We start from the raw sequence: 144,179 nt of genomic DNA on the forward strand, positions 1-144,179 counted from the left end.
GACAAGTACAGATTCTGCAAGACAGAAACAGGAAGTACTGGTCACCTGCTCTCAGGATGCAAAAAAACAATCAGAACAACTTTACACACAATGGCACAACAAAGTATGCAAAGTGATTCATTGACATATCTGTACAAATTTAAACATCCCAGTTCCAGAAAACACATGGAAACACGAACCAAGGACAATGATTGAAAATGAGGACGTCATGCTCACGTTCGACCTTAAGATTCCATCGAGCTTGAACATAGAAAACAAAGCACTGCGTCCGGACATTGTACTCAGGAACAAAAAGGAAAAGACAACATTGATGATTGAGATATCAGTACCCAGCGATTTTGGCCTAAACACAGAAATCAAGAAAATGACCAAATACCAGGATCTCAAAAATGAGGTCAAGAGATCTTGGAAGCTGAAGAGCAACGAAATTGTACCAGTGATAATTGGAGCAACAGGAATGATGAAGAAGAACCTCACTGAGATTTTAAAAAACCATCCCCTGGGAGGACTCTGTTCCACCTCCTGAAACCCGCAAATGGAGATAACAACCAACAACCACACATATATATATATATATATATATATATATATATATATATATATATACATACACACACACACACACACACACACACACACACACACACACACACACACACACACACACACACACACACACACACATACACACACACACACACACACACACACACACACACACACACACACACACCTCAAAGTTGTCATTATCGATTTTTAAAAAATTAATTATAAATGCTGTTGTAAATTTCCCTTGAGATCTGTACAAATACATACAAGCGATGGTTTAAGGTGAGACAAACGGATGGATGCTTATAGTTTATTTTAAAAGGTACGGTAGTCAATGAGAAATAAAACATGCTAAACACGTCACAGTTACAAAAGTATGTACTATATGTACCTCATTGCGCGGAGCCCTTTGAGAGAACGACACAATCAATACCGGTAACTGCAAAACGCATATAAATAATTAAATGAAAGTATGAAACACATGTTGTAATTAATTAAATGAACAGCACATTCAAGTAGCAAATGGTATATAGTGAAAGGAGCCTTCCTACGGCTTCATTAATATTCAATTTTGGAATTCACATTTTAAACTGCACTTTCTGTGGTACTGGACGATCGAGAACAATTCAGCTCACTACACCGACATGTCTAACGAACTGCGTTCAATGCGTTACATGTTGTATGCAGAACTACAGTTATGAGCAGTACGAACGTGATATCGCATTTGTTTTGTATGGCAAGGGTGTGCCGTGAATTGATGTAGGCCAAGGATTTTGCTGCAGATTAATCTTATTGGGTCGAATCAAGTACCGTACCGGTACGATTGATACGTACCGTAGTCCGTACATAGTATGCACGGTGCGTGTAGGTAAATGCCAGTCGACACTCACCGAGGTGTGCAGACACTGCTGGCGGAAATTGACAAAGCAGAGACGAATGACAAATGAGAAACTACACAAGCAGAGAAACCTGCTTTGTTCAGCACCTGTTGCGTTTACTCTGGCTCAGCTCATCTATTTATTATGTAGGCAAATATGTTGCCATTTTCAACATCCCGATATTCCGAGCATCCCTTTTCCATTGTCCCTTCACTCCTCTCGCTTTAAACCAACAAACAAACAGACAAACTTGGTTATTTCTCGTAAATTATTCTGAGTTCCTGCATTTATGCACAGCAATTCCAACTTCGCATTTCCAATTTACAAAGACAATATTAACCAACTAGTTAACTGCACTCAATGTTAACTCGTTAACTGCACTCAATGTTTACGAACTAGTTAACTGCCCTCAGCCTTAACCAACTAGTTAACTGCACTCAATGTTAACCAACTAGATACTTCACTGAATGTTAACCAACTAGTTAACTGCGCTCAATGTTTACGAACTAGTTAACTGACCTCAATGTTTACGAACTCGTTAACTGCGCTCAATGTTTACGAACTCGTTAACTGCGCCCAATGTTTACGAACTAGTTAACTGCCCTCAGCCTTAACCAACTAGTTAACTGCGCTCAATGTTTACGAACTAGTTAACTGCGCTCAATGTTTACGAACTAGTTAACTGCGCGCAATGTTTACGAACTAGTTAACATCCCTCAGCTTTAACTAGTTAACTGCCCTCAATGTTTACGAACTAGTTAACTGCGCTCAATGTTTACGAACTCGTTAACTGCCCTCAGCCTTAACCAAATAGTTAACTGCCCTCAGATTTAACCAACTAGTTAACTGCGCTCAATGTTTACGAACTAGTTAACTGCCCTCAATGTTTACGAACTAGTTAAGTGCCCTCAGCCTTAACCAACTAGTTAACTGCACTCAATGTTAACCAACTAGATACTTCACTGAATGTTAACCAACTAGTTAACTGCGCTCAATGTTTACGAACTAGTTAAGTGCCCTCAGCCTTAACCAACTAGTTAACTGCACTCAATGTTAACCAACTAGATACTTCACTGAATGTTAACCAACTAGTTAACTGCGCTCAATGTTAACTAAGTAGTGTTCGTCCCAACAAAGATTTTTCCTAATTGGCACAATGTTGGCTCATTATAGACAACAGACCCTGTGTGATCGAGATAATAATCCATAACAGGTACAACATTGACAAACACCAATGGATTGGTAACGTTTCAGCTAAACTCGGCCTAATCTAGCGAAGATGGATGGAAAGAAGCTTTTTATGAATCCTCGTGCTGTCCAATTGAAATAATGTAAAAATATTCAAACGGTCACAATGTCCTCGTCTCTCACAAACTTCCCGAACGTTTCCACAGCAAGCCCAAACTTCCATCTCAATGGCAACGACCACACACACAGGCCTCGAGGTCCATGCACCGTCCTCTCCTGGAGCCAGGTCTCTGCTTCCTGCTGCATCGGGTCACTTGAGATCGTGCAAGGTCTCACGATGCCGCCGGAGGTCGACCTTCCTCTGAAAGCCACGTGCACACAGAGAGCACACGAAGGGTTTGTAGCCCGTGTGCTTCCGGCTGTGTGTGATGAGGTTGGAACTTTGACTGAAGGCTTTACCACACACACCGCACTTGTGTGGTTTTTCTCCTACAAATAAAATAAATCATAATCATTTCATTTACATCACACACATGTGTATGTATATATATATATACACACACACTGTACACACACACACACACACACACACACACACACACACACACACACACACACACACACACACACACACACACACACACACACACACACACACACACACACACACACACACACACTGTACACACACACACTGTACACACACACACACACACACACTGTACACACACACACACACACACACACACACACTGTACACACACACTGTACACACACACCACACACACTGTACACACACACACACACATTTTGATGGCCTCAATTATTAGTCAGGTTCACTATGTCAATAAATTATATTTCGTTCAAAATCATGGTAGATTAGCAAACCTATACATTTTTGGAAAGGTTATAGCATAAGGAAACTAAAAATCAATGTTTACATTTGGAGAGATACCTGTATGGCGGACATTTTGGATTTTCAAAATGGCCACTGTAAAATACATATTTTGTTCTATTTCTGCCTCTAATTACCCTAAAAACTTTTTAAAATATACTAAACCTATATTTTCAGGGACAAGGAATCCAATGAAAGTATCAAATTAGTGCTATGGGGAATGGTAAGGCACGAATCAAAGGTTTTGAATTGCAAAATACTGTTTATATTTGCGATAAGTTGCATAATCAAATACATGTTATCATTTTGTACAGGCAGTTAATAACATCAAAATGTGTCACAATAATTCATATCACCAAACATACACAGGCAGTTCAGCAAAATCATACATACACATGCAGTCGGTATAACTTCACATCTACACAAGCAGTCAATGACAAAATATACACAGGCAGTCAATGGCATCAAACATACACGATTACAGAATATGCCATTTAGAGTTCGCCATCACCGTCCCGTGTGGCGTATCCGACAATATAGTCCGCAACGTTTTCACAGTCCGTTCCACACAAGCAAAGGTCGGTCAAATTGATTGGCAAATCGAATTGGTCGAATGGTCGATTGGTCGAATGGTCGATCGAAGCGATTGGTCGAATGGTCGAATCGAATCGATCGAATGGTCGAATGGTCGAATGGTCGATCGAAGCGATTGGTCGAATGGTCGAATGGAATTGGTCGATTGGTCGAATTGGTCGAATGGAATTGGTCGGAATTGGCAAATGTAAACATTGATTTTCAGATTTTCCATGTAATAACGTTTCCAAAAATGTATAGGTTTGCTAATCTACCATGATTTTGAACGAAAAAACATAGTGAATCTGACTATATATCCACTTTCTTCTGGGGATAGGAGACCCAAGCTTTCACGAACCAGCTGACCAGGCTTTAAGTTCTCATGAAGCTGATTTGGGCAGGAATGAAGCATAAAGGGTTTTTGGGCAGAAATGAAGCATAAAGGACATAAAGGGTTTTTGGGCAGGAATCAAACATAAAGGGTTTTTTGGGCAGGAATGAAGTATAAAGGGTTTTTGGGCAGGAATGAAGCATAAAGGACATAAAGGGGGATTGGGCAGGAATCAAACATAAAGGGTTTTTGGGCAGGAATGAAGCATAAAGGGTTTTTGGGCAGGAATGAAGTATAAAGGACATAAAGGGTTTTTGGGCAGGAATGAAGCATAAAGGGTTTTTGGGCAGGAATGAAGCATAAAGGGTTTTTGGGCAGGAATGAAGCATAAAGGGTTTTTGGGCAGGAATGAAGCATAAAGGGTTTTTGGGCAGGAATGAAGCATAAAGGGTTTTTGGGCAGGAATGAAGTATAAAGGACATAAAGGGTTTTTGGGCAGGAATGAAGCATAAAGGGTTTTTGGGCAGGAATGAAGCATAAAGGTTTTTGGGCAGGAATGAAGCATAAAGGGTTTTTGGGCAGGAATGAAGCATAAAGGACATAAAGGGTTTTTGGGCAGGAATCAAACATAAAGGGTTTTTGGGCAGGAATCAAACATAAAGGGTTTTTGGGCAGGAATGAAGCATAAAGGGTTTTTGGGCAGGAATGAAGTATAAAGGACATAAAGCGTTTTTTGGGCAGGAATGAAGCATAAAGGACATAAAGGGTTTTTGGGCAGGAATCAAACATAAAGGGTTTTTGGGCAGGAATCAAACATAAAGGGTTTTTGGGCAGGAATCAAACATAAAGGGTTTTTGGGCAGGAATGAAGTATAAAGGACATAAAGGGTTTTTGGGCAGGAATGAAGCATAAAGGACATAAAGGGTTTTTGGGCAGGAATGAAGCATAAAGGACATAAAGGGTTTTTGGGCAGGAATGAAGCATAAAGGACATAAAGGGTTTTTGGGCAGGAATCAAACATAAAGGGGGTTTTGGGCAGGAATCAAGCATAAAGGGCATAAAGAGTTTTTGGGCAGGAATGAAGCATAAAGGACATAACGGATTTTTGGGCAGGAATCAAACATAAAGGGTTTTTGGGCAGGAATCAAACATAAAGGGGTTTTGGGCAGGAATCAAGCATAAAGGGCATAAAGAGTTTTTGGGCAGGAATGAAGCATAAAGGACATAACGGATTTTTGGGCAGGAATCAAACATAAAGGGTTTTTGGGCAGGAATGAAGCATAAAGGACATAAAGGGTTTTTGGGCAGGAATCAAACATAAAGGGGGTTTTGGGCAGGAATCAAGCATAAAGGGCATAAAGAGTTTTTGGGCAGGAATGAAGCATAAAGGACATAACGGATTTTTGGGCAGGAATCAAACATAAAGGGTTTTTGGGCAGTAATGAAGCATAAAGGGCATAAAGGGTTTTTTGGCAGGAATCAAGCATAAAGGACATAAAGGGTTTTTCGGCAGGGATAAAGGATTTTTTGGCAGTAATCAAGCATAAAAGACATAACGGATTTTTGGCCAGGAATCGAGCATAAAGGACATAAAGGGTTTTTGGGCAGGAATGAAGTATAAAGGGTTTCTGGGCAGGAATGAAGTATAAAGGGTTTCTGGGCAGGAATGAAGTATAAAGGGTTTCTGGGCAGGAATCTACCATATAAAACACAGTGTGTGTGTGTGTGTGTGTGTGTGTGTGTGTGTGTGTGTGTGTGTGTGTCTGTCTGTCTGTCTGTCTTTCATCATGAGGGTATGTTTGAAAGGCTTTGAGTAGTGCTTTAGCGGGGATTTGAGTGGGGTGGGGGGGGGGGGGGGGTTAATGGGCAATCTTTGAACATGACTGTGTCCACAGGTTAAAATACGTAACAGACTCTGAGGAACAAAAAGACCCCAAGGACCCAGAAAACACAATGGACCTCAAACACCCAAAATACCCTGTAGACTGTTGAAGACACATAAGACCATGAAGACCCAGAAGACCCATAGGACCCAGAAGACCTCAAGGACTCAAGGACTCAAGACCCAAAATACACTGAAGACCCAAACGATTGAAAAGACCATGAAGAACCAATGGACCCTGAAGACTCAAAAGACCCCATGGACTCAGAAGACCTCCAATGACTCTGAAGATTCAAAATACCCCAAAAGACCCCAAAGACAAAAAAGACCCTGAAGATCCAATGGACCCCAAACATCCAAAATACACCGAAGACCCAAAAGACCCTGAAGACCCAAAAGACCCTGAAGACTGTTAGACCCAAATGGTACAGAGGACCCAAAAGACCCCCAAGGAATGAGAAAAACTCCAAACACTCTGAAGATCCAAAATACCCCGAATACCAAAAATACCCCAAAGACCCAAAATACCAAGAAGACACAATGGACCCCAAACACCCAAAATACCCCGAAGACCAAAAGCAGCCTGAAAACCCAAAATACCCTGAAGACTGTTAAAGACCCAAAAGACAATGAAGACCCAAAATACCACCAAATACCCTTAAAGACCCCAAAGACCCAAAATACCCTGAAGACCCAAAATATTGAAAGGACCCTGAAGACCCAAAAGATACAAAAGACCCAAAATATCCCAAAGAAAGACCCAACAGATCCCAAAGAAAGACCCAAAGACCCAAACGACCCCAAAACCCAAAATATCCTGAAGACCCAAAAGACTTCGAGGATACAAAAGACCCTAAGGACACAGAAGACCTCCAAGGGTTCTGAAGACCCAACATACCCCAAAGACTCAAAAGACCCCAAACACCCAAAATACAAAAAAGACCCAAAAGACCTTGAAGAATGTGAAAGATCCAAAAGACCCAAAATACCCCAAAGACCCTGAAGACTGAAAATAACCAAAATATCCCAAAGACTCTTAAAGATCACTAAGACCAAAAAGATCGAAAATACCCTGAAGACTGAAAAGACTCCGAAGGCCAAAATGACACAAGGACCCAAAAGATCCCTGTTACTGAACCACCTTCAGAGGCCATTTTTCCCCCACAGAACAGGGCTTGGCCTTTTTCGGGCACCGTGGTCCCCTTTTTGAAGCAATGTTTTACGGCCGGATGCCCTTCCTGCCGCCAACCCTGTTGGGCGCCTCTTGCGACACACACAGGGAATTACCAGTGAGCTGGTACTCAATTTGCCGAGCTCGGAAGGATGACAGGCTGAGTCAACCCCCCTGGCGTTAATTCAGCGATCGACCAGGATTCGAACCCAGGATCCTGGGATACCAAGCGGGCACCCTATCCGCTAAACCAACACCAGGCCTGTTACACCAGCCCAAATATCCCAAATACCCCAAAGACCCCCCAAAAAACCCAAAGACCAGAAAGATCGAAAAGACCCAGAAGACCAAAAAGACCCCGAATACCCAAAATACCCCCAAAGACCCTTAAATACCCCAAAGACCCAGAGGACCTAAAAGACCTAATGACCCTAAAGATTCAGAAAACTCAAAAGACTCAAATGACCCAAAATACATAAAGGATCCAAAAGACTCAAATTAACCAAAAGACCATGAAGACCCAAATGACCCAGAGGAAACAAAAGACCCCAAGGACACAAAATACCCCATGGACACAAAAGACCCCAAGGACACAAAAGACTCCAAGGACTCTGAAGACCCAAAAGAAGAGTAATTATGCCTTTTGGAATTGTCAACGGTAGCTTGCAAACAGCCTCAAGGTCGGTGTACAGAAGCGGTATTTTTGTAATCACAATAAATCCAAGGCACAGGGAGGTGAAATTTGCTGCACGTAATGTGCAATGCGCGCAGACCAAAACAAGTGTTCATTTACGTCTGTATGATGTCTAATAAATGAAGATGATATATAACCACACCTGACACTATACTAGGCCCAGACTTCAGACTTTGGCATGCTCACGCGGCATTTTTGACGGGATTTATACTAGTCAAGCATGAAGGGCATAAAGGGTTCTTGGGCAGGAATGAAGCATAATTGGCATAAAGGGTTTTGTGCATGAATGAAGCATAAAGGGCATGATTTGGGCATAAAGCTGATTTGGGCATTTGTTCACCATGCCGGCGATAACTCACCTACTCTTAATTAAAGACATTTTTAATATTTCAATATCTACTAGCAGGAGTACCCGGTATTGCCTGTGGGGGGTGGGGGTGAGGAGGGGGAAGGAGGAGGCAGGAGAGGGAAGGGTGAGGAAGGGAGTGGAGGGGGCGGGGGGGGGGTGGAAGGGGGAGGGGTGCGAGAGGTGCGTGGAGTGGGAGGGGAAAGATATACTACACATACATCCTTTTGGGCCCCTCTCCCAGTCCCCCACACCCCCAAATAGCCTATGTTGCTCCTCCAGACAAAGTGGAAGGAGGAGGGGGGGGGGGGGTTGGGGAGTGGCTTTTACAGGCCCCTCCGTTTTGGGGAAGGGGGGGATGAGAAGGAGAACATTTTTTACCCATGCAAAGAGTGCTTCATAACCTCGTTGTTGCCCAGGTAAAAAAAGAAAATTGTAATACACTCTGCCACCATCACCAGGTGTTGCTACACGGTACACATTTAGTGGGTACTCATCACAAAAAAGAAAAGGCAAAAAAAAAGCCCGACCAAAATAACGGTGCGCCCTCTTGATCAGCCCTCTGTCACATCGCTGGGTTCTTGCACACCATTTTGTTTCGGCAGATTCAAATATGCCTTGGCTTTTTTTTTTGTTTGTTTTTGTTTTTTTGTATACAAGATCGAGGCTCGTGAAAGAGCTAACATTAATCACACAAAAAGTCAAACCGACACAAACCGACACATAAAACACAAAATAGGGGAGCGGTAGACAAGATGGGGTGAGAGGGGGAAGGACACTAACACAACATTTGAGAGCAGGGACATCACGAGAACTGTGGGAGGGAGAGGGCTTGGGGGGGGGGGGGTGGGAGAGGTATAAAACATATGGACACTGCAAGGACTTCCAGGAAAGAAGTTGGAATTTCGAAAAAGTGTATCTGGGGTGAATTAGCGGGGGTTGAAATGATCAAGGTTTTGGATGGGGGAAGATAAGAGATGGTGGTGAACAGCTGTTTTAAAGACATGGAGGGAGGAGTGGGATTGAAGAGAGTGAGGGAGTTTGTTCCAGAGGCGGGAGAAAAGGGGAATGAAAGAGTGAAGGTGAGCAGAGAGCCTAGATTTTGGCAGTTTAACCATAAGATGGTTGCTGGCAGATCTTGTGCGACCTGTTGGAATATTTGAGAGACAGAGCACAGAAAGAGCTGGGGGAGCAAGGCCGGAGAGGAGTCAGTAGAAGAAAGAAAGACCACCAACCTGCCTGCGGTGAGTGAGTGAGTGAAAGGCCCTCGGAGATAGCTTCATCGCAGGAGATTCCAAATGATTCTGAAAGCTTTGGTTTCAACAGCATGAAGCCGAGCTAGGTGTGAGGCAGGAGCACCGGCCCAGAGGGGGGAACAGTATTCCATTGAACTGCAGATGAAAGCCTTGTATGTGGTGAGGAGCTCAGGTGTGCCACGGAAGGATGTCACATGACGGAGGGGGCCCAGTCGGCGACTGGCTTTGGAGGCCAGCTTGGAAATGTTGTTTTCCCAAGAAAGATCATGGCAGATAGTGAGACCCAAAAGCTTGCCTAACCCTAACCCTAACAACACACAGAACTTCTTGGAGAGGATTGTTGAGAAAGTAGATGGGAGGGTTTTCCACTCTGTCTTTTTGGAGAGACATAGTAAGAGTGTGAGATTTGTCAGGCTTGAAAGACATGTTCCACTTGTTTGACCAGTCTGTGATTTTGTCCAGGTCTGCAGAGAGTGAGGAGGCTGCAGACTGCCGATCTGAGGGATGAGGAATGGAGCGGCAGAGAGTGGAGTCATCAGCAAAGAGATAGAGTGGATTTTCCAGAGAGTCGGAGAGATCATTGATGAAGACCAGAAAAAGCACAAGGCCCAGAACACTACCTTGGAGAACTCCAGCCAGAATAGGAAGGGCGATGAGAGAAATCCATTCAGGGCCACATGTTGACTACAACCAGAGAGGAAGTCCGCAAGCCAAGCGTGGAGATTTCCATGGATACCATAGGAGGAGAGTTTGGTGAGCAGAGCTGGGTGCCAGACCGTATCGAAGGCATGTGATATGTCAAGTGAGACAGCTCTGATTTCCTCTTTGGCATTGAGGACCTCCATCCATTGTTGAGACAGCAGAAGCAACATGTCCAGAGTAGAATGACCTGGTCTGAATCCAAATTGATGATCGGAGATCAAGCCTTTAGAGAAGAGGAAGGATTTGATATCTGAAGCAATGATGGATTCCATGACTTTGCTGATAATTGGGAGCAGGCCGATTGGTCTGTAGTTGCAAGGATCTGTTTTTGCACATTTTTTGTGTAAAGCAGTAAGGTTTGCTGATTTCCAAGATGCTGGCAGATGACCTTGAGCAAAAGAGAGGGTGAAAAGAACAGAGAGAGGTAAAGATAGAGCGGCAGAGCAGGATTTTAGGACCCGTGGGCTAATGCCGTCTGGTCCAGTTGCAGAATCAGAGTCGAGGTTTGACAAAAACTTATCTACCTTGTCAGGAGAGAAGGACACAGAGTCTTGGAGCAGTTGGGTTGGACTGGGTAAGGTGGGAACAGAGAGAGATGGGTGTGGGACACAAGATTTTGAGGCAAACACAGAGTTGAGGCATTCGGCTTTGTCACGTGCGGTTGTCAACTGTGTAGCCATTTGAGGTGAGGGAGGGGATGGAGGGGGAACAAACACCAGAAACGGATTTGACCAGACACCACCAGGATTTGGAGGAAGGAGACAGGTTTGAGAGTCTTGAGTGTGGTGAGATAGTGCTTCCTGGCACTCCTGAGGGTGGATACACACTTGTTTCAGGCTTTGTGAAAGGAAATGAGATTTCCTTCCATTGGATTTGCTTTTCAGGAGACGAAGGCAAGTTGTTTCTGGGCAACAGCCTCACCACAAGATTCCGTGTTCCATGGACGGGAGGAAGGGTATGACAACTGAAGATGAGATGGGATAAATCTGTGCATGAGAGAGAGAGCAATTTACTTTGGAAGAATTCCCAGGATAAGTTGATGTCAGAGGCGGTAGAGATGGGAGACCAGTCCAGATGATTGATGGCTGCTTGAAGACCGTGCCAGTTGGCCTGAGTGAAATGCCAGACTCACCGACGCTGAGGAGGCTCCCTGAGAATGTTCAGAGAGATATCCACTTTAACAAGCACATGATCAGAAGAACCGATTGGAGCAGAAGAAGAGTAGCAGACATTTGCAGGGAAGTTTGTCATAAACAAGTCTAGAAGAGAAGATACTCCATTGACTGAGATACGGGCCGGGAAATTGACAGATTGTGTCAGTCCCAATGAGTCGCAGAAGTCCTTTGCTGAGGTGCCATGGCTGGTGAGAGAGGAACGCACACCCAGCCAGCTGGCATGATGACAGTTTAAGTCGCCACATATGAGGAAGAGAGAGTTTGGATGAGTTGATAGAAGTTGGTCCATGTTGTCAGACAGCAAAATGTAAATGGAGTCATCACTGTTTGGAGGACGGTACAGAACACATATGAACAAAAGGTGGGAGCGGAGAGGAAGCCGTAGCCAGAGGGTACTCCTGGGGGTGGGGTGGAGAGAGGGCAGTGCAAGGAGAGTGAGGAAAAGAGTTTTTGATAAAGATAGCAACCCCACCACCAGGACGAGGCTCAGGTCTATCATACCGGAGGAGGGAGTAACCAGGAAGAGATATTAAGGAATCAGCGACATCTTGAAGGAGGAAAGTTTCTGTTAAGCAGATCAAGTCTGGATTGTCAGAAGCAACCTGTATGAAGAGATCAATCAGGTTTGAGCGAAGGCCCCGGATGTTTGAGGTCCATACCGTTAATGAGGAGAGAGGGGGAGCATCGGGTGCAGGACAGGGGAGGGGAGGGGTAGGGTCAGATGAAGGATGAGAGGGGGATGTAGGGAGAGCAGTTGATAGTGTGTCAGGGATTACAGAAGAGTTACAAGAGAGGGAATGATGAGGAGGACGAAAGGTTTGATGGTGATGGGATGAGGCACAGTGAGGGGTTGTTTGAGGGGGGGGCAGAGGAAAGTTGAAGGTTGGTGGAGGTGGAGGTATGAGATGGAAGGGAGACGAAGTGGGGAGGAGGCAGCTTTTAGGAGGAGGTGGGAGGAGGGAGAATTTGGGAGGGATGGTTGGGGGGGAGATTAGAAGGGGAGGGGTTGGGGGGCAGTTTTGAATGGGAGGGGAAAGGGGGGAGTTTAGGAGGGGAGGGGCAAGGGGGGAGTTTAGGAGGGTAGGGGCAAGGGGGGAGATTTGGAGGGGAAGGGCAAGGGGGGAGTTTTTTTTTTTTTTTTTTTTTTTTGGTATACTGAATCGAGGCTCGTGAAAGAGCTAACATTTACTTCACAAACAAATCGACCAGACAAACAAAATACACAAAAAGAGGGAGCGGAAGACAAGATGGGGAGAAAAGGGGAAGCACACAAACACAACATCCGAAAGCAGGGAGATGTGTGGAAGGGAGAGGGCCCGGGGGGAGGAGGCATGGGAAGGTGGGGGGAGGGGGGGAGGGAGAAGTATAAAGCACAAGGACACCAAGGACTTCCAGGACAGAAGTTGGTATTTCAAAAAGAGGGATTGGGGTGAAATTAGCGGGGGTAGAAAAGATCAAGGTTTTGGATGGGGGAAGATAAGAGATGGTGGGGGAACAGCTGTTTTAAAGACTTGGAGGGTGGAGTGGGATTGAAGAGAGTGAGGGAGTTTGTTCCAGAGGCGGGAGAAAAGAGGAATGAAGGAGTGAAGGTGAGCAGAGAGTCTTGATTTTGGCAGTTTAACCAAAAGAGGGTTGCAGGCAGATCTTGTGCGACCTGTAGGATTATTTGCGGGACAGAGCCCAGAGAGAGCTGGGGGGGCAAGGCCAGAGAGGAGTCGGTAGAAGACGGAAAGACCACCAACCTGCCTGCGGTGAGTGAGTGAGAGGCCCTTGGAGTTAGCTTCATCGCGGGAGATTCCAATGATTCTGAATGCTTTGGTTTCAACAGCGCGAAGGCGAGCTAGGTGTGAGGCAGGAGCACCAGCCCAGAGGGGAGAGCAGTATTCCATTGAGCTGCGGATGAAAGCCTTGTATGTGGTGAGGAGCTCAGGTGTGCCAAGGAAGGACTTCGCACGACGGAGGATGCCCAGTCGGCGACTGGCTTTGGAGGCCAGATTTGAAATGTGGTTTTTCCAGGAAAGATCATGGCAGATAGTGAGACCCAAAAGCTTGAGTGACAGAACTTCTTGGAGAGGATTATTCAGAAAGTGGATGGGAGGGTTGTCCAGTCGGTCTTTTCGGAGAGACATCGTAAGAGTGTGAGATTTGTCAGGATTGAAAGACATGTTCCACTTGTTTGCCCAGTCTGTGATTTTGTCTAGGTCTGCAGAGAGTGAGGAGGCTGCAGACTGCCGATCTGAGGGATGAAGAATGGAGCGACAGAGAGTAGAGTCGTCAGCAAAGAGATAGAGAGGATTTTCAAGAGAGTCAGAGAGATCATTGATGAAGACCAGAAAAAGCACAGGGCCCAGAACACTGCCTTGGGGAACTCCAGCCTGAACAGGAGGAGGAGATGAGAGAAACCCATTCAGGGCCACACGTTGACTACGACTAGAGAGGAAGTCCGCCAGCCATGCGTGGAGATTTCCATGGATACCAAAAGAGGAGAGTTTGGTGAGCAGAGCGGGGTGCCAGACTGTATCGAAGGCACGTGATATGTCAAGGGAGACTGCTATAATTTCCTGTTTGGCATTGAGGACCTCCATCCATTGTTGAGAAAGCAGAAGCAGCATGTCCAGAGTGGAGTGTCCAGGTCTGAAACCAAATTGATGATCAGAGATCAAGCCATTGGAGAAGAGGAAAGATTTCATATCTGAAGCAATGATGGATTCCATGACCTTGCTGATAATTGGGAGAAGGCTGATTGTTCTGTAGTTGCTGGGATCTGTTTTTGCACCTTTTTTGTGCAAAGCGGTGATGTTGGCAGATTTCCAAGCAGATGGAAGATGACCTTGAGCAAAAGAGAGGGTGAAGAGAACAGAGAGAGGGAGTGAAAGAGCGGAAGAACATGATTTTAGGACCCGTGGGCTGATGCCGTCAGGTCCAGTTGCAGAATCAGAGTCGAGGGTTGACAGACACTTTTCCACCTTGTCAGGAGGAAAGGACACAGAGTCCAGGAGCAGCTGGGTACGACTGGGTTCGGTGGGTACAGAGAGGGATGGGTTTGGGACACAAGATTTAGAGGCAAACACAGAGTTGAGGCATTCGGCTTTTTCACGTGCAGAGTCAGCCGTGTGGCCATTTAAGGTGAGGGAGGGGATGGAGGGGGAACAAACACCAGAAACAGATTTTACCAGACGCCACCAGGATTTGGAAGAGGGAGACAGATAAGAGAGTTCGGTCCTGAGGACGGAGAGATATTGTTTCCTGGCTCTCCTGAGGGTGGACACACACTTGTTTCGGGCTTTGTGAAAGGAAATGAGATTTCCTTCCGTTGGATTTGCTTTCCAGGAGACGAAAGCAAGTTGTTTCTGGGCAATAGCCTCACCACAAGATTCCGTGTACCATGGACGGGAGGAAGGGTATGACAACTGAAGACGAGAAGGGATAAAACTGTGCATGAGAGAGAGCAAACTGTGCATGAGAGATTTGGAGGGGAGGGGCAAGGGGGGAGTTTAGAAAGTGGATGATTAATGAAAGACGGACATTGAAAAACGAACAAGGGGGGAGTTTAGAAAGTGGATGATTAATGACAGACGAACATTTATAACAATTTGGGTTTATTGTGATTTTCAAGTTAGTGATCCGTTTAAGAACGAGGGAGGAGGGGTGGAATGCATGTGAATTTAGAGCATGTATTGATTTCGAGTTACAAGAGATTGAATATTTTTTTGAAGTGGAATGAGTTGAAGAGGAAATTGAAAAAAGCTTTTTGAATAGGAAGAAAAACAGCGTGTTGTAATATACCACTGAATAAAACACTGCAGGGGAAAGTTTAAACATATTTAAACAGAACCGTGAAGAACAATCTAATATTCACAAAAATACCAACGGGGAGAGGGAGCCCAGAGGGACAACCACGAGTCACGTGAACAGGGCAAAAGGTGGAAGGCAAGGAGATAATGGGGGCGGGTGAGACAGCGCACGTGGGCAGAATCACACGATGGGCCAACTTCACACGTGGAGAATGGGAAATAAATGTTGTTGTTGTTTTTTTGTTTGTTTGTTTGTTTTGGGGAGGGGGGGCGGAGGGGTTAAAACGTTAGACAAAGAGTAGATGTATGGGGAAGTTTGGGGGAGAAAGGGAAATCTAAAAACCTAGCAAAAACAGCGAAGGAAGAAACAAACTTCGACGGGGGACAGGGGAAGCCTGAGGCAAGGCCGCAACATGCGCGGCAAACAGAAACGATTAATTTATGAAAGCTTAACACCGAGAAACTTCCAAGGGACACACTATAGGTTCACACACCGAAAGATAAAGACAGTTTCGACAAAATACAATTGCGAACAATGACTTAACTTTTAAAACGTGGAGAACGTGTGCAGCTTCGAAAATCCCTGCCGTCGTCTCCAAGATCTCGCGAGATCTTAAATTTTATCTCTCTTAGCATCGATGTCCTCTTGGTTCTACTTGTTCTGGACCCCATAGTGAACGGTCGCTATTGCTCTCGCACAAGGAAGCTTCATCGCGAACGGTCATGTTCAGACATCTTGCTGGTGGTTGTGAGGAGGGGAACTGCAGATGGAGAGTTGCGGTTTCCGTGCAGAGATCATTAGGACAAGCACGGCTCGAGGAGAGAGCTGCACGCTTCCTCGTTTGCTTCACGCGGGAGGCCTACTTTGTGCCAACGAACGTGTGTTTACCAACAAGGCCTCAAACGATCTTTGACGATTCTTGACGAGATACACCAGCCAATTTGAGCTAAGTGCCCACAAATAACACGTATTTATTTTCAGTTATTTATTTTCAATAACACATATATATCTTTCTTGGTCACTGGCATTTTCTTTAATAAATACGGTATTTTTGTACATTTTACTTTCATATTGTTCGCGTTAATTTATCCAGGTGTGAAGACTGCCGGTGGGATCCGTGAAGGTAAGCGCTCTTCGGTCTCTTCCCCCCAAGTGTATTCTCCACAATATTTTGACTGAATGCCTCAGAGTTAAAGCCCGTTCGGAAATCTGTTTCCTTGGCATTTTTTATCACCAGGAACAGACGATATTATGATTATATGTTATTAACTATATTATGATTATACAGTCACGTGAAAAAGTAAGTACACCCCATGTAAAGTTTTGACTTTTTCAACATATTTCAACATACAGCTATTTGATCTTCATTTCAACAATATTGATAGATAAAGGTTATATAATATAACAAATATCATGAAACATTTACATTTTGTAGTCCATTGTATAATTTAAATAAACATAAATGCTAATTTCGCATGTGGAAAAAGTAAGTACACCCCTACATTTATCACTACTTCAAATACCTAAAATTCGAATCATGTGCACCAGCTCATGTGCAAATGATTAGAACATCGTTAGAGAGGATCTTGAAGGAACCAGTCTTATTTAAACCTCAGACATTTAGTTTGGTTTGCTCTTTGTTGTTGAAGTGTGTGGCATCACCATGCCTAGATCAAAAGAGCTCTCTGAGGCCTTCAGAAAGAAGGTTATAGATGCCTACGAGGCTGGGAAGGGATTTAAAAAGATCTCCAAACAATTTGAAATCAATCATTCGACTGTCCGGAAGATCATCTACAAGTGGAGAAGATTCCAAACAACTTCCATCTTGTTCAGGCCAGGCCGCCCCAGCAAGTTCAGCCAAAGAGCAGACTGCAAGATGCTGAAAGAAGTCTCTAAGAACCCCAGAATGTCATCACGGGACCTACAGGTAGCTCTTGCCACTGTTGATGTCAAAGTGCATGAGTCTACCATTAGAAAGAGGCTGCACAAATTTGATCTACATGGGAGGTGTGCCAGGAGGAAACCTTTACTGTCCAGAAAGAACATCAGGGCAAGACTAAAGTTTGCCAATGAACACCTAGGCAAAGACCAGCACTTCTGGAACAACGTGCTCTGGACAGATGAGTCAAAGGTAGAGCTATTTGGCCACAGTACCAGAAGACATGTTTGGCGAAAACCAAAGACAGCATTTGACCACAAGAACCTAATACCAACTGTAAAGCATTGTGGTGGAAATATTATGGTTTGGGGCAGCTTTGCTGCATCAGGGCCTGGGCAGCTCACCATCATATAATCCACTATGAATTCTTCATTGTACCAGAGGGTGCTTGAGGATAATGTGAGGCCATCTGTCGGAAATTTGAAGCTCAACTGAAGGTGGACCTTGCAACATGACAATGACCCTAAACATACCAGTAAATCCACCAAGGAATGGCTGAAAAGAAAGAAATGCAAGGTTCTGGAATGGCCAAGTCAAAGCCCGTATCTAAATCCTATCGAGATGTTGTGGGGGGATTTGAAACGAGCTGTGCATGCCAGAAACCTCTCAAACATCGCACAGCTGAAATAATTCTGCATGGAGGAGTGGGCAAAAATTCCTCCCAGTCGATGTCAGAGACTGGTAGACAGTTATAAGAAACATCTACTTGAGATTGTTTCTGCCAAAGGGGGCAATACCACCTATTAGAGCCAAGGGTGTACTTACTTTTTCCACATGCGAAATTTGCATTTATGTTTATTTAAATTATACAATGGACTACAAAATGTAAATGTTTCATGATATTTGTTATGTTATATCACCTTTGTCTATCAATATTGTTGAAATGAAGATCAAATAGCTGTATGTTGACATATGTTGAAAAAGTCAAAACTTTACATGGGGTGTACTTACTTTTTCACGTGACTGTATGTGTTTCGGGGTCCTCCCCTATCCCCTGGTCTCGGTAAACCTCCGAACCCCGAGAGGGTCCCCGGCAGAAAGATATGTTATCCTTGGTTGAAATCAATCAAACCAATAATGAAACCACACCAAGGGTTATGAGCAAACAATAATATTGTTGCGGATATGGGATTTGGCCTCCATATCCGCTTGTAAATATTCCCCTATTTCCCCAATACTCCCCAACTATCCCCAATCCCCCATTCCCTAGTCCCATTGTCTGTAAACAACACTCTGTAGAACCGACCTTCCCCTTTTTCCCCCATTAAATGTCGTGCCCAGGTTCACCGCATCTCACGTAGACAACTATAGGACATCTTGCTAGTTATTCTTAGTCTATGTCAGTTAAGGACTCGTTTCCATTAATTCTGACTCTTCGTTGCACCAGAATGTGATTGTATGGCACCAGTAGTGAGTTTAGGAGCTCCCCATACCTCCTCCCATCTTCCCCATGAAACAACAACAACAACAACTACAACAACAGCGCGCGGGGAGTGTGCGTCCTCACTCCGGCTCGGTTAGCCGCCATTGCCCATGTGCGCCGACGGGGTTACCACGAAGGGGCTGACTGTCGGCCCCTCGTCAAGGGCGGAGCCCGTTAACCCCCCGCACCCAATAAGAAGCAACGGGCCGATTCCATCTGGGGCGGAGCTAACGAGCCGAGGGCGTGTCACTCCCCGCCGGATATACGCAGCGACTTACCGGACGTGACGTCAGATGCGCCCCGAGCTTGAAGTGAAGAGAACCAGACGCCACCTCCGAGCGCTGAGAGACCTCCCTGCATCTTTTGGGCCGCGCTATCCTGTCCCTGAGCACAAGGTGCACCTTGTGCTGTCCACCGACTACCTGCCCTTCCTTGCCATCAATCCCTGTGTGAGTCAGTTTTGTCCTGTTTATCTGTGGTCTGTCGGGGTTACTATAAGACCGTGATTAAGTGCCTACCTTCCTATGCTGTACCTCTCATCCCTGTAATCTCAACATTCCGAAATATTATAACCTCCTCCGGAGGTCTTGAGAACTGTACCCCTGGTGTCGTGTCATTTAACCCAGCCGTTGTGTCCTTTCCTCAATTGATTTAGCGTAGCGCGACTCGGCCAACGTTCGAGTATAATCGGGTAAACTGTGCAGACGCGGTCATACCAAACCGCTCGGTAAACCAACATCCACAACCGCGTCTGTAACATTTGGTGTCGAGGAGTTGGATTCGGACCTGGGACTAAATTCAGTTAGGCCCAAATTTTGGAACACCAATTGTACCATTAGGGTAACATTTTGGTGTCGGGAAGTGGGATTCGATCCGGAGCGCGTTTCACGCGCTCGAAATTATAACAACGAAATGTAATTGTGTTTTACAAAAAAAATAAAAACCCGAATTTTGAAAGTCGCGCTATGGCAGACCAAGACGGCTGGGTTCCGGTAGAAGAGAGTGAGGCAGGGTCGATCCAGGACCAAAATGAGGGACATAAGGAGAGCGAAGCAGTGAGGGTGGCAGGGTCGCAAAATAGCGTCGTCGCGCACGAGGTGGCCACGGCGTACACGCCCGCGACCGTAGTAGCGCCGCTGGTAGATTTGAACCTTTTTTTTCGACAAATGAAGGCCCTTATGGACAAGAATAGCGAAGAAATGGAAAGCAGAATGATGGGGGTAATGGGGGAACCGGATGGATGCTCAGAGTGAGCGATTGGAGGGCCAATTGGGGGTAATGGGAAACCAAATGGGGGTAATGAGGGACGAAGCGAGGGGTACCGGTGAGGGGTTAGACAATAATTTTAAGGGATTAGACAAGAAATTTGGGAAGTTAGACGACAAATTTGAGGGGTTAGACAACGGGATAAAAGAGGTGAAAAATGGGTTAATGGGGGTAGAAAACAGAATGGCCGCTCAAGAGAATCAAATGGAAGGGATGAAAAAGGGGTTAGAGGGGTTAGAAAACAGGATGGAAGGCAAATTGAGGGACATGAGGGACCAAGCGGAAAGGGAAGTTAAACAAATGGGGCAGCAGATAGAGGGGGTCAGAATGGGGGTAGAAACCAAACTGGATGCTCACAGGGAGGAAATGGAGCAGATGAGGATGGCATCTGGGCAGGAGATGCAAGTGATGGGAGAGGAGATCAGGAGAGGAGTGAGTGAGGAGGTCGGAGGAGTGCGCGAGGAGGTGAGGCACTGTAAGGAGCACATGGAGAAGGAGGTGAGAAAGGGGACTGTAAAATTGCAAGGGGGCATAGAGGACCTGACGCAGGAGGTGGAACAGCTGACGGAGGGACAAAAAGGACTAACGGAGCAGGTTCAAAGGAACACTGCGGTATTAGGAGGGTTAAAGGTGACACAGAAAGAACTAAAAGACGACGTGATAGCGACGAAGAGGGAATGTCAGATGGTACGTGAGGGACTGACAACGAGGTTGGACGAGGTGATAGAGGTAATGGAGACGACGGACCGGCAGGTGAGGACGCACATGGAAACGGTCAAGGTAGCCTTAGAGGATGAGCTTGAGGAGACGTACCGGGACATAAAAGAGGTGAAGCAGAAATTAGAAGAAGTGGAAGAAGGGGTGAGCGAAATTAAGAAGCGACGGAGAGAGGATAAGAAAGAGATAAAGGAGGAGATAAAAGAATTGGTCCAAAGTCTGTGTTTGGATCGTGATGATGTGCTCATTAACCGGATGAGGGATTCGCAGGTGATGGAGGAGAAGCGAAGAGGAAGAGGACCCGGTGTAAGTGGTGACCAATATGGTCGTGCGTATGATGCGCCAGGGGATTTAATAAGCTTGGGGGTCGAGATGGACCCGGGTGTTCGTGAGAGGCCGTTGGTGAAGTGTGCGACAGGTCTGGTGTGCGAAAAAGGAGGTGTGCGAGAAAGTCCGACTCTGGGGTGTGTGAGGAAAAAGTGCGTGCCAAGGAGTGAGGGTGCTGGCGAGAGTGAGTCGGTCGTAGCGCGTGTGCGAGGGAGCACATGGAAGCGCGGTGTGGTAAGTGTTACAGAGGGTGTGACGGGAGAGTGTGTGCGAGAAAGATGTGTGACGGACAGGTGCATGGGGGAAGAGTGCGCTGTCAAAAGTAAGGAAGAATGCACACCTGTGGTGAGTGTTACAGAGGGTGTAACGGGAGAGTGTGCGCGAGAAAGGTGTGTAACGGACAGGTGCATGGGGAAAGAGTGCGCTGTCAAGAGTAAGGGTGAGTGCGTTGTCAAGAGTGGTGGTGAGAGTAGTGAGAGTGGCACGGAGCGTGAGTTGGTTGTGACAGGTGAGAAAGGAAGCACACCTGGAATGGTAGAGCGTGAGTGGGAATGCACGCTGGAATTGGTAGTGAGGCACGTGGTTGGGTGTGCGAATGAGAGCACACCTGTGATTGTCACAGAGGAGGTGACCGAGGAAGGGGCGCGAAGAGGTGTGTTGGTGAGGTGTGCGAGCGACGAATGTGTGCCAAGGTGTTCGGTGGTCAGGTGTGTGACCAAGGCTGGGAGTGGAATGAGTGTACCGAGGTGTGTAAGGAAAGGTACGAGGAGCATGGAAACGGCTGGATGTGTGAGCAAGGAACGGGCTGCGGGGTGTAAGCATGCAGGTGAGGCATCGAAGGTAACCGGGTTAGAGGTTAGAGCGACTTTTAGCCGAATCGGGCCCTCGGTGCGTGCTGGGCCTCGCTTTGAACGGCCGCGTCCGTGCTCCACTAGGCGGAGCGGGCGGCTGGATAGGAAGGGTCGTCATGGCGACCACTTTTTGTTGAGGCATTCCGGCAGGTCGAGATCGAGCCATGGGATGGCTCCGTGCCGAGATGGTGCGTGGGATCTCGGCCCGGGTAAACCTCCTTCCCTGCACCGAATGCGGGACGTATCCAGCCGCTGGCACCAAACAACCCGCATTCATGGCTTGGCTTTACGAAGCCGGGCTTTGGACAGGAATTGGCGCACCGAGAGGCAGTAGTAAGTAGACTGTAATGACGAGGATAGTGTTTTGGCCCCAAAATTAGAGAAAAACAAAATTTGATGATTGGCAAAGGATTGGCAGTAATGATTGGCAGATGATGAGTAGTGATTGGCAAATTTTTGATTTGTTGAAATTTGATGTGCAAAATTGGTAGTGGGAGATGCCCGATGTGGTGGGATGGCCAATCCACCATCCTTCCCATGTGGGGCAAAGGAGCAATAGCTTATGGGGTGTATGGCAGTGAAAACTAGCCCGGGTGGGTTAGGATATTGATAGGGATCTAGCGAAGATGACATTAGGTGACGTTAAGTTTAGTTAGTGACTGATACCTGTAGTGGGGACGCAGGTAGATTAGTGTGGATGATAATGACGTGGGAGCGCAATAGTTTAAAGGGACGACTGGGAAGCGCAAGTTTCAGAAGGGAGTAGTTAGCTGAGATGATGCCGTGTGTGTGAGAATTGAACAGGTGTGATTGCACAGGTGTGCAACTGAACAGGTGTGTGGAGCAGTGTGGAGCAGTGTATGAGTAGTGAGTGTTGTGGATCAGCGCGAATGCGCTTGGGGAGAGAAGGGTGCAGGTGGCACCAGGTGTGAGAGCACAGGTGTGCAAGTGCAGGTGTGTGGAATATATGGAGCAGAGAATGAGTGGTGTGGAGAGAGTTGGAGTAAGTGGTACGGAGTGGTGTGCATGGTGCGAAGGTGTGGATGGGGGAAGAGTGGACCCCTTTCACGAGTACCCGGGGCGGGTAGTGTAAGTGTTAGGTAGAGGGTATAGGTAAATTGTGGTTGGATATTGGCATTTGTGGTGCGGTTGCAGAATGGTATTGTGGATGGGTGCATTAGTGTTGTGGAAATGGCTGGGCGTGTGGCCTGTTAGTGTGTGTAGTTGGTTGGGCACTCCACCACTGTGAGGATGTCGGCCAGGTGAGGCCGCAGGTGGGCTCTGGGAGCCGTTAGTGTCAGTGGGGCCCGAGGATCCGGAGGACGGACCCGGGTAGCCCTGTGCCAGAGAGGGCACCGAGTGGGGAGAGCGCCAGAGGGCCTTCCCCAGGTAGTTAGGTTAGGGTAAGGAGCAGGTAAGCTCGGAGGCAACTGCAGTGGTGGAGGTGTGCAGGTGGGTAGACCCGCTGGGAGAGGTACACGCCACAGCCCAGAAATTGTGCGAGGGCACCGGGAGATGAATCGGGGGAGTGAGACCCCAAATTGAAAAGCACCACAGTTTGGTCAATGGGAATTGGTTTTTAGAACCCATAGTGTAAGAGGGCCAATGGTTTGGCAGGAGAAAGACCCCGGGTAATGTAAAGTTGTTAAAGTCATTTAGGAAATAGTTAGGATTGATGAACCTGTCGCACCATACGCAGCCACTTACCTGTGGTGATGATGACTCCACACCTGTGTTTTCTTTGTTTTGTGTTGCAGGAAGTAAGAATTGCTGTTGGATTTGTGAGACGCATCACGACGTGGATGAGACATTGGGGTGATTCCATCTCTCCCTCCCTAGGAGGGACTGATGATGAATTGGTGATGGCAAATTATGATGTTGAGTTGGAGATGGCAAATTTTGATGAGAGTTGAAAATGGCAAATTTGATTGGTTAGGAGGGAGAGAAGACGAATTTGGTTTATGGGAGGAACGGGGAAGACAGTAGGGACATTTGTTGATTTGTAAAATAGATGTTTATGGGTAGTGTTGTGTTTTGTGGATACAGTAAGGGGTAAGGGAGGGGCAATGTAGGTTACCTGGTGGGGGGGGGGGGGGGGCGTACGGTAGGAACGTACCTGTCTCACCTGGTTCCCATGTGCCCCTAGTGTGCATTACCTAATGTTGCGTGCACTTTTGCGCCCTTACCACCTTACTCACTTGTCTTCTTCTTTTGTCTCCCACCTCCGAGGATCTGGCTTTGGGGCAGAGAGAGAGGAGAGAGAGGTGCTGGCTCCGCAGTTGTGGGCCTGCACTTTCGCTGCTTGCTGCCGGGATCGATACACCATATGGACCGCAATGTTTGTGGCCGCCCACCATGGACCGCAGTTCTTTTGCGGGCAAGCACCACCCGTTGATGGACCTATGGGTCAACGTGGCACCTATGCCATACAGGTGAACCACTAATAGTTGGCCACCAGACGGCCACAATCTAGAAATGGACGCGGTTGGCGCCTTTCTTTATTTTTGAAGGAAGCAAGAAGGCCAAGTGCACCACATGAAGGCAAGACCAGCGGCAGAACATCGGCCGGCTGCGACACCACCGGTGATTGTTGAACACTTTATTGGTGCACCGGATGGTGCTGACTGTGAATGGGGTGGTGCTTTTGGTGCTTGGAAGGGGTGCTCTGCACATTATTAAAGGCCGTAAGGCCACAGAGCACTCGTGGGTTGGTGTATCGATGCTGGCATGCGTGCTCTCTCTATGCATAACATCTGCATGTGTTCCTCCAAAAACAGGTCCTGGATCGTAGTGTAAATATCAGCGTTGTCTTGTAAATAATGCTCCCTACCGGCTGTATGTTTAGTTTGCGAATTCTTTCCGCGATTCGGTTATCCTGTGGGTGTGTTTCTGTGAGGAGAAGGGTGCAACGTCGCAGGGGGACATATTTACTCATTTGTGAATATCTGTAAAACTGTCGCACTCAGGGTAGAGTTAATAGTAGAGGGAACTACATCTGAGTGCCACACTAAAGTAGGTAAAAATTTATCGGGTCGGGACGCCCCGAGGGTAGAGAAGGGTGCAATGTTGCGGATATGGGATTTGGCCTCCATATCCGCTTGTAAATATTCCCCTATTTCCCCAATACTCCCCAACTATCCCCAATCCCCCATTCCCTAGTCCCATTGTCTGTAAACAACACTCTGTAGAACCGACCTTCCCCTTTTTCCCCCATTAAATGTCGTGCCCAGGTTCACCGCATCTCACGTAGACAACTATAGGACATCTTGCTAGTTATTCTTAGTCTATGTCAGTTAAGGACTCGTTTCCATTAATTCTGACTCTTCGTTGCACCAGAATGTGATTGTATGGCACCAGTAGTGAGTTTAGGACCTCCCCATACCTCCTCCCATCTTCCCCATGAAACAACAACAACAACAACTACAACAACAGCGCGCGGGGAGTGTGCGTCCTCACTCCGGCTCGGTTAGCCGCCATTGCCCATGTGCGCCGACGGGGTTACCACGAAGGGGCTGACTGTCGGCCCCTCGTCAAGGGCGGAGCCCGTTAACCCCCCGCACCCAATAAGAAGCAACGGGCCGATTCCATCTGGGGCGGAGCTAACGAGCCGAGGGCGTGTCACTCCCCGCCGGATATACGCAGCGACTTACCGGACGTGACGTCAGATGCGCCCCGAGCTTGAAGTGAAGAGAACCAGACGCCACCTCCGAGCGCTGAGAGACCTCCCTGCATCTTTTGGGCCGCGCTATCCTGTCCCTGAGCACAAGGTGCACCTTGTGCTGTCCACCGACTACCTGCCCTTCCTTGCCATCAATCCCTGTGTGAGTCAGTTTTGTCCTGTTTATCTGTGGTCTGTCGGGGTTACTATAAGACCGTGATTAAGTGCCTACCTTCCTATGCTGTACCTCTCATCCCTGTAATCTCAACGTTCCGAAATATTATAACCTCCTCCGGAGGTCTTGAGAACTGTACCCCTGGTGTCGTGTCATTTAACCCAGCCGTTGTGTCCTTTCCTCAATTGATTTAGCGTAGCGCGACTCGGCCAACGTTCGAGTATAATCGGGTAAACTGTGCAGACGCGGTCATACCAAACCGCTCGGTAAACCAACATCCACAACCGCGTCTGTAACAATATATTATAAATCACACCAGAATCACGATACAAATCATACTAGCAATTCGCCCGACAATCACTATTTTAAGATGGTACCACCTTATCTTGTCCTTTAACCCAAACTCATAGCACTCCCCCAATGTCTCTGTACCCCTCCAAGGCGAAGTCGATTCGCTCCAGCGATCGTTGGATCAATGTCCGATCACAATCAATTGAGGCGTGGTCGATCGAAGCAACCCATAGGTCATGTGGTCCAACACCCAGCACAATAGCGGTGGAATGGGAAACCTCCCAAAGACGCGCTCCGACGTACACGTTTGCGGTTCAATCAGCGAGTCTCCTTATAATCCTCAAAACCCACTTTCTTGCACAGCCGTCCCCGGCAACCCACCGGGGAATAATGCCTGGCCGACGCGACAAAAATCTTTTCACTGAAGGTAGCGCACGTGGCGAAATGGCGGACGGCTTTCACTCGAGCCGGGGCTTTGAGGCAAGGATACTCCGGAACCTCAAACCTGACTACCCAGGCTCCACAGCACTCTGGCGATATCACCTATCGCACGAACTTCCTTTCAAGGACGCAAAGTTCACTCGCACTGTACGCTCGACCGCTCGGTCCGGAGCTTCCACAAGAACGTCTTTTCACGATCTCCCCACGCCTCTTCTTCTTCGCTCACTTTTCTTCCGGGTCACGATCCGATTTCCGGCCACATTTTACCAGGAGTGCTTTAAAACCTTTTAACCACAATAACCCTTTCCCTTAAGCCACAATAAGCATACTATCTAGAGCCAACAATGATAACAATAACAACCATAATTAGGGCCGAATCTGTAACATATGTTATCAACTATATTATGATTATATGTTATTAATTATATTATGATTATATGTTATCAACTATACGATGATATGTTATCAACTATATTATGATTATATGTTGTCAACTATACGATGATATGTTATCAACTATACGATGACATGTTATCAACTACCCTCGACTCGGATTCAACCCTCGACTACTACCCTCGTCATCAACTACCCTCATCAGCCCTCGACTCGGATTCTGCAACTGGACCTGTCGGCATCAGCCCACGGGTCCTAAAATCCTGTTCTTCCGCTCTTTCACTCCCTCTCTCTGTTCTCTTCACCCTCTCTTTTGCTCAAGGTCATCTTCCATCTGCTTGGAAATCTGCCAACATCACCGCTTTGCACAAAAAGGTGCAAAAACAGATCCCAGCAACTACAGACCAATCAGCCTTCTCCCAATTATCAGCAAAGTCATGGAATCCATCATTGCTTCAGATATGAAATCTTTCCTCTTCTCCAATGGCTTGATCTCTGATCATCAATTTGGTTTCAGACCTGGACACTCTACTCTGGACATGCTGCTTCTGCTTTCTCAACAATGGATGGAGGTCCTCAATGCCAAACAGGAAATTAGAGCAGTCTCCCTTGACATATCACGTGCCTCCGATACGGTCTGGCACCCCGCTCTGCTCACCAAACTCTCCTCTTTTGGTATCCATGGAAATCTCCACGCGTGGCTGGCGGACTTCCTCTCTAGTCGTAGTCAACGTGTGGCCCTGAATGGGTTTCTCTCATCTCCTCTTCCTGTTCAGGCTGGAGTTCCACAAGGCAGTGTTCTGGGCCCTGTGCTTTTTCTGGTCTTCATCAATGATCTCTCTGACTCTCTTGAAAATCCTCTGTATCTCTTTGCTGATGACTCTACTCTCTGTCGCTCCATTCTTCATCCCTCAGATCGGCAGTCTGCAGCCTCCTCACTCTCTGCAGACCTGGACAAAATCACAGACTGGGAAAACAAGTGGAACATGTCTTTCAATCCTGACAAATCTCACACTCTTACGATGTCTCTCCGAAAAGACCGACTGGACAACCCTGCCATCCACTTTCTGAATAATCCTCTCCAAGAAGTTCTGTCACTCAAGCTTTTGGGTCTCACTATCTGCCATGATCTTTCCTGGGAAAACCACATATCAAATCTGGCCTCCAAAGCCAGTCGCCGACTGGGCATCCTCCGTCGTGCGAAGTCCTTCCTTGGCACACCTGAGCTCCTCACCACATACAAGGCTTTCATCCGCAGCTCAATGGAATACTGCTCTCCCCTCTGGGCTGGTGCTCCTGCCTCACACCTAGCTCGTCTTCACGCTGTTGAAACCAAAGCATTCAGAATCATTGGAATCTCCCGCGATGAAGCTAACTCCAAGGGCCTGTCACTCACTCACCGCAGGCAGGTTGGTGGTCTTTCCGTCTTCTACCGACTCCTCTCTGGCCTTGCCCCCCCAGCTCTCTCTGGGCTCTGTCCCGCAAATATTCCTACAGGTCGCACAAGATCTGCCTGCAACCCTCTTATGGTCAAACTGCCAAAATCAAGACTCTCTGCTCACCTTCACTCCTTCATTCCTCTTTTCTCCCGCCTCTGGAACAAACTCCCTCACTCTCTTCAATCCCACTCCACCCTCCAGGTCTTTAAAACAGCTGTTCACCACCATCTCTTAGCTTCCCCAATCCAAAACCTTGATCTTTTCTACCCCCGCTAATTTCACCCCAATTCCACTTTTTTGAAATACCAACTTCTGTCCTGGAAGTCCTTGGTGTCCTTGTGTTTTATACTTCTCCCTCCCTCCCCCCCCCTTCCTATGCCTCCTCCCCCCAAGCCCTCTCCCTTCCACACATCTCCCTGCTCTCAAATGTTGTGTTTGTTTGCTTCCCCTTCTCTCCCCATCTTGTCTTCCGCTCCCTCTTTTTATATATTTTGTTTGTCTGGTTGATTTGTTTGTGAAGTAAATGTTAGCTCTTTCACGAGCCTCGATTCAGTATACAAAAAAAACAAAAAAAAAAAAAAACTATATTATGATTATCTATCTATAATTCCAGTAATCTCTGTCTGTCTGTCTGTACGTCTGTACGTTTGTTTGTTTGTCTGTGACCGCTGTTTCTCGACAACTACCGGTCCGATATACTTGAAACTTGCCAGGTATATTGCTGGGGACCCGAGGATGTGCCTTTTCAAGGTTTCATATTAATCGGACAATTACTTACCGAGCTATGTCCAAAAAACGATTCAACCAATCAGAGAGCAGCGAACGATCGCGTGTGCCGAACGTGGCGGGCACACTCTGCCTCGGATGGCACATTTGAGAGCGTATTCATTTATTTCACGTTTGCAAACTATGTTGGCGTTAAACTATGTTTTACAACTAATAAAAACGAATTTGCGATTCATTCGCTTTCCTGCGCGTTTGTTCACGCGATGGCGATTTCTTTACCAAACTCCGGAAGCCGTTCGCTTTGGACCAAACCATTGCATGTAAATAGAGGGGGGGGGATTGTCACCACTCGCAAGCCGTTCGCTTTGGACCAAACCATTTCATGTAAATAGAGGGGGGGGATATAATTTTAGATATAGATATAGTACGGGCATGCCCTAGTATGTTATTAATTGTATTATGATTATATGTTATCAACTATACGATGATATGTTATCAACTATACGATGATATGTTATCAACTATATTATGATTATATGTTATTAATTATATTATGATTATATGTTATCAACTATACAATGATATGTTATCAACTATATTATGATTATATTGTGGCGGACACAAAAGCCCACTGGCGTGGTGACATCATTCCACGCACCAAGTGGGCGGTGGCCACGCCCGAGGGGTAGGCGTGGCCTCATGATATACCCCGGGCGACCAGCCCGGAGGAGCACAGTGTTACAGTGTAGTCTTACAATAAAGACGTTTATATGTTACCGCTTGTCCGCTTCCTCCTTGCTCACAAGCAGCGCGCGTAACGCCGCGCTTTACTGGTGACCCTCGACGTTGGATCTGCCGGAGCGATCCTTCCACACGCGACGCCATCGCCATGGCCGCCTTCGTCAAACTTCCGGAATTTTGGGAGGCTCAGGCCGAAGTCTGGTTCGTCCAGGCCGAAGCCCAATTTCAGCTTCGGCACCTCACCGGCGATGACACGCGCTACTGCCACGTCGTCGCCTCCCTCGGGCCCGGCACGGCCGCTCGAGTTGTGTCCGTCCTTCGCCACCCACCGGACGGCCACAAGTACGAGGCACTCAAGCGGCTACTCCTAGCCACGTTCAGCCTCACGGACGACGCACGGGCCGACCGCCTCCTGGATCTCCCCGAGCTCGGTGAGACGCGCCCGTCGGTCCGAATGGACCATATGCTGTCACTGTTAGGCGACGAAGCCCCCGGTTCGCTATTCCGGGCGCTTTTCCGTCGCCAACTCCCAGCGCAGGTTCGCCTCGCGTTGGCCGGGACCGGGCTAACGGAACCCCGAGCATTGGCGGCCGAGGCGGACAAGTACTTCGCCGCTTCGGACACGCGGGCGAGCGTTGGCGTGGCCGTCACGGCCTTCGACGCTGCTGTTCCACAGCATCATCTTCTACAGCACGCTGAGTTTCAGCAGCATGCTGATACGCACCTCGTGAACGCCGCCACGCCCCGCCCACCGCCGCGGCGAAAACCGCCACCGCGGGGAAACCCGTCGACTCCACCGGCCTGGCGGAGCCAGCCGCGCTCCTCCAGCTCCACCACCTGGTGCTGGTTCCACGCCAAGTTCGGCCACGAAGCTCGGCGGTGTCATCCGCCGTGCTCCTTCAACGGGTCGGGAAACGCCCGGGCCGGCGCTCAATTGTGGCGATGAGCGCCGGCCGTTCGAGCAGCCTGCTGTTCATAACGGACACCTTCTCCGGGCGCCGTTACCTGTGCGACACGGGAGCACAGGTGAGTGTCATTCACGCCGGCACGTCAGACAAGCACGCCGCGGGTGGGGGCCCCGCGCTGCTTGCCGCGAACGGGACGCCCATCCGTACGTACGGAAAACGCTGCCTCTCTCTGCGGTTTGGAGGGCAGGTTTTCCGATGGACGTTCGTCACCGCCGACGTGCCCATGGCACTGCTTGGCGCGGACTTCCTGTGCGCTAATGGGCTCCTGGTCGACGTCAAGCGCAGACGGCTTGTCCAGGCCGAGACGTTCAGCTCGCTCGCATGTGCGTTGCCCAGCTCAACGAGCGGCTTGCCAAGCGGCTTGCCGAACGATTCGGTTCCGGCCACGTTGGTCTGTACGCTTCCGGCAGCGGACGCATTCACCCGCCTCCTCGCCGGCTTCCCGGCCCTCACGCGGCCCACCTTCTCGGCGGGGGCCGTCAAGCACGGGGTGGCCCATCACATCCCCACCGTCGGGCCACCGGTCTACGCCCGGGCACGCCGCCTCGAGCCGACGAAGCTGGCGGTGGCAAAAGCGGAGTTCGCTACCCTGGAGCGACTCGGCATCGTTCGGCGCTCAGAGAGCGCTTGGGCGTCGCCGCTGCACATCGTGCCGAAGCCCGGCGGGGGATGGCGACCGTGCGGGGACTATCGCCGTCTCAATGACGCCACGACTCCCGACCGCTACCCCGTCCCCCACATTCAGGACTTTTCCGCCCGTTTGGCGGGCAGGTCCTTCTTCTCGAAGGTGGACCTCATACGCGGCTACCATCAGGTCCCCGTCAGGCCGGAGGACGTCCCGAAGACGGCGGTCATCACGCCATTCGGACTCTTCGAGTTCCTGCGCATGCCCTTCGGTCTGAAGAATGCGGCTCAGGCGTTCCAGCGACTGATGGACAGCGTCCTGCGTGACTTGGATTTTGTCTACGTCTACCTGGACGATATCCTCGTCGCCAGCGCGTCCCGCGAAGAGCACCTACGCCACCTCCGCACGCTCTTCGAACGCCTGGGCCAGCATGGCCTGATTGTGAACCCCGCAAAGTGCCGGTTCGGCGCCGCCACAATCGATTTTCTGGGGCACCGTGTCACCAGGCACGGAGCCGTCCCCCTGCCGGCCAAGGTGGAGGCGGTGAAGGGGTTTCCGCGCCCCCGCACGATCAGAGGGCTGCAGGAGTTCCTGGGCATGGTGAACTTTTACCATCGGTTCCTGCCCCGTATCGCCCAGCTCCTGCGCCCCCTGCACGAAGCTCTCCGAGGTAAGCCGGGCAAAGGCGACGTTACCTGGACCGAGCAGATGGACACGGCGTTCACGGGCGCGAAGCTCGCCTTGGCTAACGCCACCATGCTCGCGCACCCGGCGCCCGATGCACCGATCGCCCTCACCACCGATGCCTCGGACTACGCGGTGGGCGCGGTGCACGAGCAATGGGTGCGTGGAGCTTGGCAACCGCTGGCGTTCTTTAGCCGGCAGCTTCGCCCGCCCGAACGCCGTTACAGTACCTTCGACCGCGAGTTGCTCGGACTTCACTTGGCGGTCAGGCACTTCCGCCATCTGCTCGAGGGCCGGGCGTTCACTGCCTTCGTCGACCACAAGCCGCTGATCTTCGCGATGGGCAAGGTCACCGAGCCGTGGTCGGCCCGGCAGCAGCGTCACCTCTCGGCCGTGTCCGAGTACACGACGGACATCCAGCACGTCGCGGGGAAGGACAACCCGGTGGCGGATTGCCTTTCCCGGGCCGTCGCCCACGCAGTCCACCTCGGCATCGACTATGCCCGGATGGCAGCGGACCAGGCCGCTGACCCCGACGTCCAGGCCTTGCGGACCGCCGTCACGGGCCTCCGCGTCACCGAGGTGCCGTTCGACGGCGCGGGCGCGGCCCTCTTGTGCGACGTCTCCCTCGGGCGTCCTCGCCCCATTGTGCCCGCGGGCTGGCAGCGCCAGGTGTTTGACGCCATCCACGGCCTGTCCCACCCGGGCGCGAGGGCCTCCCAAAGGCTGATCGCCGACAAGTTCGTCTGGCATGGCCTCCGGAAGGCCGTCCGTGGCTGGGCCAGGACATGCCTCGCGTGCCAGCGCGCCAAGGTGCACCGGCACACCCAGGCCCCGTTGGCCCCGTTCACGGTGCCGGAACGCCGGTTTGACCACGTCCACGTGGACCTGGTGGGACCTCTGCCCCCCTCGCGGGGTTTCACCCACGTCCTCACCATGGTGGACCGCACCACCCGGTGGCCGGAGGCCGTGCCCTTGGCGTCGACAACGGCGGCCGATGTCGCGCAGGCTTTCATCGCCACCTGGGTCGCCCGCTTCGGCGCCCCCTCAGACATCTCATCCGACCGCGGCCCCCAGTTCACCTCGGAGCTCTGGGGGGCGGTTGCGCAGGGGCTCGGGGTCCGGCTGCACCGAACCACGGCCTACCACCCCCAGGCTAACGGCCTGTGTGAGCGATTTCACCGCTCATTGAAGGCCGCGCTCTGGGCCACCCTCCGCGACGGCGGCTGGGTCGACAGGCTCCCCTGGGTCCTGCTGGGCCTCCGGACGGCGCCCAAGGAGGACCTGCGCGCATCCGCAGCGGAGTTGGTCTTCGGGCAACCGCTGCGGGTGCCGGGCGAGTTCCTCCCCGACTCCACGGCACCATGGTCCGCGGCACAGCAGCGCTCCGCTCTGCAAGAGACCGCCCAGAGGTTCGCCCCGGTGCCAACGGCATGCCACGGGCACCCACCGACGCACGTCAGTAGTGTAATAATGTTGCTTCTGGGACACCTCCGTTTAACATGGGAAATCCCTATCTAATGTCATTTACCCCCTTGTCTTTTTCAAAAATCATAAACACCTCTATTTCTCCCACCCTCATCTTTATGAACCTTTTGTCTGTAGTACCTATCCTTAATGTTGTTCATTAGACCACTCAAACACTACAAATATTTGTTTTCTCTTATAGACCTATCATCCTTCTTCTACATATCATCTGGCAGATTAATCTTTGACCCATTCACTTCCATATTAATTCTTTCCCTCCCTCATTGCCCCTAAAGACCTCTATTTCTCTCACCCTGTTCTTTACGAACCTTCTAACCTTTTGACATGTTATCCTTATTCATTAGACCACTTAAACACCTGTGATCCTTCTGACCTTATGAACCTTTTAACCTTTTACTCTTAATATCATCTGGTGAATATAACCCACTCAAACAACGACCCTACAAATATTTGTTTATGCGTGGGAAATAATTTAATTCTCCTACAACTCTCTTCACCATCTAATATATTAACAAAAAATATGTTTGAGTTTGGTTCTTTATTAAGATATTTTAACTGAGCTAAGATAAAATGGTAAACCTCCCTCAATGTTCTTGTTTGAGCACCTCCAGTGCCACATACCATTTTTTGGGAAGCTCCGCCCACTTTTTGGTAAACCACGCCCATTTTTTACTAAGCCCCGCCCACTTTTTGTTAAGCCACGCCCACTTTTTACTAAGCCCCGCCCACTTTTGCTAAGCTCCTCCCACTTTTGCTAAGTCCCACCCACTTTATAAACTCTTCAGCATTGTATCATTTCCAGGTAATACATTACATCATTTTCAGGGAATTTCCATCACATCATTTCCAGTTAAGACACGCCCAGGGAATTTCCACAGGAAGACACACCCAGTCCTTATAAAAGGCACTGACCACACAGGCTTTTTCAAACACGCTTTCTGCTTCACTTGAGAATGGACTACTATGCCGAAATGGAATGGGATAACTTTGCTATTCCATGGAGTCCTACTACCTGTGTAGAACTCAACCTTCAGATTGATGAACTGGACTCGAACCTCTTATCAATGGAGGTAAGTTTGTTTATTTATTTATTTATTTATTTAATTTTTTTTTTTTTTTTTTTTTTTTTTTTTTTAAGATGAGACTCGTGTAAGAGTTAACAAAGTTTATTTTAATATTCATAGAGCTTGATTTATACAAATAAAAAATATTGTATTAAATTAATACATTGTTATTTTCTTTCACAGGAAATTGTATCTGAGATACGAAATGAAAATTCTGCTTTTAACACAACTTGGGATGAAGTTATTTTTTTGTTTGAAGACATTTTGAACAACCAAGACCCCCAGAACGAGTTCTACCTTGATGACCCAGCCAAAGAGTTATACCTTGGAGATCCACAAAATCCTGAAAAAGAGTTTTACCATGATGATACTTGTTGTGAGTTATCAAAACAAAACCCACTGAACAAGTTCTACCTTGATGAGCCAGAATACAAGTCATACATTGGAGACCCACAAATTTCTGAAAATTGGGAAAGGAGAGTTCTCCCTGATGGTCCGCAGTTATACTATGTGAGACACATCATAGAAACCCTAAAAAATTGGGCAAGGAGAGTTCTCCCTGATGGTCCGCAGTTATACTATGTGAGACACATCATAGAAACCCTAAAAAATTGGGCAAGGAGAGTTCTCCCTGATGGTCCGCAGTTATACTATGTGAGACACATCATAGAAACCCTAAAAAATTGGGCAAGGAGAGTTCTCCCTGATGGTCCGCAGTTATACTATGTGAGACACATCATAGAAACCCTAAAAAATTGTGAAATGGGAATTCTCCCTGATGGTCCGCAGTTATACTATGTGAGACACATCATAGAAACCCTAAAAAATTGGGAAAGGGAAGTTTTCCCTGATGGTCCGCAGTTATACTATGTGAGACTTATCACGGAAACCCCCAATATTTCTGAAAATTGTGGTTTTACCTTGGGGACTTGGAAAGATGGTTATATTTTTGGAGACTCGGAATGGGGGTTTTGTTTTGATGACTCGGAATGTGATACCTATCTTGGAGGCTCAACAGGAATGTGGTTATACCTTGGGAACTTGGAAAGTTGGTTTTATTTTGGAGACTCTACCTGTGGGGTTCCTCTTGGAGACTCTTTGGATTCTAAAGCAATGAACAATGTTCTTTATTTAATGACGCTTGATTTAAGCAATATCAAGAAAGTTCGAGGAAGAAAATGCTGGAAAATTCTTTCTTCCCATTTCTACTTCTTCAAACTTAAAAGCCTTGAAAGACAGAATTGGAGGAAGAGGGAAAAAAAAAAAAGAAATACGTATTTAAAAAAGAAGAAAAGAAAGATTATGTTAGGGTTTGGGTGGGATTTTGAATGTGAGGGTTAGGGATGGGGTTGGGTTAGGGTTGTGATTTTGAATGTGAGGGTTAGGGTTGGGGTTGGGTTAGGGATGGGGTTGGGTTAGGGATGGGGTTGGGTTAGGGATGGGTTGGGTTAGGGTTGGGATTTTGAATGTGAGGGTTAGGGTTGGGGTTGGGTTAGGGATGGGATTGGGTTAGGGTTGGGATTTTGAATGTGAGGGTTAGGGATGGGTTGGGTTAGGGATGGGGTTGGGTTAGGGATGGGGTTGGGTTAGGGTTGGGGTTGGGTTAGGGATGGGGTTGGGTTAGGGATGGGGTTGGGTTAGGGATGGGGTTGGGTTAGGGATGGGGTTGGGTTAGGGATGGGGTTGGGTTAGGGATGGGTTGGGTTAGGGATGGGTTTGGGTTAGGGATGGGGTTGGGTTAGGGCTTGGGTTGGGTTAGGGTTTGTATATTATTATGACTCACTCGCACATACACACACACACAAAAGTTAAGCCCCAACTAAAAAGTTGTGGGATTCTGTGTTTGGGGTTCACAGATTTAAAAACGTATCCCCATTATACACACACAAAAGTTAAGCCCCAACTAAAAAGTTGTGGGATTCTGTGTTTGGGGTTCACAGATTTAAAAACGTATCCCCATTATACACACACAAAAGTTAAGCCCCAACTAAAAAGTTGTGGGATTCTGTGTTTGGGGTTCACAGATTTAAAAACGTATCCCCATTATACACACACAAAAGTTAAGCCCCAACTAAAAAGTTGTGGGATTCTGTGTTTGGGGTTCACAGATTTAAAAACGTATCCCCATTATACACACACAAAAGTTAAGCCCCAACTAAAAAGTTGTGGGATTCTGTGTTTGGGGTTCACAGATTTAAAAACGTATCCCCATTATACACACACAAAAGTTAAGCCCCAACTAAAAAGTTGTGGGATTCTGTGTTTGGGGTTCACAGATTTAAAAACGTATCCCCATTATACACACACAAAAGTTAAGCCCCAACTAAAAAGTTGTGGGATTCTGTGTTTGGGGTTCACAGATTTAAAAACGTATCCCCATTATACACACACAAAAGTTAAGCCCCAACTAAAAAGTTGTGGGATTCTGTGTTTGGGGTTCACAGATTTAAAAACGTATCCCCATTACATTTTATTTATTTATTTATTATTTTCAAGGGTATTATCTGCTTACTTGTGTTTTTTGTAATTCTTGTGAGTAAAATGAACCCAAGATTTCTTCTCCATTTAAATCATATAATTTGTAGGTCCAAGGGACTGTATCCATTACATCAATGATTTTAAATAATTCACGAGTCCATTTTTGTGTATAACCTTTCTCAAAATGACTTTTCCATTTGTATATTCTTACAATATCACCAACTTTAAACTTGGGCTTTCTCAAATTAATCTCCTTTTCATATTCTAATTTTGTAAATGTTTCTGATGGTTTTGATTGTGTTGATGAATGAACTGTATTATTGTAATTATCTACAATATCCTGAATTAAATACACCCATTTTTGAGAACCGAGTTGTGTGAATTTTTTATATAATTTCTCTTTTAAAGTACGATTAAAACGCTCAATAACAACTGCCTTTCCTTCATTAAAGGTGCTGTATAATTTAATACCCTTCCCCTTAAGAAATTTCATGAATATTTTGTTATAGAACTCTGTTCCCTCATCAGTCCATAACTTCTTTGGTTTCCTTTTATCCCGATCAAATATTCGCTTAAAGGCTAACATTAAAGTATCACCCCTTTTATTTTTTAAAGGGACAACCCAGGCAAATCTACTCCTCAAATCAATAACGGTTAAAGCATACCTGTATCCCCTGTCATTATTCAATTCAATTAAATCAGCGGACCATATGTGGTCGGTGTATTTAGAATAAACCTTCCTTCTTTTAAACTTTGTGATTATAGGTTTGTGTAATTCTTCAGCCAAAAGCTCCTCAGTCTTGATGACATCATTAGAGCCTAATAGTTTTTTGAGGAATAACCAAGACCAAGTTTCAATTTAGCATTTATCAAATTTCTCACAATAAACCTATCAACTTTCTCTCTCAACGTTGGATTTTGTATCAAAGACAAATTATACAACATTTCGCTGTCGGCTTTATGTTTTTCAGTCAACGTAGTGGTATCCCCATAAGCAATATCATGCTTCATACACACTTCATCAACCCTATTTGTAGGTTTAGACCAAGGTTTAGGATTGTTAGCCTCATCTAATCTTTTATCCAAGTTTGTTCCTGGACCACAGAAAGAATACCCTGGAAGGTGTAATTCCCCTGGAATTCCAGTTGTTGTAAATTTACTTCCTGACAGAAACTTTTGTATGTCTCCTCCTCTTTTAGGAGAGATGAATTGGCACTTTTTAGAGCCACACACTTGACATATTCCTTTTTGACAAACTCTATTATTTTTAGCTTTAACATAAGAGATATTTTTAGATTTAGTTTTCTTTTTACATTTGAGACAATAACTCATATTTATTTATCAGAAAAATTCCGACAGAGTATCAAAACCTTTTTGGTTTTCAACATATACATTTCAATCTTTATTTTTAAAACATAAAGAATCCTAAGGAATGCCTTCACTCTCTCCTCCATTTATTTACAAATAAAAACTAACTAAAGTCAATGACACCAACATCATCAATCACATAATCTTTTCCTTCTTCTTCTTCTTCTTCTTCTTCACCACTTTCTCGTTTAAATCTCCTCCCTGAAATTGGAGACATTGACGTTCTTATTTTTGAAACCATTATCTTCATAAGAGTTGTTAATTCTTTAATTTCCTCTTCGGTGCGTTGAGATTGATTTATTTGCTTTAATACACTCAATCTTTTATGAATCTCACTGATTTCCATCTCCCTTTCCTCCTTCTCCCTTTTCTCCCTTTCCTCCTTCTCCCTTTTCTCCCTTTCCTCCTTCTCCTTTTTCTCCCTCTCCTCCTTCTCCTCCTTTTTCTCCCTCTCCTCCTTCTCCTCCCTCTCCCTTTCCTCCTGCTCCTTTTTCTCTCTTTCCTCCTTCTCTTCTTCAACTCCTTCCTCATCCCTTGCTACCCTTGAGTTTGAACCCCAAAGAATATTATACATATACTCATCTGGATTTTGAGATATTCTTGTATCTATAATTATTTTTCTCATAATAGGATACCAATAAGATTTGTTGACGATTTCTAAAAGAGTTTTATATTTCATAACTTTGAGAAGTTCATTTTTATTTAATATTTTAAACAAGTCTCTATTTGTGGGTTTAACAATATCAGTATAAGGCCAGTTTTTAATGACAAAATTCCCATGTATATGCTCCAAATCATAAGGTATGTAATACCGAGCACCCTTTTCTTGTAGGTATCCTTGAATACAAAAATTATAATTCTCTTGTAGTCTTCTTCCTGCCATTTATGTATCAGAAATATATGTGAGATTAATATTATGACAGGTAATACCACCCCATCTTCCCACTACCAAATCGGTTTGTATTCCTCGGCTTTCTATCCTTATCTCATTACCTTCCTTCTTTGTCATGCGAACCATCGCTATACTATCATATATTTTTATTTTCTTAAAATCACGTATTTGTTGTTTACTAATTGTACTTCCACATAAATCCTTATCTTCACCAAGTGGATAATATTCTTCTTTACGAGACTGATTTAAATCATGTAGGTCTTCTATGTTTATTGAAAAAGACCAATTATACCCTAAATCAGGCATATCATACCCCCATTTATTAATTCGCATATTAACTAAATGTCCTTCTTTATAAAATTTAATTGTAAGCAGGTAGTTAAATTCAATGAGGAAAGGTGTATGGTCAGTATAACCAGGTGTTGTGGTTGTAAATTTTACTTGTTTCACAAAACGTGCTGTTTTCTTTAAAGATATATATTGTGATAAATCACTGAATCTAATCAAGTCATTCGCATCTGTAGGGTTTGGATAATTGATTAATTTATAAGTATTCTTCATATTAATATTTTTACTTACACTATATTTTTGTCGTTCAGCCTGTGCCTTTGTATAATAATTTGATAAATCAATATCCTGAGAGGATTTTCCAAAGATAGAACCATCTTTTCCAACATAGGTCATTTATATTAGATAAAAAATGATATCATAAAAATTTTCATTATTGTTGAGTTGAAATAATACATATAAACATAATTGGCCACAACATTTAGAATTAATTTCTTGAACTTGGAATGTTTGATAAACACCATTCTGTAAGAATTGTATTACTTCAACAGGTGGTGGCATACCATAACTATCAAAATAATATTTATCCTGACTATTATGAATACAAACCCAATGAGAACCATTCTGTGTGTCTAAATTCATAATAATATTCTTTGTATTCTTATTTATATGTATTAATTCATCTCTCATACAAATAACCACATTATCAATTTTTAGTGTTTTACAATACTTAGCTAGTTCTATATTTGACGTTGTATTCTTTCCAAATTGTTTAAACCATTTATCCATTTATTTATGAGAAAGATACAATCCATTACCCCGTTTAGTTAGTTTAACACCCGCTTGAGCGATAGAGGAAAGCATATCTCCAACCAACAATCTAGCTTTATCAGGTAGACTTTCAAGTTTTTGAGCAAAATCTACAATTACACCACTTCCACTAATTTGTTTCTCCAACTCCTTGTTATGTCTTTCCAATTCTTTTTGAGCTTTTAGTTGTGCCTTCCTTTCGTTAGCAGTTTTTACCGCTGCTGAAATACCACCAGTCAATGCTCCCGCCGCACTTAAACCAGCAAATAAAGGAATTAGAAACGGGAGAAATCCTCCTCTTGACTCGTCTATTGAATATTTCTTTAACATAGGTTTCGTCATTTTAATTTTAAGTGATCCAACATCATTTAGTGTTTTTACTTGTGTGTGTGTGAGTAAAACATCAATTCTTACAGCTCCTTTTCTTTGAATTGTATTAACATTAATAATACAAGGCTTTTGATTTTGAATACAAGATGTTAATTTATTAAGATTGATTTGATTAACATATACCCCAACCATTTATTTATGAGAAAAAACCTATGTGATATTAATCATAACACCATTATCTGTATTAATCTGTAATTCTGTTTCCTCCAAAAGCAAACAATATGCATTAACCTCTTCACTCTCCCCTCTTTCAATGTATAGAGAAGTATCCACTCGATTAGACTTTATAGTTTCCTTTTGAGAACTCAGGTCAATTGCGTAGATTGTATAAAGTTTTTGAAACGCAACCATATCCAAAATAGGATCATTATTACCATTACTTTCACACACCTTTTGGTAGGACTTGTAGGCTTCCGCATAATCATTTTTTTCCCAATCAATTTCCAATCTATCTCGCGGATAAAATGTGCCATCAAGAGAAACCCGAAGTTGTTTCACCTTTGCATTATCACTCAGGGCATTATTCTTATTAGTACCGTCCTCTCCATCTGGTTTTTTAAAAATGAGCCAGAGGTATCGTGGCTTTCCTTGAAGAACACCTAAATTCCAAGTGTAGGTAGTGTGTTCCAGTTTAACGTGTTGACATCTTCTTTTAAGGTATGATACATTTAGCGGTTTCTTTGAGTTAAGTCTTCTATTTAACATCTCTTCCGTTTTAAGATTAGGAGTATATTCACTGATATACCAACACAAATCATTAATAACAAATTTATTATTTTCTCCAAAAGCATTTTCATCCCCAAAAAGCAATCTATTTACATTATCATTCCTTTGTAGTTGAAATCTAATTTTAAGCCCATACAAAACTTTATCATAATCACAAAATCCAAATATACCTTTCAGAGGTACTGCTACGGTAAAACTATTCTCAGCTTTTGCGTCATCATTATACATTGACTTCCTTTGACTATAACCAGGGTCTGCGTTTGTACCCGTTGACATATCAGGAATAAAACCTTCAACAGCTCCCTTACCCATTCTATCACTAAACGAATATAGTGTAAATTTCATCATTTCAGATGTAGCAGAGACATAATCAACCGCTTCAACCTCTTGTGTTCCAATATACAGGCGGACACTGTCAAACATTTTCCAGAAGAAATCATTTACGAGTGTAGCATTAGTATTATTCGCAGCCTTAGTGAATTTAAATTTACACAGCAAGAAACTATCAGCTATATTCAAGTAAGTTTGTTGATTATTTATTTCAAAACTTTTTGTTCCGTTTGAATTCCAGTCTGTTCCTGTTATAGCATTTACCTTAAAATAGTCTTCCTTTTTAGTGGAGTTTGAAATGATAATCGTATCATCCAAATCATAGATACTATCAATCGCTTCCATACTTGTATTTATATAGCATTAAAATTGTTGAAACCCTGACCCAAGTATTTTAATGATTTTTTGTCGTTCTTGTGAAGATAGTTGAGTTTTACCTTTTTTTATTTCTTTGATTGCTTGTAATTTATGAGACTCCTTTTGAGCATCTTTTATACTCTTTATAGCACCCGCAACGGAGCCCACGGCAGAAGCAGTTGAACCAATTAGGTCTTTATGTTTAAGGATGGTTGAACCAATACCCATTAGAGTATCAATTATCCCATCTCCTTTATTTCGAAATTGATGACCCACACCCCGTTGTCTCTTAGGTTTATAGTACCCTTTACCCACATACCTTGTATAGTCTGGTGAAAGGAACATGCCCTCCCCTGTAATTATTTTATATTTTCCCAACTCGTGTTTTCTTACAATAACCATTATTTATTTATTGAAAAACTTCACGTAGGTGAATTCTGATGGATATAATTTCATCATTAAAGGATATCATACGATTATCTTGGTCGGTTATCCTAAAATTTACTCTGTATATGGTTTTTCCTGACACAGGTAAATAGACAAGATTTTTTGGTTCCATATTAAATTTATAACCAATCGGGGTTGAGTATGCACTGAATGAAAATATTGTATTTGTTCTTATTCCATCGTTATAAGCACCATCAATCAAATCACAATGAATTAATACTGAATTTATACCGGAGGATATTTGGATAACATTATCACTGTAAAACGTCCCGTTATTTTCAATCTTTTTTGAAGAGAAACCCAATAGCTCTCTAAACGAATTTTCAATCGTGAAATCAACTTTATAATTATTTTTAAGTTTAATAGTTGATTTTGAAGTGTGTTTTTGAATATCTATTACAATATTTTTTGGTTCATCACCTTTTTCTTTCATAAGGCGAGAGACTTCTGAAGATATTTGAGAAATCTCGTAAGCTCCAGGTGAAACGGTTATAGTTTTATATCCACTTCCTGGATTATAACTAAACTTGTTGTTTTTCTCTGTGATATTAAAAAGGGTATTGTAAGTTTCCATTGACAACAAAGATGCCTCATATGAGGTAAGGGGGTCAAGTTGTAGTGGGTAAGGGAATGAAGCTGTGTAATCGCTCGTTGTGAAATTAAAACTAAGAATTGTGCTTCTCATCTTATTTAATATCTAATAAAATATCTTTGTATTGACATTTATTAATTATTTTCATGTTCATCAACTGATCTAAAATGGCTGAGGATTCATTAAAACAATTGTTGTTTCCAGCCTTCTTACTACCTAACAACAATAATAGCCTATTAACTAATTGTGATGGGTCATTTGGAAGAAAACTAACACCCGAACCAAGCTTACTTAAAGCATCAATAATATGTTTCTCCTTCTCATTCTTCTTACTTTTACCAGCAACAGAAACTCCATAATCAAGTGCATTTAGCAACTCAATATATACCCTATCTTCCTCTCTTTCCATATCAAGTGGTTCCTCAAAATATTTTGAACCGCTGAATCCGGGGTTTGTTAGAAGAAACATTAATCTTGGAGTTAATTTAACATTTGGTTGAGTAGAACTCAAGAACATCAATTCATCATTAAATATCAATACCTTTTCTTCCACAAGATGAAACACTGCTGGTTCTTCTGTTGGAATGAGACCTGCTCTGGTTTTTGAACCCGCCGAATATTCATTGTTTTGAAGAGCTTCCACAACATAATTAGGGGGTTGATTTACCTCCTCAAGTTTCCGAAATAATCCCTCGTCATCATATTCTAATTCACCAAGTTCTTGTTTTGTTATCTGACTAAAATCTTTGAGCATTTGAAGTTTTTTCGGAGTAAATTCTACCGTGGGAACTGTAGGTGAGTGTTGAGTTTTCAAAAGTGGTTTAAAGAATTTCTCTTGTTTTCTTTCAAAGGCTTCTTCACCAGTTAGTTTCTGTCTCCGTTTCTTCTTTATCTCTTCCTGTTGTTTAACAACTTTTGAAACTAATTGTTGATGTTCCTTAAACTTTCTTTCTCTTTCTTCGGTATTCATTTTCTGTATTTATTTATTGAAAAATATCATTTAGTATCTCATCTTGTTTCACAACAATATATTTATATTTTCCAATCGTGTGTTTCATATAATTTTCAAATTCTTTTTTACTACATAACGTAGAGCAATTATCTCTCCAAAAATTATTTACATCTATTGAATTTAACTTAAATAAAATAAAAGTATTGGCATTGTTTCTTATTGAGCGTCGAGGGAGTTGAAAATATGATTGACTAAGATATATACAATTACAAGAAGAATGTCTCCCTCTTGTATAGTAGCTATCCATTACTGTTTGGTTTCTCTCATTAACACAATCATCAAAGATGACGAGGTTCTTTTTTGATTTATCTAAATCTTGAGGTGAAGGTATATCATCCGTATTATCACTGAGAATACAAGTTATGGGTTTCGATTTTGATTTCTGTGTATCACAAAATAATTGTATTATATCTTCAATATTATAATCATTCAGTTTGTTTTGAAGTTTAAATAAACCGATAATGTCTTCCTTTTTAAGACCTGCATTAAAACCCTGTGAGAGTAGTTGATACTCGGGTTGAAAACTTGACTTTGTAAAAATTATTAAATTATCATAATCTAAAAAATTAGGACCAAGGAGCATCTTTAAAAGTAAACAGGTTTTCCCACATCCGCTTGAACCAACTATTAGACATCTCAATGAATTTGGAATGTTTTTATGGTTATTAAATTTTATCTTATTTTCCCAAACGGGTAAAAAATCATTCATTTATATATTTGGAAAACAAGTCATCCAACTTTTTTTGAGCTATTTTAGAAACTCTATATTTTATCCTGAGTTCGGGTTTAATTTCAAAATAATTCATTATTTTATTTATGTAGTATCTTGTATTAACATTTCCATTAAAATTATTTTGAATAATAAATATCATTAAACCCTTATACATTTCCTCAATACAAAGAGTCTCTTTCCTTGTAAGAAATGGTGTATTATCACCATAATGCTTAACATTCATCTCTCTTATTAATCTTGTAAAGTAATTCATTTTTGGTTCTAATTTAAAAGAGTTATATGTTTTTTTATATTTCTTATTATCATTAATTAGAATATAATCACAGAATAAACATTGTTTATATGAATCCTCATCATTAAGCCCCACTCTATCACAAGCCGGACAATTCTCTAATTTATCATATGGAGAGTCTGGAAATTCTAAATATCCTTCAGAACTTATCATATTTATGTGGTAAATTTTTACTTAAACTAAACGCAAGTTTATTCATTAATAAATACAATGTTTCAAAGCACAAAAGACAAATTTCAATCAATCTCTACTTCGGTGGAAGATATAGAAAAATATGTCAAAGATGTTAAATTGAACAAAGATAAATATGGAAATTTTTGGGTAAAACCAGTTATGGAAAATAACATGAGCCCCTCTATTTCATTTAAAGGAAGAGCTCTAACTATACCTGGAAAGACATCCATTAAAGTAAATCTAACAAAAGTTTCTCCTCTACTCCTGGCAATTTATTCAAAGCTTGAAAAAGTGATTGACCATGATACTTTGAAAAAGAATGATAAGACCATTAATAATTCTAGAGGAGACATTTGTATTTTCTTTAATAATCCAAAGGGTGTAGATCTAAGTAAAATGAATGATGTTAATATTTCTGGTGAAATGTCATTTCGTTCTATGATAGTTAGAGATTATTTAAAGATAACTTTTGATATAAAAATTGTAGAGATTGAATCTGTTAATGAAAGAAAGTATATAGATATTGATGGGAATATTTTTCTTGCTAATTAAATATGAGTCAATACAGCAGTGAAGATTTTACTATTTCATTGAACTCGGACGATAGTGATGATAGTATTTCATTGAACTTGGATGATGGTGATGATAGTATTTCATTGAACACAGATGATAGTTATGATACTAATAGTTTGTGCTCAAATGATAGTTATGAGAGTAGCTTTATTGATGACTCTGAGTATGATTCTGAGTATTCATGTGATAGTTATGACTTAGATGATTCTGAGTGAAAAAGTGTTTTAGTTTAAGCACAGTGATATATATAAAACGGAGCTGTAAAGCTCAAAAGTGTTTTATTTTAAGCACAGTGATATATATAAAACACCACGTTTTCTCACGCTATAAATATGGTTTATTGTGATACTTGCGAGAAGGAAGTAAAATATTATAAACAACATATTCTCACCGCAAAACATACATACAACATTTTAAACAAACTTTCCCCTCTTCCACCTGAAACAAAACACTGTTCTACATGTAATAAAAATATCCTCAAGAAAGGCTTCAAAATACATCTTAAAACAAATCTACATTTATCAAATTTTATCACAACTAAAAACTCTGATGGAGCATTCAAAGGACATATTAAAATAAGAGTCTTTAACTTCAAACCTCCTGAACCAGAGTCTATAGTTGATGCTGTAGAAATAGTTAAACCTGCTGTTCAAACGTTGATTGAAAAAACACTAAAGGAAATGAAACCACTTAAATTTTATATGGGAGTAAAATTAGAAATGACAAAGGATGAAGGAGTTATAGATGCACCATACATGAGAACTGAGCCACACTTTATATCTTCATATCAAGATTTTAAAACATCAGGAGTCTATGATGAACTTATTAAACAAGAGCAAGATGTGGATAATTCAATCGTAGGAAGTGGATTCAATATAGGAAAAATTATTTACATAGACATTCATATTCTTAAATCAGATCCTCTAAAAGCTTCTTCTTACATTGATTTACCCAGTGTTATCAAAAATAGAAAAGCAGTTATCAATATCAAAAATAAAGACAATAAATGTTTTCTCTGGTCTATTTTAGCACACTTACATCCTCCACATTTTCATGATGAAAGAGTATCTCATTATAAAAAATATGAGAATACATTAAATACGAAAGATCTAAAGTTTCCGATGACTTTAAATGATATTCCTAAATTTGAAAAGATGAATAATTTATCAGTTAATGTTTATGGTCTAACAGAAACAAACAACATTCAGGTTTTAAAGCTTTCTGACAATTGTAAACAAACTCATATTAATCTTCTATATTTTAATTCAGACGAAAATTCACATTATACATACATCAAAGATATTGCTAAATTAATAAAACCACAAGTCTGTAAGAGAACAAATAAAATATATATTTGTTTGCGTTGTCTTAACTTCTTCAATTCACAAGAAAGATTAGATAAACATTCAAATTATTGTGGCGAACATAAATCAACGGTAATCAATATGCCTAAAGAAGGCTCAAAGATCACATTCAAAGATGAAAATAAAAAGATCAAACATCCATTTGTTATATATGCTGATTTTGAAAGTATTTTAGAAAAAATTGATACTGCTTCTCAAGATCCAAAAGAATCATACACAAATAAATATCAAAAACATACTCCTTGTGGTTTTTGTTATTATATCAAATCATCCGTTGGTGATAAATATAACAAGTTAGAGATGTATAGAGGCTCAAATACCCCAGAGGAGTTTGTGAAACGACTAGAAAAAGACTGTGTTCGATTAACCAAGATAATGAGAGAAACCAATAAACCAATGTCCTTAACAAGTAAAGAAAAAAGGGAATTTATAAAAAACAATGTCTGTCATATTTGTGAGGAGAAAATTGGTAAAGGTCTAAAGGTTAGAGACCATTGTCATCTCACTGGTAAATATAGAGGTCCGGCTCATCAAAGTTGTAATATTAATTATCAACTCCCCTCTTTCATTCCTGTCTTTCTTCATAACAACGCTCATTATGATACACATCTATTTATCAAGGAACTCTCAAAGACTTCTGGAAGTATCTCAGCAATTCCAAACACGGATCAGAAATACATTTCATTCACAAAAACAATTCACACATCTCCTATTACTCATATCAGATTTCTTGATACATTTAAATTCATGGCAAGTCCATTGGTTAACTTGGTTCAAAATCTAAAAGAGTTTCCATGTCTTTCAGAGTATTTTTTAGATAAAGATTTTCTAACACAAAAGGGAATTTACCCCTATGACTATATGGACTCATTTGAGAGATTCAATGAAACACAACTTCCTTCAAAAGAAAATTTCTATAACAAATTAAATAATAGTCATATATCTGATAAAGATTATGTACACGCACAAAATGTTTGGGAAAAATATAACATCAAGAATCTTGGCGAGTATCACGATTTGTATCTCAAAACTGATGTGCTTTTATTGGCCGATGTATTTGAAGCCTTTAGATCTGTTTGTCGCACTGGATATGGATTGGATCCTGCTCACTACTACACAGCACCTGGATTGGCCTGGAGTGCGATGTTGAAAATGACAAAACAAGATTTGGATTTGATAACCGATGTTGATATGCTTTTGATGATTGAAAAGGCAAAAAGAGGTGGAATTTCACAAGTCTGCTCGAGTAGATACGCAAAAGCAAATAACAAATATCTTCCAAATTATGATCCAACGAAAGAGAGTTCTTACTTGATGTACTATGACGCGAACAACCTGTATGGCTGGGCAATGTCTCAGGCTCTTCCTTATGGAAAACTTAGATGGGTAAAGGAAAAAGACTACAAAAACGTTTTACAAGATGTATGTATCTCTACACAAAAAGAATTGGATGAAGAAAAAGTTGGTTATTATTTTGAAATTGATTTAAAATATCCAGAGGAACTCCATAACCTACACAAAGATCTCCCATTTGCTTGTGAGAAAGAAAGTCCAAAGAAAGAATGGTTGAGTGATTATCAACGATCGTTTGATATAGGTGAATCAACAGAAAAATTACTTACTACATTATATAACAAGAAAAATTATGTTCTACACCAAAGAAATTTGCGACAATATTTATCAAAAGGTCTAAGAGTAGAGAAGATCCATAGGGTTCTAAAGTTCAATCAAAGTCATTGGTTAAAGGGGTACATTGATTTTAATACACAAAGAAGAACAGAGTCAAAAACAGATTTTGAGAAAGACTTTTATAAATTGATGAATAATGCGGTCTTTGGTAAGACTATGGAGAATGTGAGGAAAAGACAAAATATCAGACTATCAACATCTTGGGAACAAGCATCAAAATTAATTAATAGACCGAGTTTTACTCGAGCTGAGGTCTTTACTGAGAACTTTTGTGCGATCCATTTGATTAAAGAGAGTATTGAAATGAACAAACCTATTTATATTGGAACAACAATTCTTGATTTATCAAAGTCATTAATGTATGATTACTTTTATAATAACTTGAGGAAGAAATATCAAAATGATGTTAATCTACTTTATATGGATACAGATAGTTTTATTTTGAAAATTAATACCAACGATGTTTATTCAGACATGAAAAGAGACATTAATATCTATGACACGAGTAATTACAGTCCAGAGAGTGAGTTGTTCTCTTCTAAAAATAAAAAGGTGATTGGAAAGTTCAAGGATGAATTAGGAGGAAATGTTATGAGTGAATTTGTGGGATTGAGGTCAAAGGCTTATGCTTATAAATACATTGTGAATAACGTTGAAAAGACTGATAAGAAGTTAAAAGGTGTAAAGAAAAATGTTATTAAAGAAACAATAAACTTTAAGGATTATTATAACTGTTTAACAACAAAGAAAGAAGAGTTTAGAAAGATTAATGGAATAAGAAGTTATAAACATCAATTATATTCAGAAGAGATAAATAAGAAAGCATTGGGGGCTTTTGATGATAAGAGGTTTATTTTAGAAAATGGAATTGATAGTCTCCCTTATGGTTATATAAGTATATAAGTGATAAGATATATATATAAGTGATAAGATATATATAAGTGATAAGATATACATAAGTGATAAGATATATATAAGTGATAAGATATATATAAGTGATAAGTTAAAAAGGGGGGGGGGGGGGGGTGGGGATTTTAACGGGCTACCGCCGCCTTTTTTACTATTATATAAATGATAGAACCAAGTATCAACCAGACTAAAGAGTGGAGGTGTAATCAACCTTGGTATATAAATGGAAAACATAATGAATGTGAAAAATATCAAATAGGTATAATTGAAAAGGCAACTGGTAAAAAAGTTCACAAAACAAATAAGAGAATTAATTTAAATACCGGTGAATTGGGTAAAAAAGATGGAAATATTTTTGAGTGGACGGAAAACTTTGATGGTTGTCAGGAAAATATATACTTTAATTTAAAAATGGTATGTGGCACTGGAGGCGCTCAAGCAAGAACATTGAGGGAGGTTTACCATTTTATCTTAGCTCAGTTAAAATATCTTAATAAAGAACCAAACTCAAACATATTTTTTGTTAATATATTAGATGGTGAAGAGAGTTGTAGGAGAATTAAATTATTTCCCACGCATAAACAAATATTTGTAGGGTCGTTGTTTGAGTGGGTTATATTCACCAGATGATATTAAGAGTAAAAGGTTAAAAGGTCCATGAGGTCAGAAGGATCACAGGTGTTTAAGTGGTCTAATGAATAAGGATAACATGTCAAAAGGTTAGAAGGTTCGTAAAGAACAGGGTGAGAGAAATAGAGGTCTTTAGGGGCAATGAGGGAGGGAAAGAATTAATATGGAAGTGAATGGGTCAAAGATTAATCTGCCAGATGATATGTAGAAGAAGGATGATAGGTCTATAAGAGAAAACAAATATTTGTAGTGTTTGAGTGGTCTAATGAACAACATTAAGGATAGGTACTACAGACAAAAGGTTCATAAAGATGAGGGTGGGAGAAATAGAGGTGTTTATGATTTTTGAAAAAGACAAGGGGGTAAATGACATTAGATAGGGATTTCCCATGTTAAACGGAGGTGTCCCAGAAGCAACATTATTACACTACTCACGTCGCCCCGGAGCTTCGCACGGCGGAGTACGTCTTCGTCCGCCACGATGCCCATCGGACACCACTGCGGCCCCCGTACGACGGGCCTTTCCGCGTGCTGGAGACCGGGGCGAAGCACTTCACCCTGGACATCGGCGGTACTCCTGACCGCGTTTCGGTAGACCGCCTCAAGCCGGCCCACCTCGATGTGGACCATCCACCGCCAGTGGCCCGACCCCCACGTCGGGGCCGCCCTCCTGCGAGCGGACCCCCGGCACCGCCCAGCCCCGCCGCCACGCCGCCCCCCGGTCCTGCACCCATCCCAGGAGCAGCCAGGGGCATCCCACCTGGCATCCCTGCACCCCGGACGCCGCCGATCGCCAGGGGGCGCTTCGGCCGGGTCATTCGTCTGCCCCGCAAACTGGCCCTCCAGGTGCGCGGGAATTCTGGGGGGGCGCGTGTGGCGGACACAAAAGCCCACTGGCGTGGTGACATCATTCCACGCACCAAGTGGGCGGTGGCCACGCCCGAGGGGTAGGCGTGGCCTCATGATATACCCCGGGCGACCAGCCCGGAGGAGCACAGTGTTACAGTGTAGTCTTACAATAAAGACGTTTATATGTTACCGCTTGTCCGCTTCCTCCTTGCTCACAAGCAGCGCGCGTAACGCCGCGCTTTAATATGTTATTAATTATATTATGATTATATGTTATCAACTATACGATGATATGTTATCAACTATATTATGATTATATGTTATTAATTATATTATGATTATATGTTATCAACTATACGATGATATGTTATCAACTATATTATGATTATATGTTGTCAACTATACGATGATATGTTATCAACTATATAATGATTATATGTTATTAATATATTATGATTATATTGAAGAGCAGAACTCTGCAGCAGTTTCTCGTGGAGGGAATGAATGAACAAGGGAATGTGGGCGTGGTTAGAGGAGGAGCGTACACAGGCATCAATGGACCAGGTGATTGTCGTGCCGATTAGCCGGACAGGTGGCAGGGGAAGCCCCGAGCAATGTTTAAATATTTTATAACAACATCAGTTGAGACACAGTACAGGGTTATCTCAGGAAGGAGAGTTTGGTGTTGAATTCAGAGTGAAACGTAATCTGTTGGAAAGCAGAGCTGGGGCAACGTGAGCCCGAATACTGTACTCCATTGACTATACCGTTTCATGTGGGACACATTAGTAAGACAATGCTAAAGTCGTTATAGCAAATCTGAAGCTTCATTAAAATCTCATACACTGTATCTTTATACATGTGAATATCATCAAACTGTCATACAATGTACGTGTCACCAAAATATCATACGCTGTGTCTTTATACATGTGTATGTCATCAAACTGTCATACAATATACGTGTCACCAAAATATCATACACTGTATCTTGAACATGTGTATGTCATCAAACTGTCATACAATGTACGTGTCACCAAAATATCATGTGCTGTATCTTTATACATGTGTTTGTCATCAAACTGTCATACAATGTACGTGTCACCAAAATATCATATGCTGTATCTTTATACATGTGGATGTCATCAAACTGTCATACAATATACGTGTCACCAAAATATCATACGCTGTGTCTTTATATATGTGTATGTAATCAAACTGTCATACAATGTACGTGCCACCAAAATATCATACGCTGTGTCTTTATACATGTGTATGTCATCAAACTGTCATAAAATGTACGTGTCACCAAAATATCATATGCTGTGTCTTTATACATGTGTATGTCATCAAACTGTCATACAATGTACGTGTCACCAAAATATCATATGCTGTGTCTTTATACATGTGTATGTCATCAAACTGTCATACAATGTACGTGTCAACAAAATATCATACGCTGTGCCTTTATACATGTGTATGTCATCAAACTGTCATAAAATGTAGGTGATACCAAAATATCATACGCTGTGTCTTTATACATGTGTATGTCATCAAACTGTCATACAATGTACGTGTCAACAAAATATCATACGCTGTGCCTTTATACATGTGTATGTCATCAAACTGTCATAAAATGTAGGTGATACCAAAATATCATACGCTGTGTCTTTATACATGTGGATGTCATCAAAATGTCATACAATGTACGTGTCACCAAAATATCATATGCTGTGTCTTTGTACATGTGTATGTCATCAAACTGTCATACAATGTATGTGTCACCAAAATATCATACGCTGTGTCTTTATACATGTGGATGTCATCAAAATGTCATACAATGTACGTGTCACCAAAATATCATATGCTGTGTCTTTATACATGTGTATGTCATCAAACTGTCATAAAATGTAGGTGATACCAAAATATCATACGCTGTGTCTTTATACATGTGTATGTCATCAAACTGTCATACAATGACCTCTCTGGCCTTGCCCCCCCAGCTCTCTCTGGGCTCTGTCCCGCAAATATTCCTACAGGTCGCACAAGATCTGCCTGCAACCCTCTTATGGTTAAACTGCCAAAATCAAGACTCTCTGCTCACCTTCACTCCTTCATTCCCCTTTTCTCCCGCCTCTGGAACAAACTCCCTCACTCTCTTCAATCCCACTCCACCCTCCAGGTCTTTAAAACAGCTGTTCACCACCATCTCTTTTCTTCCCCCATCCAAAACCTTGATCTTTTCTACCCCCGCTAATTTCACCCCAATTCCACTTTTTTGAAATACCAACTTCTGTCCTGGAAGTCCTTGGTGTCCTTGTGTTTTATACTTCTCCCACCCACCCCCCCCCCCCTTCCCACGCCTCCTTCCCCCAAGCCCTCTCCCTCCCACACATCTCCCTGCTCTTAAATGTTGTGTGGTGTCAAGTGTTTGTGTGCTTCCCCTTCTCTTGTCTTCCGCTCCCTCTTTTTATATATTTTGTTTGTCTGGTTGATTTGTTTGTGAAGTAAATTTCAGGTCTTTCACGAGCCTCGATTCAGTATACAAAAAAAAAAAAAAAAAAAAAAAAATGTACGTGTCACCAAAATCTCATACACTGTATCTTTAAACATGTGTATGTCATCAAACTGTCATACAATGTAGGTTATACCAAAATATCATACGCTGTGTCTTTATATATGTGTATGTCATTAAACTGTCATTCAATGTACGTGTCACCAAAATATCATACGCTGTGACTTTATACATGTGTATGTCATCAAACTGTCATACAATGTAGATGATACCAAAATCTCATACACTGTATCTTTATACATGTGTATGTCATCAAACTGTCATACAATGTACCTTTGTACATGTAGGTGATACCAAAATATTATACGCTGTGTCTTTATACATGTGTATGTCATCAAATTGTCATACAATGTAGGTGATACCAGAATATCATATGCTGTGTCTTTATACATGTGTATGTCATCAAACTGTCATACAATGTAGGTGATACCAAAATATTATACGCTGTGTCTTTATACATGTGTATGTCATCAAACTGTCATACAATGTAGGTGATACCAAAATATCATATGCTGTGTTTTTATACATGTGTATGTCATCAAACTGTCATACAATGTAGGTGTCACCAAAATATCATACGCTGTGTCTTTATACATGTGTATGTCATCAAACTGTCATACTGTAGCGGTTGCCGCTGAGCATACACAATCGCCTTACACCTGCCGATGACGCAACCAGGGAGCGATCACTGTACCGGGCTCGCCCAGGCCGCCCGGGCATGCCCAGACTCGCCTTTCCCGGACTCGCCCAGGCCGCCCGGGCATGCCCAGACTCGCCTTTCCCGGGCAAACGCTCCGATCGGCATGCCGCGCCCGGCTTGGGAGGCATGGCTTCCGGCATGACGTGTTTGATTGTGCTTATATATATTGCTACCCGATAAACGGGCTTTTCAGAGTACCCGAGTTTTCGTTTTACCAATAAAGGAGCTCGGACGAAGTCCCGTTTTTTGTCGCGTCAATCCTTTCGACTCGTGTAGGAGCACAGTTCCTCACTGGTGACCCCCGACATGGACACGGCAGTTACCCTTAAACTGCCTACCTTCTGGGAGGCTCACACGGCGGTTTGGTTCACCCAGGCAGACTCCCAGTTTGCCCTGCGAGGCATGACTGCAGAAGACACCCGCTTCCACCACGTGGTAGCAGCACTCAGCTCCGCCACCGCGGCCCGTGCCCTGAGCCTCCTCCAGCACCCGCCAGCCGCTGACAAATATGGCGCAATCAAGACGCTCCTCCTCGACGCATTCGCCCTCTCACCGGCAGAACGCGCACGACGCCTGCTCGACTTGCCCGAGCTCGGCGACACGCGCCCGTCGGAGCGGATGGACTACATGCTCTCGCTGCTAGGTGAGCACTCCTCGGATTTTCTTTTCCGGGAGCTGTTCCTCCGCCAGCTACCTAGCCAGGTACGCTTCGCCCTGGCAGGCACGCAGATCACGGATCCCCGCGCCCTCGCCAGGGAAGCCGACAAGATCTCCTCGGCAGGCCAGCACATCGGGGCAGCTACCTGGAGCCCGCCGCCGTCTGAGGCGACGCCCATGGCACCCGAGCGCCCGGTGCGGCTGGAGGCCGAACTGCCAGTGCGACTGGCGGCCGCCACGCCGCGCCGACCGATTCCAACACGACGGCCGGGGCCTCCACCTGACCAGGCATGGTGTTATTAACACGCTAGGTTCGGCACTTATTACATATTACGGCATATTATTACCACGCCCCCGTGCACTTTCGGCGAGTCGGGAAACGGCCGGGCCGGCGTTCATTACCAGCCATGAGCGCCGGCCACTCGGGCAACTCGCTTTTCATCAAGGACAAAGCGTCCGGGCGGCGTTTTCTTTGTGACACCGGCGCCCAACTGAGCGTCATACCCGCCTCTGAGCAGGACAGGCAGACCGCCGTTTGCGGCCCCTCCCTGGTCGCTGCCAACAGATCGGCCATCCGCACCTTCGGCCCGCGCAACGTCACCCTCTGCTTCGGCAGCCAGTGCTTCAATTGGACCTTAGTGACGGCAAGCGTGCCCATGGCTTTGCTAGGCGCCGATTTCCTCTGTGCGCACGGGCTGCTGGTCGACGTAAAACGGCGTCGCCTCGTCAACGCCGAGACTTTCAGCTCCCTGGCATGCACAATGAGCAGCTCCGCGCCGACCGAACTATCATGCGCCCTCCCGGCGGCGAACGAGTTCGCTAGCCTGCTCGCAGAGTTCCCGGCCCTCACGCGGCTGACGTTTTCGGCCGTCGCAGTGAGACATGGTATCGAGCACCACATACCAACTACGGGCCCGCCGCTTTACGCCAGAGCCCGCTGCCTCGACCCGGCCAAGCTCGCCATGGCAAAGGCCGAGTTCGACGCGTTGGAGCACCTCGGCAACGTGCGGCGCTCCGATAGCACATGGGCCTCACCTCTGCACATCGTGCCGAAGCCGGGGGGCGGCTGGCGCCCATGTGGCGACTACCGCCGCCTCAACGACGTTACCACCCCCGACAGATATCCTGTCCCGCATATCCAGGACTTTTCCGCCCGTTTGGCGGGGCGGGTCATTTTCTGGAAAATTGACTTGATACGGGGATACCATCAGGTACCTGTCAGGCCGGCCGACGTCCCAAAAACGGCCGTCATCACACCTTTCGGCCTGTTCGAATTCCTGAGGATGCCATTTGGCCTCAAGAACGCGGCCCAGGCATTCCAGCGCTTGACGGACGGCGTGCTGCATGACCTGCCGTTCCTCTTCGTCTACCTGGATGACATCCTCGTCGCCAGCACGTCCCGGGCCGAGCACCTCCTCCACCTCCGAACACTGTTCGGACGCGTCAGCGAGCATGGCTTAATCGTCAACCCGGCCAAATGCCACTTCGGCACGACGGCCGTTGACTTTTTGGGCCACCACATCACCAATAACGGGGCCGTGCCGCTGCCAACCAAGATCGAGGCCATCACCAAGTTCCCGCATCCCCGCTCCATCAAGGCCCTGCAGGAGATCCTCGGCATGGTGAATTTTTATCACCGTTTCGTGCCCCTCGCTGCTCAGCTCATGCGGCCCCTTTACGAAGCCCTCCAGGGCAAGCCGGCCAAGCATGACGTCGTCTGGTCCACAGACATGGACGCGGCATTCACAGGCGCAAAGCTGGCCCTCACCGACGCAACGCTGCTTGCTCACCCGGTGCTCGACGCTCCCATCGCCCTCACTACGGACGCCTCCAACTACGCGGTGGGCGCCGTACATGAACAATGGGTGAACGGGGTTTGGCAGCCACTCGCCTTTTTTAGCTGGCAACTCCAGCCGAACGAGCTAAAATATAGCACATTTGACCGCGAGCTCCTCGGTCTATACCTGGCCGTTCGCCATTTCCGCCACCTCCTGGAGGGCCGCCCGTTCACGGCTTTCGTCGACCACAAGCCGTTGGTTTACACGATGGCCAAAGTCACGGAGCCGTGGTCGGCCCGCCAGCAGCGCCACCTCTCTGCCGTGTCGGAGTTTACCACGGACATCCGGCACGTCGCCGGTAAAGACAACGCCGTGGCTGACTGTCTTTCTCGGGCCAGCGCGAACGCGGTCCACCTGGGTGTGGACTTCGTGCTTATGGCGGCCGACCAGACCGCCGACACCACGGTGCAGGGCCAATGCCTGCACGGCCTGCCAGTGGGCCAAGGTCCACCGCCACACCCAGGCTCCGCTGGCACCTTTCACCGTGCCCGAACGGCATTTCGACCACATCAACATGGACCTGGTGGGCCCCCTTCCCCCATCATGAGGTTTCACACATCTGCTCACCATGGTGGACAGGACCACCAGGTGGCCGGAGGCCGTTCCCCTCGCTTCCACCACAACCGCCGACGTGGCGCAGGCTTTCATCGCCACCTGGGTCGCCCGTTTCGGCGCACCGGCAGACATCTCTTCGGTCCGCGGTCCGCAGTTCACCTCCCAGCTTTGGGGCGCGGTCGCCGCAACCTGGGGGTCAAGCTCCACAGTACCACGGCCTACCACCCCCAAGCCAATGGGTTGTGCGAGCGTTTTCACCGCTCCATGAAGGCCGTGCTCATGGCCGGCCTTCAGGACGGCGGTTGGGCCGACCGGCTGCCGTGGGTCCTTTTGGGCCTCCGCACGGCCCCCAAGGAGGACCTCCAGGCGTCCACCGCCGAGCTCGTCTACGGCCAGCGGCTACGCGTCCTGGGCGAGTTTGTGCCCGACATTACCAGTCCCTGGTCCGCGGCTCGCCAGCGCTCGGACCTCCAGGAGGCCGCCCGACGGTTTGCCCCCATGCCAACGTCCCGCCACGGTGGCCCCCAGTCCTACGTCCCCCCAGCGCTTCGCACAGTGGAGTACGTTTTTGTGCATCATGACGCACACCGGGGGCCACTCCGGCCGCCGTACGATGGGCCCTTCCGGGTCCTGCGATGGGACGACAAGTCCTTCGTCGTCGACGTCGGCGGCAGGTCGGACCGGATTTCGGTGGACCGCGTCAAGCCGGCGCACTTGGACGTCGACAAACCACCACGGTTGGCCCTTCCTCCGCGGCGAGGCCGCCCCCCGTCCACGGTTCCCCCCGCTCGACCACCCACCACCACACCGGACCCCCCACCCCCACGACCCTCCAGGGGTCGCTTCGGCCGGGTCATCAGGACCCCCCTTAAATTGACCCTGCCGGTGCAAGTCGATTCTGGGGGGGCGCGTGTAGCGGTTGCCGCTGAGCATACACAATCGCCTTACCCCTGCCGATGACGCAACCAGGGAGCGATCACTGTACCGGGCTCGCCCAGGCTGCCCGGGCATGCCCAGACTCGCCTTTCCCGGGCAAACGCTCCGATCGGCATGCCGCGCCCGGCTTGGGAGGCGTGGCTTCCAGCATGACATGTTTGATTGTGCTTATATATATTGCTACCCGATAAACGGGCTTTTCAGAGTACCCGAGTTTTCGTTTTACCAATAAAGGAGGTCGGACGAATTCCCGTTTTTTGTCGCGTCAATCCTTTCGACTCGCGTAGGAGCACAGCTCCTCAATACAATGTAGGTGATACCAAAATATCATACTGTGGTGCTGGGCACACACGTTAAACAAAGGTAGGCCACAACGCTTTGGGTTAACTCGAGCTCTTTATTCGTTGCTCACTCGTCAGCACTGCCGTACTCGGGACTGCGAGCCCACGTGTATATCCGGAGGCCACGCCTCACCTGGGGCGTGGCCGACACCCACTGGTGCGCAGAATTATGTCATTGCGCCAGCGAGCCATCGTGTCCACCACATGCGCCCCCCCAGAATTCCCGCGCACCTGAAGGGCCAGTTTGCGGGGCAACCGGATGACCCGGTCGAAGCGCCCTCTGGCGGCTGGCGGGGTCTGGGATGCCGGGATGCCATCTGGGATGTCTCTGGCGGCATCTGGAATGGGTGCAGGGCAGGGGGGTGGCGTGACGGCGGGGTTCGGCGGTGCCGAGGGTCCGCCCGCCGGGGGGTGGTCCCGACGCGGGGGCAGAGCCGCTGCCGGGGGGTGGTCCAAGTCGAGGTGGGCCGGCTTGAGGCGGTCCACGGAGACGCGGTCAGGAGTACCGCCGATGTCCAGGGTGAAATGCTTCACCCCGGTCTCCAGCACGCGGAAGGGCCCATCATATGGGGGCCGCAGCGGTGTCCGGTGGGCGGCGTGGCGGACGAACACGTACTCCGCCGCGCGAAGCTCCGGGGCGACGTGCGTTGGTGGGCAACCGTGGTGCGCCGTTGGCACCGGGGCGAACCTCCGGGCGGTCTCCTGCAGGGCGGAGCGCTGCTGCGCCGCGGACCATGGTGCCGTGGAGTCGGGGAGGAACTCGCCCGGCACCCGCAGCGGTTGTCCGAAGACCAACTCCGCCGCGGATGTGCGCAGGTCATCCTTGGGCGCCGTCCTGAGACCCAGCAGGACCCAGGGGAGCCTGTCGACCCAGCCGCCGTCGTGGAGGCTGGCCCGGAGCACGGCCTTCATGGCGCGATGGAAGCGCTTGCACAGGCCGTTGGCCTGGGGATGGTAGGCCGTGGTGCAGTGCAGCTGGACGCCGAGCCCCCACGCTACTGCCCCCCAGAGCTCCGAGGTGAACTGGGGGCCATGGTCGGACGAGATGTCCGAGGGGGCGCCGAACCGGGCAACCCAAGTGGCAATGAACGCCTGCGCGATGTCCGCCGCCGTCGTTGCTGCCAGAGGCATGGCCTCCGGCCACCGGGTGGTGCGGTCCACCATGGGGAGGACGTGGGTGAAACCCCGCGAGGGGGGGAGAGGTCCCACCAGGTTCACGTGAACGTGGTCGAACCTACGTTCGGGCACCGTAAACGGGGCCAACGGGGCCCGGGTGTGGCGGTGAACCTTCGCGCGCTGGCACGCGAGGCACGTCCTGGCCCAATCGCGGACGGCCTTCCGGAGGCCATGCCAGACGAACTTGTCGGCGACCAGCTTTTGGGAGGCCTTCGTGCCCGGGTGGGACAGGCCGTGGATGGCGTCAAAAACCCGGCCAGCGGGCACGATGGGGCGAGGCCGGCCGAGGGAGATGTCGCACAAAAGGGCCGCGCCCACACCGTCGAATGGTACCTCGGTGACGCGGAGGCCCGTGACGGTGGTCCGAACAGCCTGGACAGCGGGGTCGGCGGACTGGTCCGCCGCCATCCGGGCATAGTCGATCCCGAGTTGGACCGCATGGGCGACGGACCGGGAAAGGCAATCCGCCACTGGGTTGTGCTTCCCGGCAACGTGCCGGATGTCCGTCGTGTACTCGGACACGGCCAAGAGGTGACGCTGCTGCCGGGCCGACCACGGCTCGGCGACCTTGGCCATCGCGAAGACATGGGGCTTGTGGTCGACGAAGGCCGCGAACGGGCGGCCCTCGAGCAGATGGCGGAAGTGCCGGACTGCCAGGTGGAGCCCGAGCAGCTCGCGGTCGAAGGTACTGTACCGTCGTTCGTGCGGGCGGAGCTGCCGGCTAAAAAACGCCAGCGGCTGCCAAGCTCCCTGCACACATAGCTCGTGCACCGCGCCCACCGCATAATCCGACGCGTCGGTGGTGAGTGCGATCGGTGCATCGGGCGCCGGGTGCGCGAGCATGGTGGCGTTAGCCAAGGCAAGCTTCGCGCCGCGAATGCCGTGTCCATCGGCTCGGTCCAGGCCACGTCGCCTTTGCCCGGCTTCCCCCGGAGGGCCTCGTGCAGGGGGCGCAGGAGCTGGGTGATGCGGGGCAGGAAACGGTGATAAAAATTCACCATGCCCAGGAACCCATGGAGCCCCTTGATCGTGCAGGGGCGCGGAAAACCCCTGACCGCCTCCACCTTGGCCGGTAAGGGGATGGCCCCGTGCCTGGTGACGCGGTGCCCCAAAAAGTCGATTTCGTTGACGCTGAACCGGCACTTGGCGGGGTTGATGATCAGGCCATGCTGGCCCAGGCGTTCGAAGAGCGTGCGGAGATGGCGGAGGTGCTCCTCACGGGACGCGCTTGCGATGAGGATGTCGTCCAGGTAGACGTACACGAAGTCCAAGTCGCGCAAGATGCTGTCCATAAGCCGCTGGAACGCCTGGGCCGCATTCTTCAACCCGAAGGGCATCCGCAGAAACTCGAAGAGGCCGAATGGTGTGATGACGGCCATCTTCGGTATGGGCCTGACGGGGACCTGGTGGTATCCGCGGATGAGGTCCACCTTGGAGAAGAGGGACATTTTCGCCAACCGTGCGGAAAAGTCCTGGATGTGAGGGACCGGGTAGCGGTCGGGGGTGGTAGCATCGTTGAGGCGGCAGTAGTCTCCGCACGGCCGCCACCCGCCGCCGGGCTTGGGCACAATGTGCAGCGGCGATGCCCATGCGCTATTGGAGCGCCGGACGATGCCCAGTCGCTCCAGCATGGCAAACTCCTCCTGCGCCATGGCGAGCTTCGCCGGGTCGAGGCGGCGCGCCCGGGCGTAGACCGGTGGCCCGACGGTGGGGATGTGATGCTCCACCCCGTGCTTGACGTCCACCGCCGAGAAGGTGGGCCGCGTGAGGGCCGGGAAACTGGCGAGGAGGCGGGTGAACTCGTCCGCTGCCGGAAGCGTGCAGACCAACCTCGCCGGGACCGAACCGCTCAGCAAGCCACTTGGCGAGCCGCTCGGTGAGCCGCCCAGGGAGCTGCTCAACGAACTGCTCAGCGCGCAAGCAAGCGAGCTGAAGGTTTTGGCTTGGACAAGGCGTCTGTGCCTCACGTCCACCAGCAGCCCATGCGCACAGAGGAAGTCTGCTCCGAGTAGGCCCATGGGGACACTAGTGGTAACGAACGACCACTGAAAGTGCTGCCCCCTGAACCGCAGTGAGAGACAACGCTTCCCGAACATGCGGATGGGCGTGCCGTTGGCGGCAAGCAAAGCGGGGCCCCGGCCCTCAGCTTGCTTGTCGGATGCGGAGGCAGGGAGGATGCTCACCTGCGCTCCCATGTCGCACAGGAAGCGACGACCCGCGGAGGTGTCTGTTATGAACAGAAGGCTGCCAGTATGGCCGACGCTCATGGCAGGAAGCGAGCGCCGGCCTGGCCATTTCCCGACCTGCCAAAAGTACAAGGCGGGCGGCAGGACCTGGCCTTGTGGCCGAACCTGGTATGGAAGTGGCACCAGGTTTGGCCCGGTGGTAGTTGTCGTGCCGGTCGTGACGACGGGGGCGGGCGGGGCGTGGCGGCGGCCACGCGTGGATCTGCCCAACCTGCGCCGTGTTCGGGAGGATCCGAATGCAAACGCGGCTCCGCCAAACCTGCGCCGTGTTCAGGAGGGTTCCGAACGCAAACGCGGATCCGCCAAACCTGCGCCGTGCGCGGCGCCGGGATCCACGACGGCCGTGCTATATGCCGGCCGTGCGTCGTGGGCTGCAAAAAACTTGTCCGCCTCCCTTGCCAGGGCGCGCGATTCCGTAATGGGTGAACCGGCCAGCGCGAGCCGCACCTGTACAGGTAGCTGGCGGAGGAAGAGAGCACAGAAAAGGAAATCCGCGTGGCCGTCGCCGAGCAGGGACAGCATGTAATCCATGCGGCGGACGGTCGTGTGTCGCCGAGGACGGGAAGGTCCAAAAGACGGTCAGCGCGGTCGGCCTCTGTAAGGCCAAACGTGTCGAGGAGAAGCCGCTTGAGCGCCACGTACTTGCTCTCGTCCGGCGGGTGCCGGAGGAAGGACACGAATCGGGCGGCCGTGCTGGATCCAAGGGCAGCGACCACGTAAAAGTACCTCGTGTCGTCCGCCGTGACGCCCCGGAGCTGGAATTGGGCCTCAGCCTGTAGAAACCAGGTGTCGGCCTGGGCCTCCCAGAACTCCGGGAGCTTGATCGCGACAGCGTTGATGGCCATAGCACGTTCGGGGAACAGCAACGGCTGAACCCGTTGGAGGTCACCAGTGTTGTGCTGGGCACACACGTTAAACAAAGGTAGGCCACAACGCTTTGGGTTAACTCGAGCTCTTTATTCGTTGCTCACTCATCAGCACTGCCGTGCTCGGGGCTGCGAGCCCGCGTGTATATCCGGAGGCCACGCCTCACCTGGGGCGTGGCCGACACCCACTGGTGCGCGGAATTATGTCATTGCGCCAGCGAGCCATCGTGTCCGCCAAAATACGCTGTATCTTTATACATGTGTATGTCATCAAACTGTCCTACATTCCTACAATGTAGGTGTCACCAAAATATCATACGCTGTGTCTTTAGACATGTGTATGTCATCAAACTGTCATACAATGTAGGTGATACCAAAATATCATACGCTGTACCTTTATACATGTGATACGGATCCGGAAGCAGCGAATTAAAAAAATTTAAGTGATTCTTCATCGTTGAGTTATGGGGCCAAAGACGATATGTAGCATAAAAAGTTGTGGACGACTTATGACAAAACTTGGTAGATTAATTGGTTAAGTGACGATAACAAGGTGATTAGCTTTTGGTTCAGGTCCGAATCCAGATCCGACCTATCAAGTACAAAAGGTAAACTGTTTAGCCTGGCAGATTTATGCGCTCTACCGAGTGGCGTTCTAGTTGTTGTTGTTGTTGTTTTTTTTTGTTTTTTTAAAGTCCATTTTGGGTTCGTATAGTTTGAGAACTTTTTTTCTTGGTTGAAGTAAATCTTAAGCAGGTGTCAGAAGGAAAACCAAGAAGCTCAAAAGGTTCAAACTATCCGTCTCCAGAAACATTTCAGGTGTTATATTTACCTGTGTGTATGAAAGTGTGTTTTTTCATGTCAGATTTCTGGTGAAATCGTTTTCCGCAGAACTGGCAGGGGTAGGGCCGGGTGTCCGAATGAATGAGTAGATGGGTGGATAACGTGGACGAGCGTTTGAACACCTTTCCGCAAATCTTGCACTCAAAACAGCGGCCCTGCAGTCATAAAGAGAAAGTGGTTGTGGTTGAACGGAACGTGGGTGGGGAAGGGGGAACAGAGAACACAAGGAGGGAGGGAGGGAGTGCAAATGAGTGCATGGAGGGAGAAGAAGAGAGAATAGGTTACAAATAATTGATATGGTATGGGATGTTATGGACACTGCCTCAGGTTACTGCACTTGTAGAGATAGAGTGCAGAGCCTGCACATTCTTCCCAACGAACCAGCTCAACCGGTCACCCACCTGTGAGTGCACCAAGTGGTGTTGTTCCAAGCTCGCCGCATGGCCAAAACTTTTATCGCAAATGAGACACACGAAAGGGCGCAGCCCGCTGTGTGACCGACGAACATGGACCTCAAGACCGTGAGAGGTGGAGAAAACCTGCACCACAGAGACAAAGCCTTTCAGGTGCAATGATTCTCACCTTCCCATCCACTTAATCCAAAACTTGGCGTACTTACGTGTCCTTTGCACACCATTTTTCTTATTGTATAAACTTAGGCTCGTGGAAGAGTATAGGAAAAATATAAGACATATACATTTAACATTTTAGGAGGATCTCGGGTACATTCGTCAGGTCGTCATTTCCTATAACATCAGGGGCTACAGCATACATCCGGGGTAGGGGTGGGGAAGGGAGGGGGGACCAAAGACGTCCTCTCTCAGTATATATTTATTATAATAGAGCAAACGTATATGTCTGTCCGTCCGTCCATCCGTCCGTTCGCAGGTACCGCAAAAACGGCTCAACCGATCGCAACGATATTTTGGGTGGGTAATCCTGGGATCCCCTGGAGTAAAATAGGGTATATTGTTTTTTCCAATTTCAGCTTTGGCCTCCAGCATTTTTCGGTTTGGACTCCTGCATAACGTTATTTTCCCGGGTAGCGCACAAACGGCTGCACCGATCGCTGCACAGCTGCACAGCTGCACCGATCGGACTCGGTGACCTCGGACAAAGACCTTTTATAAGGACATGGGTTGAATCCCTGCTTGAGAGAATGCCAACCCCCTCCCCGCCATCACGGTCGTCTCTCCAACTCACAGTCCTCCCACGAGATATGCGGAGAGGATGACCCAAAACCAATTATCTTCTTTTTGATTCGTATATAAACATCATTAAAAGTAAATAATGACCTCTGCCAAAGTTCAAACGACGTGGGTTTATTCTCTACATGAGAGAATTCCACATAGCTATTTGGGCATTGTATAAGCTAACAGATCGCTGTCTCCATCGATCTTGCCAAGGCCGTAACACCTATCGGCTCAAAATCTTTTTAACTGTTGACTTGGTAGTTTTTACAATGAAGGAAACACGTATCCGGAGTACATACGACATAGCGATTGTGAATGTGACAGCTCTGAGGCGTCTTTCACTTCACATGGAATTATTCAATACATTCATTTATTAATTGAATGATCATTACGCTCATTCTTACGCTCATCAAACGTTCATTAAACATTCAACGTTCATTCAACGATTACGAAAATAAAAACGAAAAACATTACGAAATTACGTTCACACCGTCACATCAAACACTACCATGAACACAAACATCGTCACAACATCGTCACAATGAAAACATCGTCACAAACGTTACGTTACGTAATTCAAACCGTGCACACATCGAATATTGGAGAGCCCATTGCCCAAATTTGAAACACAATGGAATAATATTTACCGATATGAACAGTGATGTGGCTTTTATTGAAATTCTACAAATACTGTTGCGATTTTGATGACTTGCGTGTGATATGATTCAACAGATGTTTATATAAATCGTTTAAAATAAAAAAGCCTTCAATTTCTGACATTTTGCCTTTTCATTTGGGCCTCCCAATTGAAGCCCCGCCCATAGGGCGGGTAGCGTTGCTAGTACTGTTAATGCAATCCATTGTTCTACCTGTCCTCTGATGCAGTTCAACACTCACCTTCACAAACAAGACTACTGTAGACCTACTTATTTGTGCATCAATATACAGGCCTTACTTAGTGTCTAGGCCTGATTCAAGCCTGTGGGTGCAGTGTCGGTCCTATCCATAAGAATTATGCATTACTAAGAATTATTAATTGTCGAGGACGCCAAACGTACCTTGTCACATTGGACACAGCGGAAGGTGCCTCCAGTGTGGCTGAGCAAGTGAGATCGCAGGGAATCGGCCTGGGAATTCAGAGAGCATGGGGACCTCGGGGAGCTCAGGACGGTCCAGCTCTGTGGTTCCGGTTCGGCCCAGAGAGGACAAAACGGTGTCCTGCCGGAATGTAAGAGGTCCTGCTGAAGACAGAGCGGTGCAGGACATCGGCGCGGCATGGGAGGCGACGGACAAGTAGCGCTGATGTCCCCCAGGTCGACGCACAATCCGGGGAATTCGTCTGCAGACACGCAAGTCTTGCCTCATGTACCTCATGCAGCCTTACCTTGTCCCACACTTATGTCAATCCCAAATAATCTCGTTACCAACACCATAAACACGGCTCTTCATTTGCGACAAGACAACATGCTCTGCAAGCACAATCATCACCTCAATCATCAATACATGAAATATCATCTCGGAAACCTGGATATACAGTCACGTGAAAAAGTAAGTACACCCCATGTAAAGTTTTGACTTTTTCCACATATATCAACATACAGCTATTTGATCTTCATTTCAACAATATTGATAGATAAAGGTGATATAATATAACAAATATCATGAAACATTTACATTTTGTAGTCCATTGTATAATTTAAATAAACATAAATTCAAATTTCGCATGTGGAAAAAGTAAGTACACCCCGACATTTATCACTACTTCAAATACCTAAAATTAGAAACATAGTCAGGTTCACTCTGTCAATAAATTATATTTCGTTCAAAATCATGGTAGATTAGCAAACCTATACATTTTTGGAAAGGTTATAGCATAAGGAAACTAAAAATCAATGTTTACATTTGGAGAGATACCTGTATGGCGGACATTTTGGATTTTCAAAATGGCCACTGTAAAATACATATTTTGTTCTATTTCTGCCTCTAATTACCCTAAAAACTTTTTAAAATATACTAAACCTATATTTTCAGGGACAAGGAATCCAATGAAAGTATCAAATTAGTGCTATGGGGAATGGTAAGGCACGAATCAAAGGTTTTGAATTGCAAAATACTGTCTTTATATTCGCGATAAGTTGCATAATCAAATACATGTTATCATTTTGTACAGGCAGTTAATAACATCAAAATGTGTCACAATAATTCATATCACCAAACATACACAGGCAGTCAGCAAAATCATACATACACATGCAGTCAGTATAACTTCACATCTACACAGGCAGTCGATGACAAAATATACACAGGCAGTCAATGGCATCAAACATACACGATTACAGAATATGCCATTTAGAGTTCGTCATCACTGTCCTGTGTGTCGTATCCGACAATATAGTCCGCAACGTTTTCACAGTCCGTTCCACACAAGCAAAGGTCGGTCAAATTGATTGGCAAATCGAATTGGTCGAATGGTCGATCGAATCGAATTCGATGAATCGAATCGAATCGAATCGATCGAATTGGTCGAATGGTCGAATGGTCGATCGAAGTGATTGGTCGAATGGTCGAATGGTCGAATTGGTCGAATGGAATTGGTCGATTGGTCGAATTGGTCGAATTGGTCGAATCGAATTGGTCGGAATTGGCAAATGTAAACATTGATTTTCAGATTTTCCATGTAATAACGTTTCCAAAAATGTATAGGTTTGCTAATCTACCATGATTTTGAACGAAAAAACATAGTGAACCTGACTAACAGGTGCACCAGCTCAGGTGCAAATGATTAGAACATCGTTAGAGAGGATCTTGGAGGAACCTGTCTTATTTAAACCTCTGACATTTAGTTTGGTTTGCTCTTTGTTGTTGAAGTGTGCGGCGTCACAATGGCTAGATCAAAAGAGCTCTCTGAGGCCTTCAGAAAGAAGGTTATAGATGCCTACGAGTCTGGGAAGGGATTTAAAAAGATCTCTAAACAATTTGAAATCAATCATTCAACTGTCTGGAAGATCATCTACAAGTGGAGAAGATTCCAAACAACTGCCAACTTGTTCAGGCCAGGCCGCCCCAGCAAGTTCAGCCCGAGAGCAGACCGCAAGATGCTGAAAGAAGTCTCTAAGAACCCCAGGCAAAGACCAACACTTCTGGAGCATTGTGTTCTGGACAGATGAGTCAAAGGTAGAGCAATTTGGCGAAAGTACCAGAAGACATATTTGGCGAAAACCAAAGACAGCATTTGACCACAAGAACCTGATACCAACTGCAAAGCATGGTGGTGGAAATATTATGGTTTGGGGCAGTTTTGCTGCATCAGGGCCTGGGCAGCTCACCATCATAGAATCCACTATGAATTCTTCCTTGTACCAGAGGGTGCTTGAGGATAATGTGAGGCCATCTGTTGGAAGGTTGAAGCTCAACCAAACGTGGACTTTGCAACATGACAATGACCCTAAACATACCAGTAAATCCACCAAGGAATGGCTGCAAAGAACGAAATGGAGGGTTCTGGAATGGCCAAGTCAAAGCCCGGATCTAAATCCCATCGAGATGTTGTGGGGGGATTTGAAACGAGCTGTGCATGCAAGAAACCCCTCAAACATCGCACAGCTGAAATAATTCTGCATGGAGGAGGGGGCAAAAATTTCCCAGTCGATGTCAGAGACTGGTAGACAGTTATAAGAAACGCCTACTTGAGGTTGTTTCTGCTAAAGGGGGCAATACCACCTATTAGAGCCAAGGGTGTACTTACTTTTTCCACATGCGAAATTTGCATTTATGTTTATTTAAATTATACAATGGACTACAAAATGTAAATGTTTCATGATATTTGTAATATTATATCACCTTTATCTATCAATATTGTTGAAATGAAGATCAAATAGCTGCATGTTGAAATATTTTGAAAAAATCAAAACTTTACATGGGGTGTACATACTTTTTCACGTGACTGTAGGTACATCAGCTCTCATAGCTTTAGTGTTCAAAATGATTCCTTTTAAATTTATCAATTTGTGAAAGTGTACCAACTTTGCTTCATGAATGAATGTCCAGCTTCAATATACGATTATACTGAGTCGGACTATCTATGTTAGAAAACATGAGCGTCCGTCCGTCCATCAGTCCCCAAACTACTCCCTCAGTTTTGGGACTAACTCCGCCAAACCTCCTGTGGAACGTTTTGGGGTCCCAGCGGATGTTCTAAGGTAAGTAAGAGGTTTCAAAAAAAAAATCCTCAATAAAATTATGATTTTGATATTAACTCGATATGAAACTGCTCCGAATGCGGAAGTGAACAGATGACGACAATGGGCTGGTTTGTTCATTTCTCAATACAATCGTCATTTAACACAGTATTTTGTTATAATTTTAATGTATGATTGGAATAATGCTCTTTGAATGAAAACAGAGATACCGGTATTGAGTTTCAATATGAATGAGGAAATGAAGTGAGGATTTCTACTTCCTAACCGTGACATTCGCCATATCATAAGATATATACATACATTCGCCATTGACTGGGGGTACAACCATTCAGACTGGGTACGTTTTTCTGCAAGTCCTTCACGAACCGGGTGTCCATGTCTGACGTGCGACTGAAGGTGGCACAGGTAAAAAATTGTTTTTTTTTTTTTTGTATACAGACTCGAGGCTCGTGAAAGAGCTAACATTTATCAAACAAACAAATCAAACAAACAAGCAAACTTAGTATATAAAAAGGGGAGCGGTCGACAAGATGGGGAGAGAAGGGGAGGAAGCACACAAACACAACATTTGAGAGCAGGGACATCGGGAGATGTGTGGGAGGGAGAGGGCCTGGGGGGAGGCAGGATAGGTATAAAACGCAAGGACACCAAGGACTTCCAGGAAAGAAGTCAAAAGTCACCTCAAAAAAGTGGATTTGGGGTGAAATTAGCGGGGGTAGAAAAGATCAAGGTTTTGGATGGGGGAAGATAAGAGATGGTGGTGAACAGCCGTTTTAAAGACGTGGAGGGAGGAGTGGGATTGAAGGGAGTGGGGGAGTTTGTTCCAGAGGCGGGAGAAAAGAGGAATGAAGGATTGAAGGTGAGCAGACATCTTGATTTTGGCAGTTTAACCATAAGAGGGTTGCTGGCAGATCTTGTGCGACCTGTAGGAATATTTGGGGGACAGAGCCCAGAGAGAGCTAGGGGAGCAAGGCCGGAGAGGAGTCGGTAGAAGACGGAAAGACCACCAACCTGCCTGCGGTGAGTAAGTGAAAGACCCTCGGAGATAGCGTCATCGCGGGAGATTCAATACGTTTGTACGCATGCAATACGTTTGTGAGGTACAACTGCCTGTCCTTCGATTAAACCACGCACACGAGCACACACCATTATGGTCCAATTTGGTGAGGTCGAGGGTCGTGCACCTGAAGTTGCATCGATCGTCTGGGATGTGCCTGGTCTTGAAGCCGGGTGAGAAGGAGCCTGATGTTTGGCGGAAACGGGTGGGAAGGCCCAAGCTTTTACGGACACGCTTGGGAGGGCCCGAGTTTTAGCGGACACACTTGGGAGGGCTTCATCCATTGAGGATGTGGGAGACAGAGGTGAGATGGAGGATCGTGCCAGATGCAAAGTATGTGGAATTTATTGCTGCCATGGTTTAGCATTCACCGATTCCGCATTCTTTGTTTGCTTTTGGCTTCCCGCCTGTGCATAGCATGGGTACCTCGCTAGTATATATATATATATAATTGTACCTATAGAGTCAGACTACACAATATATTATTCTACTTATATAGTCGGATTATACAATATATTATTGTACCTATAGAGTCAGACTGTACAATATATTGTCGCGTTCGTGGTGATTAAAATACATCCAAGATTTTCCCCACAACCAGACACAAACACAGACGAAGAATAAAATAATTGTTATATAACATAAAAGTGTGTGGTTGGCACTTAGCTTTCTTTGCTCGGCTTGGACCCCCGTCACTATTTGTCCAGACCAAGTGTTGGGATTGTTATGTGATGGACAATACTGTTAGCTACTCTCTAAACCAACATCAACCCGATCTTGTTTAGGCCCTTTTTTATACTGTTGTTTATCATCCCTACATTGCCTTTTTAATTTAGCATAATTTTTTAAAACTTCTTTCTGTAATTTTTTGCAATGTGGAATAAAACAATGGTATGTGGTATTCAGAGTATACGCAATCTTGGAGCAAAAGTGCCAAGATATTTTAGTCAGCAATGTCAAACACTGCACTTGTTCCTATATTGTCTTACGTAACCCTGACTGTATCTTGCAGCTCTGTCTTATTGCTCGTTTCTCAAAGAGTAATGTCTTCATCCAGCCTCAGGCCACACAATGACCTGCACTTAGAAATGCCCAAAACAACTGATGTGGTTTCCCTCTAACCAATAGGGTAGGGACAGAGGGAAGGGGTGGAGCCTATATCAATTCATTGACCATTGACCACTCCAGTCAATGCAGTATGCCAAAACAAAGATGAAAGGAACACTAAATGTCAGTTCAAATATTTATTAAACTAGGGGGCCTGTTGGTCCATTGGACCAAATTTTAATTGGGGACTTTTGTATCTTCAGGGACTTTTGGGTCTTTGGGGACTTTTGCTTCATCAGGACTTTTTGGTCATCAGATACTTTTTGGGTCCTTGGGAACTTTTGGGAACTCATGGACTTTTGGGTGATCTGCGTCTTTTGGGTCATCTGGGTGTTTTGGGTCCTCAAGGGTCTTTTGGGTCATGTGGGTATTTTGGGTCATCAAGGACTTTTGGGTCCTTGGGGACTTTTTGGGATGATTTGGGTCATCGGGGACTTTTGGGTTATTTGGGTCCTCGGGGACATTTGGGTCAAGTCTTAAAGGGTCTGCCAAGGTCTAAGGGGTCTCAGCAGTCTGAAGAGTTAAATGGCACATTTGAATAGTACGTAATTAATTAATAGACGTGAAAAAGTATGACACGCACACAAACACACACACGCATATACAAACACCGACCGACACACACACACACACACACACACACACACACACACACACACACACACACACACACACACACACACACACACACACCATTTATAGTAGTTTCAATTCCCATGGATTCCTTGTACAGGCTGTTTTATATGACGGCATAAGTGATGCACCGACGTAACGAATCTGGCGCCGAGAAACCGTGACTCGAGAAGGTTTATTGATCACGTGGTTTGCTTTTACCTTGACCCGCGACGAGAGGGATCGTGATCATGTGTCCCGTGTGCAGTGCACAGCAATGGTACTTCGCTATTATTATATTTTCATAAATGTAACAATGAAAAACAAGGCATTTCCCGAGACATGATATTTCTGCTGATATTATTTGATGCCACATCACATTATCACGCACAACGCCGTCGCCGACCTGAGGCAAATGTGTCTAGCGGCCCCGCCCACATCAAGCTGATGGACAGTCATAGCCACGCCTACCCCAGTCGCATTCTTTTACATAGGAATGTAGTTTTCCGGACTTTTCATGGAATTATTTCAAGCTACGAGAATTATAATACCAAAGGATGTTGCAGGAAGTAAAACTCTATCGAATGGTAGCAGAATCATTGCCATTGATCGAGGCAGCTCGGAAATATGCGTCTGAAGAAGAAGCTGATTATTATTAGGGTAGGGTGGGGCAAGAGGCCCAGTAGGGGTTAAACGCCTACCCACAATATATACTAAACCACGTGATGCAACGAGCCCCATGATGCCTTGCGAGCTTCCTTCCGCAAACATCCTTTCCCACCACGACGGCGACACAGGTAGAGAAAGCGGTACGTTTCTCAGATGTTTTTCTTTGTTTTCGTCCTGTTTGTTGTAAATTTCATACTTCATTTGTTCAGTACCATCATCTAAATAGCAGAAGAAACAGAACGTCTCTACTTTTTCTTGTTATAGGGATCTGTTAGCTATCTGTTGATGCCAGACTAAACTAGTTGCCTCCCTTGCTTTAAGTCAGATTTCCAAAGATAAGATTTGTAACAGATTGGGGGTCAAACGCCCACTGGGATGTTGGGGCAAGACGCCTAATGTGCCCCTCATTCCACCGAATGTAATACCGACTTGACTTGAAATGCTAGAGTACTGCATGTCTCGCTTTCTCTCTCTCTCTCTCTCTCTCTCTGTGTCTCTGTGTCTCTGTGTCTCTCTGTCTCTGTCTCTGTCTCTCTCTCTCTCTCTCTCTCTCTCTCTCTCTCTCTCTCTCTCTCTCTCTCTCTCTCTCTCTCACTCTCTCTCTGCTATGCCAGTAAAAGTGACTATCATTTGAATATATTCCGGTAAGTTATGAATAAAAGAAATTATGATTTAGAGACTGATCATTTTTAAACACTTGTCAACAGATACATGATGGTGAGAACATACAAAAGGAAGACAGAGAGGGGCAATTATGGCCAAAGCAACTTGTCTGCAGCCTTGACAGCAGTGAGCGAGGGACTTCCACTCATTCGTGCCAGCAAGGACTTTGGTGTTCCGGCACGTACCCTACGAAGGCACAGAGACCAGCAAGTAGCAGCACCTGGTGTGCTGAATTTTGGGAGATATAAGAACGCCCTTCCTCCTGAGATCGACGCGCAGCTGAAAGCACATGTAACGGAGATGCAGAGGCGACTGTACGGTCTGAGGATGCGGGACATGCAGCGTCTAGCGTTTGATGTTGCTGAGAAGGCTCAAATTAGCCACCCTTTCAACAGAGAGTCCCGGATGGCAGGAAAGGACTGGGTCCAGAACTTTCTCTCCCGTCACGACCTCACCCTCAGGCAGCCTCAAGCAACCAGCATAGCGTGTGTTGTGGGCTTCAATAAACCCAGGGTCCAGGGTTTCTTTGACCTCTTCAAGGAGTGTTTGACAGCTGAAGACTACACCCCTTCAAGAGTGTGGAACATGGATGAGACAGGGCTGACAACTGTTCAAAAGCCCGGGAAAGTCATGGCCACAAAAGGTGCTCGACAGGTCGGCAAGGTCACAAGTGGTGAGCGAGGAGTTCTGATGACACTTGTGTGTGCCTGCAGTGCAGCTGGTGTCTTCCTACCTCCAATGTATATTTTCCCCCGTAAGCGAATGGTGGACACCCTCATGAAAGATGCTCTGCCACAATCTGTTGGGTACGCAAGTTCAAATGGCTGGACAGATTCAGACTTGTTCATACTTTGGCTCCGCCACTTTGCTAATTTCACAAACGCCTCCCTGGACAACCCGCAAATCATTCTCCTTGATGGACATCACAGTCACAAGACTCTTGGAGCTATCAAGTTTTGTCGGGCGAATGGGATTGAGCTACTCACCTTACCCCCTCACAGTACTCACAAGCTGCAGCCACTTGATCGCACTTATTTCAAGCCACTCAAAAGTGCTTTCAATGCTGAAGCTGACAGTTGGATGGTGGCCAACCCAGGACGACGTATCACAGTCTATGACATGGCTGGTCTGTCACGGAAAGCGTTTCTACGCACAGCGTTGCCCGAAAAGGCAGTGAATGGCTTCAAGACTTGTGGCCTTTGGCCATTTGATCCAAATGTGTTCACCGACGCCGACTTTGAAGGGGCATTGGTGACTGATGAGCAGATGTGTGGGCAAGAAGCAAGTACCCCTGACCAGCCATCCTCAGGAGATGTAAGTTCACCAGTTGTCATGCAGCCAACCACGTCAGACCCAGGTGAACTTCTTCCTGAAGAATGTGAATCCACCCCAGCAAATCCCTCAATCTGTGTTGAAGACAGGCAAGACCAAGGACCATCTCCCTCACCTTCTTCATCTGACAACGGAATGCAGGTGATACCGACGTCTGGTGATGGCCGATGTTTTTTCCGCAGTTTAATCATTGGGATGGACTCAAAGTTACAAACAGCAGAGAGATCAGAGCATGGATCATTGAGAAATCAGGTACTAGAGATGTTTGAGAAGAGTCAGGCAGATGGACTTCGCGCAAAAGTTATTGCACACATGTGTGAAAATTATGATGACTTCAAAGACCTGGACGTCAAAACCATCAACGCCGACCTGCCCAGATGGCTCCGATACTCATCCATGGAGCATCGAATCGATGCCATGTCGGATCCATTGTCCCTGCCGGGCAAGCTGGAGATCACCGCCACCAGCAAAGTCCTTCAGAAACAAATCATAGTTTACAACTGGGATAACGTTGTGGTTCAACGTTATGGAGACGTTGACAGACACCACCAGCCCCTGATGGTGCAGTTCACCAGTGTTGGTCAGGATGTCGGGCACTACAACTGCATCGTTCTGCCCAGCCTGCGACCAGAGCGACTAACACCAGAAGTTAGAAGTGAGGCGCCCACGTCACAGCCGCCAATCCCCCAGCCATCCACATCTTCTACCAGCACAATCAGGGAAATAATCCATGGGCTTTCTCCGCTGCCCAAAATATCAATCAAGAGGCCAAGAGCCAGAAAAACAGAGTCAGCAGCCGTGCTGACCTCTTCGCCATACAAGGCAGCACTAGAAGAGAAGCAGGCAAAGAAGAACCCCAAGAAAAACTCAGACAAAGCACTAGAAGAGACGCAGGCAAAGAAGAACCCCAAGAAAAACTCAGACAAAGAACAAAAGCAGAAGAAGAAGAGAGTGCAGCAAACAAACCCCACAAACGGCAAAATGAGGAAGCAAGGAGAAGAGGAAGAAACAAGTGAGGAGGAAGACTGGCCTTGTCTTATATGCTGTGAGGAGTACAGCCGTGCCAGACCCAGGGAGGTGTGGGTGCAGTGCCAGTTGTGCCTTCATTGGGCACATGAACAATGTACGCCAGGACTGGCCCAGTTCCTGTGCCCAAACTGCGAGTCGGATGTCTCGGACTGACATGTGCCCATGACTGTTTGAATTTGACCAAGTCACAATTCATGACATTTTGTATTTACAGTGAAATTTCCTCTATGTAGGAGACTATGTTTTTCTAGTCAGACGTTAGTATTATCTTCTTTTTATGTAATTTGGAAGTAAGGGGCAAAACGCTCACTTCTCAGGGGCAACACGCCCACAGTAAGCGTTTTGCCCCAACCTGGTGGGCGTTTTACCTCCGGCATGGGGCAAAGAGGCCAAAAAAAAAATCTATATTTTCACTTCTTGTTCTTTTTCGTTTTTTTCTATCTTGGTGTGCTTGTGCTATTATGTAGCGCTAATGTGTCCTTATTGTTTGCATTTACTTTTAGTTCTCTATAGCTGCAACAGGAGCAGATATCAGCAATCTTGCTTAATGGGGGCGTCTTGCCCCACGCTACCCTACCCTGCGCTCACGAAGCGAAAAGCGGGGTTAAGGCTAGACTGCGCTCGCGAAGCGAAACCGGGGTTAAGGCTAGGCTGCGCTCGCGAAGCGAAAAGCGGGGTTAAGGCTAGGCTGCGCTCGCGAAGCGAAAAGCGGGGTTAAGGCTAGGCTGCGCTCGCGAAGCGAAAAGCGAGGTTAAGGCTAGGCTGCGCTCGCGAAGCGAAAAGCGGGGTTAAGGCTAGGCTGCGCTCGCGAGCGAAAAGCGGGGTTAAGGCTAGGCTGCGCTCGCGAAGCGAAAAGCGGGGTTAAGGCTAGGCTGCGCTCGCGAAGCGAAAAGCGGGGTTAAGGATAGGCTACGCTCGCGAAGCGAAAATCGGGGTTAAGGCTAGGCTGCGCTCGCGAAGCGAAAAGCGGGGTTAAGGCTAGGCTGCGCTCGCGAAGCGAAAAGCGGGGTTAAGGCTAGCATCACACCAAACTAGTTCTATCCCGTTCTACCCCGTTCTAAAAAAAATACTAGAACGGGCTGTGATCACGGTAGAATGCGTAGTTTGGCGTAAAATACGATGCTAGTTCGTTCATAAGCAGTCCTCAATACGTCTATCTCGTTCTTATCTCGTTCTTAGCCAGTCTGCAGTCCGTTTGTATCGCGTTCAGATCGTGTAGAAGTGCCCGTTCACCTCATGCCGACAACGTTTCGAAGCAGTTCGAGCCCGTCCGTAGCCGTTCTCAACCCGTTCTTAACCAGTTCAACCTCATTCTACCTCGTTCACAATACGTCCAAGCCAGTTCTAACTAATTCTTAACCCGACCAACTCGTTCGCACTACGTCCTCATCTCGTCCCTAGTGCGTGTGTACTCGCGTCCTGGCCCGTCCTGGCCCGACTGCTATGAATACCGAGCGCGTTGTAGCCAGTCCTCATTCAAGTTCAGGGCTCCGAGCTGTACACATCTACAATACAATCTCCGATCATCATGCCTCCAAAGAGAAGTCGATTCAGAAAGACAGGGCGAGCGAAATCAAGCACAAGTAGCCCTGCTGAAGGCCATGCAGATCCCCCTGAAGTTGCTGAGACTATTGAGCCTGCCCATGAAGGTCCAATTCAAGAGAGGGAGACGGAGAGACCTGTATCCCCTGGAGCCTCTGATGCCTCCAAGTCAGATGGGGATATGTCTGAGGAAGAAGCAGATCAGACTCAGAAGGCCAAGAAAAAGAAAGCAAAGACCCACACCCATCTCACCATAGAGCAACAAGAATCCATGCTTGAGTGGTTGAAGGCCCATTAAGTACTCTATAACAAAAAGCTCCAGGCCTATAAAGACACGAAGAAAAAGGCCTTCCTGTGGCAGCAGCAAGCTGAGTTGTTGAATGTAAACGTTGATGAGCTCAAGATATGGTATACCAGCCTCCGCACCCATTTCACTGAGCTGAATAAGAAGAAATCTGGTCGGTCGGTGTGCACACATACTGAAATGTATGGCCGACTGCACCACGTCGTAACACGTCCCTAGTAGGTTCGAAGTACGGCAATTCCGTTCGTAGTACGTCGATCTCGTTTTAAGTACGTTGTCAATCCGTCTAATTGGAGAACGGGATGGACGGGATAAAATTTTGAGCAGGCTCAAAGTTCTAGAGCACCCTCCCCGTCCGAGCCCGTCCATGAAGTTCGTAAAAAGACTGTAAATAGTAGCTACTACGTCCACTACGTTCATACACAGTTGGAGCCCGTTCGACAACATTTTCACGAACGTATTGAGAACAGGTTTGGTGTGATGGGGGTATAAGCATTCACGTGATTACGTGTATCATGTGCTATACGTGTGCCGTGTACCGTACGTGTCTGCATTTTAAAAATTAATTTGCTCCGCAACCGTTGGTCCGATTGACACAAAAGTTTTCCATAGAAGCGCCTCTGCCTGTAGAATGTTTTTATTCATAATTATGACGTCATAGGTCACGTTGTACGGACGCCATCTTTGAAAAACGTTACACCTCTATATCTCCCAAACCGCTCAATGGAAAAAATTGAAACATGGCTCATTGTCAAGTACTCCCCATGGGGAATAAGATATTGTTATGAATTTGAGAATGGTGTTTTTTTTGTGTTGTAAAATATCACCCTCCTTCCTCCAGTTGTTGTGTATAAAGGTCAAAGGTCGTTCCCGTAGTTATTTCATATACCACACGTAGCCAATCATATATCCTTCTATACAGTTATCTCCTTATTCTATGTAGGTTAAGGCCTTGTCTTCAATTAATTAGCACTCCATTGCACCAAATTCAAATAAGGTAGATTCCCTGCACATCCCCCCCCCCCCCCCCCCCCTTCGTCAATTGCCAACTGCACTGGGCGGTTTGCTGCATTCTGCCGCTGGTGTGGGGTTGTGTTTGTTTTCACCCCAAACTCCATTGAGCACGAGGTCATCTCGGAGCCGAAGGTGGGAGGAGTCAGCCCAGCGCCGGGAACAAGGCATGGCCTTGCCAACGCCTCCTCTAAGGGCGGGATCGGTGAGCCCTCGCGACCAATCAGGGCCGAGGCGACCTCACCGATGGGCGTGTCCTGGAGGCCGGCGGCTTGATCGCCTGAGGTGAGATATAAGCGCGTGTGGAAGCCTTTGTGAGAGAGATGGGAGATATACGGCGAAGAGACAGCGAACCATTAAGTTCAAGAGGGAGGAGTCCAGAGAGCGAGTTCAAGAGAGGGAGAGAGCCAAGAGAGTGAGAGAGTCCTGCGAGTTGCGAGACAGAGAGAGAGAACCCGTCACGCCAGACCCTCCACCAGCAGCTTTGACTCCACCAGGTAGCGTTGGCTCCACCAGGCAGCTCCGACCCGTTACCCCGTGGGGAACCAGGATCGGTGGCATCGGTGGCCGTCGAGGTCCAGCCTGACGTCCCGTGCAGGATCAAGCTCCAGCCAGCTCCGTGCCTTCCTCTCCCTCCAGCCATCCACCTCCTGCCATTCCTGTCATCATCCCCCGTGTAAGTGTGCTCGTAGTCTGTCTTTGTGTGTCTTGTCCCTGGGTATAAGTAAGACTGCCATAGGTAAGCTAGCATTGCACTGTGTCTCCTTGCTTCTGTCTGTCTTTTATTTTATTATCCTTCCTTCTTCCTTGGTTTCTTTCATTGTGTAAATAGTAGTAATAAATAGTATTCGTATTCCCAACCTTTTGCCTTTGTCTTCTTCTTCTTCACATCCGTCGTCTTTGTCTTTTCCCCATTGACAACCTGTGGCACGATTTGGCCAACATAAAGAATCGGGTCTAGTCTTGGTAAACGGCTCACGCCGCAGTTCGCTTCGCTCGGCGCAAACATGCAATCCATTACACTGCGGCCGTGAGCGGGGGAGTATTTCCTCGCGTGCCGGAAAGTGCTGGTAATTAGGTCATAGGACGTTTGGGCCTACTACCCTACCCAGCGCCGACCGGGCGTGGCGTCATGCACCCGGGACCACGTCGGTCAGTCATAAGCGAGGGGAATAATCGCCCCTTGGTAAGTGGGGAAGGCCGACGTTGGATTCCGCAACAATATGTTGATGGTGATGTCATCGGTGCCTTAATTATAACGTCATAATTGGACAAGTAGAACGCTTGATCGGATCAGTATGAATAAAACAAAAATTCCTCTGCAACTGTTAGACCGATGGATATGAATTTTTCAGAATATGTGCGGCTCCTGTAGAATTTTTAAATGATAATTATAACGTCATAAGTCACGTGTTACAGACGCCATCTTGGAAAAAAATCAAAAAGGTTGCACCTCCATATCTCCGAAACCGCTCCATGGAAAAAATTGAAGCATGGCTCATTGTCAAGTACTGCCCTTGGGGAATATGGTATTTTAATGATTATGTCATCGGTGCCTTCGTTATGACGTCTAAATTCGACAAGTACAACACTTATCCGATCAATGTGAATTTTTTTTTCTCTGCAACTGTTGCTCTGATGAACACTAAATTTTCACTATAGGAGGGCCTCCTCCTGTAGAATATTTTAATGATAATCATGATGTCATAGGTCATGTGGTACAGGCGCCGTCTTGGAAAACCCAAAAAATGTTGCACCTCTATATCTCCAAAACCGCTGCATGGAAAAAATTGAAACATGCCTCATTGTAAAGAACTCCATATCGGGAATAGGTGTTAACGATGACGTCATTGGCCATAATTATGACGTCATAATTAGACAGAGACAACACTTAGTCTGATCAGTGTTAAATGTATAGAGCATGATCTATGCAACAATTATATTAGAGAATAGAAATTTATGATGTCATCGCTCACGTGGTCTGGCAGCCATATTGGATCAAAGAAAAAAAAATGTTCAAAAACAAGAGTTGGCTCGCAACAAGTTTACTGCGCAGGGTAAGTATTCTATGAATACCATTTCGTTTTTCATGTCGACTCTCTGATTGTACCTATAGAGTCAGACTATACAATATATAATTGTACCTATAGAGTCAGACTATACAATATATTATTGTACCTATAGAGTCGGACTATACAATATATTATTGTACCTATAGAGTCAGACTATACAATATATTATTGTACCTATAGAGTCGGACTATACAATATATTATTGTACCTATAGAGTCAGACTATACAATATATAATTGTACCTATAGAGTCGGACTATACAATATATTATTGTACCTATAGAGTCAGACTATACAATATATTATTGTACCTATAGAGTCAGACTATACAATATATTATTGTACCTATAGAGTCGGACTATACAATATATTATTGTACCTCTAGAGTCAGACTATACAATATATTATTGTACCTATAGAGTCGGACTATACAATATATTATTGTACCTATAGAGTCAGACTATACAATATATTATTGTACCTATAGAGTCAGACTATACAATATATAATTGTACCTATAGAGTCAGACTATACAATATATTATTGTACCTATAGAGTCGGACTATACAATATATTATTGTACCTATCGAGTCGGACTATACAATATATTATTGTACCTGTATAGTCGGATTATACAATATATTATTGTACCTATAGAGTCGGACTATACAATATATTATTGTACCTATCGTGTCGGACTATACAATATATTATTGTACCTGTATAGTCGGATTATACAATATATTATTGTACCGATAGAGTCGGACTATACAATATATTATTGTACCTATAGAGTCAGATTATACAATATATTATTGTACCTATATAGTCGGATTATACAATATATTATTGTACCTGTATAGTCAGATTATACTATATATTATTGTACCTAAAGAGTCAGATTATACAATATATTATTGTACCGATATAGTCAGATCTTACTTTATATTATTGTACCTGTATAGTCAGACTATACAATATATTATTGTACCTGTATAGTCAGACTATACAATATATTATTGTACCTCATATAGTCAGATTATACCATATATTATTGTACCTCATATAGTCAGACTATACAATATATTATTGTACCTCATATAGTCAGACTATACAATATATTATTGTACCTCATATAGTCAGATTATACCATATATTATTGTACGTTATATAGTCAAACTATACAATGTATTATTGCACTTCCTTTCCCATTTCGCTGCTGTTGAACCTGTTATTTTTAGGCGGGAAGGGGAACCAGACTCTGCTGTTGCCGATACAATCACATTTAACCACTGAGATTTCCAATGGTGCCGAGTCCTGTATTTTTCAACGAAGTGGACACAAGCAGGTGTGCAGCAGGTGTGCATCGAAGTGTTTGGTAACGTCGGACAGTTTCAAAGTTTTGCGAGTCGTCGTCAGCAAAGAGCGAAGCGCTGCAGCTGAAGGTGAGAAAGAAAGCGCGCGAGACCGCAAAGTCGCTATCTGCGCGCACGTTGCATTTAACGCCCACTCGGTATCCGCACCCTGGGTCACGTGGTTATGGAAACGTACATGTACTCTAACTCGTCATAGGTCACCTGTACTCGAGCTCACGGACTCACGGACGCACGGATTGACACTCACGCGCACACACTCACGGGCGCACATTCACGCGCGCACACTCACGCGCGCACACTCACGGGCGCACTTTCACGCGCGCACACTCACACGCGCACATTCACGCGCGCACACTCACGCGCGCACATTCACGCGCGCACACTCACGCGCGCACACTCACGCGCGCACAGTCACGCGCGCACATTCACGCCGCACACTCACGCGTGCACCTTCACGCGCGCACATTCACGCGCGCACACTCACGCGCGCACATTCACGCGCGCACACTCACGCGCACACACTCACGCGCGCATATTCACGCGCGCACACTCACGCGCGCACACTCAGGGGCGCACTTTCACGCGCGCACACTCACGCGCGCACATTCACGCGCGCACACTCACGCGCGCACACTCACGCGCGCACATTCACGCGCGCACACTCACGCGCGCACATTCACGCGCGCACACTCACGCGCACACACTCACGCGCGCACATTCACGCGCGCACACTCACGCGCGCACACTCAGGGGCGCACTTTCACGCGCACACACTCACGCGCGCACATTCACGCGCGCACACTCACGCGCGCACATTCACGCCGCACACTCACGCCGCACACTCACGCGCGCACACTCACGCGCGCACATTCACGCGCGCACACTCATGTGCGAACGGATTGACACACACGCGCACACTCACGCGTGCACGGATTGGCCAGCACGCGCACACTCACGCCGCACACACGCGCGCACACTCATGCGTGCACATTCACGCGCGCACACTCACGTGCGCACGGATTGACACACACGCGCACACATTCACGGGCACACGGATTGACCAGCACGCGCACACTCACGCGCACACATTCACGGGCGCACGTATTGGCGCACACTCACGCGCACACATTCACGTGCACACGGATTGACACACACGCGCACATTCACGGGCGCACGTATTGACACACACGCGCACACTCACGCGCAGACATTCACGGGCGCACGTATTGACACACGCGCACACTCAAGTGCGCACGTATTGACACACACGCGCACACTCACGCGCACACATTCACGGGCGTACGTATTGACACACACGCGCACACTCACGTGCGCACGTATTGACACACACGCGCACACTCACGCGCACACATTCACGGGCGCACGTATTGACACACACGCGCACATTCACGCGCGCACATTCACGGGCGCACGTATTGACCAGCACGCGCACACACTTATAGTTGGAAAGATTTGGCGCGATGTTGCTACTTTACGAGGGCCCCTTGATAGACACACTTGAAGTGTGACACATAACACGACCATGTACGAGCGCTTCCCGTAACCCACGCAGGTCCACCTGTTCCAGCTCACCGTGTCCTCGTCGGGCGTGGTAACTTCTCGCCTTCTTACTGAGTTTCACCAGGAACGAACGAGGCATATCGGTGGATTTTCTGAGCTCCAGCAATCCGTCCCACGTGTACTCTCCGTTAACAGGTGCACCTCTCTCTGAGCTCCAGCAATTCGTCCCACGTGTACTCTCCGTTAACAGGTGCACCTCTCTCTGAGCTCCAGCAATCCGTCCCACGTGTACTCTCCGTTAACAGGTGCACCTCTCTCTGAGCTCCAGCAATCCGTCCCACGTGTACTCTCCGTTAACAGGTGCACCTCTCTCTGAGCTCCAGCAATCCGTCCCACGTGTACTCTCCGTTAACAGGTGCACCTCTCTCTGAGCTCCAGCAATCCGTCCCACGTGTACTCTCCGTTAACAGGTGCACCTCTCTCTGAGCTCCAGCAATCCGTCCCACGTGTACTCTCCGTTAACAGGTGCACCTCTCTCTGAGCTCCAGCAATCCGTCCCACGTGTACTCTCCGTTAACAGGTGCACCTCTCTCTGAGCTCCAGCAATCCGTGCCACGTGTACTCTCCGTTAACAGGTGCACCTCTCTCTGAGCTCCAGCAATCCGACCTCAGCCTGGACACCTCACGGGCGGAGCCATTTTGCGTCTGGGCCCCTGCGTGGACCCTCCCCCCATCCACCACCACCACCACCTTTCCTTCCTCCTCCCCAATCGTAGCTCAGTGGTGCTTTTGGACGCCGCGGGGTCTAAGTTGGTCCCGCCCGACCCTACCTGTGTGCACACCTGCGCCAATGGGTTCCTAAATCATGCATTTGATCGCAAATCCCCCCTGGGGCGTTTATTCAAATAAAACTCACGAAACCACAACATTCATTTGAACTCGGATTTGTTTATCATCATCATGAACATGTTTATTATGTTCCTATAGATAATAAAAAGCCCGGGTGGGATCACGGTCTCTTCACGGTGTAGTTCAGATCACTGCTGATTTGGGGGTAACCCCCGCCCCCCCCCGGACCCCCTGATCCGAAATCGAAAAATCTAACACCGACGATCCTGGGATCATCGAGTAGAAGATCCGTATCGGGATTGTGGGAAATGGTAAATAAGATATGAGTAGGAATCCGAACTTCGGGGGGATAACAGGTGGGTAACAGGTGGGTAACCCCCCCCCCCGCCCCCCCCCCTCATTAACCACCTTGTGGGTTTTATTTCTATATGTGTTCAGAAAAAGCAAAGCAGAAGTAACTGTTTAAAGAGAGAGAAAGCACCAAAGCGTTTAAAGAGAGAGAAAGCACCAACGTGTTTAAAGAGGGAGAAAGCACCAAAGCGTTTAAAGAGAGAGAAAGCACCAAAGCGTTTAAAGAGAGAGAAAGCACCAACGTGTTTAAAGAGGGAGAAAGCACCAAAGCGTTTAAAGAGAGAGAAAGCACCAACGTGTTTAAAGAGGGAGAAAGCACCAAAGCGTTTAAAGAGAGAGAAAGCACCAACGTGTTTAAAGAGAGAGAAAGCACCAAAGGCATTGCCATGGTAACTGATAATAAACAAAATGGAGTTGCTGGACGCATTTGGCCACCTCTCGCTGTCGCAGGGAAAATGGCCTTAAAACGCATGTTGTTGGACGAGGGACGTTCAAAAAGTTCTCAAAACAACATACTCAACAAGTCCATGTCCTGGCAACTTTACTTTGCAATTTATAAATACATTTTAATTTATACGAAAGTATATAAAGCATTGTTTTTATTTACATTTACACCTCGTTGTACAGGTGGCCCCGATACCTTGTCACACGTTGTAAAAACTGTTGACATCTGATAATTCCCTTCTGAGCATAAAAGAGATTATTGTCGCACACGAACCGACCGAGCCACTCATGAGCTCAAACAAGCAGCGACGCTTCCGTGTCGTCGAATCAGCCCACAAATGGTCCGGAAAATGTCCCACAGAACGTGGTGTAAACTCTTTATTAAAAATAACAATAAAATAATAACGATGGAGTACAAACGGATCCACTGGACACGGAAGGCTTGTGTCAAATACTGTGAAATGTGTGATAAAGTCAGAGTACGACAAATGTCTGTCACGTGGTGTAACTTGTGCAACCATTGAGTGTTCTCAGCTGGAGTGATAAAAGGCAATGTGACCATCTTTACAAGGAGTGACCAGACATTGAGGCCACCCTATACGTCATGGACGACCATCGTACCACGTCATTCGTGCAACTTTTACAGCGGCCCAATGTGTTGTACAATGTGTTGTACAATGTGTTGTACAATGTGTTGTACAATGTGTTGTACAATGTGTTGTACAATGTGTTGCATGCCTCATAATAAAAATAGGACCACGGGTCCTGAAGCTCACCTGGATCAGGAGCAAGTCACTGAAACCCCACACAAACCCCCTCAGTTCATTGAAATCGTGTGTGTAGTTTCGGAGAAGAGAGCAAATACTTATTTTGAGGGGGTCAAAAATCCCCCACTCTTCTCCCTCCCCCGTAGACCTCCTTTGTGAGTGCAGATTTTGATGCGGTCAATACACCGTCATGAGGCATCAGATATGCAGCTTGTGGGCAAGTTTCATCAAAATGGTGTGTGTAGTTGAAGCGATAATGACTGAAGTGTTTACTGACTGACTCACTCACTCACTCACTGAGTCACTCACTGAGTCACTCACTGACTCACTCACTGACTCACTCACTGACTCACTCACTGACTCACTGACTCACTCATTGACTCACTCACTCAGTCACTGACTCACTCACTCAGTCACTGACTCACTCACCCACTCAATGACTGACTCACTCACTCACTGACTCACAGACTCACTCACTGACTGACTCACAGACTCACTCACTCACTGACTGACTCACAGACTCACTCACTCACTGAATCTCACTCAGACTCACTCACTCACTCACAGACTCACTCACTCACAGACTCTCACTCACTCACAGACTCACTCACTCACTCATTGACTCACTCACTCACTGACTCACTCACTCACTGACTCATTCACTCACTGACTCATTCACTCACTGACTCACTCACTGACTCACTCACTCACTCACTCACTCACTGACTCACTCACTGACTCATTCACTCACTGACTCACTCACTCACTGACTCATTCACTCACTGACACATTCACTTACTGACTCATTCACTCACTGACTCACTCACTGACTCACTCACTCACTCACTGACTCACTGACTCACTCACTGACTCACTCACTCACAGACTCACTCAATCACTCACAGACTCACTCACTCACTCACTCACATAAATCGTTTAAAATAAAAAAAAGCCTTCAATTTCAGATATTTTACATTTTCATTTGGGCCTCCCAATTGAAGCCCCGCCCGTAGGGCGGGTACCGTTGCTAGTTAAACCAAATTCAGTGTTGGATTTTATATATACTAGGGCATGCCCGTACTATATATATGCCCGTACTATATATCTATCTAAAATTATATCCCCCCCCTCTATTTACATGAAATGGTTTGGTCCATTCGCAACGCCAAAGCGAACGGCGAACGGCTTGCGAGTACAGTGACAATCCCCCCCCTCTATTTACATGAATGGTTTGGTCCATTCGCAACGACCACAGAACCCCCCCCCTCTATTTACATGCAATGGTTTGGTCCAAAGCGAACGGCTTCCGGAGTTTGGTAAAGAAATCGCCATCGCGTGCACAAACGCGCAGGAAAGCGAATGAATCGCAAATTCGTTTTTATTAGTTTTAAAACGTAGTTTAACGCCAACATAGTTTGCAAACGTGAAATAAATGAATACGCTCTCAAATGTGCCATCCGAGGCAGAGTGTGTCCTCCACGTTCGGCACACGCGATCGTTCGCTGCTCTCTGATTGGTTGAATCGTTTTTTGGACATAGCTCGGTAAGTAATTGTCCGATTAATATGAAACCTTGAAAAGGCACATCCTCGGGTCCCCAGCAATATACCTGGCAAGTTTCAAGTATATCGGACCGGTAGTTGTCGAGAAACAGCGGTCACAGACAAACAAACAAACGTACAGACGTACAGACAGACAGACAGAGATTACTGGAATTATAGATAGATATTGTTGCGGATATGAGGATTGCATTTTTTTGATTGTGTGTATTGTAGTGGTAAATTGTTGTGTAACATTGGTTGGATATGGCCCCTCCTGCCTCCAGAGTTGTGTAAAGGTAAAAAGGGCGTCCCGGTAGTTATTCCATGAAACACCACATTGCAGGACCCGATAAAACCCTTGTTCAGTAGCTTATATCTTATTATGTGTTTTAGAGTAAGGCCTTGTCTTCCATTAGAATAATACTCCATTGCACCGAATCAATTAAGAATAGCTCCCCTTCAATAATTCCATTTCCCAGCCAAACTCTCCATCTGCGGGTAAAGCAGTTCACAAGCGTGGGGTGCACGCCCTCTCATTTCGCTGCTATAGTGAATATGTGCTCCGTGCTCTGTTTGAACAGGAGGGGCGGGGGCGCCAGGGAGAGGCAAGCCCAGGGCGTGCCACGAAGGGCGGGGCTGTTCAGCCCCATGCCCAAATAAGGAAACAAGCCCGTGGCTCGCCACGAGGGGCGTGTCGTCGGCGCCATGCCCAAATAAGGAGACAAGCCCGTGGGATTACCATACAAGGTCACGAAACAGAGCACGGGGGGGGGGGGGGGGGGGGGGGAAGGGCGGTACCAAAACGGAGGAGGGCGTGTCAGACCCGCGCTGAAGGTTTGGACAGAAGGGTGCGACGATCGCTGGGACAAGCTACACGAGGGATATGGCAGATGAGTCCAGGTGCGTAAGAGGGTTGGCAGTCCACCGGGAGAGAAGTGAGAGGCAGGGAATATGAGCTGAGCTGTGTGGAGAGGTACACGACAAAGAAAAGGTCCAAGAGAGAGCAGAGGAACTTTTACGAACGTGTTGCAAAGAGATACGGCAGATGAGTCCAGCCCCGTTTCAACCAGCCGCGTGAAGCTCTGATGGGGCAGCGAGTGACCCTGCCGGCGTGCGCTGTAAAGCCGAATACCAGGAGCTGCCGGCGTGCCCTGTAAAGCGGCATACAAGGAGCTGCCGGCTCCCCGCTTCCCGCCCGGAGTGGACCTGCTCGCTGTGCCCTGTGATCCCACCTGCTCATCCTTTCCAGCCATTCCTGCCTGCAAGTTCTCCATTTGCATACGTGAGTTTGTTTTGTTCGTGCTGTCCTGGGTGTAACTAAGTCTGTATAAGCTAGTAATTTTCACTGTGTCACCTGCGTTTTCATGTCCGCTGTAAATACCCGTGACTGCTCTTTTTGCTTATGTGTGTGTAAATAATAATAAACCCCGTTACTCTTCTGTACGTCTTCTTCTTCTTCCTCTTTGCATTCGTCATCTTAGTCTTTTCCACATTGAGTATCTGTGGCGCGATACGGCCAACGTTTGGGTGAATCGGGTTTAGTCGGGGAACAACTGTTCGGCCGCGGTGCCTTCGCTCGGCAAACAACATCCTTATCCGCGGACCGTAACAATTGGTGTCAGAAGTGTCGGATTCGGACCTGAAGGATTTAACGCGCTCAAAATTACAAAGTACCGAAATTGCTTTTGTTTTACAAAACCCGAATTTTGAAATCGCGCCATGGCTGGTCAAGGCGACCGGATGCCGGTGGGAGAGAAAATCGGGGTAGAATCGACCCAGGACCTCGGGGAAATGTATGTGGAGGAAAGGGAGGAGGAGAAAAATGGCAATGTGGTTGCGGAGGTTTCAGACACGCAAAATGGCGCTCTCGTGCACGAGGTTACGGGCGCGCAAAATGGCGCCTTTGCACACGCGGTTACAGCGGCACCAAATCTGGCGGCGCCCGTGACCGTAGCAGCACCGGTGAATTGGGACCTCTTTATGATACAAATAAAGGCGCTCATGGTCCAGACAAGTGAAGACCTGAGGAATGAATTGGGGAACCGGATGGAGGCTCAGATTGAGCAATTGGGGGGTAATGAGGGGCGAAGCGAGGGCTCAGAGTGAGCAATTGGGGGTAATGAGGGACAAAGCGAGGGGTACCGGTGAGGGGTTAGACAACGGGATAAAAGAGGTAAAGAATGGGTTAACGGGGGTGGAAAATAGAATGGCTGCCCAGGAGAATCAGATAGAGGGGTTGAAAAATGGGTTAATGGGGTTAGAAAATAGGATGGAAGACAAATTGCGGGAGATAGGGGAGCAATCCGCCCGAGAAATTAAACAAATGGGAGAGCAGATAGAGGAGGTAAAAATCGGGGTAAAAACCAAATTGGATGCTCAGAGGGATGAATTGGGACAGATGAGGGCAGCATCTACAAAAGAGAGGGAGGAGATGAAAGAGGAGATACGACGAGGTGTAAGTGAGGAGGTCTCGGGGGTACGCGAGGAGGTAAAGCGAGGTGAAAAGCGTATGGAGAAAGAAGTGAGGAATAATACGGCGAGGTTACAAGGGGGAATAGAGGGTCTGACGAGGGGAGTAGAACAGCTGACAGTGGGACAAAAGGAACTAGTGGACCAAGTGGAAAAGAACACTGCAATAATCGGGGGGTTAAAAGCGACACAAAAAGACATTAAAAATGAATTAATAGCGACACAGAAGGAATGTCAGATGGTACATGAGGGGTTGACGAAGAAGTTGGAAGAGGTGACAGAAGTAATGGAGACGAAGGACCGAGAGGTGAGTACGCACATAGAGACGGTCAAGGTAGCCTTAGAGGACGAACTTGAGGAGACGCACCGGGAAATAAAAGAGGTGAAGCAAAAATTAGAGGAAGTGGAAGGAGAGGTGAGTGAAATTAAGAAGAGACGGACAGAAACTAAGAGAGAAATAAAGGAGGAGGTGATGGAATATGTACAAGGTCGGTGCTCAACTCATAATGGTGTGCTCCCTAATCAAATAAAGAGTTTGCAGGTGGCGAAGGAGGTGCGGAGACGAGGTGCCAAGGTGAGTGGCGATATACGAGGAAATGTATATGATGTGAGGGGAGCTTCAGTCAGCTTGGGGGTTGATTTGGATCCGGGTGTTCGTGAGAGGCCGTTGGTGAAGTGTGCGACAGGTCTGGTGTGCGAAAGAGGAGGTGTGTGAGAATGTCCGACTCTGGGGTGTGTGAGGAAAAAGTGCGCACCGAGGAGAGAGTGTGCCGTCGAGAGTGAGTCGGTCGTAGCGCGTGTGCGAGGGAGCACATGGAAGCGCGTAGTGAGGAGTGTTACGGAGGAAGTAACGAGAGAGTGTGCGCAAGAGGATGCGCGAGAAAGGTGTGTAACGGACGGGTGCATGGGGAAAGAGTGTGCTGTCAAAAGTAAGGAAGAATGCACGCCTGTGGTGAGTGTTACAGAGGATGTAACGGGAGAGTGTGCGCGAGAAAGGTGTGTAACGGACGGGTGCATGGGGAAAGAGTGTGCTGTCAAAAGTAAGGAAGAATGCACACCTGTGGTGAGTGTTACAGAGGGTGTAACGGGAGAGTGTGCGCAAGAGTGTGCGCGAGAAAGGTGTGTAACGGACAGGTGCATGAGGAAAGAGTGCGCTGTCGAGAGTAAGGGTGAGTGCGCTGTCAAGAGTGGTGGTGGAAGTAGTGAGAGTGACACAGAGCGTGAGTTGGTTGTGACAGGTGAGAGAGGATGTACACCTGGAATGGAAGGAAGCACACCTGGAATGGTAGAGCGTGTATGGGAATGCATGCTGGAATTAGTAGTGAGACACGTGGTTGGGTGTGCGAGTGAGAGCACACCTGTGGTTGTCACAGAGGAGGTGACCGAGAAGGGGGCGCGAAGAGGTGTGTTGGTGAGGTGTGCGAACAACGAATGTGTGCCAAGGTGTTCGGTGGTCAGGTGTGTGACCAAGTCTGTGAGCGGAATGAGTGCACCTGGGTGTGTAAGAGAAGGTGCAATGACGAGGAGCATGGGAACAGCTGGATGTATGAGCAAAGAACGGGCTGCGGGGTGTAAGCATGCAGGTGAGGCATCGACGGTAACCGGGTTAGCGGTTAGAACGACATTTAGCCGAATCGGGCCCTCTGTGCGTGCCGGGTTTCGCGTGCCGCGAGGACCAGCGGGGATCCGAACCACGGCGGGTTCGAAAGGACCGCCGTACGTGATCCACGCTGGGCCGTGCTTGGAACGGCCGCGTCCGTGCTCCGCTAGGCAGAACGGGCAGCCCGATAGGAAGGGTCGTCATGGCGACCCCTTTTTGTTGAGGCGCTCCGGCAGGTCGAGATCGGGCCATTGGACGGCTCCGTGCCGAGATGGTGCGTGGGATCTCGGCCCGGGTAAGCGTCCTTCCCTGCACCGAGTGTCGGACGCATCCAGCCGCTGGCACCAAAGAACCCGCATTCATTGCTCGGCTGTACGAAGCCGAATTTTAGAAGTGAATTGGTGCACCGAGAGGATCTAGTAAGTAGACGGGTGATGAGGTTAGTGTGTTGGACCCAAAATTAGAAAAACAAAATTTGATGATTGGCAGAGGATTGGTAGAGTGATTGGCAAATTTTTGATTGGTTGGAATTTGGTAAGCAAAATTTATAGTAAGAGATGCCCCATGTGATGGGATGGCCAATCCACCATCCCTCACAGCGGGGGGCAAAGGAGCACTAGTTTTATGGGGTTTATGGCAGTGTAAGCTCGCCGAGGGAGGGTTTGGATAATGTGTAGGGCCCTAGAAGATTGACGTTAGGTAACGGTAAGGTTAGGTAGCTACATTGGACAGGTAGCTGGGGACATAGCGAGGGTAGTTTGGATGATAATGACGAGGGAGCGCAATAGTTTAAAGGGATGACTGGGAAGCGCAAGTTTCAGAGGTGAGTAGTTAGATGAGATGATGCCGTGTGAGTGTTGGAGGTGTATTCGGAAGTGTATTGTGAACAGGTGTGATTGAACAGGTGTGATTGCACAGGTGTGCAACTGAACAGGTGTGTGGAGCAGTGTATGAGTGATAGTGATAGTGATGTGTATTGTGTTGACCAAATGGTCCAGGGAGAAGGAGGGTGCAGGTGGCACCAGGTGTGAGTGCACAGGTGTGCACCAACAGGTGTATGGAATAAATGGTTGTGTGGAAGACATGGAGTGTGGAATATATGGAGTCTTGGAATGGATGGTCGTGGACTGAGTATGGTGGAAAATATGGAGTGGAGTGGATGGTGCGAAGGTGTGAATGGGGGAAGAGTGGACCCCCATCACGGATACCCGGGGCGGGTAGTGTAAGTGTTAGGTAGAGGGTATAGGTAAATTGTGGTTGGATATTGGCATTTGTGGTGCGGGTGGAAGAATGATGTTTGGATGGGTGCATTAGTGTTGTGGAAATGGCTGGGCGTGTAGCCTGTTAGTGTGTGTAGTTGGTTTGGGCACTCCACCACTGTGAGGATGTTGGCCAGGTGAGGCCGCAGGTGGGCTCTGGGAGCCGGTAGAGTAGTTGTGGATGGGGCCCGAGGATCCGGAGGACGGACCCGGGTAGCCCAGTGCCAGAGGGCACCGAGGGGTGACAGAGCCAGGAGGGGCCTTCCCCAATTAGATAGGTTAGGGTGAGGAGCTAGGTAAGCTCGGGTGGCAACTACAGTGGTGGAGGTGTGCAGGTGGGTAGACCTGCTGGGAGAGCTACACGACCCAGCCCCGAAATTGTGCAAGGGCACCGGGAGATGAATCGGGGGAGTGAGACCCCAAATTGAGAAGCACCACAGTTTGGTCAATGGGAATTGGGTTTTAGAACCCATAGTGTAAGTTGGCCAATGGATTGGCAGGGAGAGACCCCGGGTAGTGTAAAGTGTGTTAAAGTAATTTAGAAAGTAGTTAAGATGAAGTCTCCTCGCACCATCTGCATCCACTCACCTGAGATGACGTACCTCCACACCATGCCATGTTTTGATTATTTTTTATGTGCAAATGTTTTGGATTGTGAGACGCATCATGACGTGGGTGTGACATTGTGCTTGATGTTCCATCTCTTCCTCCTTATGAGGGTTGATGATGAATTGGGTGATGGCAAATTTTGGCGAGAGGGATTGTGGTGACGAATTTGGTATTGAAGAAATATGGGGAAGACGTGACAGTAGCGACGAATTTGTAAATGTGTAGATTTTGTACATATGGGGTAAGGGCAAGGGTAGTGTAGGTGACAGGGGGGTGACGTACGGTAGGGACGAGCTTTCTCACTTCGCCCTCCATACGCATTTCACCTTGCATTGCCTTATTGATGTGTACCCTTGTGACCTTACCCCTCGCTCATCTGTCTTGTCCCCCTTTTGTCTCCCACATGACCTGTGCGCCATTGGGCGCCGAGGGGAGCGTGCGTGAGCCCGCCATTGTGCGCCCGGAACTCCCAGAACCAGCTGTCTGCATCGATGCACCACATTATGGACCACATGTCTGTGGCCGAGCACCACTGATGGACCCCATGGGTTGGGGCATGGCCCCTCTGCTGGAACCGGCCATGAGGGCCCGAAATCTTGCTGGCGGACCTTGATCACAGGGCACCGATGCCCCACAGGTGAACCACACTAGTCGGCACTGTGGGCCATAAATAAAGAAAATAAAAACAGACACGTTAGGTGCATTTTATTGCAAATAGGCCGCCAGCAAAGGAAAAAAAAGACAACAACTGGAAGAAATAATAATAGCCAACAGAGGGAGCCGAAGAGCAAGAGACCACCTGCAGGGTTAGGGGTTGTTGATTTATTTTTATTTATGAACACTGATGAACAATGGTGACTGCACCGATTGGTGCTTGAGGGTGTGTTGGTGCGTTTTGGGTGCTTTCATGGTGCATTGATGCAGAGCAGACTGTCTCCACCCCCCCCCCCCAGAAAGAATGATCACAGGTCCTGTGTTAGTTTTGTAAATAAAAGTAGCGTCAATTGTAAATAATGCTCCCCACCGTCAGTGTGTAGTTTGAAGACCATTCCGCAATTCGGTTAGCTGTGGGCGTGAGTCTGTTAGGCAGGGTGCAATGGAGCAGCAGGACATATTTATCTATGTTTTAAAACTGTCGCACTCAGGGTCAGGTTAAAAGTAGAGGGAACTACACCTACGTGTCACACTAAATTAAAGTTATAGGCCCGGGACGTGCCTAAGAGGAGGAGGGTGCAGTGTTGCGGATATGAGGATTGCATTTTTTTGATTGTGTGTATTGTAGTGGTAAATTGTTGTGTAACATTGGTTGGATATGGCCCCTCCTGCCTCCAGAGTTGTGTAAAGGTAAAAAGGGCGTCCCGGTAGTTATTCCATGAAACACCACATTGCAGGACCTGATAAAACCCTTGTTCAGTAGCTTATATCTTATTATGTGTTTTAGAGTAAGGCCTTGTCTTCCATTAGAATAATACTCCATTGCACCGAATCAATTAAGAATAGCTCCCCTTCAATAATTCCATTTCCCAGCCAAACTCTCCATCTGTGGGTAAAGCAGTTCACAAGCGTGGGATGCACGCCCTCTCATTTCGCTGCGATAGTGAATATGTGCTCCGTGCTCTGTTTGAACAGGAGGGGCGGGGGCGCCAGGGAGAGGCAAGCCCAGGGCACGCCACGAAGGGCGGGGCTGTTCAGCCCCATGCCCAAATAAGGAAACAAGCCCGTGGCTCGCCACGAGGGGCGTGCCGTCAGCGCCATGCCCAAATAAGGAGACAAGCCCGTGGGATTACCATACAAGGTCACGAAACAGAGCACGGGGGGGGGGGGGGGGGGGGAGGGCGGTACCAAAATGGAGGAGGGCGTGTCAGACCCGCGCTGAAGGTTTGGACAGAAGGGTGCGACGATCGCTGGGACAAGCTACACGAGGGATACGGCAGATGAGTCCAGGTGCGTAAGAGGGTTGGCAGTCAACCGGGAGAGAAGTGAGAGGCAGGGAATACGAGCTGAGCTGTGTGGAGAGGTACACGACAAAGAAAAGGTCCAAGAGAAAGCAGAGGAACTTTTACGAACGAGTTGCAAAGAGATACGGCAGATGAGTCCAGCCCCGTTTCAACCAGCCGCGTGAAGCCCTGACGGGGCAGCGAGTGACCCTGCCGGCGTGCGCTGTAAAGCCGAATACCAGGAGCTGCCGGCGTGCGCTGTAAAGCGGGTTACAAGGAGCTGCCGGCTCCCCGCTTCCCGCCCGGAGTGGACCTGCTCGCTGTGCCCTGTGATCCCACCTGCTCATCCTTTCCAGCCATTCCTGCCTGCAAGTTCCCCATTTGCGTACGTGAGTTTGTTTTTTTCGTGCTGTCCTGGGTAGTAACTAAGTCTGTATAAGCTAGTAATTTTCACTGTGTCACCTGCGTTTTCATGTCCGCTGTAAATACCCGTGACTGCTCTTTTTGCTTATGTGTGTGTAAATAATAATAAACCCCATTACTCTTCTGTACGTCTTCTTCTTCTTCCTCTTTGCATTCGTCATCTTAGTCTTTTCCACATTGAGTATCTGTGGCGCGATACGGCCAACGTTTGGGTGAATCGGGTTTAGTCGGGGAACAACTGTTCGGTCGCGGAGCCTCCGCTCGGCAAACAACATCCTTAACCGCGTACCGTAACAATATATATATATATAGTTAAATCAATGGTCCTCAGGGTCTATTGGGTCTTCAGAGTCCTCAGGGTGTTTTGAGTCCTCAGGGTGTTTTGAGTCCTCGGGGTGTTTTGAGTCCTCGGGGTGTTTTGAGTCCTTGGGGTGTTTTGAGTCCTCGGGGTGTTTTGAGTCCTCGGGGTGTTTTGAGTCACCAGGGTCTTTTTCATCCTTGCAATCTTTTGAATCCTTGGAGTCTTTTGCATCCTCGGAATCTTTTTGGTCATTGGGTCCTTCTGCTCTTTTGGGTCCTTGGGGACTTTTGGGACTTTTGAGTCATCAGGGTCTTTTGGGTCCCCAAGGACTTTTAGGTCCTCGCGGACTTTTAGGTTTTCAGGGATTTTTGGGTCCTCAGGGACTTTTGGGTAATGTAGGTGTTTTGTGTCCCTGGGGATTTTTGAGTCCTCGTGGTATTTGGGGTATTCACAGTCTTTAGGGACCCTCAGGGTATTTTGGGTCCTCAGGGTCTTTTCGGTCTTTTGAGTCCTCGGGGTCTTTTGTATCTTCACAGTCTTTAGGGTCCCTTGGGGTATTTTGGGTCTTCGGCATCCTCTGGTTTTTCGTGGTATTTTGTGGTCTTGGTGGTCTTAAGAGTCTCGGGGTTCTTAAAGGTTCTTCAAAGGTTTAATAGGTCTTAGGAGTACAAAGGGTTGAAAGGTACATTCCTATAGTACGTGATTAATGGACGTATGTAATTAGTCTTCTACCGACTCCTCTCTGGCCTTGCCCCCCCAGCCCTCTCTGGGCTCTGTCCCCCAAATATTCCTACAGGTCGCACAAGATCTGCCTGCAACCCTCTTATGGTTAAACTGCCAAAATCAAGACTTTCTGCTCACCTTCACTCCTTCATTCCTCTTTTCTCCCGCCTCTGGAACAAACTCCCTCACTCTCTTCAATCCCACTCTACCCTCCAGGTCTTTAAAACAGCTGTTCACCACCATCTCTTATCCTCCCCCATCCAAAACCTTGATCTTTTCTACCCCCGCTAATTTCGGTCCCCATGTGTTTTATACTTCCCCCCCACCCCCCCTCCCCTTCCCACGCCTCCTGCCCCCAAGCCCTCTCCCTCCCACACTTCTCCCTGCTCTCAAATGTTGTCGTTGTGTGCTTCCCCTTCTCTCCCCATCTTGGCTTCCGCTCCCTCTTTTGTATATTTTGTTTGTCTGGTTGATTTGTTTGTGAAATAAATGTTAGCTCTTTCACGAGCCTCGATTCAGTATACAAAAAAAAAAGAAAAAAAAAGTACACACGATGCCACTGAGTTCAAACAGTACGTAATTAATGGATATACTGAAAAGTCATATGTCTGGAGAAGATAATATTGTAGAGTTCCTTCTTCAAACGATAAGAAAAATTCTGGCTGCCAGACCGTGCAAACAATCACGTTGACATTTTAAACAAGTATTCTCCTTGTTGACTTCTACATTTTTGTTAGAAATTTGATCTGTTTGAAATTTCACATCGATGGATGTAGCCGTTCAAGAGAAATAATTTTTAGAAAGATTTTCGTTCAATCCAATATGGCTGCCACACCATGCGACCTATCAATTATTCCAGAACACCATTGTATCCCCAACGCATAAGGAACATATATGTGAAGTTTCCATTCGATCTGTCCAGACGTTCTGGAGAAGATAGTTTTAAAACGTTTATGCTTCAAAAAATCATAGCTGCCAAACCATGTCCCCTATGATATCATGGCTGGGGTTCATTTGTTCCTAATGGGTAGGCGATCATGCCTGCAAATTTTCGCCTTAATCTGTTCAGCCGTTTCGGAGAAAATGAGTGTTAAGCGTTTTTTAAAGGGTTTTGTGTGAAAAACATATGGCTGCCGAACCACGTGACTGATGACCTCATCAATTGTTTTTGCTTGACTGAGAGAAATTTCATGATCCTTAGATTTCTCCTTAATTACTCAAGAAATTTTATGTTTATGGAATCAAGCGTTCTACTTGTTGAATTATGACATCATAATGGAGGCACGTATGACATCTTCATTAACACATGCTATTCCCCATAGAGAGTACTTTACAATGCGCCATGTTCCAATTTGTTCCATTTAGCGGTTTCGGAGATATAGAGGGGCAAAGTTTTTCGGTTTTTCCAAGATGGCGCCAACACCACGTTACCTGTGACGTTAACATGGCATTAGAAAATTCTACAGGTGGAGCCGCTGCTTTGGTGAAAATTTCGTGTCAATCGGACCAACAGTTGCAGAGAAAATGAATTGTAAAGGGAATAAACCCATAAAATAATGGAGGAATAATAATAACTAGAACTGCCACTTTAAAACTGCTGGCAGTGATGACCGGTTTACTCGCACCCACTATTGATGCAACCCCACTGTTGATACAACCCCACTTTTGATACAACCCCACTTGTGATACAACCCCACTTTCATTGGACATGCTTTGACACAACCGAGGATACAACCCCGACACACACACACACACACACACACACACACACACACACACACACACACACACACACACACACACACACACACATCCCCCCTACCCCCTCCCACACACACACCCACACCCCTCCCCCCACATGCACACCCCTCCAAACACCCACACACACCCACACACACACACACACACACACACACACACACACACATCCCTCCCCCCCCCCCACACACACACACATCCCTCCCCCCCCACACACACACACATCCCCCTACACACACACACACACACACACACACACACACACACACACACACACACACACACACACACACACACACACACACAACCAACCCCCCCCCCCCCCACCTACACACACACACACACACACACATCCCTCCACCCCCACACACACACACATCCCCCCTACACACACACACGCTTATTTTTCAAGATATGCAGGTTGCAAGGTCAGACATATATATGGTGGCGGCCATCTTGGATTTTGACGTGGCGACCCAATTTTCGATAGCGTTCTTCCTTGTGCCTAGATACACCCACACACCAAATTAGAAGTTGCTACTTCGCTTATTTTTCAAGATATGCAGGTTGCAAGGTCAGACATATATATGGTGGCGGCCATCTTGGATTTTGACGTGGCGACCCAATTTTCGATAGCGTTCTTCCTTGTGCCTAGATACACCGACACACCAAATTAGAAGTTGCTACTTTGCTTATTTTTCAAGATATGCAGGTTGCAAGGTTCAGACATACATGGTGGTGGCCATCTTGGATTTTGCCGTGGCGACCCAATTTTCAATAGCTGGCGCATGCGCAGATGGGCTGCACTGCGATGCCACTGAAAAGCGGCTGAGAAAACCGCGCATGCGCAGATCGCGGACATGATTCATTTTGATTGCCATCTTTATTTAATTTCCGAAAAGACGTCTGCATTCGAAAATCGCGTGATGACGTCACGACGTAAATGCATTTCTTCATATAACTTCAGATCGGCTGGATGGATTTTGACGAAATAAACGGCATCGTGTAGGGCATTTAATTGCGCAAATTTCAAGACCAATTGCAACCATGACAGCCATTTCCTTCTCGCACAGCACCAAACATTCTAATGCATCAATCCCGTCAACCCTGCGCATGCGCAGGTGGTGCGACGAAGCACTTAAACGCTGAAAAAATCGCGCATGCGCAAATGGTAGCGCTGGAGCGCAAGGTCACGTGTGGACGCGTACGTAATATGTGGATGGGACACAGCCGGATCGCTCTCATGCGCAAATGCGCTGGTCTGGTGTTGATTTGATGCCCTGAAAGACTTCGGCGCATGCGCAAATGGTAGCGCTGAATTGGAAGGTCACATGTGCACGCTTACGTAATATGTGGATGGATGTTTGCGCATGCGCAAATGGGCCACTGTATTTTCGTGTATTACGTACGCGCTTTGATGGGCGGGGCGTATGGTGTTCATGAAATGGTCAAATGCGGAAGTGCTGGAAGCAGTTGCGATGGTGTCGCACGATCTCTTCTCGCGGTCCACAAGATTATCACAGAGAGGTGCAGCTTCCAGCGTTTCTAGATCTGATCCAGGCCTATCCAACGAGACCAGTCCCAGCATTCTAGGCCCAATGGTTGTCTCAGACGGACCCGACAACGGACGTGTTTGTTTTAACTCGAGCCGATTCGATCAGAGACGTGCTGCCGAACATAACCTGTCATATATTTTGAACGCGTGGCTCGATTTTTACAAAATAAACTTTTTCTTGCAGGGCTTAACCGTGCGCTGACAACGATACCGAGTTTGACCCTGAGAGAGCCGTTTTGCGCCGCAAAGGCGCCTTGTTCCCCGTGAGGACCATGTCGTGCTGCATAAATTATCATATATTACCGGCGGCGCGTTCCGCGCTAGAACTGCCATTTTAGTCTGAGAACTAGTCAGAATAGTCAGAATTTGAGCAAATCTGTTTCATTCGTTTGTTAATATGCCTCAGCTATTGACAAATCTGCAATTATAATTTTTTTTGCCGTTCAAATGACCGCGGGAGATCGCGTTATCGTGAGCACGTTCTGGAAAGACAAAATGGTGTGTTTCTTCTTCTTTCAACAAAAAAGACTTTAGCTTCGCGTCCGAACATCCAATCATCTTGAAATTTTGCAAACTTGTTCCACCCGATGAGAGCTACATTGCATTAAAAATTCAAGTCGATCCATGCAGTGGTTCAAGAGTTACAAGCTTTTTAAAATTTACCTTCCATTATTTATTGGGGCCAAACCATGTGACTTATCAAAACGTCTCAAGTAACGATGAAACATCCCCCCATGCGGAACATTTGTGTAAAGTTTCCACTCGATATCTCCACAAATTATGAAGGTGATTCCATTTCTAGTTTGAAATTTTAAAACGTCATAACTCTGAAACCACGTGTCGGATGACGTTGTGCTCGTTGACTTTTTTGTTCGTCATGGGTATCCGAATATGCATGCCAAGTTTGGGCTCGATCCGTTCAGCCGTTGCGGAGAAAAAGGGTTTTTTGTGTTTTTTCACGGAAAACAAGATGGCGGCCGAACCATGTGACGTATGACTTCGAAAATTTTCGCATTCTGAGTTTTTTTTAACTAAGCATCTGGGGGGAAAAATCTCATTTTCGGGGGAGAAAAACTGTGTTTGACGAATTCTAACCTCTTAACGTTAGCATTTTTGATATACAGTGGAACCTCTAAATCCGAATTTAATTCGTTCCAGCGGCAGTTCGGATTGGGAAACGTTCGGAATTAGAAACTATTTTCCTCATAAGAAATAATGGAAAGTGAATTAATCCGTTCCTGGACCCCAAAAACCCATTATCAAGACACTGTTAACTGCAAATACACATGATTCAAGGTAAAATAAGATGAGTAAATGCCCTAAATATCAAATAATAATAATAATAAAAACAAGAAATAAATGTACTAACATGAAAATAACTGCATTTACCTTAGTGGAGAGTTCTGATGGTGCATGTGGAAGCTGGAGAGGAGGAAGGAGGGAGAGGGTTTTATTGCTTGGAAGGTGAGGCACCTTCCAAGCTAACATCAGATGACTGTGCTTCTGGTGTTTGCTCTCTTTGTCTCTTAACACCACTTGCAGAGGGTTGGGGCTCACTAGGCTTGCTTTCTTTAGAGAACCACCTCTCCAAAGTTGCCTGGTGTTGGCGACTTTTCTTAATTTTTCTGAAGTGGTCAATCACATTGTCACTGAACAAGTTAATGCTCCTGTTAACCACTGCTTTATTAGGGTGCCACTTTTCAACAATGGCCTGTGTTTTAGACCAATGGAAGCACAGTTCTCTAATTTCAGCACTGGAAATATGAACGACGCTCGCGGCGGGAAATATGAACGACGCTAACGCTATGTTGGCGGTTCGGTTATAGAAATACATTCGGAATTAGGGACAAAATTTTCTCGAATTTACGGTTCGGAATTAGAGTAGTTCGAGATGAGGGGCGTTCGGAATTAGGGGTCACTACTGTACTCAATACACATGTTTTTTGTTCCCATTGCAGAGTTCTTTAGAATGAGCCATTCCTCAAATTTTTCCATTGAGCCGTTTCGGAGATACAGAGGGGCAAAGTTGAAGGTGTTTTACAAGATGGCGCCCATACCACGTGACCTATGACGTGATCATTAGCATTAAAAAATTCTACGAGCCTAGCCGATCATTTGATGAAAATTTCCTGTCAATCCGACCAGCGGTTGCTGAGAAACTTAATTATGAAGTTTTCGGAGGTGCAAAATAGGGTGGAAGAATAATAATAAGAAAAACTCTAGCAGTAATAATAGGTTTCTCTCCATTTCATGGAGAGTAAACCTAATAATAATAACAATAATAATAATAATGATAATAATAATAATCTGAACAAAACGAAAGGGGTACCACAGCCTGAAAGGCATGTGTTACCCCAATAATAATTATCATTATATCACAAACTACCATGATGCATGACGTTGTCTTTATGATACATTCATTTTAATCCCATATTCCATACAGTATTCCTTTACCATCTCACAAAAGGTGAATGATCGTGTCGTTCGTCGACGTAATTAAGGGAAATCAATCCCAATAATCAAGGTAAATCAATCCCAATAATAAAGGGAAATCAATCCCAATAATCAAGGGAAATCAATCCCAATAATCAAGGGAAATCAATCCCAATAATCAAGGGAAATCAATCCCAATAATCAAGGGAAATCAATCCCAATAATCAAGGGAAATCAATCCCAATAATCAAGGGAAATCAATCCCAATAATCAAGGGAAATCAATCCCAATAATCAAGGGAAATCAATCCCAATAATCAAGGGAAATCAATCCCAATAATCAAGGGAAATCAATCCCAATAATCAAGGGAAATCAATCCCAATAATCAAGGGAAATCAATCCCAATAATCAAGGGAAATCAATCCCAATAATCAAGGGAAATCAATCCCAATAATCAAGGGAAATCAATCCCAATAATCAAGGTAAACCAATCCCAATAATCAAGGGAAATCAATCTCAATCTGCGCCAGTGCCGGACCCCAAACAGTCCACGTGGCCGTTAATGGACACATTGCTCTCAAACGATGGACAGACACAATGTTGATGGATTATCAAATGATGGACAGACACAATGTTGATGGATTATCAAACGATGGACAGACACAATGTTGATGGATTATCAAACGATGGACAGACACAATGTTGATGGATTTATCAAACGATGGACAGACACAATGTTGATGGATTATCAAACGATGGACAGACACAATGTTGATGGATTATCAAACGATGGACAGACACAATGTTGATGGATTATCAAACGATGGACAGACACAATGTTGATGGATTATCAAACGATGGACAGACACAATGTTGATGGATTATCAAACGATGGACAGACACAATGTTGATGGACTATCAAACGATGAATAGACACAATGTTGATGGATTATCAAACGATGGACAGACACAATGTTGATGGATTATCAAACGATCGACAGACACAATGTTGATAGATTATCAAACGATGGACAGACACAATGTTGATGGATTATCAAACGATGGACAGACACAATGTTGATGGATTATCAAACGATCGACAGGCACAATGTTGATGGATTATCAAACGATGAATAGACACAATGTTGATGGATTATCAAACGATGGACAGACACAATGTTGATGGATTATCAAACGATCGACAGACACAATGTTGATAGATTATCAAACGATCGACAGGCACAATGTTGATGGATTATCAAACGATGGACAGACACAATGTTGATGGATTATCAAACGATCGACAGGCACAATGTTGATAGATTATCAAACGATGGACAGACACAATGTTGATGGATTATCAAACGATGGACAGACACAATGTGGATGGGTTATCAAACGATGGACAGACACAATGTTGATGGATTATCAAACGATGGACAGGCAAAATGTTGATGGATTATCAAACGTGAGGTTTCATTGGGAAGATTTCAGAGGGAGCTAAATGAGTGCACCAAAAGTGATTTGAGTGTTATAAACACGCAATCCCGACGTGTAATAAAGGAATGATTGATGGTGAAACAAGTTATAAAACTCTGTTACGTTTTCTCTGGGAAGGTCGGGAGAGACTGACAGCTGTTTTCCCTGCGTTTCACCTTTCCCTCTTCCTCCACTCTTGTGAGAACAACCCCCTGCCACCACCCTTGCCTCTCCCTGCCACCACCCTTGCCCCTCCCTGCATGACCACCCCCCTTCATCTATCTTTTCTCTTCCTGATATTCCTCATGAACACCTGTTCTAGTTCCCTCGATGCGACCCACTCGGCTATATAACTTATCTTCACCGCAACTACCTCTCACGCACCATGTCCTTCCTATTCAAATGGGATCACATCTCCAAACAAATATTATTCTCAAAATAAAACCGACATAACGATGAACTATGATAATGCTTTCGTTGGGTCATATCCGTGCTGTATTACAAACTGTTTCATAAAACAAATTTCTGCCTCGATACACACATTATGCTTGGTGCTCTCACTCTATGTATAAAACCAAGAAATCTATTCAAATGTTGCACATGATTTATTATTATAACAAAACGATTCCACTGTTGCACATAATAAAATAATTTTTTTAACAAAACTTTTCAACTGTTGGACATCATTTGTTATTATAACAAAACTATTAAATTATTGCACAAAATTTTGAAATCTTTTAAGCAAAACTATTCAACTGTTGCACATCATTTATAAATCTCATAACAAAAGGATTCAACTGTTGCACATCGTATAAAAATCTTTTAAACAAAACAATTCAACTGTTGCACATCGTATAAAAATCTTTTAAACAAAACTATTCAACTGTTGCACGTCGTATAAAAATCTTTTAAACAAAACTATTCAACTGTTGCACATCGTATAAAATCTTTTAAACAAAACTATTCAACTGTTGCACATCGTATAAAAATCTTTTAAACAAAACTATTCAACTGTTGCACGTCGTATAAAAATATTTTAAACAAAACTATTCAACTGTTGCACATCGTATAAAAATCTTTTAAACAAAACTATTCAACTGTTGCACATCGTATAAAAATCTTTTAAACAAAACTATTCAACTGTTGCACGTCGTATAAAAATCTTTCAAAAAAAACTATTCAACTGTTGCACATAATTTAAAAAATCTTATAACAAAACGATTCAACTGTTGCACATCATTTATAAATCTCATGACAAAAGGATTCAACTGTTGCACATCGTATAAAAATATTTTAAACAAAACTATTCAACTGTTGCACATCATTAAAAAATATTTTAAACAAAACTATTCAATCATTGCAAATAATTTATGAATCTTAAAACAAAACGATTAAACTGCTGCACATCATGAAAGAATCTTGTAACAAAATTATTCGACTGTTGCACATAATTAATATATATTATAAAAAAACTATTCAACTATTGCACATCATTTAAAATATATTATAACAAAACTATTCAACTGTTGCACATAATTTAAAAAATCTTATAACAAAACTATTAAACTGTTGCACTTAATTTAAAAAGATTACAACAAAACCATTCAACTTTTGCACGTCATTGTAAAATATTTTAATAAAACTATTCAACTGTTGCACTAAATTTAAAAATATTATAACAAAACCATTCAACTTTTGCACGTCATTGTAAAATATTTTAACAAAACTATTCAACTGTTGCACTTAATTTAAAAAATATTATAACAAAACTATTCAACTGTTGCACACATTTAAAAAATCTTATACCAAAACTCTTCAACTGTTGAGCATCATTTAGAACTGTTACAACAAAACTATTCAACTTCAACTAAGCACATCATTTTAAAATCTTACAACAAAACTATTCAACTGTTGCACGTCATTAAAATTCTTACACCAAAACTATGCAACTGTTGCGCATCATTTAGAACTCTTATAACAAAACCATTCAACTGTTGCACATTATTTTAAAATTATATAACAAAACTATTCAACTGTTGCGCATCAGTGAGAACTCTTACAACAAAACTATTCAACTGTTGCACATAATTTAAAATCTTATAAAAAAAACTATTCAACTGTTGCACGTGATATAAAAATCTTATAACAAAACTATTCAAATTTCGCACATCATTTTATTTTATTTTATCGATACAGAATCGAGGCTCGTGAAAGAGCAAACATTTATCACACAAACAAATCAAACAGACAAACAAACAAAGTACATAAAAAGGGGAGCGGTAGACAAGATGGGGAGAGAAGGGGAAGCACATAAACACAACATTTGAGAGCAGGGACATCGGGAATGTGTGGGAGTGAGAGGGCTTGGGGGGAGGCGGTGTGTGAAGGGGGGGGGGGGGGGGGGTTGGGAGAAGTATAAACACAAGGACACCAAGGACTTCCAGGAAAGAAGTTGGTATTTCATAAAAGAGGATTTGGGGTGAAATTAGCGGGGGTAGAAAAGATCAAGGTTTTGGCTGGGGGAAGATAAGAGATGGTGGTGAACAGCTGTTTTAAAGACCTGGAGGGAGGAGTGGGATTGAAGAGAGTGAGGGAGTTTGTTCTAGAGGCGGGAGAAAAGGGGAATGGTGGAGTGAAGGTGAGCAGAGAGCCTTGATTTTGGCTGTTTAACCATAAGAGTAGATGATAAATGTTGTTCCTGGGACACTCCCAAATCTCCATTCACTTACATGTTAATTTCCCATCTCCCCTCACTTTCCCTCATTTCCCCTTAACACCTCTATTTCTGCCACCCTGATCTTTACGAACCTTTTGGCCTTTTGACACACTAGCTATAGCTTAAGATAACCTACTCTTATCCTTAATGTTGTTCATTAGACCACTCAAACAATGATCCTACAAATATATGTTTATGCGTAGGAAATAATTTAATTCTCCTACAACTCTCTTCACCATCTATATATATAAAACACAGTTTGTGTGTGTGTGTGTGTGTGTGTGTGTGTGTGTGTGTGTAATGTTACCGATAGACTCCTAAACGGAGAGGCTCACGTGCTTGATATTTGGCACAGACATGGCCATTGAGCCTGGGAAGAACATGGCCGACCTAAAAATTTATTTCATAATATTTTTTTACCATATTTTTACCTCAGCGCATTTCAGCGAGGAATATTATGCACGGAATCTGACCGGTGGAAGAGCAGCGCGCTGATTCGCTCAGAGCGATCACGTGATGTTCCTTGCTGCCATTAACTCAGTTACGCGTTCGCACGTATTTCAGAGCGAAAAGCGATTGCGTTTTTTCACATTTCAGCGAGGAACATTGCCATTCACACCACATAGGTTTTTTTTCTTTCATCTTTAGATCCATATTTTTTTTCAGCGAGGAATATTATACACAGAATCTGAATTGGTGGCAGAGCAGCGCGCTGATTCGCTCATTCGTGCTCATGGATGACGATCACGATCACGTGATGACGTGATCACGAATGATGTTCGTGACGCGATCACGTGATGTTCCTTGCCGCCATAAACTCACAGCAAGTAGTGTGGTGAAAATGTAAGTTGAACCCAGGTGTGACGCTCACTTAAACCACTGGGCGGTGTCTATAAGACCTCGGGACGTCCGCGACTCGAGGCCACTCCTGCGACTTTATACAATGACATGTAGAATTGAATGGTACGTACCCACTTATATTCTAGGCTTGCTTGCATTGACTGATATATCCAATCTTTCTCATATGATGCCTTGATCCTGACATATATGTTGCATGGTGTATTTTACAGGATGATGTTTCGATCTAATTGAAATTAAACCTATCTATGGGACGAGTTGTGGATTTGGTTGATTTTCACAACACTTAATTTCAATTATGATCTTCGGAAATGGCGGGACACGAGTCTTGCGATGGCCGGATGAACGCAGATCACAGACGAGCGTTCCCGACATTCTCCGCGCTCCTGCGAGGCCCACCTCGGAGAAGAATGACCGGCGGAGGACCCGTCGAGCTAGCTCCAGCTACGGAGCTCCGACTACTCTCGCCGCCGGTCTGCCTCAAAAGGACCGGATGCGATGGGGACCTCACAAGCCTTTTGCGGGACCGCGTCGATGCAAACTGCTCTCCTGAGGCCCGAACGCCGGAGCAGGCATGACGGACTCCGGCAAGGCGCCTGCTGAAGGAGGCCACTGGGAAATGTCCTGGGCCACAACCCCGTCGGAACGACGGACCTGCTTGGCGCCGAAGGTACGAATCTAGCCTCGGTTGCTCGAAACGCTAACGGCTCCGTCCGAGAGAATCATCCTAGATTTGCATGCCTCGGCCCGAGATGAGATTCCCACGCGAGTGATCGCAACTTCCATGTCGGCCATGCCTCCACACGGCCGGCACACTCCGACCACTCGCTGCTCGGTGGAATCGCCTCCTCCGCGCGGGCTGGCACACTCCGACCACTCGCTGCTCGGTGGAATCGCCTCCTCCGCGCGGATCGCGCACTGCTCGTCGGGATCACGCCGTGCCTCACACGGCCGGCTCACCCTGACCACTCGCTTCTCGGTGGAACCACCTCCTCCACGCGAATCGCGCACTGCTCGTCGGGATCACGCCGTGCCTCACACGGCCGGCTCACCCTGACCACTCGCTTCTCGGTGGAACCACCTCCTCCGCGCGAATCGCGCACTGCTCGTCGGGATCACGCCGTGCCTCACACGGCCGGCTCACCCTGACCACTCGCTTCTCGGTGGAACCACCTCCTCCGCGCGAATCGCGCACTGCTCATCGGAATCACGCCGTGCCTCACATGGCCGGCTCACCCTGACCACTCGCTTCTCCTCCGCGCGAATCGCGCACTGCTCGTCGGTATCACGCCGTGCCTCACACGGCCGGCTCACTCCGGCTGCTCGGGCACTGCGCCCTTCGCGGGCACCACTCTGCGAGGCCGGCGATTCGGATCGCGGCTCGTCGAAATCCCACCTACATGTGGCTACTCAACGAGGCCGGCGAACTCCGCTGCCCGGAATCGCCTCAATGGAGGCTCGCTTGGCACCATGCGAGGACTCGTCGCAGCACGGATGAGTTTCTAAGGACGTCGAGCGGGACCTTCATAGCCTTTCACGACACTCGGGCTTATGCTTATGATAGATGATCGTATACCATGTGTATTCTATATATATGACTATCGTATCGGCATGTATCGGCATGGCATGTGTCGGCATGCCGGCATGTATCGTATACCATGTGTATTCTATATGACTAACTATGTCTAAAACTCCGGACAAAACACGGCCCGAAAGCTAAACAAACGAGACGCTACTTCAGGGCGTGATATGTATTCGATCCTTTGACCCGAAAGCTAAACACACGAGATGCTACTTCAGGGCGTGATATGTATTCGATCCTTTGACCCGAAAGCTAAACACACGAGACGCTACTTCAGGGCGTGATATGTATTCGATCCTCTGACCCGACAGCTAAACAAACGAGATGCTACTTCAGGTCGTGCAGTCTATCGCTGCCAAGCATGCTCGCCCTCTCGACTCGGCGAAGCCGCACTGATTCAACGGGCCGAGCTCAACTTTCGGTTTCCCTCGTACGTGGTGCGCCCTAGATAATACTTTTCGCTCGTCGGCCGGGTTAGTATTCCGTACACCGATCTCGAGCCCGCTCGAATGCTGCTGCCCATTGGACGCGAGACTTTAGATTTCGGAGTGCTACTTTACTCCGTCTGGGGATACCGCTCAGCTGGAACTCGCTGTCAAACCCGCCCGCACGCGCCCGAACCAATTGATGACGTCATCGACTAAATCACGCGTTTGCTTTACAGCACCGCGCCCGATCGATCCCGATTTAACTGGATCACGCGTTTTGCTCACGCGTTCGCGTTTGCTTTACAGCACCGCGCCCGATCGATCCCGATTTAACTGTTTCCCGCGCTTGCGTCATCAGAGTTCGTCTACCTGGGTACCTCTACAGATAGCAGAAATCGATAGCATCGAAATACTCCATCTGACCGCCCCTGCCCGACATTGCGTGTCATAACGTGGTGGCCTTCGAGGGCGCCTAGCCAACATCGCGGACTTATGCCGTTAATCGATAAGGCACGGGGCATTTGGGGGTGCACGGTGACCCCATGACACGGTGACATTGAGCATTGCGCCCGACTCCCTCGTCTCCTGAGCAAGCCACGTGGGCACCGGCCCGCCGGATCGCCCTTGACTCTGGGCTTGTTGCTTCTAGGACACTTGGGGGTGCACGGTGACCCCATGACACGGTGACATTGAGCGTTGCGCCCGACTCCCTCGTCTCCTGAGCAAGCCACGTGGGCACCGGCCCGCCGGATCGCCCTTGACTCTGGGCTTGTTGCTTCTAGGCCAGGTCTCCTGGCTCGCCTCCACACATTTTGAGACTGCGAGACGCCTCGCCCGGCCGCTGCCTGATTGCGTTCCCTCTGACCCAGACTGTGAAGGTCGCTCGACTTCGGTGCGCGATGCGCAGCTGTTATCTCGCACTTCACGATGGGGGGGGGGGGGGGGGGATGGATGAGTGAGGGGGTGGGTGATGATCCATCCATCTGGGCCATCCTCTTGGATGTCGATCCGATCACCGGGCCCGATCTCTAGTGAGGGGGTGGATGATGTTCCATCCTTCCGGGCCGTTCTCTTGGATGTCGATCCATCCGGGACGATTTCCATTTCTCGTTGATGTTCCATCCTTCCGGGCCGTTCTCTTGGATGTCGATCCATCCGGGACGATTTCCATTTCTCGATCTCGACGTTTTCTCTCCGGGACAATCCCTCCGGGACGGTAGCCGGTATAGCCGTTCTTCACCGATCCTCTGCAGGTAGGGTGATTCTGCGCGCTTCGCTGGGAAGGTGCATTTCGGTCGTTTTGTGCGTCGTCGTAACTGCCATGCCAGTCGTTCGGGCAGCCTACGGAGGGCACTCGTGGCGAACGTTTTGCTTGAAACTATTTGCCGGAGCTTGTAATTCGTACGCGCTGCCGTCAGAGAGCGCTCGAGTCTCGTGATCTCAAAACAGGGGGACTCCGGGGTATCGCGTAACTCTCGTTATGGCTCTCGTCGGTTCTCTCCCTCGGCATGCGCATTCCATGACAATTCCATGACATGGATCTAATGTGGATCGACCATGTACCCATTCCATGACAATTCCATGACATGGATCTAATGTGGATCGACCATGTACCCTTGGGAGCCAAGGCAGGTACAGACTTACTGTAATGGACTTACTGTAGTGGCCTCCTGTCATGTAATCTTACTTACTGTTACAACTCCTAGGCCGGTACAGACTTACTGTAATTGACTTACACTGTCATGGCCTCCTGTCATGTAATCTTACTTACTGTTACAGCTTACTGTAAAGAGGCTTACTGATTAATCTTACTTAGATGCACGGTGACCGTGAGGCGTGAGGCTTACTGATTTACACATCTTCCACATCGACACATCTGCCTGAAATGCGTTGTGTTGCGACGAATGGACATTCGCTCTTCGACAAGGTACACCTTATGTAATGAGTTGCATATCGCAAAGGTACACCTTATCCAGCACATAGGCCTGTGAGACTAGACTATTGGGACCCACAGGCTCATCGTCTGCCAGTATCGGACATGTTTGCTAACCAGGCTATTGGGACCCACAGGCTCATCGTCTGCCAGTATCGGACATGTTTGCTAACCAGGCTATGAGTGCGCCTAGAGAACATCTGCCGTCCCTCCCTTCGCCTGATACACCCCTGCCTGAAGCGGTGAGGGCACTGAGGTGCCCCTCCGACACCTGTCTCCAGCGGCTACTCCGAAGCAGGGGACTCCGGATTTGGGGACGACGTACCCGGTAGTTCCGAACCTGTGCTGGCAGGGTAATTCGCCACACTGACCTCTACGGATGGACCGACTGACCTGTACTACTGATAATGGATTTGTTTCGTATAGAGCTTTCCAGGAAGCCCTAAAGACGCTTTGACAGTGTGCGAAACATAACACAATGGCGCAAAGACAAGAATCAATAGGGATATTTCTTTGACACCCTAATAATGATATAATGACTTCCTCTACCTATTAATGCTGACGCGCGCTCGCTTCCTGCCTAGTGGCAGCATAGTTCTAACAGCGGGGAGAATGTGGTGAAAATGTAAGTTGAACCCAGGTGTGACGCTCACTTAAACCACTGGGCGGTGTCTATAAGACCTCGGGACGTCCGCGACTCGAGGCCACTCCTGCGACTTTATACAATGACATGTAGAATTGAATGGTACGTACCCACTTATATTCTAGGCTTGCTTGCATTGACTGATATATCCAATCTTTCTCATATGATGCCTTGATCCTGACATATATGTTGCATGGTGTATTTTACAGGATGATGTTTCGATCTAATTGAAATTAAACCTATCTATGGGACGAGTTGTGGATTTGGTTGATTTTCACAACAAGTAGCATAGATTTTAGCATGATTAGCATTTAGCATGATTTAGCATGATTTAACATAGATAGTAGCATGTTTCACATAGATTTTTTTTCAGCGAGGAATATTATACATGGATTCTGACCGGTGGCAGAGCAGCGCGCTGATTCGCTCAGAGCGATCACGTGATGTTCCATCCCCGCCGCCAGTTGGCTTCACTTTTCACGGAGTATGAGCGTTCTATATATTTTCAATTCAGTGCACCCGACTTGCTCACGTACTTGATTTGTGGCATAGACATGGCCATTGGGCCTTCACGGTGTAATTTGTGCGAGGCTTTTGTCCGAGTGAGCTTGAGTCGAGAGGGCGAATGTACAGGTTGGGAATGTATGGGTCTCCCTTCCCCCACCCGGCAACGCTGGTACTGGAGGGCGTCACAGGATCGGTGAGTCTCAAAAATCCGCTTCGTGCTGTTGCGAAGATTCAGGACGATGTCGCGATTGTTGTGCTGCTCTCCGACCATGAGAACTGCAACGTCATTGTTGACTGGCCCTCCCCTTCCCTCCCCCTTCCCCCTCCCTTCCCCCTCCACCCTACCCCCTCCCCTTCTCCCCTCCCCCTCCCCCTCCCTTTTCCCCCTCCCTTTTCCCCCTCCCCCTTCCCCTCCCCCTACCCCTTCCCCCCTTCCCCCCTTCCCCCTCCCCCTCCCCCTCCCTCTCCCACTCCTCTCCTCTCCCATCCCTCCCCCTCCCCCCTCTCCTCTCCCATCCCTCCCCCTCCCCCCCTCTCCTCCCCTCCCCCACTCCCCCTCCCCCTCCTCTCCTCTCCCATCCCTCCCATCCCCTCCCCCCTCTCCTCTCCCATCCCTCCCCCTCCCCCTCCCCCCTCTCCTCCCCTCCCCCCTCCCCCTCCCTCCTCTTCTCCCTCACGTTTATACACGGAATGCCCGGTACTTCCCCCCCCCTCTTCTCCCCTCCCCCCCACTCCTCCCCTCCCCCCTCTCCTCCCCTCCCCCCTCTCCTCCCCTCCCCCCCCGTTCCCCTCCCCTCCTATTCCCCCTCCCCTCCCCCGCCCGGCAATGCCGGGTACTTCTGCTAGTTTATTATAAAAGTAATCATACATTAATGACTTTGATAAATCAAGAATTGATGTTCCAATATAAATAGGTTTGTCCATTTCAATACTCTCTTTAATCAAAGGATCGCACAAAAGTTCTCAGTAAAGACCTCAGCTCTAGTAAAACTCGGTCTATTAATTAATTTTGATGCTTGTTCCCAAGATGTTGCTAGTCTGATATTTTGTCTTTTCCTCACGTTCTCCATGTTCTTACCAAAGACTGCATTATTCATCTATATATATAAAACACAGTTTGTGTGTGTGTGTGTGTGTGTGTGTGTGTGTGTGTGTGTGTGTGTGTGTGTGTGTAATGTTACCGATAGACTCATAAACGGAGAGGCTCACGTGCTTGATATTTGGCATAGACATGGCCATTGAGCCTGGGAAGAACATGGCCTACCTCAAAATATTTGACGAGATCCATATTTTTAATTCATATTTACCTTAGCGCATTTCAGCGAGGAATATTATACACGGAATTTGAGCCGGTGGCAGAGCAGCGCGCTGATTCGCTCAGAGCGATCACGTGATGTTCCATCCCTGCCGCCAGACCATTGAACGGAAAATATATCGAATCAATGACCATTGCCATTCACACCACATAGGTGGAGATGCAGCTACCGGGCGCCATCTTGGTTGGCACTCGATGCTGGGCGATGGTGATTTCCATCACACGTTTGCACGTAATTCAGAGCGAAAAGCGATTGCGTTTTTTCACCTTTTGTGTGATCGTGTTTTGTGTCGATTTTGTGCGATATGAATTAAACGTCTTTGAAACAGCTGTGAAACGTCTTTCCACAACCCTTCCGTAACCGATTGGAGCAGTTTATTGCCGCTCAAAATGGCATTTTAACAGTTGTCTGGCTTTTAAAATCTGGGACACGTTCAAAACAAACGAGATCCGCGAAGCGAGTTGGTCGAGTCGTGCTAACCAAGATGGCGACACGGCGGCTACACTTTTCATGGAGTATGAGCGTTCTATATATTTTCAATTCAGTGCGCCAGACTCGCTCATGTACTTGATTTGTGGCATAGACATGGCCATTGGGCCTTCACGGTGTAATTTGTGCGAGGCTTTTGTCCGAGTGAGCTTGAGTCGAGAGGCAACGCCGGTACTGGAGGGCATCACAGGATCGGTGAGTCTCCAAAATCTGCTTCGGGCTGTTGTCGCGAAGATGCTGGACGATGTCGCGATTGTTGTGCTGCTCTCCTACCATGAGAACTGCAACGTCATTGTTGACTGGCCCTCCCCTTCCTCCCCTCCCCCCTCTCCCCCTCCCCCTCCCCCTCTCCCTCCCCCCTCTTCCTCCCCCTCCCCTCCCACCTCTCCCTCCCCTCCCCTCCCCACTCTGTCCTCCCCTCCCCCCTCCATCCTCCCCTTCCCCCCTTCCCCTCCCCCCTCCACCCTCCCCTTCCCCCTCCCCCCTCCACCCTACCACCTCCCTTCCCCCTCCACCCTACCCCCTCCCCTTTCCCCCTCCCCTTCCCCCTTCCCCTCCCCCTTCCCCACTTACCCTCCCCCTTCCCCCACCTCCCCCTCCCCTCCCCCTCCTTCCCCCTCCCCTCCCCCTCCTTCCCCCTCCCCTCCCCTTCCCTCCCCTCCCCTTCCCCCCTCCCTCTCCTCCCCTCCCCCTCCCCCTCCCTCCCCCTCCTCTCCCCTCCCCCCTCTTCCTCCCCCTCCCCTTCCCCCTTACCCTCCCCCTTCCACCATTACCCTCCCCATTCCCTCCCCCTCCCCTCCCCCTCCCTCCCTCCCCTCCCCCTCCTCTCCCCTCCCCTCCCCCTCCCCTTTCCCCTCCCCCTCCCCCTCCCCTCTCCTCCCCTCCCCCCGTTCCCCTCCCATCCCCTTCCCCCTCCCCCCGTTTCCCTCCCCTCCCCCGCCCGGCAATGCCGGGTACTTCTGCGAGTCAATTTATAAAAGTCTTTCTCAAAATCGGTTTTTGACTCTGTTCTTCTTTGTGTATTAAAATCAATGTACTCCTTTAGCCAATGACTTTGATTGAACTTTAGAACCCTGTGGATCTTCTCTACTCTTAGACCTTTTGATAAAATTGTTGCAAATTTCTTTGGTGTGGAACATAATTTTTCTTGTTATATAATGTAGTAAGTAATTTTTCTGTTGATTTACCTATATCAAACGATCGTTGATAAATCACTCAACCATTCTTTCTTTGGACTTTCTTTCTCACAAGCAAATGGAAGATCTTTATGTTTGACATGAAGTTCTTCAGGATATTTTAAATCGACCTCAAAATAATAACCAACCTTTGAATCATCCAATTATTTTTGTGTAGAGATACATACATCTTGTAAAACCTTTGTGTAGTCTTTTTCCTTTACCCATCTAAGTTTTCCATAAGGAAGAGCCTGAGACATTGCCCAGCCATACAGGTTGTTCGCATCATAGTACATCAAGTAAGAACTCTTTTTCGTTGAATCATAATTCGGAAGATATTTGTTATTTTCTTTTGCGTATCTACTCGAGCAGACTTGTGAAATTCCTCCTCTCTTTGCCTTTTCAATCATCAAAAGCATATCAACATCGGTTATCAAATCCAAAGCTTGTTTTGTCATTTTCAACATCGCGCTCCAGGCCAATCCAGGTGCTGTGTAATAGTGAGCAGGATCCAATCCATATCCAGAATGACAGATTGTTCTGAAAGCCTCAAACACATCAGCCAACAAAAGCACATCAGTTTTGAGATACAAATCGTGATACTCACCAAGATTCTTGATGTTATATTTTTCCCAAACATTTTGTGCGTGTACATAATCTTTATCAGATATATGACTGTTGTTTAATTTGTTATAGAAATTTTCTTTTGAAGGAAGTAAGTTGTGTTTCATTGAATCTCTCAAATGAGCCCATATAGTCATAGGGGTAAATTCCCTTTTGTGTTAGTAAATCTTTATCTCAAAAATACTCTGAAAGACATGGAAACTCTTTGAGATTTTGAACCAAGTTAGCCAATGGACTTACCATGAATTTAAATGTATCAAGAAATCTGATATGAGTAATAGGAGATGTGTGAATTGTTTTTGTGAATGAAATGTATTTCTGATCTGTGTTAGGAATTGCTGAAATGTGTCCAGATGTCTTTGAAAGTTCATTAATAAATAGATGCGTATCATAATGAGCGTTGTTATGAAGAAAGACAGGAATGAAAGAGGGGAGTTTATAATTAATATTACAACTTTGATGAGCCGGACCTCTATATTTACCAGTGAGATGACAATGATCTCTAACCTTTAGACCTTGTGGAAGTATAAAAAATGTTTTCATATATTTAAAGAACAGAATGTTTAACGCTTTTGGAAAATGGAACCTGGACGGAAAAAGCTGAGTGCATTCCAGCCCGGGCAGGTCATGAGAGAATGACCCTTCCAGGGAGGGAAAATGAAGTGTTCTGTGGTTCTCAGCTATAAGCACCTGTTCCGGGGCTTTTAGGGGCTTTTAAAATAGCAAACAGATGCTTGGCAAGCATCTCGATATCTGGGACTTTGCATTCCACTGCAGCGAGATCAAAGGAGCTCTTTGCTATTTAACCATGGAGAACTGACCGAGGAGAAGGAGAAGAACTGGACGGAGAATCCTCGGAGGAAGCAGGAGCGAGAGAGAGAGCTGAACGTCGCGTCATGGTTGATTGTAATGTATAACTATATCTTCGTGAACTGTTCGTTGCAAGAGATTAATAAATTTATATTTAACTTGAGTGAGCCTTATAGAGTTTTTTGGCTGAGATGCGTCCAAGAGGTCAAAACAAAGTTCTTTAACAATATGGTGGCCCGTACGACTGCAACACTCGAAGAGGTCCGCTTTAGATACGGTAAGGTATGAAGTTTTTTCCTGCGTATTATTTTTGCTAACCTCAGACAGTGTCTGTAAAATGGAACTTGGTGTGAATGACTTTGGACGCACATAGCATCGATATTGGTGTAGTTATTGTCTATTTATCACGAGTATTTTGTATGCAAACATGATTTTTCATTCAGCGATCGAAAACGGGGCTAAAATTGCACTGTTCATGTGCGATTTGGCTCGTAAATTACGTGCTGCGACGTTAATACCAAAGCCGCGCGGTTGTCTGCATGCGCGGGTTTGTATTTAGCGAGCGGAATCCGATTGCGCTCAAAATAAACCCGGTAAAGGATGTGTTCGTTACAATATCGAAGCATAGGATCACGTGACTGACACGTTCATCTTGATGCGAAGCACGTTCGCACGTACGTGCAGGGTAATTACCACGAGACGGGATATTTTGTGCACGTACATGCACGTACATAACGCATGTACATAGTTCACCCGAGTGCGTGCAACGCGCGCTCGGTGTTTTGCAGTTTTGCCTATCCAATGCGTATGAGACGCGTGGCAAATAGATATATATATGTTATTTTTTTGTCTTTCCCAACTTGGAAATGGCCGAGCGGGTAAATACGCTGGGACGAAATTATAGCGGTCTTGGTTCAAATCCCGTGGCAACATCCAATTATTTTTTTGGGACATTATTGATTGATTTTTCCCATATGACATTTTTTCCTGTTTCAATAACGCTGTGGGTTGGTTTGAGAGAGGATTGCGAACATTTGTGAACGATCCGTGTAGGTTGTAAGGTGTTTTGGATTCACATTACGTCTTCTCCTGACATTATTTGTGTGCAAAATCTAGACGGTGTTTGTCAACCATGATAGGGCGATAAGATACAACGTAGTGATCTACTAGATGTTGTGGTCTCGCTGTTCACATTTTACGTACGGAGCCAGGTGGGGATTAATGGACACAGCGCCCTCATCGCCCTGAACGTTGAGCGCATGAGGCACAACACACGGTTCATGCAACCATCGCTCGGCAGTCCGTTTGACGTGCGCACGAAAAGCACGGCACCTAGATAGCTATCTGTTTAGTTTCGCGGCACCTAGTTTAGTGTTCCAGCTTGGCAATGGGCGAATGGGTTTTGTGGTCGGGTGCTCATGACAGCATTATAAGATGCTCTGATTCATATCGGTGGCATGAAATTTGTCAAAGAAGCGACTACTGCTCTCCGTATCCATGTTGGATTCCGTGCGGTTTACGTGCAAAGATAGGTGGGATTGGCGAGTGTCGACTAATTACGTACACGCTGTGATAGACAGCCAATGAACGCAAAGTGCTCAGAATGCCCGCGATGCAAAATACACGGTTCATATACACAGTACGCACGGGCGGAGCGCACAGCATATTACATCGCTTCGCTGATTGACACGTACGCGAGCATCATTTAGAGAAGCAGCGCAAATGTTTCGTTTGTGTACAATATATTAATAGACTGCGATTAATTACAGTACACGGTTATTGATTTTCTCGGTACAGATAAAAAGGGCGGTGTATAAGTTGGAAAAATAAACCCGGAAGTGTCGATCGCATTTTTACCACGAAATTATATTGTGGACGCTTAAATTAAGCCTTCATCCGTTAGTATTTCTAATGGGTTAAAATGGCATAAAAAGTGCGCGTCTCTTCAGATAGAAGTCACAAGTGCGCATGCGTGCAGACGTACATAGTACGTGCGGGCCAAACACGCGTGAATTTGCACTCCACGGTTCATCGGGCGCCCGCGTGTTTGTAGCGCATGTTTGTTTAGCGAGTGAGCGAGCAGACGTTAAATGATCAGTCAATTCGTGTAGCTTTGTAAAAATCACGTGACTTGGTACGTGCGTGCAATGCGCACCGTGTCTACAAAGCACAACATGACACATACACGTACGCACGTACACGGGCGGGTTCGTACATGCGGGCGAAATGTACGTCAATCATAGTACACGTACGCCCCCCCCCCCCCGCTCTTTGTGTAATATGACACTTTGACCTGTAATCATCCCTATATCAGATATCTGAATGGGATGCAAATACTTCCTGGGATACAAATGCTTCCTGGGATGCAAATGATTCCCGGGATTGAATGCAAATGCATTTTTTTAAATGTACACTCTGTCCTTTTCTGTTTCTCCCTCCCCTCTTTTTCTCCGCCTCCCTACCCACACCCCCACCTTACCCCCACCCCCACCTTACCCCCACCCCCACCATACCCCTCCACCTCTTCTCACACCTCCTCATCATCTCTCATCATCATCTCATCTTAAACTGTATGTACTGTATTGTCAAATTGCAGCTGGATTAGGAGTGGGCGGTAGTGCCGAGAAAAACACAAAACTGTGGTTGTCACATGACACGCTTCAAATTTTTTGTTACGAAGTAAACGGCAAAATTGTGTCGGGGTAAATATCCGGAAGTACAGTACATTCATGCGTTATGACATCATCACGTTCCTTGTCATGGAAGTCAATTTGTGTGGATTTTGGCCGTAAAACATAATAAATATTTATTATTTTTATAAGTAAATAACTCTATGCGATATAATTTAATGTTCTCTATCCAACGGGTATTGATTTAAGTCATAATTCATTAAGACCCACTAATGTCACGTGGTATGAGCATGATAAAAGATTGACTTTTAATTATTGACATGATTGACATGATTTTTAGACTTGTGCCAAAACCTACGGAGGCCTCTATCTTAATCGATCGGATGCTTGGCCAGGACACTTACCAGACGGGAGTAATACCATGTCAGTGGACTCTGCTATTGAGAGGAGTGGTCCAATTGTATGACCATGCATTGTGCCCTTTTGGGGTCAGGATGTATGTCCAGGTAGCAAATGCTTCCATAGAGCAAATAATCACCAGTGTTGTTGTTGTTGTTGTTTTTACTCATTTTTTTCTTCTTCTTCTTCTAATCTACCTGCATTACCTGTCATTCCCCCCTCCCTCCCCTTTTCCTTAATCTTTCAGCCCCACCCCCTCTCTTTCTTTCTCTGTTCCCTCTGTGCTCCCGCCCAAACCCCCCTCCCTTCTTCCGTTTCCTGCCCCCTCCACCCTAACCCTGGTCCCGGCCCTAATCCCCTCCCATCTCACCCCCCCCTTCCCTCCTGCGTCCCTTTCCCCCTCCCTCCCCACCCCCTTCTCCCCACCACCCTCCTGCTCTGTAATATGACATTTTCACCATCCCTATGAATCCCGATCAGGAAAATATACATTTTTGAAGGATTTTTATTTTTCGGCGGCCATCTGGGATGACAGCTAAAATTCATTCACTTAATATGAAAATCGATGAGAGGCGATCCCATGTCACTGGGATGTAGAATTTTTATAAGGCAGAATCATTGAATGTAAATTTGAAAATTTATTTTGGATTCGGAATGCTTCGTTTGTTCCAATTGATGGCATGGGGTGGAAATATATCTTGCAGGTAAACGTTATTGTTTTTTCCTGAACTCCTTGCCATGAGATGTTATGTCTTCATTTTATTGTCTATTATAAATCAATATTAATATGTTATGAAGGTAATATTATCATTGACACAAATCAGGATTGTGGATTTTTGCCAGGATTTTTTCTCAGTGATTTTAAGATTGCTGTGTTAAAACAATTATGATGCGTACATCATGTCATTAACGACATGATTATGATTTTACACACTTGCACAGGTGATGTTGCACCTGTGATGGAAGTTTTTTGTCATTCATATTGTTACAGACACGACTTTGATGTTATGGTGGGCCGAGCAGAATGGCCGCCGTGTCCGCACAAGTTACCCGATTATACTCTAACCTTGGCCGAGCCGCGCTACGCTAGATCAATGAAGGAAAAGGACACAACGGCTGGGATTAAAATGACACGACACCAGGGATACGGTTCTCAAGACCTCCGGAGGAGGTTATAATATGGCGGAAGGTTAGATTACAGGAATGAGAGGGACAGCATAGTAAGATAGGCACTTAGACACACTTATCTTATTCCCGACAGACCACAGATAAACAGGACAAAACTGACTCACACGGGGATTGATGGCAAGGAAAGCGGGCAGTCGATGGCTCAAGGTGCACTCTTGGCTCAAGGACAGAATCGACCCGGTCCGGTCCAAAGATGCGGGGAGGTATCGTCGCGCTGGGGGTGGCGTCCTTTGCTCTCCGTAGTTCAGGCGCATCTGACTTCACATCCGGTAAGTCGCTGCGTATCTCCGGCGGGGAGTGACACGCCCTCGGCTCGTTAGCTCCGCCCCAGATGGAATCGGCCCATTGCTTCTCATTGGGTGCGGGGGGTTACCGGCTCCGCCCTTGACGAGGGGCCGACAGGCAGCCCCTTCGTGGTAACCCCGTCGGCGCACATAGGTAATGGCGGCTAACCGAGCCGGAGTGAGGACGCACACTCCCCGTGCGCGCCGTTGTTGTAGTTGTTGTAGTTGTTGTTGTAGTTGGTGTTTGGGGAAGAAGATGGGAGGAGGTATGGGAAGGTCCTAAACTCACTACTGGTGCCATACGATCACATTCTGGTGCAACGAAGAGTCAGAATTAATGGAAACGAGTCCTTAACTGACATAGACTAAGAATAACTAGCAAGATGTCCGAAAGTTGTCTACGTGAGATGCGGTGGACCTGGGCACGACATTTAATGGGGGAAAAAGGGGAAGGTCGGTTCTACAGAGTGTTATTTACAGGCAATGGGACTAGGGAATGGGGGATTGGGGATAGTTGGGAGTATTGGGGAAATAGGGGAATATTTACAAGCGGATATGGAGGCCAAATGCCATATCCGCAACATTGCACCCTTCTCTACCCTCGGGGCGTCCCGACCCGATAAATTTTTACCTATTTTAGTGTGGCACTCAGATGTAGTTCCCTCTACTATTAACTCTACCCTGAGTGCGACAGTTTTACGGATATTCACAAATGAGTAAATATGTCCCCCTGCGACGTTGCACCCTTCTCCTCACAGAAACACACCCACAGGATAACCGAATTGCGGAAAGAATTCGCAAACTAAACATACAGCCGGTAGGGAGCATTATTTACACAAGACTACGCTGATATTTACACTACGATCCAGGACCTGTTTTTGGAGGAACACATGCAGATGTTACGCATAGAGAGAGCACGCATGCCAGCATCGATACACCAACCCACGAGTGCTCTGTGGCCTTACGGCCTTTAATAATGTGCAGAGCACCCCATCCAAGCACCAAAAGCACCACCCCAAGCACCAATCGGTGCAGTCACCATTGTTCATTAAAATAAAAACAACAACCCCTAACCCTGCAGGTGTCTCTTGCTCTTCGTGTGGTGCACTTGGCCTTCTTGCCTCTTTCAAAAATAAAGAAAGGCGCCAACCGCGTCCATTTCTTTATTGTGGCCGTCAGGGGGCCAACTATAAGTGGTTCACCTGTATGGCATAGGTGCCACGTTGACCCATAGGTCCATCCACGGGTGGTGCTTGGCCGCATAAGAACTGCGGTCCATGGTGGGTGGCCACAAACATTGCGGTCCATATGGTGTATCGATCCAGGCAGCAAGCAGCGAAAGTGCAGGCCCACAACTGCGAAGCCAGCACCTCTCTCTCCTCTCTCTCTCTGCCCCAAAGCCAGATCCTCGGAGGTGGGAGACAAAAGAAGAAGACAAGTGAGTAAGGTGGTAAGGGCGCAAAAGTGCACGCAACATTAGGTAATGCACACTAGGGGCACATGGGAACCAGGTGAGACAGGTACGTTCCTACCGTACGCTCCCCCCCCCCCCACCAGGTAACCTACATGGCCCCTCCCTTACCCCTTACTGTATCCACAAAACACAACACTACCCATAAACATCTATTTTACTAATCAACAAACGTCCCTACTGTCTTCCCCGTTCCTCCCATAAACCAAATTCGTCTTCTCTCCCTCCTAACCAATCAAATTTGCCATTTTCAACTCTCATCCAAATTTGCCATCTCCAATTCATCATCAGTCCCTCCTAAGGAGGGAGAGATGGAATCACCCCAATGTCTCATCCACGTCGCGATGCGTCTCACAAATCCTCACAGCAATTCTCACTTCCTGCACACAGAACAAAGAAAACACAGGTGTGGAGTCATCATCATCACCACAAGTAAGTGGCTGCGTATGGTGCGACAGGTTCATCAATCCTAACTATTTCCTAAATGACTTTAACAACTTTACACTACCCGGGGTCTTTCTCCTGCCAAACCATTGGCCCTCTTACACTATGGGTTCTAAAAACCAATTCCCATTGGCCAAACTGTGGTGCTTTTCAATTTGGGGTCTCACTCCCCCGATTCATCTCCCGGTGCCCTCGCACAATTTCTGGGCCGCGACGTGTAGCTCTCCCAACAGGTCTACCCACCTGCACACCTCCACCACTGCAGTTGCCTCCGAGCTTACCTGCTCCTTACCCTAACCTAACTACCTGGGGAAGGCCCTCTGGCGCTCTCCCCACTCGGTGCCCTCTCTGGCACTGGGCTACCCGATCCACACCCGGGATCCTCAGGCACCCACTGACACTAACGGCTCCCAGAGCCCACCTGCGGCCTCACCTGGCCGACATCCTCACAGTGGTGGAGTGCCCAACCAACTACACACACTAACAGGCTACACGCCCAGCCATTTCCACAACACTAATGCACCCATCCACAATACCATTCTGCAACCGCACCACAAATGCCAATATCCAACCACAATTTACCTATACCCTCTACCTAACACTTACACTACCTGCCCCGGGTATCCGTGATGGGGGTCCACTCTTCCCCCATTCACACCTTCGCACCATGCACACCACTCCGTACCACTTACTCCAACTCTCTCCACACACCTGTACTTGCACACCTGTGCTCTCACACCTGGTGCCACCTGCACCCTTCTCTCCCCAAGCGCATTCGCGCTGATCAACACACTCACTACTCATACACTGCTCCACACACCTGTCCAGTTGCACACCTGTGCAATTCTCACACACACGGCATCGTCTCAGCTAACTACTCCCTTCTGAAACTTGCGCTTCCAGTCGTCCCTTTAAACTATTGCGCTCCCTCGTCATTATCATCCATACTAATCTACCTGCGTCTCCACTACAGGTATCAGTCACTAACTAACCTTAACGTCACCTAATGTCATCTTCGCTAGATCCCTACCAATATAACCTAACCCACCCGGGCTAGTTTTCACTGCCATACACCCCATAATCTATTGCTCCTTTGCCCCACCATGGGAAGGGTGGCAGGGATGCCACCCTTACCCACCGGGCCTATCGCTCCTCAATCCCCCAGTCCTCTGGCACTAATAAGCCCCCCTTATTCAGAGGTACTGGGTCCCGCCTCGGCATCTAAAGCCGAGGCAATCCACGGGGGCGCCTGCTCGCCGGTGTAAGGCCTTATCCGGTCGGCGTGGACGATCCGAGGGAGGGCTCGTGGCCCCATTTTGATCTTAATGACCACGTCACAGATTTGCGACAGGACGACTCCTGGGCCTTGCCAGGGGGAGGTGAGCTTTGGGCACCTTCCCTTCCGCCTCCGGGGATTAAAGAACCAAATCTTCATCCCCGGAGCGTATTGACTCCCCTGGCTCCGGTCGTCGTACCTGCACTTCATCTTTTCCCCCGCCAGATGGAGTTGGCGGCGGGCGAAGGCATGGACTAGCTCCATGCCTTCCTCTAGGTGACGTGCGTACCCCTCCCTCGGCGGGTTAACCACTGTGTCTGGCACGGGACCGCATAGCAAGTCGGTGGGAGCCCGTAACTCCCGCCCATACATAAGCAACGCTGGACTGCATGCGGTGGCCCCGTGCTGGCTGGTTCGGTAGGCCATAAGCAAATAAGGGAGATGTTCGTCCCAGTCATCCTGACGGGTGGCGGTGAACAGTGCCAGTTGTTGTATCAATGTTCTGTTGAACCGTTCCACCATCCCGTCAGATTGTGGCCGCAAGGGCGTGGTTCTTGTTTTCCGAATTGACAGGAGACTGCACACATCTTTTAGCAATTTGCTCTCAAAATTTCGTCCCTGGTCGGTGTGCAACTCCTGTGGAATCCCATGCCGGCACACAAATCCTTCCACGAAGGCCTGCGCTACCACCCCTGCTTCTTGGTTGGGGAGGGCGTAGGCCTCCGGCCACTTGGTGAAGTAGTCCATCACAACGAGGATGTACTTATTACCTAGGCGGGTGCGGGGTAGTGGGCCTAGGATATCCATGGCCACCCGCTCTAGGGGGGCCCCCACCTGGTGTAATTGAAGGGGGGCCCTCATCCTCCGTGCTGGTCCTTTTTTGGCAGTACAGGCGTCGCATCTCCGACACCAGTCCTGTATGTCGCGCCCCATATTCACCCAATAAAACCTCCGGCGTACCTGCGATGTCGTCTTTGTCCTGCCCAAATGGCCGCCGGGGCGGGTACCATGCACCTGTTGCAATATATCGGTCTTAAATTTATTTGGGACTACCACCAGCCAGGAAGTTCTATCAGAGGGAACCTCCACCCACTTGCGATACAAGATGTTATCCTTCAATTCCAGGGTCTGCCACTGAGCCCAATATGCCTTAGTTTGCGCCCCGAGGGGGGTGACCTCTTCCCCCTTTGGTCTATGCCCCAATTTGACCCAATTGAACACTGGCCCCAGGACAGGATCCTCCTGCTGGGCCGTGCTCCATGCCAAAGTTCCGAATTCCTCATCTGCGGTTAGTGGCAAAATTGGCCCTCTCACCCGGGTTGCCCGGACAACGAGGGTCGGGTCCGAATCGCCCAATTGTTCCCTCTCCTCGTGTCTCGCACAAAATTTGCAGTTTTCCCCCAGACAAGGACGCCGAGAGAGTGCGTCCGCATTACCATGGGCCTTCCCGGCCCTATGGGCCACATCAAAATCGTACTGCTGCAACTTTTCCAACCACCTTGCAATTTGGCCCTCCGGTTCCTTGAACCGAAGGAGCCATTGCAAGGAGGAATGGTCAGTTCTAACCAAAAATTTCCGCCCGTACAGGTACGGGTGAAAATGGTTCATGGCAGCCAGCATGGCCAATAACTCTTTGCGAGTGATGCAATAATTTCGCTCGGGCCTACTTAAGGCCCGACTATAATAACCAATCACTCTCTCCACGCCCTCCTGTGTCTGAGACAAAACTGCGCCCAATCCTTCCTGGCTCGCATCCGTGTCCAGGGTAAATGCCCCATTGCTAGTGGGGTACGCTAGAAGGGGTGCGGATGTTAGACACCCCTTCAATTTTTGGAAGGCCTCGTGGCACTCCCGTGTCCAATTAAATCGCGTCCCCTTCTCCGTAAGCCGGTGGAGGGGACGGGCCAACTCCGCAAATTTCGCCACAAAGCGCCGGTAGTAGGAGCAGAGTCCCAAAAATCCCCGCACCTCTTTGATGGTACGTGGTGCGGGCCACTCCTCTACCGCTTTAATTTTGTCTGGGTCCGTTTTTACCCCCTCGCGGCCGATCACGTGACCTAGATAGGCCACCTCTCTTGCAAACAAAGTGCACTTACTCGGGTTCAGTTTCAACCCTGCCTGTCTGAGGCACCCGAACACCTGGTCCAAATTAGCTACTGCCTGGGGGAACGTTTTGGCATGTACTAGGACGTCATCCAGGTACACCAGGCATGATTGCCATGGCATGCCGCCTAGTACATGCTCCATCAATCTTTCAAAGGTGGCGGGGGCGTTACACAAACCAAACGGCATCACAGTAAACTGATACAGTCCCTTACCTGTGGAAAATGCCGTTTTCTCCTTCCCTGCCCTATCCATCTCCACCTGCCAATACCCACTCTTGAGGTCCAAAGTTGTGAACCAATTTGAGCCCGCAACGGCATCGAGGGTGTCATCAATCCTTGGCAGGGGATATGAGTCCTTGAGTGTCACGTTGTTTAGCTGGCGATAGTCCACGCAGAACCGCATGGTCCCATCCTTCTTTTTGACCAGCACAACAGGTGACATCCAAGGACTTCCCGAGGGCTCGATCACGCCTGCGTCGAGCATTTTTTCAACCTGCTCGTCAGCTTCCGCCCTCTTGCTCCAAGGGAGCCGTCGGGCGGCCTGACGAATAGGCCGGGCCTCACCGGTGTGGATCTGATGTTTCACCAGGCCCGTACGTCCAATATCCTCGGTGGACAGGGAGAAGAGGTCCAAATGGGACCCAACCAGTTTGTGTAAGGCCTCCCTCTGGGTACCTCCCAACTCTACGCTACTACGATTTACCATCTCGCAAATGGGATCGGGCCAATTCCTACTTGTTATTGAAGGCTCCCCCCGGGGTCGGCTCGGCTGGACGTTCTCGCCCCTCACTGTCGCGACTTCCTCAACTGGGGTGCAGCCAGCTACCCTCGTGCCCCTTACTATAGTGCGTGGTTCTGTACTCATATTTATTACTCGGACGGCCACTACCGGTCCGTCCGTTTTTACAAGGGTGCGGCCCACGATTAAACCCGGTATGGACTGCGCTGCCACCGGTTCGACCAGGCCGCAGGACTCCTGCCACGTTGGGCGAGCTGCCCACCGGGCCGGCACTATCGCCTCGGCCCTTGGGGGGATGGTCACGGCCTCGGAAGCCTCCAGCTCCGCTCTCTCGGCCGTGCTCACTCCCCCTAACGGCAGCTCTTCTACTCCCACCTGCAGGATCCCCCGGCACAAGTCGATTTTACAGCCGCTGGCAGTCAACAGGTCCAACCCTATTAAACATGGGTCGCACACCTCCGCCACCCAAACATCTATCTCCCTCCTTACCGACCCTAACTTGAGGGTCACAGAACCACGCCCTATGATCGGGGCCGTTACCCCGGTAGCAAGCTGCAAACTATAATTTTGCAGGCGCTGGATCTTATCCCAGCCACCTGCGCTCGAATCAAGGACCACAGGGCTGATGATCGTGGCGCTAGCTCCTGTGTCCACTAGGGCGTCTACCCCCACGCCGGCAATTTTGCATCTAATTGTCAGACTACCGGTTCCAATTTGGCCACAATAAATGACCTGTCGCGTCAATGAGGGCTCTCCTCCATCCTCTTCTGCCGAACACCGCCCTACGTGCCCGACACCTTCTAGTTTCCCGGGGTCTGGCGGGGGGGGGGGGGGGGGTGTCTGGGGTCGGCTAACCCGCTCCCCCCTGGGCGGAGTTGAGGACCTCAACCGCCGGGTATCATCCCGGCGCGTGGCTCGACAGTGCCGCGCCAGGTGACCCAGACGGTTGCAAGTGTAGCACCTCACCTGGTAAGGTGCTTGTCTCCGGAATTCCAAATTTCCCCCCCTGTAGGTCCGAATTGGATTACCCGCTCGTGGTCCACCGCGGGCCACCTCCGGGGCCGCCTGCCATGGTCCAGGTCCCGCCAGGCGCTGGTCCACCAGCCTCCGGACCATGCCCGCCAGGTCAGGACCCACGTCGTGGGCGGGCCCCCTAAGGGGTCCGCCCTCCATCGGGGGTCCCACCTGGCGGACCGCCATTGCGAGACGCTCGCCCCCCCGGGCCAGGGGCCTCGCTGCTTCCCAACGGGCCGCAGCGTCAGCCGCCTGGCTCAGAGTCTGCGGGCGCCACATGGCGAGCTGTTGCCGGAGCTCAATGTCCGGGAGGGCCTGGATAAAATGGTCCAGCGCCAGGCTTTCCCGGGAATCCGCTGCCATGCTAGCATGTGCGATCCCCACTGCGCGGCGAATGTCGTGGGCAAGTTCCCCGATGGCTTCCTGGGGCTTGCGCTTTCGCAGCGCGAGCTGAGCTTTAACAAGCTCGCTCTGCTGTTCTATGCCGAATCGATTAATTAGGGCGTCGCGGAGGGCTGGCAGGGTGAGAGCACCCGCTGGTAATGCCGTCAGCACCTCCGCCGCCGCGCCGCGCAATGCGGCCACCAGGTGTACTCCACCTTCGGCCTCACCCCAACCGTTGCCCTTACACACACAGTCGAACTGCGCCAGGTACGCGCGTAGATCACTCTTGCCGTCATACGGCGCGAGTGGGACCTTGTGGGACCACCTCGTATGCGAGTCGTTGCCCGCCTGCCGGACCCCGTGCGTCGCCCCTTGCGGGGTCAGCGCGGGGCCGAACCGGCCGGGCCCCCACAGTACATTACCCCCAAGGGGCTCTCGTGCCTCCCCGGTCCCTCCAACAACTACCCCTGTTGGTGTCGATGCATGGGTCACACCTCCGCAACCCGCTACCCATTCCATACCACCACAACCTTGCTCACCCACACCTCGCACCTCTCGTTCCATACCCTCCGGACCAGCCATACACCTCACTCGTGGCCTCTCACGAACATCCGGGTCTATCTCGACCCCCAAGCTTATTAAATCACCTGGCGCATCATACGCACGACCATATTGGTCACCACTTACACCGGGTCCTCTTTCTCTTCGCTTCTCCTCCATCACCTGCGAATCCCTCATCCGGTTAATGAGCACATCATCACGATCCGAACACAGACTTTGGACCAATTCTTTTACTTCCTCCTTTATCTCTTTCTTATCCTCTCTCCGTCGCTTCTTAATTTCGCTCACCCCTTCTTCCACTTCTTCTAATTTCTGCTTCACCTCCTTCATCTCTTCGTGCGCCCCTTTAAGTTCTTCCTCTAACTCCACTTTATTTTTTTCTATGTGCTCCCGCACCTCCCGCTCTTTAACCTCCATCACCTCTACCACCTTGTCCATTTTCCTCGTCAGGTCCTCATGTACCGTCTGACACTCTTTTTTAATTACCCCTACGTCCTTTTTCATCTCCTTCTGTGTCGATTTTAAACCCTCTATTACCGCTGTGTTCTTCTTTACCTGGTCCCCCAACTCCTTTTGTCCCACTGTCAGTTGTTCTACTCCCAGCGTCAACTCCTCTATACCCCCTTGCAGTTTTACAGTCCCCTTTCTCACCTCCTTCTCCATGCGCTCCTTACAGTGCCTCACCTCCTCGCGCACTCCTCCGACCTCCTCACTCACTCCTCTTCTGATCTCCTCTCCCATCACTTGCATCTCCTGCCCAGATGCCACCCTCATCTGCTCCATTTCCTCCCTGTGAGCATCCAGTTTGGTTTCTACCCCCATTCTGACCCCCTCTATCTGCTGCCCCATTTGTTTAACTTCCCTTTCCGCTTGGTCCCTCATGTCCCTCAATTTGCCTTCCATCCTGTTTTCTAACCCCTCTAACCCCTTTTGCATCCCTTCCATTTGATTCTCTTGAGCGGCCATTCTGTTTTCTACCCCCTCTAACCCCTTTTGCATCCCTTCCATTTGATTCTCTTGAGCGGCCATTCTGTTTTCTACCCCCATTAACCCCTCCTGTATTTCCCCTAATCTATCGTCTAATTTCCCAAATTTCTTGTCTAATCCCTTAAAATTATTGTCTAATCCCTCACCAGGACCCCTCGCTTCGTCCCTCATTACCCCCATTTGGCCCTCTAATCGCTCACCCATTTGTTCCATAAAGGCCCTCATTTGCAGGAGGAAAAGGTTCGAATCCACCAGGGGCGCTGCCACGGTCGCGGGCGCGGTCGCCGTGACCAGCGAGGCGCCATTTTGCGCGCCCGCAACGTCGGGCGCAACGACGCTATTTTGTGCGTCGGCTACCCTCACTGCTTCGCTCTCCTCACGTCCCTCAATTTGGTCCTGGACCGACCCTGCCTCACTCTCCTCTACCGGACCCCAGCCGACTTGGTCTGCCATAGCGCGACTTTCAAAATTCGGGTTTTTATATTTTGTAAAACACAATCAAATTTCGCCGTTATAATTTCGAGCGCGGGAAACGCGCTCCGGATCGAATTCTACCTCCCAACACCAATTGTTACCCTAGTGGTACAATTGGTGTTCCAAAATTTGGGCCTAATAAATTTAGTCCCAGGTCCGAATCCGACACTCCTGACACCAATTGTTACAGACACGACTTTGATGTTATGGTGGGCCGAGCGGAATGGCCGCCGTGTCCGCACAAGTTACCCGATTATACTCGAACCTTGGCCGAGCCGCGCTACGCTAGATCAATGAAGGAAAAGGACACAACGGCTGGGATTAAAATGACACGACACCAGGGATACGGTTCTCAAGACCTCCGGAGGAGGTTATAATATGGCGGAAGGTTAGATTACAGGAATGAGAGGGACAGCATAGTAAGATAGGCACTTAGACACATTTATCTTAATTCCCGACAGACCACAGATAAACAGGACAAAACTGACTCACACGGGGATTGATGGCAAGGAAAGCGGGCAGTCGATGGCTCAAGGTGCACTCTTGGCTCAAGGACAGAATCGACCCGGTCCGGTCCAAAGATGCGGGGAGGTATCGTCGCGCTGGGGGTGGCGTCCTTTGCTCTCCGTAGTTCAGGCGCATCTGACTTCACATCCGGTAAGTCGCTGCGTATCTCCGGCGGGGAGTGACATGCCCTCGGCTCGTTAGCTCCGCCCCAGATGGAATCGGCCCGTTGCTTCTCATTGGGTGCGGGGGGTTACCGGCTCCGCCCTTGACGAGGGGCCGACAGGCAGCCCCTTCGTGGTAACCCCGTCGGCGCACATGGGTAATGGCGGCTAACCGAGCCGGAGTGAGGACGCACACTCCCCGCGCGCGCCGTTGTTGTAGTTGTTGTAGTTGTTGTTGTAGTTGTTGTTTGGGGAAGAAGATGGGAGGAGGTATGGGAAGGTCCTAAACTCACTACTGGTGCCATACGATCACATTCTGGTGCAACGAAGAGTCAGAATTAATGGAAACGAGTCCTTAACTGACATAGACTAAGAATAACTAGCAAGATGTCCGAAAGTTGTCTACGTGAGATGCGGTGGACCTGGGCACGACATTTAATGGGGGAAAAAGGGGAAGGTCGGTTCTACAGAGTGTTATTTACAGGCAATGGGACTAGGGAATGGGGGATTGGGGATAGTTGGGGAGTATTGGGGAAATAGGGGAATATTTACAAGCGGATATGGAGGCCAAATGCCATATCCGCAACAATATCAACAAATGTAGAGAAAATCAAAATTGTCCTGTGCAGACAGACAAGCATACGGGTTTAAATGTAATATCCTCCTTTTGATGGAGGTCATAGGATGGGTGGGAAGCATATTCTCGCTCCTTGGAGGGCCCCCAAGAAGCGGCATTGTGTTTCCTACTTGTAAAATGGGGAATCAGGCTGTATTGAGCTAAATGGTGTTCTATTGAATTTCATTAGGATTTTTTTGGCTGATTTTATTTTGTAGTTGTGGGTTTGGAACAACATATTATTGTTCCTTTGATAGAGCTTGTGATTTTCCATTCTCTTCCAGGCTGCTTTGTAGGATTTGATAGGGAAATGGATTAGAGTGGACAAATACTTTTTTATCGGTTAGACCTTTTGGCCAAACTTTTGAGTTAGTTTTCAAAATTGAAGTTGGACCAAATTGGAAAAGGGATTATGCATGTTGTCTTTTAATTGGTTTAAAAGTGAATTCTTAAAAAGGGAGCATTGACATACTTAAATTGAAATCAGAAGATTGTGATAATAAACTTGATTTTTTGACGGAGATGATTTGGATTTTAATTTCTTTTTTTTCCTTTTTTTTCATTTTTTTTTCATTTTTTTTTCATTTTTTTCATTTTTGTTTTGATTTTTTTGATTTCATTTTTGAGTTCATTTTTTTATTTTTTTATTTTTTTCACCTTTGGTTTTTGCTTTATGATTTGAATGGAAGGAATATTTGAGATTAATTAAATGTGGTAGGTGGGCAACACCACAAGGCATACCTCTTTGAGGTGTGCGGAAAGCCCCGGAATAATTTCACGAGTCCAAAGAACCACTAATAGACTGTGTTGGTCATTAGAGAAAGGGTGATGTGCTCATCCCTGTCATGTTTGCAATTTTTTTTCAGTAAATTTTACGAGTCCAAAGAACCACTAATAGACCGCGTTGGTCGTTAGAGAAAGGGTGCTGTGCTCGTCCAATTTTTTTTTTTTACGTTTAGCGTAACGTCCTGCGAAAACTGCTCGTTTTCTGGCCGAGTCGAAATTGCATTCAGTTCCTATGGCATGCGCCATTAAATGCGCTGTGTTATGGTTGAGCTCCCTTTATTTCGTTTTGGTCACGGCGGATGAGCGGACAAAATGACGAATGCTGGAGCAATAGAAGCGATTTTTTTCTTTTTTAATTTTTTTTAACGATTATTTGATATTGTTATGACTTCTTGTCAATAGGTATACTAAGTGGTCAGGAGGTAGCCTTTTGCTATGTACAGTTCTCATTTTTTTCATTGTTCATTATACCACGTGGATGTGGTGATATAGGAAATGTTTTATTTTTTTCTTCAAATGGATGATTATAGTATGACTATGATTATGATACTGATGATAATCATTATGATAATGATTTTACAATCATGACATTGTTGTGATTGACAGGCATGAGATCATGAGGTTTTCAGTGTAAAATGATTGCACGGGCTTAAAGGACAACTTTTGAGCCCTGTAGGATTAATGATGCATTACAAGTAATAGAATTAAATAAAGTGTCAAAATTTGAGCATGATTGGATTAAAATTGGCTAATATTATGAATTAATTGTCATCCATTGGTAGAACATTTTAGGAGTTTTACAAAATTTTAATTGTCAAGACGTTTTGGCACCATTTAAATTGAGATTTTTTCCCCAATGAACTGTTCCATATCTGTCTGATCAATTTTGGCTGATTGTCTCACGAATGAAGGATGAGTTGCCTTTCGTGGTTGCAAAAGTCGAATTTGTAATACAATGGCCAGACAAGATTGAAAAAAAAAAAAAAATGTCAGATATGACGAGGACAGAACAGTGATTCGTCAATTGACATGAGGTGTGGGTCAGAGGTGACGACCAATGATCATATATCTCCGTCAGTGGATGGAACTGTTCTGGCAACATTGGGAAAAGGTTTATGTATAGAGTTATCTGATTGATTAATGTGATTTATTGATGAATATTGATAAATTGATTTAATTGAATAAATTGATTGATTGATTGATGAAAGTGCAGTTTCAAGAAAGAAGCCTTGATATATTTGTGAGATATTATCAATGTGAAGACAACCTTGGAAATTGAGCAAGGTGGTAAGTCTATATATAGATATACGAGGTGTGTTCAAAAAGTATCCGACCTTTGTTCATAAAAAATACTCGTATCCAGATACAACAAACTTATACTAATCTCCTTCAAAGTAGTCCCCTTGGGCTGCCACACACTTCTCCCAACGGTTCTGCCACTGTCGGAAGCAGCACTGAAACGCCTCTTTTGGGATGGCGCGCAGCTGGTCCATCGCATTCCGCATGATGTCTTCTCTGGACTGAAATCTGGTCCCTTTCAGGAGCATTTTCAGCTTGGAGAAAAGCCAGAAGTCACACGGAGCCATGTCGGGAGAGTAGGGAGCCTGACGAAGCACAGGTGTGTTGTGTTTGGCCAAGAAACTCTGTATCAAATATGAAGAATGGGCGGGTGCGTTATTGTGATGTAGCTGCAATTGCCCGCTGCCCACAGGTCCGGCCGTTTGCGTCGCACAGCGTCACGAAGGCGACGCAGAACCTCTTGGTAATACTCCTTGGTGATGGTTGTGCCGTGTGGTGCGTACCCGTGATGAACCATGCCACTGGAGTCGAAGAAGATGGTCAGCATGACTTTGACATTGCTGCGGACCTGCCTTGCTTTTTTGGCCTCGGGGATGTTGGATGCTTCCATTGTGATGACTGCAACTTGGTTTCTGGGTCGTACCCATAAACCCAGGACTCATCGCCAGTGATCACTGTGTTGAGGAAGCTGGGATCGCTGTTCACAGTCTCCAGCATGTCCTGTGCGATCTCCAAACGGAGTTGCTTCTGCTCAATCGTTAGCAGCTTTGGTACGAACTTCGCTGAGATTCTCCTGAAGCCAAAATCCTCCTTCATAATGGAATGAACAGATCCAATGCTGACGCCCACCTCGTCTGCAAGTTCTCTGATCGTGATTCGATGATCCTACATCACCAGGGTCCTCAATTGGTCAATGACGATCTCATTTCAGGATGTTGAGGGCCTACCCGAATGTGCTTCACTCTCCACTGATGTGCGGCCATCTTTGAAGCGGTTGTACCACTCCTTTATCTGTGTGGTGCTCATTGCTTCGTCCCCGAAGGCCTGTTGAATCTTTCGGATCGTTTCCACTTGGGAATCGCCAAGCTTTACACAAAATTTGATGCAGTAGCGTTATTCAAGTTTTTCCGTCATTTTGTCAAAAACGAAAATCCGACGGCGCTCACTTACACTTCCTCACTCATCGGTGGTCTGCCATCGAATGACAGCTTCTGCACGTGGGAAAAAATTCACGCGTGCGCATTGGGATCGCCTACATACGTGCACCAATCAATGCCTCCCTAGTTTCATTTGTTTACGCACGACAAATTAAGGTCGCATACTTTTTGAACACACCTCGTATATATGCGGTTACCATTGTGTGATTCCCCCTTCAACAGAACGGGAGATCTGTGGATTCACCCATTTCATACTGACCCATTTGGCTCATCTGCAATACCGATCTGTGAGATCGGGTTGTGCGAAAGCCACAGGTGAGAGCGATTCTCTGGATATCACCGTTTGAACAGGTGGAGAGATCCTTCCTGGAAGTACGAGTGGAGCTTTATAGGAACAAGCTAGGCAACAACGCATCCAACGCTACTTTGATAAAAGGTGGAACAAACCCTAGTAGATTTTATTTACAGTACATATAGTACAGGTGTGTACAGGTGTATTCCAAAGCGCAGATCCTAGTAATTTACCTGGTACATTGAGTGAATACTGAGTGTTATTCACATGCAGGCAGAATGGGGAATGGAGCCTGTAAGAATGCACAAGGACAACCAGATATTCCACAAAAAGGGACTTGTGCATATTATATGTACGACCGTTATGGTGTAGAAGCTATTAGGGAGATCGAGAATTGGCATTTGTGGACAAAGGGACATGCTCAGGAGTTTTTTTTTTTTGGTATACTGAATCGAGGCTCGTGAAAGAGCTAACATTTACTTCACAAACAAATCAACCAGACAAACAAAATATATAAAAGAGGGAGCGGAAAACAAGATGGGGAGAGAGGGGGAAGCACACAAACACAACATTTGAGAGCAGGGAGATGTGTGGAAGGGAGAGGGCTTGGGGGGAGGAGGCGTGGGAAGGGGGGTGGGGGGGTGGAGGGAGAAGTATAAAACACAAGGACACCAAGGACTTCCAGGACAGAAGTTGGTATTTCAAAAAAGTGGAATTGGGGTGAAATTAGCGGGGGTAGAAAAGATCAAGGTTTTGGATGGGGGAAGATAAGAGATGGTGGTGAACAGCTGTTTTAAAGACCTGGAGGGTGGAGTGGGATTGAAGAGAGTGAGGGAGTTTGTTCCAGAGGTGGGAGAAAAGAGGAATGAAGGAGTGAAGGTGAGCAGAGAGTCTTGATTTTGGCAGTTTGACCATAAGAGGGTTGCAGGCAGATCTTGTGCGACCTGTAGGAATATTTGTGGGACAGAGCCCAGAGAGAGCTGGGGGGGGCAAGGCCAGAGAGGAGTCGGTAGAAGATGGAAAGACCACCAACCTGCCTGCGGTGAGTGAGTGAGAGGCCCTTGGAGTTAGCTTCATCGCGGGAGATTCCAATGATTCTGAATGCTTTGGTTTCAACAGCGTGAAGACGAGCTAGGTGTGAGGCAGGAGCACCAGCCCAGAGGGGAGAGCAGTATTCCATTGAGCTGCGGATGAAAGCCTTGTATGTGGTGAGGAGCTCAGGTGTGCCAAGGAAGGACTTCACACGACGGAGGATGCCCAGTCGGCGACTGGCTTTGGAGGCCAGATTTGAAATGTGGTTTTCCCAGGAAAGATCATGGCAGATAGTGAGATCCAAAAGCTTGAGTGACAGAACTTCTTGGAGAGGATTATTCAGAAAGTGGATGGGAGGGTTGTCCAGTCGCTCTTTTCGGAGAGACATCGTAAGAGTGTGAGATTTGTCAGGATTGAAAGACATGTTCCACTTGTTTGCCCAGTCTGTGATTTTGTCCAGGTCTGCAGAGAGTGAGGAGGCAGCAGACTGCCGATCTGAGGGATGAAGAATGGAGCGGCAGATAGTGGAGTCATCAGCAAAGAGATAGAGAGGATTTTCAAGAGAGTCAGAGAGATCATTGATGAAGACCAGAAAAAGCACAGGGCCCAGAACACTGCCTTGTGGAACTCCAGCCTGAACAGGAAGAGGAGATGAGAGAAACCCATTCAGGGCCACACGTTGACTTTGACTAGAGAGGAAGTCCGCCAGCCATGCGTGGAGATTTCCATGGATACCAAAAGAGGAGAGTTTGGTGAGCAGAGCATGGTGCCAGACCGTATCGAAGGCACGTGATATGTCAAGGGAGACTGCTCTAATTTCCTGTTTGGCATTGAGGACCTCCATCCATTGTTGAGAAAGCAGAAGCAGCATGTCCAGAGTAGAGTGTCCAGGTCTGAAACCAAATTGATGATCAGAGATCAAGCCATTGGAGAAGAGGAAAGATTTCATATCTGAAGCAATGATGGATTCCATGACTTTGCTGATAATTGGGAGAAGGCTGATTGGTCTGTAGTTGCTGGGATCTGTTTTTGCACCTTTTTTGTGCAAAGCGGTGATGTTGGCAGATTTCCAAGCAGATGGAAGATGACCTTGAGCAAAAGAGAGGGTGAAGAGAACAGAGAGAGGGAGTGAAAGAGCGGAAGAACAGGATTTTAGGACCCGTGGGCTGATGCCGTCAGGTCCAGTTGCAGAATCCGAGTCGAGGGTTGACAGAAACTTTTCCACCTTGTCAAGAGGAAAGGACACAGAGTCCAGGAGCAGCTGGGTATGACTGGTTACGGTGGGTACAGAGAGGGATGGGTTTGGGACACAATATTTAGAGGCAAACACAGAGTTGAGGCATTCAGCTTTTTCACGTGCGGAGTCAGCCGTGTGGCCATTTGAGGTGAGGGAGGGGATGAAGGGGGAACAAACACCAGAAACAGATTTGACAAGACGCCACCAGGATTTGTAAGAGGGAGACAGATAAGAGAGTTCGGTCCTGAGAATGGAGAGATATTGTTTCCTGGCTCTCCTGAGGGTGGACACACACTTGTTTCGGGCTTTGTGAAAGGAAATGAGATTTCCTTCCGTTGGATTTGCTTTCCAGGAGACGAAAGCAAGTTGTTTCTGGGCAATAGCCTCACCACAAGATTCTGTGTACCATGGACGGGAGGAAGGGTATGACAACAGAAGACGAGATGGGATAAATCTGTGCATGAGAGAGAGCAGTTTGCTTTGGAAGAATTCCCAGGAAGAATTTATGTCAGAGGCAGTAGAGATGGGAGACCAGTCGAGATGATTGATGGCTGCTTGAAGACCGTGCCAGTTGGCCTGAGTGAAATGCCAGACTCGTCGACGCTGAGGAGGCTCTCTGAGAATAGTCAGAGAGATGTCCACTTTAACAAGCACATGATCAGAAGAGCCGATTGGAGCAGAAGAAGAGCAGCAGACATTTTCATGGAAGTTAGTCAGAACCAAGTCCAGAAGAGAAGATGCTCCGTTGACTGAAATCCGGGTTGGGAAATTGACAGATTGTGTCAGTCCCAGTGAGTCACAGAAGTCCTTTGCTGAAGAGCCATGGCTGGTGAGAGAGGTACCCACACCCAGCCAACTGGCATGGTGACAGTTGAAATCACCACATATGAGGAAGAGAGAGTTGGGATGGGTAGATAGAAGTTGGTCCATATTCTCAGACAGCGAGATGTAGATGGAGTTATCACTGTTTGGTGGACGGTACAACACACATATGAACAAAAGGTGGGAGCGAAGGGGAAGCCGTAGCCAAAGGTATTCCTGGGGGTGAGGTGGAGAGAGGGCAGTGCAGGGCGAGTGAGGAAGAGAGTTTTTTTATAAAGATAGCAACCCCACCTCCAGGACGAGGCTCAGGTCTATCATACCGGAGGAGGGAGTAACCTGGGAGAGATACCAAGGAATCAGAGACATTTCAGAGTCTCTCTCAGAGGAAATCAGAGAGTTTCCAAGAGATGGTACATTTGAGCGAAATCGATTGGAGAGATTACGACAAGAATTGAAAGCCAGGAAGAGACAGAATCTAACGGTAGACTGGCTTGCATTCCATTATTGGGATGTTGAATCCAGGAAATGGGAACAGCAAGAATGGATAATGGACCTAGAACTTAAAATAAAAAGAATACAGGATACATTGGAGGAGATAAATGCACAACTGCCCTCGAAAATAGGAATAAAAGTGACAGTTGTCCCATCTGATTCCCATTTGTCTCCCCAAAAAGAACAGTACAGAGAATTTTTTTTATGGTTCAGGAGATAACCAAAGATCGCAGTGGTAACCCAGGGATCCAGAGATGCAGCCCACCAATACAAGTGAGCAGGTGGGCAGATCAGGCAATGACAGAAACCGATGTTACAAGTGTGGAAATATGGGACACTGGAAACGACGGTGTCCATATTCAAATAGGAAGACTAGTTCATGGGACAAACCAAGATCAAGGGTACCAGTGTTTACTGGTACCTCAGATAACGATTAGGCCTTCATTGCTGCAGATCCCAAATGACGACTGGCCTCAACAGATTAAATCATTAGACCAACATGAATAACTGTTGATGCTTCTTGTGTCTGAAAAGATTTCGGAGCAAGAATGATTTTTACTTTTTTTGCTTGTTAGCAAATTAATAATTAATTGATCAAATGCCAAAATTGTATATATTTTTGGAACATGAATTTAAAAGATCCAGAATTCGAATTCATTCTGGAAGTCTCATATTTGCCAATTATAAATATGGCTTTAGGGAGCATTTTGGGCAAAACAAGTTTTTTAATTTGCAGAGGGTGGAACGATTGCTTTGCAAATTTTTGTAAACCAAGTGACAAGCGTCACATGATCATCAGGTGGGAATTTTGGACTATTCTTTTGCATGATTGATAGGTCAGTGGTCAACCGACATGTAAATGGATGTATTGTCAAAATTTGGATAAATTATTGTGGGAACCAAAAGGGTAATTTCAATGTGACATTATAGGGGTTTTCTAAGAAATAACTTTTTGTCTATTTGTGTATCAGCATTTCTAAAATTAAAGGACAAATTTTATGAAATTGACATAAAATTGACACTCATCTTGATCTGTTAATAATGGTTCCAATGCAAACAAATATACATAATGCTTGGGTTTGTGTATGTTTGTGTGTCAATGTTTTTTTTGTTTTTTTTTGTGTGTCAATCTTACAAGATTGTTGAAACCGACAATGTGTTCGTCTGGAAATAGATAGTTTCATGTGGATGGGATCGAATATCCAGAGAATTCGTAAAATAAAATAGAAATATAATTTGATTATGAACATTATCTCTTTTGTCAAGGGAGATGGAATATAAAGATTTGATGTGCTGGGTTATGAGCAGCCATTAATTAATAGTAAAATTGTGAGTAATCTTGGGATTCCATTTTTGATAGAATTTATATGAGAATAACAGCTATTTATGGATATGAGCTTCATAAAAATGAGGGAGTACAAAATTAGCCAAATTTGGCAGAGGTCTTACACTGACTTCCCAGAGTACTCTGCTCACGGATTTTTGACATATATAAACTTGAATTTTATCAGCATATAAATTGTGCTGTATGTATGGATGTGTCTTAGGCATAGATGATATGGGCAGATAGTAAAGAAAATTTTGCTAGATTGAACTATTGTGACTTTTAAAACGGAATGCATTGTGAATCTTAAAACCAAGGGGCAGACATGAACGCGCTGTTACGTCATTTAACCTCAGAACGCGATGTTACGTGTACCTGCAACATATTTGTTAATCTGGCACACCTATATTGGCATACTGGTGTCAGTAGTATTCACTAGTTGCATAGAAATGGATGAGCAACAGTTAAGGGGGCGTAAAACCACTTATTTGGATATTTTCTACAAAAGTAGGGGTTTCAATAAGTGGTAGCTGTACACATGGGATTCACCAAATTAAGTTATGGAGTTTAAACAAAGTTACTGGTAAACAGAAGGGGAATGGATAGTAAATAAATTCTTCGATGCTGGGTAAATTAAGTGAGATATTACAAAGACTTATAAGAGCTATTCTTACTTATAAAGCTCTCTTATTCTTACTTGTACTTATAAGAGCATGGTTCTTCCTTATAGCAGTGGGAAAGGGAAAAATTAGATCCAACATAATCTATATATATAAAACAGTTTGTGTGTGTGTGTGTGTCTAATGTTACCGATAGACTCCGAAACAGAGAGGCTCGCGTGCTTGATATTTGGCATAGACATGGCCATTGAGCCTGGGACGAACATGGCCGAGACCATATTTGACGAGATCCATATTTTTTATTCATATTTACCCAGCGCATTTCAGCGAAGTACCCGCTAATCTCAGCCAGTGCCAGAACAGCTAGCTGATTCGCTCAGAGCGATCACGTGATGTTCCATCCCGTCACACGTCACATGTTTGCACGTAATTCAGGGCGAAAAGCGATTGCGTTTTTTCACCTTTATGCGATCGTGTTTTGTGTCGATTTTGTGCGATATGAATTAAATTTTGATTCATATTTCGTGTTTATGAATTCGAATACGAACTAGGAAGGATTTCCCCTTTCCCCTTTCGATTTCGAATACGAATCGAATACGAGCTTGAGTCGAGAGGGCGAATGTACGGGTTGGGAATGTACGGGTCTTCCTTCCCCCGCCCGGCAATGCCGGTACTGGAGGTCGTGGGTCACAGGATCGGTGAGTCTCCAAAATTCCGCTTCGTGCTCTTGCGAAGATGCAGGATGATGTCGCGATTGTTGTGCTGCTCTCCGACCATGAGAACTGCAACGTCATTGTTGACTGGCCCTCCCCTTCCCTGCCCCTTCCCCCTCCCCCGTCTGTCCTCCCCCTCCCTTCCCCCTCCGTCCTCCCCCTCCCTTCCCCCTCCACCCTACCCCTTCCCCTTCTCCCCCTGCCCCTCCCCCTCCCTTTTCCCCCTCCCCCTCCCCCTCCCTTTTCCCCCTCCCCCTCCCCCTCCCTTTTCCACTCCCCCTCCCACTCCCCTTTACCCTTCCCCCCTCTCCCCTCCCCCTTCCCCTCCCCCTCCCACCCCCTCACCCTCCCATCCCTCACCCCTCCCCCTCCCCCCTCCCATCCCTCCCACCCACCTCCCCCTCCCATCCCTCACCCTCCCCCTCCCCCCTCTTCTCCCCTCTCCCCCTCCCCCTCCCCCTCCCCCTCCCCTCTTCTCCCCCCCTCCCCCCTCCCCTCCCCTCCCCCACCCGGCAATGCCGGGTACTTCTGGTAGTGAATCTATAAATGAATGTGATATGGATAATATCCTCAATTTGTGTTAATTATTTGATTGTGGGTCCAGGAATTAATTTATCATAGTGGATTGTTAACAGCAGCCTGAAATGTCTTGAGAGTGTGCATCCATGTAATCAGAAATCCCAGATTTGTTTTTAAAAACAACATTTTGGTAGAGGTCTTATGTGGACGGGCACTTGCTTGGTAGATAAAAGGTACTGCATGTTGGCAGCCACTTTTGCGGCCATTTACGCCAAACAAATTGAGAGGAAATTGTAGTTAAATACGTAATTTACACATGGCTATTTGTAAAAGGGAATTTGTTGAGATGGGAAACATTTTTCGAAGGTTTATTAAAGTGTTATGATATGACATTTGGCGAGGCAAACTATTGAATGGGGAAAATTAGATCTGGTTATAGAATGAATTTGTTGACCCCTTGAAGTTAATTCTTCGAATCATTGTTTCACTGGCATTTTGAGTTCAAATTGGAAATAGTTCGGTAGAGCTTTGGTTAAAACCTTTGATTGCGGTATTTTGGAATGAATTGATAAACCATAGGAGATTGATGAGAATAAAAACAAATATGGACCCAAGATAGAAATATTTTATGATGATATGAATAATACCAAGATTAAAAGATGGAATCAAGTAATGTTGCAAATGAGTACAGTAGAGTTAAGATAATGGCATAATGAAAATGTTATGAATTGCGTCAGTTTTATCAGATCAGTGAAACTCATATCACCATAAGTTACACTGTTAAAGAAAAAAGTGGGGAGGACTATGATAATAATACATTATGCATAGTTTGCTTGTTTGCAAGATTTGTTGGGAATTAGATATTCCTGTTTGTGATTTTAATCATATACACTCATTATAAATGCATTTATTTCCTTGCAGTATTGTTAAAATAACTGCATGAGTTTAATTTTCAAACGATATTGGTTTGAAAGCGAATTTAAATGTTATTTTTAGTTTAGTATTAAAATATATACCTGATTTGAATATTATTTGTGTGACGCATATAAATGAATATAATTTTTTGAATGTTTTCAGGAAAACAACAAATGGTTGAAT

The 144,179-nt window shown here is 46.8% G+C and overlaps 2 protein-coding genes across 3 annotated transcripts; one reads left to right on the forward strand and one right to left on the reverse strand.

The window, feature by feature from the left end:
- Positions 1-843: 843 nt before the first annotated feature.
- LOC137418319 (zinc finger protein Gfi-1b) lies at positions 844-84,677 on the reverse strand. Of its 2 annotated transcripts, XR_013621290.1 has the most exons (6): positions 84,043-84,677; positions 66,536-66,816; positions 64,686-64,823; positions 64,274-64,439; positions 2,502-3,104; positions 844-2,389 (listed from the first exon to the last, which is right to left on the reverse strand). XR_013621290.1 is itself a non-coding variant. In XM_068104359.2 (5 exons), the coding sequence occupies exons 1-5, from the start codon at positions 84,107-84,109 to the stop codon at positions 2,926-2,928; spliced, it is 831 nt and encodes a 276-aa protein (XP_067960460.2). In that variant the 5' UTR covers positions 84,110-84,635; the 3' UTR covers positions 844-2,925. The 2 variants fall into 2 exon arrangements, 1 of the variants encoding a protein (XP_067960460.2); XM_068104359.2 differs by having other exon boundaries at positions 844-3,104; positions 84,043-84,635.
- LOC144888714 (uncharacterized) lies at positions 34,472-54,417 on the forward strand. The gene is made up of 3 exons (XM_078767714.1): positions 34,472-34,657; positions 34,835-35,925; positions 54,414-54,417. The coding sequence occupies exons 1-3, from the start codon at positions 34,541-34,543 to the stop codon at positions 54,415-54,417; spliced, it is 1,212 nt and encodes a 403-aa protein (XP_078623840.1). The 5' UTR covers positions 34,472-34,540.
- Positions 84,678-144,179: the final 59,502 nt, after the last annotated feature.

Source organism: Myxine glutinosa, chromosome 13, assembly GCF_964187855.1.
Source record: "Myxine glutinosa chromosome 13, kmMyxGlut1.1, whole genome shotgun sequence".
NCBI lineage: Eukaryota > Metazoa > Chordata > Myxini > Myxiniformes > Myxinidae > Myxine > Myxine glutinosa.

Excerpts from the sequence above, each read along its gene's own strand:
- LOC144888714 (XM_078767714.1), top strand. The coding sequence starts at position 34,541 with ATGGACTACTATGCCGAAATGGAATGGGATAACTTTGCTATTCCATGG. Across the intron at positions 34,658-34,834 it reads CGAACCTCTTATCAATGGAG|GAAATTGTATCTGAGATACG; the intron begins GTAAGTTTGTTT and ends TTTCTTTCACAG.
- LOC137418319 (XM_068104359.2), bottom strand. The coding sequence starts at position 84,109 with ATGCCTCGTTCGTTCCTGGTGAAACTCAGTAAGAAGGCGAGAAGTTAC. Across the intron at positions 66,817-84,042 it reads CCACGCCCGACGAGGACACG|ACGAATTCCCCGGATTGTGC; the intron begins GTGAGCTGGAAC and ends GCGTGTCTGCAG. Across the intron at positions 64,440-64,685 it reads ACCACTTGGTGCACTCACAG|GGCCGCTGTTTTGAGTGCAA; the intron begins GTGGGTGACCGG and ends TTATGACTGCAG.